Consider the following 106,985-nt stretch of genomic DNA (forward strand, 5'->3'; position numbering starts at 1 on the left):
ATTCAACGTGTTTCGTGGCACCTAGTGAGGGTTCATGGAGTGTTAGCTGTTCTGAGAATTACAACAAATAATAACAACCTTCAGATAAATCCCAAGTCTTATCTAAGAATGACCTTTCCAAACTTATCAAGCTGTTGTAGCTTCTCTCTGGAAAAAGTGGCTGTTGAGCCCAGACTACACAAAGACAAAAAGCTAGTCAGACTTAGAGCAGGAATAGTGCAGGACGTTCAATGAAAACACAGGATTGGTTGTGATAACATCGTGTAGGACGGCACCAAAGAGAATCACAGGCAAACGATAAACAGAAACTCAGGGACAGAATATGTGGAGAGTTAGTGAACCCTGCATCAGAAGCTAACGTCTTAAGCTGCTGGGCTTCCCACCACTGCTAATGAGGCTACAGAAACACCTGCAACAGCAGAGCTCAGCTGAACATTCATAGATGAGCAAAAGCAAGTCCCCAGGGATAAACCACATATCCTAGGATGGACTTCATCCAAGGTATTGAGGATCTCAGATCTTGGTTAATGTGGCCGTTATTTATGGAGCTCCCGCTAAATGTCAAGAAATGGGAAGGAATAAAAAGGAGGGACAAATGACACACAGTCCCCACGTTTGGGAGCTCATGGGAAAGACAGAGATGTCAACAATCATCCTTGAGGAGAGCACTATGGGGGCACAGATAGAAGAGTAATGAGCTGTGTGGCCAGGAAAGCAGGGAAACAGTCCAAGCGGACCTCAAATAAGTCAGGACAACTAAAGAGCGTGGGGAGAAGGGTTTGGAGAGGAGTGTGTACTCAGTAGGGCATAGAACAGGAGGTGGCTGCAAAGAAAGGCTTTGCCTGCCATGGAACTAGGGAGCAACAGAGAACCACTGATGGTTTTTCTTTTTTCTTTTTGAGACGGAGTCTTGCTCTGCGTGCTAGGCTGGAATGCAGTGGCGCGATCTCGGCTCACTGCAACCTCTGCCTCCTGGGTTCAAGCAATTCTCCTGCCTCAGCCTCTCGAGTAGCTGGGATTACAGGTGCCCACCATCACGTCCAGCTAATTTTTTTTGTATTTTTAGTAGAGACGGAGTTTCACCATGTTGGCCAGGTTGGTCTCGAACTCCTGATCTCAGGTGATCTGCCCGCCTCTGCCTCCCAAAGTGTTGGGATTACAGGCGTGAGCCACCGTGCCTGGCCTGATAGTTTTTCAATACTCGAATGGCATCAGGCCTCCAGCCACTCCCACACCACCTGCCTACCCTCTAGTTGATTGCAGTGTATGAAAATCGGCCTTGTGTTCTACTAGGACCTTTATATACTGTGGCTGATGGATCCATTCATTAATGAAGCGATTGCTTGGGAGTTAAAACTCACTACCCTGCTGAGATCTGAAACACATGTGGAAAAAAGCCAGGTATATGGAGTGTACACATAGGATACTCTGTGTGTGGTGACCTTCAATAACATGTAAAACTCAGCCATGGAAACAGAGACAAGAACAAGGCCTGCTGGGGCAGAAGGATGAAGGTGAATCTCAAAGGGGACAAGGAACTTTTTGGATGATGGAAACGTTCACTGTCTTTCTTAGGGTAGTGCTTATGTGCAGGTGTAGACATTTGCCAAAACCCACTGATTTGTACTCTTAAGATGGGTGTGCTTCACAGTGTAAATTTTTACCTCCATTTAACAAAGTAATTGTGGCATGAAAATCACTAGACACAGAACACATATGGAGTGTACAGTGCCACTTAGAAAAAATGAAAGGTAATGTCTTTCTTAACACATACGCTCACACTCACACTCACGGAAAAGCGTCTGGGGCTTCTGAGCAGCTGTCCTGGTGGCTGGGTGGCAGGTGCTGCATGTGGCACAGGGGAAAGTCACCAATGCAGAGGGAGAGGGCGCCAACCCTGAGGGTGGGAAGGTGTGGAGATGAGCAGAGGCCCATGGGCACCAGTCTGGCCCTAATGATGCCCCAGGCCAGGCCTGTGCATTGCCAGGCAGCATCCTACCCTTTGTGACCCTCTGAGCAGGTGCTGCCTAGCAACGCCTCACTGTGAATGTCTGTTTTAAAGACAGGGCCTCTGCCGGGCGCAGTGGCTCATGCCTGTAATCCCAGTACTTTGGGAGGCCGAGGTGAGTGGATCACGAGATTGGGAGTTCAAGACCAGCCTGGCCAACATAATGAAACCCCGTCTCTACTAAAACTACAAAAATTAGCCGGGCATGGTGGCACATGCCTGTAGTTCCAGCTACTCGGGGGGTGAGGCAGGAGAATCGCTTGAACCCAGGAGGCAGAGGTTGCAGTGAGCCAAGATTGCACCACTGTACTCCAGCTTGGGCAACAGAGAGTGAGACTTTGTCTCAATTAAAAAAAAAAAATTTTTAAAAAAGACAGGGCCTCCCTGACTTGCCCAGACTGGACGCGAATCCCAGTGCACTGGATGCTTTTCATGAAGGAGAGCGGGTCAGTTCTAAGACCCACCAATGTCTTCCTGGTTTGGGGGCCCTGACTCTGGCTTAGGCTGTTCCATGGGGCGAGTGGGCAAAAATGTGACTTCCTTCATCAGCCATATCTCAAATGTGCTTATACAGGGAACAGATAAGGGGGAAGAGTTCCCTAACTGTGAAATCAAGGACACTGAAGCATATGTGGTCTTCATAGAACCACTGAATGAGACACTTCAACATAGTCAAACCGCACCTATGGCCAAGCCTAGAGCAGATCCAACTATGGAACTAGAAACTGAGGTATCTCAACTGAAAGGAAACAACAACAGTCTTGAGGCAGAAATAAAATATCAAAAGATAACTGAAGAGCAGTTGCACAGTAAGATGCAACTACTTCAGTCTTTACAAGACCAGAAACAGGAAATGGATGATTTTAAATGCCAGCAAGAGCAAATGAATATCACACACACCCAACGCTTTTCAGCCAAAGATGAAGAAATTAAGAACTTGCAAAATGCAAAACAACAAATCAAAACCCACCTGCACGGAAAACGAGACGACATTCAAACAGACCATGATGTTTTTCAAACAACAGAAGCTGAGTGTCTTCATACAGAAGACGGAACTGAAAAGCCTAATTCATGTAAACTGGAAACTGAAAGATTAGTGAACAGAACAAAAGAACAAGAACTGGAGATTAAAGTTCTACATGACAAGAATATGACTTTAACTAAATGGATGGATGAGCTGTCCATCAATGAGGTGGGCAAACTCACTCACATCATCCAGCAGGAAGATGTGGAGGTGCCGGGCCTTCAGGCTAGAACGGCTTCAGCCTCTGACACCGAGGGTGTTGCTCACTTTCAGCAGCAACTGCAAGCACCTGCTTTGGAAACAGAAGAACTATCAGCTGTTTGGAAAGCGGTGGCTAGGGAAAACAGCTATCTAGAAAGAGAGTATCACCGTGGAATGGATATAACTGCTGACAACGAAGGAGGCCTGTGTGAGCTACAAGAGGAAAATAAAAAATCACCCACTAGTAGTGGTCAGGAGAGGTTTATAGACAATGTTCTGAAGTCATCACATCTCAATCAAGAAAAAGATATTGAAACAGATGCATTAAGTCAGAAATGTCAGCCTTTAGCGACAATTCTGCAAACATCCAGCACTGGTCATAACATTGGAACTGTTACTAACAATCAGTATGAGGAGCTTCCACAAGAACTCGATATCTTAAAACAGCCAGTTAAGAAAGTGGACGCATGGAAAGAGAAGCTGGTGACCACAGTGCAAAATATGCAGCCGGGAGCAGCCCAATCCCAAGAGGAACTTTGTCAACTTCAGGCAAAGCTTTTAATTGACAGTGATGACGATTCTCAGTGTCAGATGAACCACAGAGATCTGATCCAAAAATATGAAGGGAGTGAAACTCAACTCAAAAACCTGGGGCAGGAGTTAGCACACACGCAGCACAGCATCAGGCAGCTCTGTGACGGCAAGGACAGTCTCTTCCCACAGCTGGATATTTTACCCCAGCTCCCCAGAGAAGCACTTTCTTCACACACCGCAGAATCTCTTCATGCAAGTGAGTCTGCTCTATCAAGTGAGTCTTCTAAATTGCTCCAGCAAGAGATCGAGAAGCTGAGAAAATCACTGCAGGAAAAAGATGCGACCATTAGATCCCTCCAAGGAGACAATCAAAGACTGTCTGATTCCATTGCTGCCATCTCAGAACTAGAAAGAAAAGAACACAAGCAAATGCATTCAGAAATTCAGCAGCTGAAGGAGAAACAAAATGTCTTAGACGGGTTACTTTGGGGAAAAAACCTTTTCATCAGAACCAAAAATAGTCTAATACATTCGTTGAGAGAAAATCTCGCTAAAAAAACGAACAAAAATGAACTTTTGAGGCAGGCAGTGAGAAATCTGAAAAAGAGAATATCAGTTTTAGAAATGAATACAGGTGAACAAAAACAGGACAATGAAAAAATCACAGAAACATCCAGGGAAAAGAAAATAGAATATCAGGAGCAACAAATCAAAGAACTTGAAAAACAAAATGTGGTCCTACAGGAAAGGCTGGATAATTTCCAAAGGAAATGCATACAGTTAGCCAGCAGCACAGAAAGAAAAGTCGACAAACTCCTAATGAGAAACCTCTTCATTAGTTATCTCCACACACCAAAACACAAACAACATGAAGTGTTACAAGCAATGGGAAGCATCCTGGGTGTCACAAGGGAGGAAATGGAGCCGCTGTTTCAGGAAGAGCATGGCACTGCTACCAGGTGGACGACTGGGTGGCTTGAAGGAGGATCAAAAAGTGTCCCTAAAACACCACTGGGGCTGAATTAGCAACCTGCCCTTAATGGTTCTTTTTCAGAACTTTTTGTTAAATTTCTTAAAACAGAATCTCTTTCATCTACTCTTCCAACAAGTCTTCCTCCTCATAATTCTCCAGGAAAGATCGAACTCGCTAAAAATGTACAACAAAGTTTAGGAAACACCCCAGCATCCATACCCAGAGGAGCAGATGCCAGTCCCTGCCCCTCTGCTCTCTCTTAGGAGCCTGGCTGGATTTGGACCTGGTGGGTCAGGGCATCATCTGTCAAATGCTGCTGCAGAGGCTTTGCCTGCATCTGCACCTCCGCTGATGTCACCTGGCCAGAGTGCAGGAGCTGGGCTGATAGGCTGTCAAGGCAACAGATGATTCTCAGAGACTATGAAAGATCAAGCCATGCTGTGTATCTACTTTATCACTAATGGCCTTTTGGAAACAGTCATTTCATTTTCAGTCATACTTTCTTTAAATTTAATAAAACTATTCCAAGGAAAATTTTTAAGTCTCTGAAGGACTGGCCGGGTGCGGTGGCTTATGCCTGTAATCCCAGCACTTTGGGAGACCGAGACGGGTGGATCCCCTGAGGTCAGGAATTCAAGACCAGCCTGGCCAACATGGTGAAATCCCGTCTCTACTAAAAATACAAAAATTAGCTGGGTATGGTGGTGTATGCCTGTAATTCCAGCTACTCGGGAGGTCGAGGCAGGAGAATTGCCTGAACCTGGGAGGCGGAGGTTGCAGTGACCTGAGATCGCGCCACTGCACTCCAGCCTGGGCGACAGAGCGAGACTCCATCTCAAAAGAAAAAAAAAAACTGTAAAGGTATTCACACAAGTTCACACTATGGTTGCTTCTTGTGAGGCTGGGTGTTGGCCAGACTGAGGTTGTGTTTGAGGGATAGTTGAAGTAGTTTTATAATGCTTTCAGTTTTTTATAAGGAGCAGGTATTTTTGTATGCCTTGGGTAATTAAAATATTCACGTGTGTTAAGGATCAAATATTGTAAAATACACGAGTGTATAGTTGGTATATAAGAAAAATAGATGAATGGCAGAAAAGTATAAGTTGCATAAAAATTAAAAAATTTAAAGTTCAGCATGAAGTGACTCACACCTGTAATTCCAGCACTTTGGGAGGCTGAGGAGGATGGATAGCTTGAGCTCAGGATTTCAAGAACAACCTGTGCAACTTGGAGAAACCCTGTTTCCAATTAAAAAAAAAAATAGAAAAATTAGCTAGGTGTGCTGGTGGGCACCTGTAGTCCCAGCTACTCAGGAGGCTGAGGTGGGAAGGTCAAATGAGCCTGGGAGGTCTGGGTTGCCATGAGCCGTGATCACAACACTGCAATCCAGCCTGGGCAACACGGTGACAGCCTGTCTCAAGAAACAAAGAAAAAGAAAAGTAAAAGTTCTGTTTTTTGGCTATGTCCTACTCTTTTCCATTTCCCAGAAAACTATTATTAATCTGTATTTTTCCAGATCTTTTAAAAATATGTGCATGTCTGTATTAATGATAGTATATTATTCTCTGATATGCTTTCTAAAAAAAAATCACTACACTTTGGAGATCTCTTAAAATGTGAATGACTCCATTTTATTCCTTTTAAAAGTGGAATTTCGTCCTATAGATATCCTCCAATTCATTTCAACAGCTCCGATTCATCAGCGTTCAAGCAGTTTGTGCCCCAAATGCTATCAAATGTCTGTGGTCAGCTCCCTTGAGATCAATTTCCTTAAGGGCCCCTCCAAATCTTTATCACTTTCCTCAGGCATGATCATGCCTTCTACCCTCTCGCAGACATTAAAGACCAGCAGTCAAGACCCCCATGCCCCCTGCCTATATCTCACCATCCTCTTTATTCATCTCTACTCCTTCCCTTTTGCTCAGAGGAAAAGGGATCCAGCTTTGCAGTTGAAGGCTAACAGTCCCCTGGGCATTACTCATTCAGACTTCTTTAAAGACCTCATTCTACTGATCTCCCATTCTGCTTTGTCTTTCATCTGTCTCTATCCCTAAGCACACAAGTATGCCCATTTTTCCTCGCACATCACATTCTCCTTTCTGCTCCTCCAGCAACCAACCACTTTATCTGTCTACCTTTCACAGCCAAGCCTCTGAAAGATCACCATCTTGTTGTTCATTGACTTGTTTTTGAAAGCTCTACAAAATCTTGTCTCACTCATGCCCCAGCTATTTTCTGTTAAATCCAATGCATACTCTTTGTTCACTTAACCTTTCCGTAGTGCCTGATAAATATGAAACACCACATCTTCATTCTTTACATTTTCTCTGCATTCTTCATTTTTAATGATACCACTCTCCCCAGATTCCCCTCCTAATGTTAGAACCTTCTTTATAAGTCTCTTTGGCTTATTGTTCTGACACTTTTTTTTTTTTTTTTTTTTTTTGGAGACGGAGTTTTGCTCTTATTGCCCACACTGGAGTACAGTGGCGCAATCTTGGCTCACTGCAACCTCTGCCTCCCAGGTTCAAGCGATTCTCCTGCCTCAACCTCCTGGGTAGCTGGGACTACAGGCGCCCACTACCACGCCCGGCTAATTTTTTGTATTTTTAATAGAGATGGGGTTTCACCATGTTGGCCAGGCTGGTCTGGAACGCCTGACCTCCTGACCTCAGGTGATCTGCCTGCCTTGGCTTCCCGAAGTGTTGGGATTACAGGCGTGAGCCACCGCGCCCGGCCATTCTGACACTTATGTGAATATTCTCCAAGGTACCATCATCAGCTAACAGGATCTTCTTACTCTGCTTGCAGTCTCAGGACAAACTTATCCACTCCCATGATTCAACTTTCACTGGTATGCCAATGACTTCTGAATGTCTATGTCTAACCTCATCCTTCTCCTGATTCCACACTGGTTTATCTAATTGTTTGCTGGATACTTCTCAGGATGTCCATGGGCTTCTCAAAATCAACATGTCTAAAAAGAAACTCAATATATTCCATTATATCCTTATCACCCAAGGATGAGCCCTCAGAATCATGATTGATCTCTCTCTCTCATCCACTGCATATCCAGTGAACGAACAGATATTTTCTAATTCTTTCCTTTTTTCTCCTGTTCCCATGGCAGTGGTCCATTCCTTCCTGTCCCCTGTACCAACTGGTACAGCTGACTCCCTGCTGATCTTGCTGGTTCCACCACTGGCCCCACCTTGAGTCCGTTCACATTGCTGTGAGTGTCCACTTCCTTGGATGAAAATCTGATAATATTACTTCCCTGCTTAAAATTGTATTAAGTTCCCACTGCCTGGAGTCCAACTTTAACAGGATATTCGAGGCCTTGCCTTTTTACCCTTACTCTTTACTGGTGGCCTACAGACTGGTCTCCCCTCAGCCACATCGGACACTTTCTTTCTTTTTTTTTTTTTTTTTCTCATTTTTTTGAGACAGATTCTCTATCACCCAACCTGGAGTGCAGTGGCATGATCTTGGGTCACTGCAACCTCCACCTCCTGGGTTTAAGCGATTCTCGTGCCTTAGCCTTTCAAGTAGCTGAGACTACAGGCATACGCCACTATGCCTGATACATTTTTGTATTTTTAGTAGAGACAAGGTTTCACCATGTTGCCCAGGCTGGTCTTGAACTCCTGGCCTCAAGTGAACCGCCCGCCTCAGCCTCCCAAAGTGCTGGGGGATTATAGGTGTGCCACCGTGCCAGGCCTGAAAATTTACTGACAGGTTCTTAATAGACATTTGTTGACTGGAATTGGTAATTGAATAATTAAATTCATAACTAGACAATTCCATAACAATTAAAAAAAATGACACATACAGAAAACTCATATAAAGAAATACAAATATAAGGACACATTCATTTCCACCTTAATGAAAAAAATTTAAATAGCTAGCAAATTTTTAAAACATACGTAAGCAACTAAGGTAGTGGCAAAAGGCGATATTTATCATGTTGTGTATAATGACATGCATTATAGTGCAGCATCACTTTCTGGAGAATAAATTAAATGATAGCATTATCATCTCAGGAAATTTGGAATTACTGTCAAAAATAAATATTAATTTCCTATAAATGTAGGAATTCTAAAGTCTACAGAATTCATTGGAAAAAAATAATTTAGGTTAGAACAGATATAATCATAACAATGGTGACTACCACATCAGACAGAAGTGACAGCTAGATGACGAAAAGGATAAATCCAGCTCAAACCAGAAAAGCCAGTTGGATGACAATTATGAGTGCAGGTGAGAAACAATGAGCACTTGATGAAGGTAACAGGAAGGACAGCCAGAGAAGGAGAGACTGAGTCAAAAGATAACCAAGGAGGCAGCACTGCCAGATCACAGTAATAGCCAGGGTATAGAAGACAGAGGAGAGGCTGGGCACAGTGGCTCATGCCTATAATCCCAGCACTTTGGGAGGCCAAGGCGGGCGGATCATGAGGTCAACAGATCTAAACCATCCTGGCCAACATGGTGAAACCCTGTCTCTACTAAAAATACAAAAATTAGCTGGGTGTGGTGGCATGCGCCTGTAATCCCAGCTACTTGGGAGGCTGAGGCAGGACAATTGCTTGAACCCAGGAGGTGGAGGTTGCAGTGAGCCAAGATCGCACCACTGCACTCCAGCCTGGAAACAGAGCAAGACTCTGTCTCAAAAAATTTGAAAAAAAAAAGAAAAAAAAAAAAGAGGAGAAACAGCGGGACTGCCAAGTGTATGGTGAGTAACATGAGGGCATTCAATACCCTAGGGCAGGGGTCAGAATACTTCTTATTAAGGGCCAGAGAGTAAATACTATAGAACTTGTGAGTTGTATAGATCACTATTCCAACTAGGCAGCCCTGTTGCTGTAGTGTGTGGCTGTGTTCCAATAAACCTTTTGCATAAAACATGCAATGGGCTAGATTTACCCTGCAGGCCAAAGTTTGGTGACTCATATATGGACTAGGGGACAGAGGGAAACGAAGCCAATTTGAGGATGAAGTTCATGGGTTCAATTTCATTTTATTTTGAAAATTTTTTATAATAAAATGAAAGAATGGAGATGAAATCTCCCTATGTTGCTCAGGCTGGTTTTGAACTCCTGTGCTCAAGCGATTTTCCCGCCTATGAGTTCAAGTTTAGCAGGCCATGTCAGCAGAGACATTCAAGATGGAGATGGCAGCATCACTCTAGGGATGAAGAGATGCCAGCACTGGAAGCATAAAACAGTCATCAGTCATGAGGTGACAGTTTTGGAGCTGAGATAACCCAGGGAAAAGATCTCAGAGGAGACGAAGGACATCTTTCTCTCCCAATATAAAGACAGATACCTAATGTTACTTCAGATCACTATGGCCCTGGAAAGGTAGAAACATTACAATCTAACCTTTTTTTTTATTTTTTTGAGATGGAGTCTTGCTCTGTCACCCAGGCTGGAGTACAGTGGCACGATCTTGGCTCACTGCACGCTCCGCCTCCCGGGTTCATGTCATTCTCCTGACTCAGCCTCCCCAGCAGCTGGAACTACAAGCGCCTGCCACCACGCCTGGTCAATTTTTTTTTTTTGCATTTTTTTTAGTAGAGACGGGGTTTCACCGTGTTAGCCAGGATGATCTTGATCTCCTGACCTCGTGATCTGCCCGCCTCGGCCTCCCAAAGTGCTGGGATTACAGGTGTGAGCCACCGCACCCAGCTACAATCTAAACTTTTTAAACTCCTACTTTTACTATATCTATATCTATCTATCTATCTATCTATCTATCTATCTATCTATCTATCATCTATCTATCTATAGAGAGAGGTGGGGTCTCGCTATATTGACCAGGCTAGTCTCAAACTCCTGGCCTCAAGCGATCCTCCCATCTTGGCCTCCCAGCGTGCTAGGATTACAGGCATGAGCCACAGTGCCTGGCCACTAAACTACTTTTAAGGAGGGCTCCTATTTTTAAAGTGGGGCTTTCATTTCCTTTTCCAAGATAAAAAAATTTAAAGTTTCAAATTTGTAGATAAGAAGGAAACTTCCCACTGGCCAGAAAATGAGGCAGGTCTAAAATAAAGTGACTATCAAGTTGTCTAGGTTTTGTTTGTTTTTTGTTTTTTTGAGATGGAGTTTCGCTCTTGTTGCCCAGGCTGGAGTGCAATGGCACGATCTCGGCTCACTGCAACCTCTGCCTCCCAGGTTCAAGTGATTCTCCTGCCTCAGCCTCCCGAGTAGCTGGGATTACAAGCATGTGCCACCACGCCCTGCTAATTTTTTGTATTTTTAGTAGAAATGGGGTTTCTCCATATTGGTCAGGCTGGTCTCAAACTCCCGACCTCAGGTGATCCACCCACCTTGGCCTGTCTAGGTTTTTTTATTATGAAATATTTTATACACAAAAACCATATAGCATATATATGGGGCGTAATGAATAATTACAAAACATATGTATCCATCCACATCTAAAGAAGTAATTAATTATCAACAACACTGACAACTTTTCATACCATCGGCATTAATCTGCAAACCAGAAGTAAAGCAGGCAGGCTGCAGCCAGATAAAACCTGCAGATATGTTTTATTTGGCTAATACAGTGGGTTTCTTTTTTCTTTTTGGTTGCCAATATTTAAATATCAAGAAACTTCACATGGAATTCAGCATTCTGGAGTATCATTAAAAATGGAAGATGAGGCTTCACTACTCCCACATTCCCCATGGCAATAAGTGGCCATGTTCCCCTTTGAATGAACACGTACAGTCCCCCCATTCCCTACTGTCCTATACCCGCCTCCCACTTATTTATTTTACTGGCCTTTGCACTTGAGTTTGTGACCCCTGCTTATACAATATAACTGTGGTTTCCAACCTTTTGGAATATGGAAAATATTCTTTAAAGTAAAAAAATTTCACAGACTCTCAATAGGTACTTATACTAAGACAGGTCCACAATCCCTATCTACCATTTTGAAATCCAAAAAGCTCTACAAAATAAGTTTTTTTGTAACTTATTTGGCAACAAAAGTTGACCTGAGTTGACACGAAGCTATGTATAATCTTTACGCATCCATGAGGTGTGAAAATATTCATACATTTCGCTATAGTAACAATAATATGTTTGACTATCGGGTGTTGTCCCAGAGCCCACAGCATTATATAACCACATCATATGTGCATTATTACTTTTAGAAAAATCTGAAACAATCTGAATTATGAAAGTTATCTGACCCCAAAACTTCCAAATAAGAGACTGTGGCTCTATTGTACTTTTAATATCTAACTTTAAGGAAAGACACATACACCAAGCAGAAAGGAGTATGATTTTTTTGAGTCGGAGTCTCACTCTGTTACCCAGGCTGGAGCGCAGTGGCGAGATCTTGGCTCACTGCAACCTCTGCCTCCTGGGTTCAAGCGATTCTTCTGCCTCAGCCTCCGGAGGAGCTGGGACTACAGGCGCCTGCCACCACACCGGCTCATTTTCGTATTTTTAGTAGAGACAGGGTTTTACCATGTTGGCCAGGCTAGTCTCAAACTCCTGACCTCAAGTGATCTGCTCGCCTCTGCCTCCCAAAGTGCTGGGATTACAGAAGTGAGCCACTGCGCCTGGCCAGGAGTAAGATATTTTAAAATGGATTTGTACTTCATTAATTACTATGGCATCTCCAACATCTGAGAAAGGGAAATAGAATGATATAGGCAAAACATCCTGTTGTCTGACAGAAACATGTAAACTACATAATAAGGCCATGAAAGCTTAGATTGAAAAGAAGCTGCAATGACACGGGATTTCTTTCCACCCCTGCTCTATGCAGAGGTTGATGGAATCCACTCAGACTGAAGCAAAGCACACATTACCTACCCCTTCTCAGAAATACTGTTCAGAGTTCCCCTAGAAAAGGCAGAGTGAAGATCAGTGGGAGGAAAAGGACACAGTGGAGTGGGTGAGGGATGCAGAATGTTACTGCTGGCAACGTAAGGATAAGGTTTGTGATCATTAAATACAGGCAGGGCTGACTCGAGGAAGTGAGATGAGATTCATTCAATGCAACAGCAGGGGACTGTTCCGGGATCAGCAGGTAAAGACGCATTTTGACTCTGAGAATTCAGCGAGGTAGTGAGTCCTCAACTCCTGGAGAAGGTCATTAGATCTCTGTAATGAGAATTTACAGCTGTTTCAGAATCAGAAACCTGGGTTTGGGTCCATAGCTCTGTCATTTACTAGCTCGATGACCCCTTTAATCTCTGGCATCCTCTGTTAAATCAGGAATAAATAACATAACGTCTGAGGCTTGTTGTGAGAAAGGAGTGAGATAAATGTATGCAAAGTACCTAGCCCTGCACCTTCATCAGCACAGATGTTTAATAAACATTCATCCTTCCCTGGTGAAGAGGCAGCCCAGTTCCTGTACTCAAAATGACATGAGATCCACCATTTAGAAGCACTGATACAACCGGGTGCGGTGGCTCACGCTTATAATCCTAGCACTTTTGGAGGCCAAGGCGGGCGGATCACAAGGTCAGGAGATCAAAACCATCTTGGCTGACACAGTTAAACCCCGTCTCTACTAAAAATACAAAAAATTAGCCGGGTGTGGTGGTGGGCGCCTATAGTGCCAGCTACTCGGGAGACTGAGGCAGGAGAATGCAACCTTGCACGCAGAGCCTGCAGTGAGCCAAGATCTCACCACTGCACTCCAGCCTGGGCGACAGACTCCATCTCCCAAAAAAAAAAAAACCCGATTCAAGTCTCGCCTCAGCCACTTAGTAGCTGTGTCATTTGGCAAGTTACGTTTTCTTCTTTCTAAGAAAGAAGTGATCATTGTCAGTAGGCGAGAACCAAGCCAGGAGGTTTAGCACAGCACTTTGTAAACCAAACCACCATAGAAATGTTGATGAGTATTACTATTAGACCTTTTAAAGATTTCAGTTAAGGGGCTGGGTGCAGTGGCTCACGCCTATAATTCCAGCACTTTGTGAGGCCGAGGTGGGCGGATCACTTGAGGCCAGGAGTTCGAGACCAGCCTGGCAAACATGGTGAAACCTTGTCTCTAATAAAAATACAAAAACTAGCCAGGCGTTATGGCGGGTGCCTGTAGTGCCAGCTACTTGGGAGGCTGAGGCAGGAGAATCATTTGAACCTGGGCGGTAGAGGTTGCAGTGGGCTGAGATGGCACCACTGCACTCCAGCCTGGGTGACAGAGCGAGACTCTGTCTCAAAAAAGAAAAAGATTTCAGTAAAGGGAATGATGAGCTGCTCTTCAACAAATGCAAATAACTGAAAATGCTGAAAATGTAGTAATATCAGGGTACATTACAGGGAAAAATAAAATAACAAAAACTGTTAATTTCTGAGTACTTCCAGACAAGCAGTTGCCAACTGGTGACCCACATATTTTGTTTAGTTCCATGGAGTGTAAGGGTAGTTGCTTAATGCAGATTTCAGGCCCTTCTTGAAAATTACAAAGGTGGACCACACTGGGCCTAGAGCCACTTTGCTAGGTCCTGGTCCTCCAGGTCCCGTGAGACCCTTATCTGGCCCAAGTCACTGATTTTACTAGCCTGGCCCTCTAGGAATTTGCGTTTGCATCCTTGGCTTTCTAAAAACAACTATCTGGAAAAGCAGTTGGACCTCCAGAGGAAACTTCGATCACTGAAGAAATCAACACCGCATGACACACTCTCCACCAGAGCCTAGGCACTATGCTCTCTTAGTTATGTTCCTCAAATTCCTTCTGTTTCACACTTTCTCCTCATACCTTCAAGCTCCTCATCCCAGTGTATTCTTTTCTCCCTATTTGGGTTATCACTTCTCCCAAAATACCAACTGTATCCACTGGATTATCTGCATCTAAGGGTTTTTAAGAAACAGTAACTTATCTTTTAGGCCGGGCGCAGTCGCTCATGCCTGTAATCCCAGCACTTTGGGAGGCCAAGGTGGGCAGATCATGAGGTCAGGAGATCAAGACCATCCTGGCCAACATGGTGAAACCCCGCCTCTACTAAAAATACAAAAACCAGTCGGGCTTGGTGGTGCACACCACGCCTGTAGTCCCAGCTACTTGGGAGGGTGAGGAGCAGAATTGCTTGAACCCGGGAGGTGGAGGCTGCAGTGAGCTGAGATTACGCCACTGCACTCTAGCCTGGGCGACAGAGCGAGACTCTGTCTTAAAAAAAAGAAAACAGTAACTTACCTTTTTTCAGCAGGACTACGAAAGGCACACCATGACCTTTATTGCTCGCCTGATTACCATCCATTCTCCCCGCCTGCTGGTGACAGTGCCCCAGTTTACCTTAGGGAACCAGCACTCCTCCACCTCAGTCCATATGGCTTGAGTGGTGCTGACTCAAGTCCATTTCTGGGGAAAGGTATAGGACCCAGAATAATTCAGAGCTGACCCTAGGACTCTGTCACAGTGACTGGGAGAAGAGTTTTCTTTCCCTCTGGAACTTGCAAGACTGGGGACTCTCCCAGTGGACTGTCTCTCTTTGGACCTGCCCAAAGAGTGAAACCCCTGGATGTGGCCAAATCTGCAGCCACACTACTCTTGGACTCTTGTGATTACTTAGGAGACAACTAATTCCTATCTTTGCTTGAGGAAGTTTTAGGTTTTCTTTATGGCCAAGAGACCTAATCAATACTAGTATTTGAAAGCAGTGTTTAAAGACGAAAGACAAAGTCTCTGCTCAGATTTTTCATCTCTGGGTAGCTTTTGTTACCTCCCTCCATCTAATGACAGCTAGGTTTTGTTCAGTGCATTAGGTATCCCTCCATAAGCACACATCTTCCGTATATAAATTATTTTTGTTTGCCTGTGTTTCTTTTCAAGCATTCAAGCAGTACCAAAGGAACATGGAGAAGCAGCTGTCTCCAAATCCAAGAGGAAGAAGACTTTTTAAACTGGCACAAGGTGTCTCCCAATTCTAAATTTCTAAATGTCAAGAACTTGCAGCAGCAGTCAAGTTTCTAGGAATCCTGGTTTTTGAGACTGCACCACCTCCGAATTCCCTCGCAGGCGTTCTGAAATTCACTAAGCAAATCCGACTGGCTTTCATATATCCCTTTATTTCTTGCTACCATGCACTTAAAGGACTCCCAACAGCGGGTCAACCCGGAAAGTCTGACAATGCTGCCCCCCACAGCACAGCGCTCGTCACAGCGTTAGGGACAGAAGTCATCGGAGTTTTAGCACAGGGCAGCGGTCCCAGGCTGGCTGTGTCCTCCGGAAGAGAGGAGAAGGATCGGGTGTAGTCCTCGCAGGGCAATGCTCGCCGGGGTAGGGACAATGGGCAGGGGGCACCCGAGGGGTTGCTACAGAGGAGGCAGCGGCCCGTCCCAGCTGGTCGCCAAGGATCAGGGGGCGATTGAGCGGCAGCTGGCGTCCCGCTGGCCTCGGGCTGGGCTGTGGTCCGGTCCGGAGCCGACCCGCCCATAGTCAGGTCGGCCACCTGCTAATGAGGTTGAACTGCTTCTTCACGGCAGCGGCGGCGGCAGCCCGTGGGGCGCCGCCTGGCAGGCAGGGCTACACCCAGACGGCTCCTACATGGCTTCATAGCTGAGGTGACCGGCGGCGGCGACAACGACGCCTGCTGTAGCTACCCGGGCCATTGACCTCGCTCTCCGCGTCACTTCCGGCGCGCCGTCCACCCGCCCTCTGGGCCGACCGTTCGGGGCCGAGGCCAGCCGAGCCGAGCCGAGCTGGACCGATCGGAGCCGAGCCTAGACGAGCCCGATCTGGCAAAGATCGCGATGACCAGGGCGCAGAGCAAAGTGGCCTCTGCGTGACTTTACCCCAGCCCTTGGTACCTCAGGTTCAGCGACGCCATCCACCTGCCCTCTGGCAGATGGTGGCTGAGAGGTCCTTGAAACAGGCAGAACATATTAGACAAAACTATAATAGTCAAATATTTACCACATTGAAATTTAGTGGGATTCCCATGTATTTTAAGGGTCCCCTCCACTCTTCCAAATTCCAAGTCACGTGGTTTTCATCTCCATCAGATCACTCGTGGTGTGGATCTTCGGGGAAGTTATGGGGAAAGGGAGACCAGCAGCCTGCCCCGTGGGTGGCCATCCTCCTCCCCACGGGAGTGCCAGGCAATCTCCCCAGTGCTGGGGTCCACTCCCGGTAAGTACATTTTGTTTAGGGTCCAGCTGGGGCCATTGAGCCCCTTGACCGAATGCAAGCAACACTGCGAAACAAAGCCCAGGGTTGTCAGTTTGGAGTTTTCCATCGGGAGAGAAGTTGAACAACAAATGCCATTCCCTGTCCATTTTATTTTTTGCATCATCAGGGACTAGGCCACTGACTGCCAGGGATGTGCATTTCTTAGGGGTCAGGAGAACAGAGAGCAGCAGCAGGGCAACAGTGCCACAGGAAACATCACTACCCTTGCTTGAACAATTACTGTTAGGACACAGGCAGGGAGCCATTCCTAAATCTTCCTGGGGTGATGGGTGATGGTCTCCTTCCTTGCCACAAACAACGCAAAGGATTGTTTCCAGGACTGGGCTGGCGGCACACTTTCCTAACAGTGTCTCTATGGCTGTCCCAAGCAGCTAGTGATGGTCACAAGGCTAGACGCAGTGACCAAAAAGTTCTAACACGAACATCAGTGAGTGGAACTCAAGCACCCACCGGTTAGGATGTTGTGTTGCTGCTGCCCCCAGGTGGGAGCCTCAGAGACCACGTGGCGGACACACAGGCCACACCTGATGGCACCTCCCAGGTTCAAGTGTGGCAAAAAAGAGAGCTCTGCTAATAAACTGAGCAACTTCCATTCAACTCCTGGGATTCATTCTGATTGGAACAACCTGGTTAGCCCTTCCCCCAATCCCCACCACCCTCTGAAGCATGGCAAGGTGATTTTGGGTGCCAATTGGCCAGACCTTGGCAAGTTTCCACCCCTAGAGTCAGGCAAGGAGCCTTGCTTTTTTTTCTTTTTCTTTTTTTTTTTTTCGAGACAGACTTTCGCTCTTGTCACCCAGGTTGGAGTGCAGTGGCACGATCTCGGCTCACTGCAACCTCTGCCTCCTGGGTTCAAGCGATTCTTTTGCCTCACAGCCTCCCAAGTAGCTGGGACTACAGGCACGCACCACCATGCCCAGCCATTTTTTGTGTTTTTAGTAGAGATGGAGTTTCACCATGTTGGCCAGGCTGGTCTTGAACTCCTGACCTCGTGATCCACCCGCCTCGGCCTCCCAAAGTGCTGGGATTACAGGCGTGAGCCACCACGCCCAGTCCACTCTAGCTATTTTTTTAATAGAAGAAAGAGATACTGGAGAGCCAAAGCAACAATTGTCCATTGTAGCCTTTTGGGGAGAGATTCCATGGTGAATGCCTAACTTTTGGCCTACAATATTAATGTCCAAGAGCTTTTACACTTCCACGACTCTTCTCTTGACTTTGTCAAAAGATGCAGTCTAGTTGGCAGTGAACTTTCTCTGGCTAGGATATGGCTCAAAGACTACCCCAGCATTGTCTCTTGCATTAAGGTATCATTTAGCCTGAGATGGCTAAGCTTGCAATCTCCGGACTCCACTCTGTCATAAACTTTCAGACCCTCAACCAGGAACTTACATGGAATGAGCTGGCCCTGGAGGTCAGCTGGAAGAAGACTTTGAGATGACCAAATTCCTCTGAATCACCAGCTATTTTGAATCAAAGGCTCATCCAACAACAAAAGTGTATAAACCCATCTGCCTCTGCCTTCTTCCAGTCACCCTCAGTCTCACTGTCCTGACCTTACTATCCACTAACACCCATGGAATGTGGACACTGCTAAGCTGGGAGACGATGCTTGTGCAATAGTTTGTATTATCCTTTTGGCAAAGGACCACTCCAAGAAAATGGTGTATTTCATTCCATCAGCACTCCCCCTGGCAAAGCTCTCCACCCTTAGTCATTCCCCTGTTGTCATTTCTACTGTGGCTGTCAATGAGATCTTGTGCCTCCATTAGAATACTGAGCTAGCATTTGATATTTGACCTCACTCCAAGGTGTGTATTCTGAGTTTCTGTTGTTTATTTTCCTTTTAAAAAAATGAGTGCAATTCAAAGTTCTTAAAGTATATCTGTTCCCTGCTTCCAACAACTGACAGATAACAAAATGGAATATACAAACACATTTTTAATTTATAATGTATATTAAACATTATTATACATATACAACTTACAAGTGTTGCTTCTGGCTGGATTCTCTGCCCATCGCCCGAACACTGAGGATTCTGCTAGTTGTTCTGCCCTGAATTAATTATAGCTATACAATTTCATGACCAGCAAGAAACCAGGCGACTTCCCCAGTACATCTTGAATTTATACATATATTTTGTACTCGATTTAGTACAAAATAAATCCAGAACATCTTGAATATGCCTCATAATGAAACAGACACACGTGAACCCACTCCCACGTGACAAACTGAGGATGTGTCTATGTGCTCCTTCCCTGCCTCTCCCTCCCCCTCTTGTGTGCTACCCTCCCGGCTCCCTAAAGATCACCAATATCCTGATTCTTTTTTTTTTTCCCTCATGTCTTGCCTTTTCTGTACAGTATTTTACCATATATGTATGTTTCTCTAAACAACATTAGTTTTACTTGGTTTGAACTTTACGAAAGTGTTGTTAGACTTCCTTCTTTCACTGAACATCGTGTTTCTGAGATTCAGCCATTGATGCTGCTACCTGGTAGCTCTAGTTCATTTATGATCACTGCTACATGGCTTCCTATTGTATTACTTTTCCACACACTACTTCCCTCACTACATTTCTTTTCTTTCTTTCATTTATTTTTTTGAGACGGAGTCTCGCTCTGTCGCTCAGGACGGAATGCAGTGGCGCCACATAGGCTTACTGCAACCTCCACCTCCCGGGTTCAAGCGATTCTCCTGCCTCAGCCTCCTGAGTAGCCAGGACTAAGGCGGCCGCCACCACGCCCGGCTAATTTTTGTACTTTTAGCAACAACGGTGTTTCACTATGTTGGCTAGGCTGGTCTCGAACTCCTGACCTCAGGTGATCCGCCCGCCTCGGCTTCCCACAGTGCTGGGATTACAGGAGTGAGCCACTACGCCCGCCCCACTCACTACATTTCAAAGGCAATTTTGGGTGCAAAGCCCTCAGCACAGTCGCTGGCAGAGTCAGCACACAACAAAATTTTGTAAAATTGAATGACACTGAGCCCGGACTGAATGTAACAACTTACACATGTTGCTTCTGGCTGTATTCTCTGCCCTTTGCCCGAACGCTGAGGATTCTGCTAGCTGTTCCGTCCTGAGTTAATTATAGCTATAAAATTTCGCGACCAGCAAGCAGAAACCCGGCGACTTCTCCAGGCACCTAAGACTACACTTCCCAGAAAGGATTGCGATACTCTGTTACTGTTTAGTTTCTTTTTCCTATCGTCAAATTTCCGGGTTATGTGGGCGGTGCCAAAATAATTATCCAATGAGCAACTTCGCAGGCTGAGCGGGCAGGATAATTGCTCAATGAGCGACTCGGAAGAGGAGCCAATAAGCGGAGAGGTTGCTGGGGCAGCCGGCGTGGGCGGCGTCACTGAGCCGCGCCAACTGAGCCAGGTAGAGCCCTACCCTCTTCTGTTGCTTTCTGCGTGTGGCTCGCGCCGTTCCCCGCCGTCCGTCGACCCCGCTTCCATGTCCCTGGCGGACACAGCTCCCCGGAACCTCCACGCCCATGGCCACTAGGCAGAGGGAGTCGTCTATCACCTCCTGTTGTTCCACCTCGAGCTGCGACGCAGACGACGAGGGCGTGCGCGGCACCTGCGAAGATGCTTCCCTGTGCAAGAGGTGCCTGTCGGGCGCGGGGTTCGGGGCCCCCATCTGGGGCGCAGGCCTAGGTGGGAGGCGGGCCTGCATCTGAAGAATACGCTCAAGGCTGGCAGGGATGCAGCCCCCTCCTCGCACGACCCTCGCTTCCCACCTGTGAAGTGCATGGAGCAGGGCTTCATTTATTTAACGAATCGTTTCTGAGCTTTTGCTGTGAGCCAGGCAGGGAGCAAGCCTGGGTACCGTCGATGGAAGCAGACCCCTGAGCCAGACAGACGAGGCCTTGGGCTTGTTGGAGCTAAACGCTGCTGGAAAGACGACATGAAGCAAATAGTAGCTCCAGCCTCGATGGGTTACGAGGATGAGGGGTGTAGGTTCTCTCTCTTTTGTAGGTTGCATTCTTTAGGGGGTTGGTATGATCCCTGTTGTGCACCTGAAACTCAGGATGACGAGGGGAAATAACCCGCCCAGAGCCAAGTAATATCTCTGCAGAGCCAGTACCACACTAAGTCTCCACTGTTAAGGGTGTGATGGTGGGGATGGGGGCGTAGCCAGCAGAGGTACATGTCAGAGAAAGAGAAAACTTGAGGCTTGAATGTCCGCCATTTATTCCTTCATTCAACAAAATTTTCTGAGACCTTACTTTGTGCCAGGCCTTTACTTTGCAGTGGTTAGTAGGAATTCAGTGGTAGAAATACACCAAGAACAAGACAGACATGGTGTCAGACATACTGGAACTCACAGCTTAGTTGGAAAAGAGAGACAGGAAGCAAATAATTACCTATGAAATATATAATTATGATTTTTTTGTGTTGAGTGCTGACAAATACAGCAGTGCCATTAGAGTTTGTAATTTTGTCAATGATGTTTAAGGTGAGAAGGGTTTGGGCGCGGTGGTTCACGCCTGTAATCCCAGCACTTTGGGAGGCCGAGGTGGGCAGATCACGAGGTCAGGAATTCGAGACCAGCCTGGCCAACATGGTGAAACCGCGTCTTTACTAAAAATACAAACATTAGCTGGGCGTTGTGGCGAGCTCCTGTAATCCCAGCTACTCGGGAGGCTAAGGCCGGAGAATCATTTGAACCCGGGAGGCAGAGGTTGCAGTGAGCCAGGATCGCGCTATTGCACTCCAACCTGGGTGAGAGTGCAAGACTATGTCTCAAAAAAAAAAAGTGAGAAGAAAAGGCTTGAAAAATAGGAAAGTTGTAGGAGAGTGTTCAGAGGAGTGTGAACTGTTAGAGGAACTCAAAAAATGCTTTTAAGGTGGGAGATGGAGGCTGAGGCCACGTAGTGATTGTAGAGTGGGGAAAACCAGTGTGTTGGATTAAACCTTGCACTTTTTATAGGTTCTTGGGGACTAAACATTCAGAGCATGGATTCTGGAGCTAGACTCTGTCAACCTGAGCGTTGCCACTTACTGGCAGTATAAAGTCGGGGAAATTACTAAACTTTTCTGTGGCTCAGTTTCCTGATCTGTAAAATGGGGAGTATAATAATGCATCATAGGTGGGTGTGGACAAAAATGATATTTAATATTAGTAGAGCACTTGGAGCAGTGTCTGGCATGTAGTCCGTGTAAGTGGTGATTGATTAAATTAATAAATACACAAGTATTAAAGTCTTAGAGGCAGTCCCTTGTGAAATTTGTGAATTTGAGTGGATTATACTCAGCTTTTTTTCTTCTGTGGCTTTCAGTTGCTATTGGCCACAGCTGTCTTGGCTAACTGTAACTTCCACCTGCCGGGTTCAAGTGATTCTCCTGCCTCAACCTCCCAAGTAGCTGGGATCACAGGCACACACCACCATGCCCAGCTAATTTTTGCATTTTTAGTGGAGACGGGGCTTCACCACATTGGCCTGGCTGGTTTCGAACTCCTGACCTCAAGTGATCTGCTCGCCTTGGTCTCCCAAAGTGCTGGGATTACAGGCATGAGCCACCCCACCCAGCCTAGTCTTTTCATTTTTAAAACAGTGATAATAAAGGTAACCTTTATGGGTGTCAGGATTAAATGAGATTATCGATGCAGAGGATCTGACACAAAGTGAAGCCCTCAGTAAATTATTATTGCTAGTTTTGATTTCCCTCCAGGCTGAATATTGTTTAGTTAAAGTTGCTGAATGTACAGTAGCTATGAGTTAGGGTGGTTCCTGCTGCCCTGAGTGAGTTATAGCTATAAAATAAAAAGCCAGTCAGCCTTCTGGGGTGGGGTACCTATAAATCTTTTACTTCTGTTTAGTTTGCGTCTTCCTTTGGTACAGAGTCCTTCTGCGGATAAAGAGGATGTTACCTGTCTCAGAGGATTGCTGTGCAGGTGAAATGTGGAGTGCTTCCAGCAGTGCTTGGCATACTGGAGGTGTTCAGAATTGGTAGTTAACGGTCATCACCACCCCTCATTGTCATCAAACAATTATCATCGTTATGATCCTGGACTTGTATCAGAAGTTTTCTGGTTGGATATATTAGGTTTACACTAATTCCATTTGACTCAGTAGGTATCACTTGAGCACTTTTCATGGTAGCCCACTCTCCTTCCCTTCTCTGCTCTCCTTATGATGTCCATCATGCTATGCCACTGAGTCTGTTTTCCCCTCTTTTGTTTACCTATGACCCAACCATCCCACCAACCCTTCACTGTGTCCTCTGCCATTACCACCTGATAATCAACATCAGCTTCTATTTTGTTAGCCTCTCCTTAGCCATTCCCTCCCTCCCTTTGCCTTCACCCTGACCCTTCCCCAGGGATATCCTGTTCTTGAAGCCCTCTCCCATGGCTCCTCCTCCTTCTCATCCACTGTGTATCTCAGGATCAGGGATTTGAGCTTTGTGTCCTCCTGTGTGTGTCCCCGTCTCATTCCATGGAGATCCTTCCTGCCCAGCTGGAGCCCTCCTGATTGCTGTTGTTCACCTCTCCTGATCATTCACCTCATTCATGGAAGACTGGGGTGCCTGGCCCAGAGTGTCCTCTACCTCAGTTCATGACTTCACCTTAGGTGACCTCAGCATCCACATGGAGCCTATGCACGGGGCACTCACTTTCTTGAACACCTGGTCTGCAGTGATCAACTCTTCCTATCTGATTCTGTCACCCATTCCCACCGCAATACCCTGTGTTTTTATCCTGATGCCGCACTGCCTCACAGTTGAGAGTGCAACACTGTCCATCCCTGACCCCTTTTTCCAAGTTGCTTGACCAGTTATTTTCTATTTCCCATGCTGTGCCCATTTCTTCTTAGCACCTCAGTGGTTCTCTCTGTCTTTTAGATGTTCCCTCTGCTGTTACCTCTTAATTGATTACTTAGAGTTCATCCTTCATCCCTCGGTAATTCTGTTGACAGTGCATTTATCTTCCTTGCCCTTTGGTCTTAGTAGACCCAAAATACTGGTTTAACCAAACTATCCATTTTTGCCTTGAATACAGGTGCTAGAAGTCACACAGTAGGGTGGCTTGGTGCTGCTACAACCATGTCAGCCAACCTCAACGTGCCCTTAACAGAACCTGACTATCCTAGTTTGTTTCTCAGATCAACTCACTCTCCCTTTCTCTGGATACTTAATTCAGACATTTTTCCCTTTCTTCAGACTTCTGATTTACCCCACCCCTTTTTCATTCTCAAGATAATATCAGCTATTGCTCAACATAGAAAATGGGAGCCCTTAGAATGAAACTCCCTTAACCTCCCCCAAGAAACTTTGTCTGTTTTGTTTTGAGAGGGAGTTTGGCTGTTGTTGCCCAGGCTGGAGTGCAGTGGCGCGATGTTGGTTCACTGCAACCTCTCCCTCCCGGGTTCAAGCGATTCTCCTGCCTCAGCCTCCCGAGTAGCTGGGACTGACTACAGGCGCCTGCCACCACACCCAGCTAATTTTTGTATTTTTAATAGAGAAGGGGTTTCACCATGTTGGTCAGGCTGGTCTCGAACTCCTGACCTCAGGTGATCCACCTGCCTCAGCCCCTCAAAGTGCTGGGATTACAGGCATGAGCCACCACGCCCGGCCTTCTCCCAAGAAATGTAATCATCCTTTTTTACTTTTATAGTTGTGAATTCCTCCAATAAAGACCACCAGAAACACACCTGTAGTTAAGCAAGCTGGGTTTATTACTTGTTGCAAGGAGGGAAAACTCACACCATGAGGAACTGTGGGGCACATCAGTAAGAGAGTGTTAGACCTTTAGGATCTGGGCTTTGGCTGGGTGATTTGGGGGAAGGTCAAGGGATTTTCTCTGTGTTGAGTACTGAAAGGAGGTGGGAAAATTCTATCTAGTAGCTCTGTCTTTTCTAGAAGGAGATTTGGCTGGAGTAAGGCTAAAGCTGTAACATGTAAAGAAGCCACAGTCACTTCTGTCAGCTGGGAGAAAGAGATGTCTGGTATTCCGTGGGTGGCACAGTGACCTTGCTTTTTTCTGTGCTTAGACAAAATGATGAGGTGGTCTCGTTTCATCTCCTGTCATCAGTGGTGCAGAGTGCCCTTGTGTGGGTGGTCTGCGCGATTGTTTATGTCCAACAGGAGAACAACATGGCCTTCCTGTAGGTGCCAGCCAGCTTCCAACAACATTAGGGCCTGGCCCACAGCACCAGGCCAGGTCCTGGAGGTCAGTGCCGCTCTTCTCTTTTCCACAGTGGAGGAGGTGTTAAAGAGATAAACTGGTAATCCTAGCACTTGGAGAAGCCAAGGCAGGCGGATCACTTGAGCTCAGGAGTTCAAGACCAGCCTGGGCAACATGGGGAAACCTCCTCTCCACAAAACAAAACAAAACAAAACAAAAAAACCCGGTGTCGCGGTGCATGCCAGTAGTCCCATCTACTTTGGGGCTGATGTGGGAGATCACTTGAGCCCAGGAGGTCAAGGCTGCACTGGGCTGAGATTGTGCCGCTGCACTGGGCTGAGATTTTGCCACTGCACTGCAGCCTGGGTGACAAAATGAGATCCTGTCTCAGAAAACAAAAAAAAGAGATAAACCAGAAACTGGGGTTTGCCAGGCAGAAGACAGTACCAGGAGCAGGGGCATGGAGACTGGAGTAGAGTGGTGTATTCGGTGAACTTGACAGAGAGGAGGGAGTGGGTAGCAGGTTAGAATTTAGAAAGCTGCTCAGACAGTGAATCGTGGAAGGTCCCAAGGAGTATGGGTTTTATCCTAAGGGATTTCGAGTGCAGAACTGATATGGTCTCGGTTTGTGTTTTAGAAAAATTCCTAGCAGCTATGTGGGAGAAGGGTTGGTGACAAAAGGGACATCTTCCTCTCTTTTCCACAACCGTAGCCCTTGCTTGGCTCTCCTCACTCACCTGATCTGTTGCAGTGCGCTCTTACCTGCTGGCCAGGGTGATTGTCAGGATCACAAATCTTATTCTGTCACTCACCTAAGATCCTTTTGATTCCCCATCAGCTGCAAGGTAAACATCTGCACTTTGTTGCATGACATACATACTGTACCTTTTCATGATCTGCTCACTCTAGCCTGACAGACCACCAGCTGGACATCTCCACTTGGAAGTCTCAGTATTATCTCCAGTTCACTGTTTCGAAAACTGCTTCATATCAGCTCCTCGTGTTCTCCCTGCCATTCCCAACCTGCAACTCAGTGAATGGTGCCATGGTTTATTCAGTTCACAAGTTAAGGCCGGGTGCGGTGGCTTACACCTGTAATCCCAGCACTTTCGGAGCCGAGATGGGTGGATCACCTGAGGTCAGAAGTTTGAGACCAACCTGGCCAACATGGTGAAAACCCCATCTCTACTAAAAATACAAAAATTAGCTGGGTGTGGTGGTGTGCGCCTGTAATCCCAGCTGTTGGGAGGCTGAGACGGGAGAATCGCTTGAACCGGGGGAGTAGAGGTTGCAGAGTACTGGGATTGTGCTACTGCATTCCGGCCTGGGCAACAGAGGGAGACTCCGTCTCAAAAAAAAAAAAAAAAAAAAAATTTGACATCATCTTGGAACTGCCCTTTTACTTTCTCTCTTGTGCAGTCAGTCACCCAGACCTGTTAACTTTTATCTGCTAAGTATTTAGGGGATGAGGGGATTACTTGGCTAAGTAAGGAAAGGAATCAACTTTCCTTAACCTCTGTTTCTGCCATCTGTGATCTGAACTATGGTACTAGTCTCCCAAATGGGCTCCCCCGATCTCTGTTACCTCTCCCCAATCTGTGTCTCACACTGAAGCCAGAGGTTTGTAAAAGGCCCATTTGATCTTGTCACTCCCTAGCTTAATGGCCTCCTGTTGCCATTAGAAAAAGACCAACATTTCTTACATGGGCTACAGGGCCCAGCCTGCTCTGTGTACTTCCCCAGCCTCACTTCATACCACACTTCCCTCCCCCGTTACCGCCATCCTTTCAGTTCATCTAATATGCCCTGTTTCTTCCATCCTTGGGGCCCTGGAGCATGCCATTCCCTCTGCCTGGAACGCTTCCTCCACCCTCCCTTGCCTGCTTAGTTCCACATTATCTCCTAGGTTAGTGCATTCACTCCACATTCTTTGTTGAGCACCTGCTTTGGTTATGGAGATGCTGTCCTAGACCCTGCCAATGCAGAAGTGAGCCAAACACAGGATGCAGCTCTTATGGAGCATTGGTTCCTGGAGTGGGGGTGGGTCGGGAATAGCCAGGAAACAAATCAGCACAATATGTGTCGTGTGAGACGGTGGGAGATGCAGTGGGTGTGTTGGAAGGAGTTGTCATCTGAGATGGGGTGGCCAGGGAAGCCCTCACTGAGGTCAGTGCAGAGGAAAGGCTTGCAGGGGCAGGGAGTGAGCCTCTGGGTGTCTGGAGAAGCAGTGTCCAGCAGAGAGAAGCAGGAGAGTAGAAAGGTCCTGAGGCAGGAGCTGGCCTGACCTGTTCCAGGAGCACCAAGACTAGGGTGAGGGATGGGGATGAGTGCAGGATAGATCTCGGAGAGCATGGGTGCAGGAGGCGGGGGCAGATGCTGCAGGTCACGCGAGGGAGGCTCTTGTAAGGACCCGACTTTTCCTCTCAGTGGGATGGGAGCTGTTGGAGCATTTGGAACTGAAGAGTGAGGTGGTCTCACATGGTTTTAACAGCATTGCTTCAGCCTCTGTTAGGAGCAGACTGCAGGGGCAAGGACGGAGGCAGGATCAGTTAGTCGGCTGTAGGGGTGTCCCCTGTGAGACAGGCTGGTGCTTGGATGAGGATAGTGGTGATGGAGGTGCTGAGAATGTATCAGATTCTGGGTGCATTTTGAAGGTGGAGTTGATAGAATGTTCTGGCAGAGTGGATATGGGGCAAGACTGAGGGGCCCAAGATGACTCCAAGGTTTTTAGCTTAGCTGAAATGTGGCTCACTCCAAGAGGCCTCTCTGACACCTGCAGACAAGATCTAGCTTCTGTTAAATGTTCTCATAACACCCTGTTCATCTTCTTGGTGGTCATCGGCCCAGTTGTCATTTAGAAAGTGCCTAGTGTTCATCTCTGCCACTGGAATAGACGCGATACCGAGCACAGACCATTCCTACCTTTGCGACACATAAGCTGTATTTGTCAGCTGGCCACAGTGACAGGAACTGAGCGCACATGTTCAAGATTGTGTTTCCTGATGAGGTCTTAACATTCTGGTTTTCTGTTTTACTGACTTTTAGTGGTCTATGTGTTCTAGAAAGCAGACCAGGGCTTATAAGGCTGAAATTTCATTGTGAAAATATAGAACTTAATCTCATTTTCAGCTGCATGGAAAAATGTTCTCCCCTTTAGCAGGTCACAAGGTCTCTCCACAAAGCCAAGTTTTTCCTCACGGCTTAGCCCAGGGCCTTTCCGGCATCCTGATGGCATCTTCTTAGCTATGCCCCAGAGAGTAAGGTCGAGATTGTGATCTGAAATATTTTCAAGGCAGGTGCTGCTTTCCATCCCCAGAGAAGACATGCCACTTCAGAGCTGGAACATTCTGTTAAACATAAATTAGCTGTAAAACTTGTCTTTCAGGCCAGGCGCGGTGGCTCATGCCTGTAATCCCAGCACTTTGGGAGGCTGAGGCAGGCAGATCATGAGGTCAGGAGATGGAGACCATCCTGGCTAACACAGTGAAATCCCGTCTCTACTAAAAATACAAAAAATTAGCTGTGTGTGGCGGCGGGCGCCTGTAGTCCCAGCCACTTGGGAGGCTGAGGCAGGAGAATCACTTGAACCCAGGAGGCGGAGGTTGCAGTGAGCTGAGATCACACCACTGCACTCCAGCCTGGGCGACAGAGCAAGACTCTGTCTTAAAAAAAAAAATTAAAAAAAAAAAAAAAACCTCGTTCATCAATAAAGTGAAATTTTATGGTTTTTTTTTTTTTTGAGACGGAGTTTCACTCTTGTTGCCCAGGCTGGAGTGCAATGGCGCGATCTCAGGTCACCTCAGCCTCCGCCTCCTGGGTTCAAGTGATTCTCCTGCCTCAGCCTCCCGAGTAGCTGGGATTACAGGCACGTGCCACCATGCCCAGCTAATTTAAATTTTATGGTTTTTGATTTCTTATTTTTTCTTTTTCTTTTTTGAGACAGTCTCGCTCTGTCACCCAGGCTGGAGTACAGTGGTGTGATCTCGGCTCACTGTAGCATCTGCCTTCCAGGTTCAAGCGATTCTCATGCCTCAGCCTCCCAAGTAGCTGGAATTACAGGCATGCACCACCACACCTGGCTAATTTTTGTATTTTAGTAGAGATGGGGTTTCACCACGTAGCCAGGCTGTTCTCGAACTCCCGACCTCATGTGATCTGCTTGCCTTGGCCTCCCAAAGTGCTTGGATTACAGGCGTGAGACACCGCACCCGGCCTTGTTTTTTTGTTTTTTTTTTGAGATGAGGTCTTACTCTGTGGCCCAGGGTGGAGGGCAGTGGTATACTCACAGCTTACCGCAGCCTTTACCTCTCCAGGCTCAGGTGATCCTCCCACCTCAGTGTCCTGAGTAGCTGGGACTGTAGGAGTGCGTCACCAGGCCTGGCTGATTTTTGTATTTTTTTTTTTGTAGAGATGGGGTTTTGCCATGTTGCCTACACTGGTCTCAAACTCCTGGGCCTCAAGCAGTCCTCCCACCTTGGCCTCCCAAAGTCCTAGGATTATAGGCATGAGCAAACACAATTGGCCTTGTTTTCATTTTTTTAAGGAGCAGATTAAATTTTGGGATGTGTTTTCCGAAGTTGATGATTTTTACATCAAGAATATCAATTTTGGCCGGGTGTGGTGGCTCACGCCTGTAATCCCAGCACTTTGGGAGGCCGAGGCAGGTGGATCATGAGGTCAGGAGATTGAGACCATCCTGGCTAACATGGTGAAACCCCGTCTCTACTAAAAATACGAAAATTAGCTGGGGGTGGTGGTGGGAGCCTGTAATCCCAGCTGCTTGGGAGGCTGAGTCAGGAGAATTGCTTGAACCCGGGAGTTGCAGGGTGCAGTGAGCCGAGATCATGCCACTGCACTCCAGCCTGGTGACAGAGTGAGACTCCATCTCAAAAGAAAAAGAAAAAGATACCAATTTCAAATTATTTTTTTCTCTTAAAAGGTTAATTTTTTAATGACAGAAGAGTGAGTTCTTTTTTCTCCCCTTAATGGCTGTATTAGTTTGTTCTCATACTGCTATGAAGGAATATCTGTGACTGGGTAATTTATAAAGGAAAAAGGTTTAATTGACTCAGTTCCCATTGCTGGGGAGGTCTCAGGAAACTTACAGTCAGGCGGAAGGCAAAGGAGAAGCAGGTCCCTTCTTCAGAGGGTGGCAGGGTGGAGTGAGTGCCAGGAGGGGAAATGCCAGTCACTTGTAAAACCATCAGATCTCGTGACATGAGAACAGCATGGGGGAAACAGCCCCCATGATCCAATTACCTCCACTTGGTCCTGCCCTTGACATGTAGGGATTATGGGGATTACAATTCAAGGTGAGATTTTGGGTAAGGACACAGCCAAACCGTATCAGTGGCGTAGTAGGAGCATATTGTCCGTGTCATTTCACAGAGATCTGCCTCATTGTTTTTAATGGCTGCACAGTGTTCTGCAGTTTCATACTTTGGCCACTCTTCTGTTGTTCATCATTTAGGTGGCTCTGGTTTTGCTCTGAAAATAGTGTTGTGATCAGCATTTTTGCACGTGTGTGTGAATTTTCTTGTGAAATAGATTCCCAGGGAGAAGTTTCTGCAAAATGCTTCTTGAAAGAGGTTATATCAGTTGTACCTACCTGTGGTGAATGCAGTGCTAATTATTGAATAGTCTCACTCTCTTTCGTTGTTCACCAGCTGCTGGGTAGAAAATAGGCTGTCTCTTTAATTTCTATCCTATAATCACTCATGAGGCTGAGCATTTAACATCTGCTCACTGTCATTGATATTTCTTATGTGAATCCTCTCTCCTGATTATTATTATTATTATTGTTTGAGACAGTCTCACTCTTTCGCCCAGGCTGGAGAGCAGTGGCACAATCTTGGGTCACTGCAGCCTTGACCTCCCTGGTGGCTCAAGTGATCCTCCCACCTCACCCTCCCGAGTAGCTGAGATCACAGGCACGCACTGCCATGCCCAGCTGTGTTTTTTAATTTATTTTTATGTTTTTAGTTTTTCTAGAGACGGAGTCTCACTTGTTGCCCAGGCTGGTCTTGAACTCCTGGGTGCAAGTGATCTGCCCTCCTTGACCTCCCAAAGTGTTGGGATTACAGGTACGAGCCACTGCTTCCAGCCCATGTTATTTCCTGTTGGACTGGTTGTCATGTCTTGTTTGGTTGTGTTTTTCTTGCTGATTGGTAAGAACTTTTTATTTCAGGCATAGTTATCCTGTGCCTTTGCTTTGCTTGCAGTATTTTCTGTCAAGCTGATGCTTGTCTCTTGGTTCAACTTGTATAGTACATTTCATAATTCAGAAATTGTAAATCTTTTTTTCTTTCTTTTGAGACAGGATCTTGCTATGTTGCCCAGGCTGGTCTCGAACTCTTGGGCTCAAGTGATCCTCCTGCCTCAGTCTCCTATGTAGCTGGGATATAGGCACTTGCCCCTGTGCCCAGCTTCAGAAGTTTTAAATCTTTATGATGCAAAATCTGACAGTCTTTACCTTTATAGGTTGTGAGTTTTGGGCAATGCTTAGGCTATTTCCAATTATTATAACTTATCTTTTATCATTTTTCTGGCATTGGTTTTATGGTTGGCTTCTTCATCTGTCTTTTTTAGTGTCTGCAGTGTTGATTTTATTCCACATCATTAGCCATTTGTCCCCATACCAACTATTGAATGGTCTGTATTTCCCCATTGATTTGAGGCAACACTTGTATTATATATAAATTCTTTTTATTTATTTATTTATTTATTTATTTATTTATTTATTTATTTATTTTGTGACGGAGTCTCGCTCTGTGGCCCAGGCTAGAGTGCAATGGTGCAATCTTGGCTCACTGCAACCTCCACCTCCTGGGTTCAAGCGATTATCCTGTCTTAGCCTCTGGAGAAGCTGGGATTACAGACATGCACCACCATGCCCAGCTAATTTCTGTATTTTTAGTAGAGATGGGGTTTCACCATGTTGGCCAGGCTGGTCTCAAACTCCTGACCTCGGGTGATTCACCTGCCTCAGCCTCCCAAAGCGTTGGGATTACAGGCGTGAGCCACCGCACCCAGCCTTTACACTAAATTCTTATTTACACTTTAACATTGCAATGTGTGTTTCATCCTTGACTTCCCGTTAAATTGATTTCTTTTTTTTTTGAGATGGAGTCTTGCTCTGTCACCCAGGCTGGAGTGCAGTGGCTCAATCTCGGCTCACCACAACCTCTGCCTCTGGGGTTCAAGTGATTCTCCTGCCTCAGCCTTCCTTGTAGCTGGGATCACAGGCATGAGCCACCATGTGTGGCTAATTTTTTGTAGTTTTAGTAGAGACGGGATTTCACCGTGTTGGCCAGGCTGGTCTCAAACTCCTGACCTCAGGTGATCCGCCTGCCTTGGCCTCCCAAAATGCTGGGATTACAAGCGTAAGCCACTACGCCCGGCCTAAATTGCTTTCTTTCTTTCAAGTTGATAGCTCAAAATGTTGACTTCCAAAGGTTTTTAGTTGTAAATTGAGTCAGAGTTCCCGCAACTTGTTTCGCAGGGGTAAGGATAGGTTTTTACCCGGGAATTACTGAGTGTTCTTAGTCCATTTGAGTAGCTTTGCTCCAGGAGGGAAGAAGAAAAAGAAAGAATCCTAGGAAAGGACATCTGTCTCTCAAGAGTCCATTTCCTTTCATCAGGAAAGCAGTATCTTTTCAGGAAACTCTTACACAGTAGACCTGTTATTATAAAAGAGTAAAAAGTTGAAAAAGTTTAAATTTTTAAACAGCATATTTTTCAGAATGTATCCTCATCTTTAAGCAACACATGACTTACATGTACATGTATACAGACAAACACACATACATCATTTAAGCAACTCAAGTGTTATGAGGGAAAAAACAAGTGTGTATGGGGGGCAGATTTAAATCCAGGTGAGTAAATTTGAACACCTACATTAAACCTTCAGTTCTCTATGTTTATAGAATTAAGTTCCACAGCTGATGTAACTGACTTCAATCTGTAAAGCCGAGCCTGCCTTGTAGGATCTTATGAGGGTTCCTATTTGTGTGTATTCATATTTTGCCAAGCATTTGGAATAATGCCTGGCACATACTAAGCACTTGGTGACTGTTGATTAAAGAAGTAAATGAGGCTCCAGGCTTGATCCTTATAGGCCGGGTGAGCAGGGAGGCCCCTTTTCATTCTTTGACGCCTCAGATGAGGAAATGCCTGTTGGAGGGGATTTCACACCTTTCACAAGAAGGCCCTCTTGTTCCAGTTGACGCTCGTGGAGATAGGACTCAGTCAGTAAATGCTTCTTGAATGAAGTATTAGGTGGTTGGACCAGATCTGTCTTTCCCATGGGAGGAAAGTGAGATGATTTTAGGTGTTACACAGATGCTTATCATTTTCGTAGTTAGCTATTTATTACAGTGTTGTGTTAGCAGAAAATATTAGGCAGCACCTCAAACCTAAGTATTTTTAAAAAGTGAGTGATTTAAAGACACACTAAATTGAACAGGTGGCATGTGAATGTCATGGAAACTGAAAGCATTTATGGATTGAAAGAAAACTGGGAAAATCTTTGAGGTCTTTCCAAATCTGAGATGTTTGATTCTTTGAATCTGGGCTTTGAATATGAAATCAGGATATACAAATAGAAGTGATGTTCTCTGGGTTTTGGGAGCAGAGACGTGTAATGGAAATTGACGGGCAGAACTAGATGCACAGTGTCAAGCAGCGTGCAGAGATAACAGTGTATTAACACTTTGGTGTCTGCAGTGGGCAGCCTTGTGTGTGTATGTATGTATTCTCTAACAAAATTGGGAACATCCTATACATACAATTTTATAAGTAGGTTTGTTCACCTGATACTATAACTCTGTGTTCAGTGTTCCTGCAGAGAAATCTTTATGCCCATTCTTGATGATTTTCTTAGGATTAAGTCCTAGAAATGGGATTGTGTGGTCATTGTGTATGCATGTGTTTCAGGCCTTTTATACTTGTCATCACAGTGCCTTGCAGTATGATTGTGCCAGTTTAAGGTTCTGGCAGCTTGAGTGCCCTCTTCCCTATCCCTCTCCAAAGCCAAGTTAGATTAAATAATAGTTTTGTTGGGCTGGGCACAGTAGCTCACACCTGTAATCCCAGCACTTTGGGAGGCTGAGGCAGGCAGATCACGACATCAGGAGTTTGAGACCAGCCTGCCCAAGATGGTGAAACCCCGTCTCTACTAAAAATACAAAAATTAGCCAGGCATGGTGGCGGGCACCTGTAATCCCAGCTACTCGGGAGGCTGAGGCAGGAGAATCGCTTGAAACTGGAAGGCGGAGGTTGCAGTGAGCCGAGATCACGCCATTGCACTCCAGCCTGGACAACAAGAGCAAAACTCCATCTCAAATAATAATAATAATAATAATAATAACAACAACAACAATAATAGTTTTGTTGCCAATTTCTTCAGTAGTTGGTTCACTTACTCTCCAGCTGATGTCCTATAAATCCTGAAACTTGCTGCTTGTCTCCCTTCAGAACTCCCATCAGCAGCACCTGACAGCACTCTCCTCCTCAGTGCCCAACACTGGGTGGCAAATCTTTTCATCTTGGCCGCTCTGATAGGCTGGACAGTGAGATCCTTCTTCCTAGGGCGCATGGAAACCTGTTGCGGAGTGGGAGGAGGGAAGTGTTAGGGGCACTAGGAGGTGGGAGCCAGTGGGATTTGCTGGCTGGGTGTGTTTGCATTATGGACCCGTGCATCTCACCACTCTCTATCACTGCACACCACTGTGACCACAGACAGGGTGCCTGCCAGGCCCTGCATCCTGAACCTGCTTCTCCCTCTGGCCTCCTCTCCAGTTTCTTACTGTCCTCCGGCCTCCCTGCCTCCTCTCTGTACTGGAGGCTCAGGTGTGTTCCCCAAGTCTTTCTGCCTGCCCTTCCTCCTGTCTAGAATGCCTTTTGGACACCTGACTCTCCCATTCTCCAGGGCTCGCCACGGCCATCCCCTTCTGAGAGAGGCCTCCCCCGACACCTTCATCCTCTCTACGAGTCACTGCCTTCATTCCTCATTATCTTGTAATTATCTGCCTCTCCTTTCTCTCCTTGTTTACCACTGTATCCTCAGTGCCTAGCACTTGGCAGATACCCACATGTTCCTTGACTACACTAGTCGTATTGAATAGTGTGAAGAATCCAGAGGTGAGAGGATAGAACCTGCTCTTTATTATCCAAGAGTCCAACAAGTTATGGCTTCCAGAGGGAGGCAAATTGATCAGGTTTTCAACAGAGCTGCTTAGCAGTGGGGCGAGTGCCTTCCTTGGGGAAGTAGTCAAGCAGTGACTTGATGTTGTTGCATTGATTCCTGCACTGGATGTTAGGGTTGACGAGATCATTTCTAAGGTCCCTTCCGATCCTTGAAACTGTGGGATGAGTATTCTCATCTGTGCGTTGCTGGGCTGCCATTCTTGTTTCAACTGCAGATGTGGCTTTTACCACTAGATGACACTATATGATTTCTTTGAAATCAGTATTTCCCAAACTGGCAACCACATAGAGAAAATACATTTTTCATTGCACTTACACCCTCAACACACACTTAAAACAAAAGTAGGCTGGGCACGGTGACTCACGCCAGTAATCTCAGCACCTTGGGAGGCGGAGGTTGGAGAATCACTTGAAGCCGGGAGTAAGTGTCATGAATGTCTTAATCCTTACTATAGGTGATGCATCCTATTTTTTATTTTACTTTGTTTGACATTTAAAAAAGTAGTGCAGGTTTGCAAACGAATTGATTTTATTGTATTAATGGGTCGTGACTAACTGTTTGAAAACCATTTTTTTTAAGTATACTGTTATAAAACTGTGTGGGTATGCTGTTTTCCTTTGACAGTCTGGGCTTGTATAACAGATCATGCCCATTAGTGAATATTTTGCATGTTTCTGTGCTGAGTTGCTGCATGCAGCAGCTGAACATGTGCTTCCTTTTGGGTGTCTGTGGATGCAGGAGGTTGGGAGATTGTGCAGAATTCAATACTTATTGTAGTCAGGCCAGAGGTAAGCCTTAGTAGTAGATTTAAAGCTATATTATCTGCTTCTAGAAGCTGAGAGACATGACACACCCATACCCTAAATTTCACCTTACTTAGCAGGCAACAAGAAATGGGGACATTACTCAGGGTATCATTAGGATGCTTTGGGCTGCAAGTAACAGAAGCCTGACTCAAATTGGCTAAAAGGGTGAAGGCACTTATTATCTCACAAAATCAGTGTTCAGAGGTAGAGCAGTCTGCAGGCCCAGAGCAGCTGAGCATGGCCTTCGGGATCCCGGTTCTTTTCATGACTTTTCAGTCGTCCTAAAGCTGGTTCTACTCATGGTTGCAAGAAGGCTTCCTGTGCTGAATGAAGCCTTAACTCCTTGTAGTATAGACTGGCTAGAGAGAATTAAGGCTACTGTGGCATTTTCCACATTGTTTTGTTTGTGCTTGCTTTGTTCATTTCTTCCTAGTTTCTCCACTGTGACCTCCCTAAGAAGAGTGAAATGATTGGCACCTAATACAGAGTCAGGAGAAACACTTGGGTTAATTCATGCTGTTTGTCAAGTGTTTCTGAGTCTACCTTCCTCTGGGCACAGGCCTTTTCATTTAGTGGAATTAACTGACTAGCTCTGGCCTTGAGTTTGCAGAGTGAATAAATGGCTGCACATCTTCTGTAGGAAGCATGAAGTGAGGCTATTTGCTATGTAGGGTCCTGGGAAGTGAATTAGCAATATGAGGAAAGGGAGTGAGAAGCCCACTGTGGGCAATGTAATGGGCGGTGTAATGTGAACATAAAGATGAATGGATGGCTGCATCTTCACATGTGTAACAGGGCACTAAATGTGCACTTGGCCTTTTGAGGTGGATGGTTGGTTTTCCTCGAGTTCCTTGACCTGGTTCCTGGGAACCTGGCAGTGGACCTTGGCCTGAACCTACTCAATCTCTACTCACCTTCCTCCTTTTTTCTCCCTTTAGGTTTGCAGTAAGCATTGGCTACTGGCATGACCCTTACATTCAGCACTTTGTGAGACTGTCTAAAGAGAGGAAAGCCCCTGAAATCAACAGAGGCAAGTGACCATCTCCCTCCCAACCAGCACCTCATCAGCTGCCTGAGGTTTTAGGGGTTCATTCTTGAAGGAAGTCATGGTGTGCTCCCTTTCCAGCTGTGTGCAAAAGTGCTTATTTCCCCAGATCCTCACCAACACAGTGTGTTATAAAACTTGTTTGCAGCCATAAAAAGGAATGAGATCACGTCCTTTGCAGGGACATGGATGAAGCTGGAAGCCATTCTTAGCAAACTAACAGAGGAACAGAAAACCAAACACTGCATGTTCTCACTCATAAATGGGAGTTGAACAGTGAGAACACATGGACACAGAGAGGGGAACATCACACACTGGGGCCTGTCAGGGGTGAGGGGCAAGGGGAGGGAGAGCATTAGGAGAAATACCTAGTGTATGCGGGGTTTAAAATCTAGATGACGGGTTGATGAGCGCAGCAAACCACAATGGCACATGTATACCGATGTAACAAACCTGCACATGCTGCACATGTATCCCGGAACTTAAAGTAAAAAAGAAAAAAAAACAACATCTACTTCCATATTAAAATCACAATAATTTTTGAAATTTTATTAAATTTAATGAGTTGGAAAAAAGTATTAATCTTTGTTAATCTGTCATGTGAAAAATGGTATCTTATTGCAATTTTTAAAATATTTCTCCTATTTATAGGTGACATTGAGGATCATTTTCATATGTTTGAAGCCCATTTAAATATCTTTCACTGTAAACTGTCCCTATCAGGAATCACTTTTTTTTTTTCCCCAATGAAAAAAATACATAAACCTTTATTTTTCACATCTGTATTCCTACACTAATTGGATACATACGGAGAAACTGCTTTATAGTACAGGTATGAGGAGGAGAGTCTCTTAGAGTTTACATCAGACTTTTTCTGTGGTTGGTTGGTTGCCTATGGCTCATCTAGGTCTGTGGACTAATTATGTGGATTTAATTGGATTCTTCTATAAGGAGACATTCCAAAGGCTTTTGTATATTTCAGGCTGAGTATATCTTAGTTTTCACGCCTCTTGTCTGTGTATATGAATCTTCCCTAAGGATGGAAATTGAGGATTTCTGCCCAGTTGCGCAGCTTGAGGGTTATAAGTCTAGAGGACATGGGTCTTTTACAGCTTTGTTGATGTTCCTCACTGTGGGTGGGAAGGAAAGTGTTGTGAGACCTGGTAATTCTCAGATGAGGGAGGGCTCAGAGGTGCTGACAGCAGTAGGCCTAGGCTTAGGAGATTTGGCCCTTAAGATTCTTCAACAGGGCTGGGCGCAGTGGCTCACACCTGTGATCCTAGCACTTCGGGAGGCCGAGGCGGGCAGATCACGAGGTCAGGAGATCGAGACCATCCTGGCTAACATGGTGAAACCCCGTCTCTACTAAAAATACAAAAAATTAGCCGGGCGTGGTGGCGGGTGCCTGTGGTCCCAGCTACTCGGGAGGCTGAGGCAGGAGAATGGCGTGAACCCGGGAGGCAGAGCTTGCAGTGAGCGGAGATTGTGCCACTGCACTCCAGCCTGGGCGACAGAGCAATACTCCATCTCAAAAAAAAAAAAAAAAAAAAAAAATTCTTCAACAGGGTTGGGTGCGGTGGCTCACGTCTGTAATCCTAACACTTTGGGAGGCCGAGGCAGGTAGATCACTTGAGCTCAGGAGTTCAAGACCAGCCTGGGCAACACGGTGAAACCTTGTCTCTACAAAAAATAAAAAATTAGCCAGGTGTGGTGGCATGTGCCTGTAGTCCCAGCTACTTGGGAGGCTGAGGTGGGAAGGTCACTAGAGCTCAGGCAATCGAAGCTGCAGTGAGCCAAGAGTGTGCCATTGCATTCTATCCTGGGTGACAGAGCAAGACCCTGTCTTAAAAAAAAGAGTCTTCAGTAGATTTATTTTCCTCCCCGGCTCACAGTATGAGTAGTGTTGGCCATTTAAGTATTTATTTATTTTGAAGCTCGCACCAACAGGTAACTTGTTCCAGAACATAGCTAGAATATGGTTTCAGATGCCTGCCCCTTAGAAACTCCAGAGTGTAAAGAGAAGTCTCTCTCTGGATGTGCTTGTGCCATGTACAACATTTGATTGGCAGCAGCCTGAATGTGTTAAGTCCCCAGTTCCTCTTTCCCAGACAGCAGAGTATGCAGGAAAGGTAGTCATTCAGCTCCATTCTGGCTTAGCAGTGTAAAGCCTGAGAGGGAAGAGATGGAGAATTACTTTTTGTTGCCTTATTTTAGTGTTAATGACGCTATTAGGCTCTGCAGATAATTTCCATCAAGGAAATCAAAGGCTTTGAGACAGGAGCCTGCCTTATTCTCAGCCAGATTGAGAAATTGACCAAATGACCATAATTCTTGTGTGTGCAGGGAATCTTGGCCCTCAGGTTGGATCCTGTAGGTGGGTTCTATAAGAAATGCCAAGAAATTTTAAAGTGGTGGTTTCTGAAAACAAGGACATGCAATTTTATTTTGCATTCCCTCCCCTTCTCTTGAGGCAGATTTCCTAACAAATGCTGCACAGGCAAAGACCCCCACCCCACGCCCTGGCAGCACCCCTCTCTTCTACCCTGGATTTGAACCTTAGAATGCAGCCAAATTGGAGAGTGCCTCCCAAATGGTGTATGGTGAGGACATTTTTCCCCCAATGTCCAATCCGTCGCAGATGATATCTCTGTAAAATACAATAGAAATGATCCAGAAAAATAAAATGAAAATGACATACAATGTACAATTCCAAATCATTTATTAGTAGATTGAACAGACTTGAAATTTCTCTGTCAAATTGTAATAAAGTTTCTAAATGCTATCAGATTTTTTTCTTAAAATAGTCACATACTGTTAACAGCCATGCGCGTATTTTGAGCAGCAGAGTTTTAGAGCACAGACAGACCTTGTGGTCTTTTTTTCTTTATTTCCCATCTCCTTTTCCCCAGCCCTTCACCCAAAAACTTAACAGTGGCGCAATCTTGGGCCACCGCAACCTCTGCCTCCTGGGTTCAAGCAATTCTTGTACTTCATCCTCCCAAAAAGCTGGGATTACAGTTGTGCACCACCACGCCTGGCTAATTTTTGTGTTTTTAGTAGCAAGCTATTTTATTAGGCAGCAATTTGCTGGTCTTCTCTGCGACCCCCATTTTACATAGAGACTAACCCATTCAGGGTGGAGGTGAAGGGAACAGGATAATACGTATAGCTTGCTTTGTGTTAACATTTATCTGCTCAGTTTCCTGACCCATAATACTATTTTTCATATGGTCTCATATGAGTCTGAGTCCAGAGTAGCTTTCTCATATGGTCTGAGTCCAGAGTAGCTTTCACTATAGCCATGAAAGGCACATTTCCAAGATGGACTTCAGACGTTTCAATGTAAAACACTTATTTTTCATACATAAAACTATAGCTCATTTTTTCAAAGGTAGTTAATTGCTTCATGAAATAGATTGTACTTACCTTGGTTCAGATGCCTTTAACAAAAAAAAAAAAAAAAAAGAATTTGAAAGTTGCTATTTCTCCCATAGAGTCTGCAGATTAACCTCTGACACTGCAGAAGGGCGCATGCTTTCTGTTTTGCTCTTCTCCTGGGGTGGGCTTCACAGGGATAATTTCTGTCATCACTGGGTGATAGCTTGTTTCTGTGCCCACCCCCCCCCCCCCCAACCTCCCCAGGATATTTTGCTCGAGTCCATGGTGTCAGTCAGCTTATAAAGGCATTTCTACGGAAGACAGAATGTCATTGTCAAATTGTCAACCTTGGGGCAGGCATGGATACCACCTTCTGGAGATTAAAGGTATGTTCAAATTCCCTTCCTTCCTCCCTAAGTGTTTAAATTTAATTTTTGGAAGATTTCACCTAATTCGCAATTTAAAAATATATTAAAAGTTATGCAGTGAAAGCCTGTCTCCCACCCCTGTCCCATCTGCCTAGATGCCCCTACGACTCTCAGTCCTGTTTTATCTCACCAGGGCCTTAGTGACAGATATTTTGGGTTGTCTCTAATTGTTGTTACAAATGGAGCTATAATAAAAATCCTTATATTTCCCTCAGTATGAGTAGAAATATGTCAGGAGGAGAAATTCTACCAGTAGAATTGCTGGAATGGAGAGCTCATGCATGCATTTGTAACCTTTTTTTTGAGCCAGAGTCTTGCCCTGTCACCCAGGCTGGAATGCAATGGCACAGTCATGGCTCACTGCAGCCTCGAACTCCTGGACTTAAGCAGTCCTCCCACATCAGCCTCCCAAGTAGCTGGGACCACAGGCATGCGCCACCACATCTGGCTAATTTTTAAGTTTTTGTGTAGAGACAGTGGTCTCACTATGTTGCCCAGGCTGGTCCTGAACTCCTGGCCTCAAGTGATCCTCCTGCCTCAGCCTCTCAAAGTGCTGGGATTACAGGCATTAGCCACTGCGCCCAGCCTACATTTTTAATTTTGACAGTAACTAAGATTTTGTCAGTGTCAGGATAATGACCTCTTGGGTAAAATTTGGAGATTCACATGGCTGGGTGATGATAATATGTTGCCAAGCCATTTTGTAGTCTTTTTCTGATTTGGTCTCTTAACTGCTCTGTTAGAGTATGAATGCAGGTCTAATTACATTCTCACAGGGAAAGAAAACTGGAGTGTGGTCTTTGACTCCTGGGCTTAGGGTTTTTTGTTTTTTTTTTTTTTTTTTTTTGAGACAGTCTTGCTCTGTTGCCCAGGCTGGAGTACAATGGCACGATCTTGGCCCACTGCAGCCTCTACCTCCCGGGTTCAAGCGATTCTCCTGCCTTAGCCTCCTGAATAGCTTGGACTACAGGTGCACACCACCACACCTGGCTAATTTTTGTATTTTTAGTAGAGACGGGGTTTCACCGTGTTGGCCAGGCTGCTCACAATCTCCTGACCTTGTGATCTGCCCACCTCGGCCTCCCAAAGTGCTGGGATTACAGGCGTGAGCCACCACGCCTGGCCTCCTGGGCTTAGATTTTAATAGCCAAACCATTTCCCTGCAAAATCCTCACTAATTGGCCAGTCATGGTGGTTCACACCTGTAATCCCAGCACTTTGGGTGGCTGAGGTGGGCAGATCACTTGAGGTCAGGAGTTAGAGACCAGCCTGGCCAACATGGTGAAACCCTGTTTCTGTTAAAAACAGAAATTAGCTGGGTGTGGTGGTGGGCACCTGTAATCCCAGCTACACGGGAGGCTGAGGCAGGAGAATTGCTTGAACCCAGGAGATGGTGGTTGCAGTGAGTCGAGATCATGCCACTGCACTCCAGCCTGGGCGACAGAGTGAGACTTCGTCTCTAAAAAAAAAAAAAGTCCTCACCAATTGCATTTTTTTTTTTGTAGGTTTGTACAGATTTTGTTTGGTTCTTCTGTCAGGTCCGTCATGTGACAGTAATGGGTACGTGCGTTTCTCCAGATTTTTTTGCGGATGTTGACCAAGACCCACTTATCTGTTTTGTCCCTAATCAGTTCACCTGATATGAAGGTCTTTGGTCATCAGAGCTCTCAACCCTTCTCTTACTGAAGTGAGAAATCAGTGACTTCAACAGAGCGTGGGTATTTGTTTGCCTCTGCATTCTCTTCTCAAGATATAATCACTAACATTATGAAGCGTTTTTACATATGTGACCTCATGAATTAACACGAGAACTCTGTAAGGGTGTTTTACACAGATGAGGGAAATGGGACTGCAAGATTGTCTTCCAGGATCCTGCAGCCAGAGGCTCTGGGGCAGGGATCAAGCATTGTTATCTGCCCATTAAACTCCAGATTTCTTCCTCTTTCCCGTGCACACAGCCTCTGTGGTTTTTCAGGAGGGTGACCTTCCCTTTTCTGTAGATCTGTTGTATCTTTGTTTTTCTGTCATTGTTGTTTTTGAGACAGAGTCTTACTCACTGTCTCGCCCAGGCTGGAATGCCATGGTGTGATCTTGGCTCACAGCAACCTCCACCTCCGGGGTTGAAGTGATTTTCCTGTCTCAGCCTCCCCAGTAGTTGGGATTACAGGCGTTCACCACCACGCACGGCTAATTTTTGTATTTTTAGTAGAGCTAGCATTTCACTGTGTTGGCCAGGCTGGTTTCGAACTCCTGGCCTCAAGTGGTCCACCTGCCTTAGCCTCCCAAAGTGCTGAGATTACAGGTATGAGCCACTACGCCCGGCTGACCTGTTGTGTTTTTGTAATGAGTTGTCCCATGGTGTGGTGTGAGGAACCAGAGCACAGTACAGTGTGAGAGAATGTGCTATGTCAGTGTTAACAGGCCGCTGGAGAGATCCTGCCATTGGACCTGAGACCCCTTTGACTTGTCACGCAATTTGTTTACTTTTCTCCTGTCTTGTAGGTGGATTAATAATTAATAAATCTGAGCCTCTTATTTATGAGCAAAGTAACCTGAGGCTGTACGTACGCCTCCTAAGAAAAAGGCAGTCAGTCAGTAGTGAGGAAGGAAGACTGTATAGTGTCTGAAAGTTCTTTGTGGAAATGTTTTGGTTTTGATTGGTAATTATATTGGGCTGAAGGCCTTTTTTTTGGTCTGAAGTTTCTTTTAAAAAAGAAATATATATATATATATATATATATATGAAACATTTGTTTGCTTTTTTAGAGCAGGTGTTACAAACTGTAGCCCAGGGCCAAATCTGGCCCACAGCCTGTTTTTGTAAATAAAGTTTTATTGGAAGGCAGCCACTCCCATTTGTTTGCATATTGTGCTTCAGCAGCCATATGACAATTATAACAGCAGAGTTGAGTAGTTACAACAGAGACCATCTGGCCTGCAAAGGCTAAAATATTTACTTTCTGGCTCTTTACGGAAGCAGTTTGCCAATCTCTGTTTTAGAGGTATGTGCGTGTCTCTAAAAGTGTAGCGAAAACATTGTCTGTGGGTCTTAGTGTCTCATGCACCTTCCAGCCGGAATGGTTCCTAGGTTGCACCAGCAGAGGTTTAGCTGTGAGTCATGGGTGTGAGCTTGTTCCATAAAATCTCAGGAGCCCAAGACTGTACAGTTAAAGACTCCCATCTGCTGGCAGTGAGCAGGAACAGGACAAAGAAGAGTTAGTCTTGTCACAAAAAAGGAATAAAGGGGCCAGGTGCAGTTGGTCACGCCTCTAATCCCAGCATTTTGGGATGCTGAGGTGGTTGAATTGCTTGAGCTCAGGAGTTTGGGACCAGCCTGGGCATCATGACAAAACCCCATCTCTACAAAAAATAAAAAAAATCAGCCAGGCATGGTGGTACACACCTGTGGTCCCAGCTACTTGGGAGGCGGAGGTGGGAGGATCACCTGAGCCCCGGAGGTCGAGACTGCAGTGAGCCAAGATCATGCCACTGCACTCCAGCCTGGGTGCCCAAGCGAGACCCTGTCTCAAAAAAAAAAAAAAAAAAAAAAAGGAAAGGAATAATGGGTGAGTGAAACCCTTTAAGGGGCCTCCATTTCTTGGTGTCTCCAGAATTCTGTTTCCACGGAACCAATGGATCCGTACAACCTGCTTTTCTCCATCTCCCTGTGGAGGGAAGCAGGGTCAATTTTGGCACTCTGTGAGGTGGTCAGCCATGTTGAGTCCCCTTTAGGTGCCCTTTCTTCCTGCCCTGTGGCAGCTGTTCCCAGTCTTGGTGTCTTCCATACCAGTCAGTTGCATGCAGGCTATTTGGAGTGAAATGTCAAAAGGGCCATCAAGAATCACAGAAGAAGAAGTTGAAGCATCACTTGTCACAGCCATTTTGCCCCTTTCTCAAGAAACAGGATATCTTTTTTTTTTTTTTTTTAAGTTCTGGGGTACATGTGCAGAATGTGCAGGTTTGTTACATAGGTACACACATGCCATGGTGGTTTACTGCACCCATCAACCCGTCAGAGTCTCACTCTGTTGCCCAGGCTGGAGTGCAGTGGTGTGATCTCAGCTCACTGTAACCTCTGCCTCCAAGGTTCAAGCGATTCTCCTGCCTCAGCCTCCTGAGAAGCTGGGATTACAGATGCGCACCACTGTGCCTGGCTATTTTGTAGAGATGGGGTTTTACCATGTTGGCCAGGCTGGTCTTGAACTCCTGGCCTCAAGTGATCCACCACCCTCAGCCTCCTAAAGTGCTGGGATTACAGATGTGAGCCACCGCGCCCCACAGGATGTCTTTCTTAAGAGCTCCGGGTGTGCCTTTTATAAGCTTTCTCTGCTCTGACTTCTTACTCAGAAGTTTTACAAGGTTCTAATGCATGGGAAAGCTCTTTAAAAAGGAGGAAGTACCATAAGAGCTGCAGGGCACTATGCTGTCTTTCATTCATATACCTTTAATTGTTCTCATTGTCTTCTGGAATTTTAGGTGATTCTTAACTTCCCATACGCTGTGAGTAAACGTTCTTAAAAGGTGTTGTAGAAATTGAAATTCCTAGTGAAAGTTATTTCCATATCCCCTCTACCCATATCAGTTCTCCTGCCTCAGCCTCCCGAGTAGCTGGGATTACAGGCACCTACCACCATGCCCAGCTAATAGTTTGTATTTTTAGTAGAGACAGGGTTTCACTGTGTTGGCCAGGCTGGTCTCGAACTCCTGACCTTAGGCGATCCACCTGCCTCAGGCTCCCAAAGTGCTGGGATTACAGGTGTGAGCCACTGCACCTGGCTCCTCCTCAAGTATCTTGAAATAGCTTCTGCATAACCCTACCCAGCAGGCATGGGCTGTACCTTTAAGTGTGATCAGCTCAGATTCATGAGCCCAGGTCTCCTTGGGTGGCTTTTTTTTTTTTCCCCCCTTTTGTGACAGGATCTGGCTCTGTCTCCCAGGCTCGAGTGCAGTGATACAATCTCAGCTCACTGCAGCCTCCTCCTCCCAGGCTCAAGCCATCTTCCTAACTCAGCCTTCCAAGTAGTTGCACTACAGGTGCAAGCCACCATGCCTGGCTAATTTGTATTTTTGGTAGAGATAGGGTCTTGCTATGTTGCCCAGGCTGGTCTCGAACTCCTGGGCTTACGCAATCCTCCTGCCTTGGCCTCCCAAAGTACTGGGATTACAGGTGTGAGCCACAGTACTTGGCCCTCCTTTTTTGTTTTAAAAAGATAAAGCCCAGGCTGGGTCCCCTGGGATTCCAGCAGAGGACTGGTCTTTATGTGGGAGGGCGCTGTATCTTTCAGCCCTGATGTTTGCTCTTAAGGGTCACTCACCTACTAGGATATGGTTGCTGGTGATTTCTGCCCCCATCATGCTGTCCACAGGAGGTCTGCTATGCCCCACTCACCCCCCCCGGTATTCATCTGTCCTTCCATACCTGTGCTCCATCTCCTGTTACTGTCTCCATGAATGGTTTTCTTACCTGCCCAGTTGCTCCAGTCAGAAACAAGGTGTCACCCTACCTTTCCTTTTCCTCCATCTTGTCCTCTACCAGCAAAGCCATCACCAGGTTCTGGATGTCAGCAGTCTTCTTTGTTTTAAAAAAGTAGTTCTGTATTTCTGGGATAAGTGGAGAGGGGGAGAGGCTGGGCAGGTGGGCCAGGCTATAGAGTGCCTTGTTTCTTGCTGAGTTTTAGCAGGGTGCCGAGCTGCAGAAGTCCACCTGCAGTGGATAGTGCAGTACACAGCAGCGTGCAGCTTTGAGACAACAGAGGGGGTGCTGGGACAGTCTGGGCTGGAGGTGATAGAGCTCAGGAGGAGTGGAGGGATTCCAGAGACATCGGCAGGGATGAGGTACTGGGTGGCTGGATGGCGAGGAGGGCACGAAGAGAACACTAGGATGATAGGATGATGTGTGTGTGACTGGGTAGGGAGGGTGTAGCTACCAAGCAAGCCAGGTGACCCAGGGCTGTGTGTGCATGTGTGCATGTGTGTGTGTGTGGTTGTGTGTGTGTGTGTGTGTGTGTATGTGTGTCTTTCATATTTGTTTGACTGCAGGCCACAAGAAGAAATAAATGTTACATCCCGAGCCAGGGCCCCCATCGCTATACCTGTGTCTGTAACAATAAAGGCACACACGTGTTGATTCGAATGCTAGAGACCTCATTTTAGGGTGCTAAAAAGCTTTCCTTTGATCCCTGCCCTACTTTCCTTCTTGCCCTGGGACCTTCTTTCCAACACGTTGTGCAGTATTCAAAACGCAATATACCTTCCCTTATTGTTATAGCTCACAGGCTCTTTGGATCCCCGTGTGATAATTTTACTAAGGTCAGGCCCTTTCCTGTGAGCCCCACGTGTATTGCCTCATTAATCTTCACAATCCCGTAAAGTGTTAGCATTTTCTTCACTTTTCTCTTTTCTTTCTTTTTTTTTTTTTTTATCTTTGAGATGGAGTCTCGCTCTGTCGCCAGGCTGGAGTGCAGCAGCGCAATCTCAGCTCACTGCAACCTCCGCTTCCCGGGTTCAAGCGATTCTCCTGCCTCAGCCTCCCGAGTAGCTACTTTTTGTATTTTTAGTAGAGATGAGGTTTCACCATGTTGGCCAGGATGGTCTCGGTCTCTTGACCTTGTGATCTGCTTGCCTCAGCCTCCCAAAGTGCTGGGATTACAGGCGTGAGCCACGGTGCCCGGCTTCTTCACTTTTCAAACAAGTAAATCCTGGCCCAGTGAGTTTACTGACTTTCCCAAGACCTTACAGCATATAAGTGGTGGAGCTGGGGTTTGAGCCCCTCCAGCTCCAAGAGTGCCTGTTCTTTAATCTACCGTACTTCGCTATCACAGGGAAAAATGTATCAGAGGCTGAGCACCTGTAATCCCAGCTACTCTGGAGGCTGAGGCAGGAGAATCGCTTGAACCCGGGAGGCGGAGGTTGCAGTGAGCTGAGATCGTGTCATTGCACTCCAGCCTGGGTGACAGAGTGAGACTCCATCTCAAAAAAAGAAAAAAAAAAAAGAAAAATATATCAGAAAATAATACCCTTAATATATGTGATGCTTTTGATACTAGCTGTTTTAACCTATTTCACCCAAAAAATAATGCTCATCAAAACCTACTACATTGATTTCCTGACCCTCATAATAGAGCTCAAGCTGCCTTTTTTGTTGTTGTTAAATCGTTTAAACTTTTTAATTTTTTCATATGGACAGGGTCTCGCTGTCCATGCCCAGGATGGCCTCAAACTCCTGGTCTCAAACGATCCTCCTGCCTCAGCCTTCTAAAGTGTTGAGATTACAGTCGTGAGCCACTGCACCTGGCCTCAAGCTGCCTTTTGAAAATACGGAGTATATTCTACTTCCAAAGCGCCTCTCAGCTCCTCCCCACCATCCCAGCTGCCACCTGCTAGCTCAGGCTCCTTCCTGGACCTTACCTTCTTACCTGGCTGACTCCTCTGGCTTCCTGACTTTTTACCTTCATCTGTGCTTGCTTCCCGCAGATCTATTCATGAGTAATTTGAAAAACACGTCTGTCCATATCAGTCCCCTGATTTAAAAATCCTTAAACACTCTATTGCTATTAGGTGCCTAGTGCTTGATATGTGAAAGATGATCAGCACATGTAAGATTAAAGAAATAAAAAGTATTGTGTGTTTTTCCCCAGGATGAAGATCTTCTCCCAAGTAAATATTTTGAGGTTGACTTTCCAATGATCGTCACGAGAAAGCTGCACAGTATCAAGTAAGTGTGGCATGGCCAGAAGAACAAGAGCCAGCTAGAATTCAGATCTAGCTCTCAAGAGATGGCAGATCTGAATGCCAGAGACTTCACTTTAGGGTCTTGCCTTCCGTTCACTGCCCCCCACCAACTTTTTTTTGCCCTGGCACTCATTCCAGCATGTTGTACAGTCTGCAAAATGCAATATACACTTCCTTATTACAGATCGCAGGCTCTGTGGCTCCCCATGTAATTAAAATTAACACTAGGCCAACCAGATTTCCCAGACACGGTTTTTGTTTTTGGGGCTTGTACTCAAGCACTAGGCAGACAGCAGAGGTGCAAGGACTGACTTGTTGGCTCCCTGAAGAGGCTTGCAGGGATGTTTTTATTAGCGAAGTGTGGGAATTGACATCATGAGTAAGGTATGCAGGCTGGGCTGGGCAAAGCACATGAGGGGTAGGAGATGCGGGTCAGCGTATCTGGTTGCGCTGGTTCTCTTGGTTAATGGGCCACTTGGTGGTCTGGCTGGCGGCAAGAAGACTGTCAATCAGTTGTTCAGTGTTCCTTCCTGAGGTGGGATACTCCATAACCTTGGTTTCATACTTAGATTTCCTAAGGCCAGTTCCTGGAACTTTAAGTAGAAGGCATGGTTAAGTATTATGAAGAAGCAACCCCATTCCATTTCTGTTCTATCTTTATTTCCCCCTGAGAGATTTCACCCTCTATTCTTAAGGAGAAAGGGCTGAAGATCTCATCTTCTGAAGCTACTTCCTGCTGAACAGGGATGTTGTCCCTACCTAACTTTGGGGGGTGGGGAAGTCTCTCACTGACTATCCTAAAGACCTGTAGGGACTGGGGTGCTCCTGGGATGGTATGGGTTGGAATCCTTGGGCCATCATTAGCTTGACTTGGAGCTATTGAAACCTGAAAGACACAAACTTTACAAAAAGGTTAAAAACACAATACCCCAAAAGTAATAGCAATTAAATGACCACTTAGGTCCGAAGAAAGGTAAAAACCATGTCATATTTTGTAGGTTTCCACTGAGGGAGCCCCAGATGGTTTGAGCAGTGGAGTTATTAAGATTATGTAGCCAGGTAGCCTCTTGGTAAATCTTTACTTTTATTTTCTTTTGGAGACAGGGTCTCACTCTGTCATCTAGGTAGGAGTGCAGTGGTGCCATCATGGCTCACTGCAGCCTCAACCTTCTGGGTTCAGGCGATCCTCCCACCTCAGCCTCCTGAGTAGCTGGGAATAAAGGCACATGCCACCAAGACCACCTAATTTTTTTTCTTTTTTTGTAATTTTGTAGAGATGGGGTTTAGCCATGTTGCCCGGCTGGTCTCGAACTCTTAGGCCCAAACGATCCACCCACCTTGGCCTCCCAAAGTGCTGGGATTACAGGCATGAGCCATTGTGCCCAGTCTTGGTACATCTTTTGAACTTGCAGTTTAACCAGTCCTGAACTGTTAATGTAAGAACAACAGATGTGGTTTATTACTGCACATACCTGCCCTTGTTCAGCGAGAAGATAGTCCAGGGCAAATCTGTTGTCTAAGACAGCATTGGCTAGGGAGTGCAGGGAGGCTTGATGTCCTTTTGTGGCTCTGCCTGTACTAGTTGCCAGTGTTTCAAGGGTTTGAAAGTTTCTCAAAGCTGCCTCACAGTATGCAAAGCCATCCCAAGGGGCTGCTAAGGTGCAGAGCCACCCCAAGGGACTATTCCAACTCCTGCCAAAATTAGCCCTATTGCCCTTTTAGATTTCCCATGTGTGATATTATGAACTGTTATTCCACTGGGACTTAAAGTACCTAACATGCATTCCTCATTGCGTTGTACATTATCCACACAAGGGCACGCTAGTGCAAGTAATGGAGAGGTGAAATTGGCTGAGGGGTAGCTGTTGATCAGATGGCAGTCTGGGTGTCCACAAAGGAACAGAATACCCCATGGGTGCACAAACTTACACAAGGTGAGAGGAGTTCAGGTGAGCAGCTAAGCTTTGGAGAGAGGTATGACTGTTTTGGCATGGGGGAAAAGATAGCCTTCCTGAGCCCAAGTTTGATTAGGGTTTTTCTTCACTGCTAAGAGAAAACCTGGTGGGATTTCAAAGTAGGCGGTCCAACTTCTCTTTTTTCCACCCTTTTCGGTGACCAAAGCATTTAGCAACCCAATGAGCTTTATACATTCAAAGGAAAGGGAGACACTTAGGTCCACCATAAGAGGTGCAGAGGTTATTTTAGGTTTCCATACCTCCTTTGTGAAGTTGGTAGTTGAACTTTTAGGGAGTGCAAGAGGCAGCCCCTCTGAGCCTGGGGATGATGGTAGCACACCCAGCAGTTGGACAGAATATTACCTGACGCTATAATGCCGGAAAGGTTGTGAAGAGAGTTTATTTCTTATCTTAGTAGGCCCAGCCTACCCTGTGCCCCGATGGGGAGGAGTAGGAACAAAGTAGAGTAGCATCTTTATACCCAGCAGGGACAAACAAAGTCTTTACCTGAGGGAGGAGGCTGAGCAAAGTGACAGAATAATGGTAAAACAATTAGTAATATAAGGAAAAGTATTGGACTCAAGATCTCTAATCACATTACTTCTCCAATGATGAATTGGCTCTCCTGAATTTGAGGTCTTCCACGGGTTTTCAGGAGTAAGATGGGCCTTCTGGGCGAGTCTGGAAACATTTAGGAGAAAGCATTTCTGATTGGGAGAGGTGTACCCAGCTAATGATTCCTTGTGAGTTGGCTGCAGTTGGAGTGGTCAGGATCACCCAGTAAGGGCCCTCCCATTTAGGCAAGGGGTGGTGCTCCGGGGAGCCTGCCCTTCGAGTCTTAGGAGGACTTGGTCACCTGGATTAACTTGTAAAGGGGTTTTCCCATCCTTAGTGGGGACTGGCAGGATTTTGTTTCCATACTCTGAAGTCGCCTTTTGAATCTGTCCTAAATCGATACTGTAATTTTTTATGTAATTCTTCACCTAACAGGAGGTCAATGGTGAGGAAAGGCCTCTGGTAGATCATCTCAGAAGAACTAAGTCTTAGGCTGCACGAAGGGGCCCTGCAGACCCTAAGAAGACTTGGGAGCATCTTAACCCAGGGCTTGTGCGTCTCCTGAAAAAGTTTGGCTAGAGTCGTCTCAAGTGTATAGTTCATCTTAACTTTCCCCGATGATTGGGGTGCCAGTTCATAATCTATTCCTAGGGTTGTGGAGAGGCTCTGAGTAATCTTAGCCATGAAGGAGAGCCTGTTACCACTCTGAGGGGACTTGGGGAGTCCAAATTGAGGAATTACTTTAGTGAAGATTTACAGACTTCTACTGCTTTTTCTGTATAGGTAGGGAAAGTCTTGACCCATCCAGTAAAAGTATCCACAAACACCAGGAGATATTTGTACCCTAGATTTGGAGGCATTTGGGTTAAAACTACCTGCCAGTCTTCTCCCAGATAAGTTCCCCTGTGTTGAACCAGTTTAAGTCAAGAAGGGGGAATTGGATGGGTTTGGGCATTATTCCAGGTACACAATTCACTGGCAAAGGTTACTTGTTTTACAGTTTTTCTCAGTTTCTTTCTGGTGAATATTTTATGGACAGAATTCCATAAAACATCTCTCCATTAATGAGTGGCATCATGGAGATGCTTAATGGGTTTCCACTGGTCAGTTCCTGGAATAAAACTTGTCACCATCTGTGAACCGTCCAGCACTGTTTTCCTGGTACCCCTGCCTCTTAGCTTCCTCTTGCTCTTGTTGTGAGTATTGTAAGTGATTAGGAAGGTTGGTAGGGTCTGTCATTAAGGCCAACACATTGTTGGGTTCCTATAATCAGGCTGCCTGTTTTGTGGTCCTATTTCCTTGGCTGATGAGGGACCAGTCCCTCTGGTGGCCTTTGCAGTGAATGACTGCCACCTGGCAGGGAAGTTGTGCCGCTTCCAGGAGAAGTTGGATTGGAGGATTGGAAGAAGTTTGCCTTGGGAATTTTTAACTGTTAACATTCCCTTTTCCTTCCATATGGCTGCATGGGCACACAGCAGGAGAAACATACTTTGAGTTGGTGTATAAATTTACTCCCTCCCTTTCTCCCAGTTGTGAGGCTCTGTTAAGGCCTTTAGTGCTGCTTTTTGTGCCATTTTGGGGAGGAAGGGCTTTAGTTTCTGTAGTCTCCTTCGGGCTTACTACTGCATGTCCTGCCTTTTGGGTCTCCCTCCACAAAGCTGCTGCCATCAGGATATCATTCTGTCTTTGCATTCTCAAGATGCTTATCTCACAAGCCAGGCCTGCTGGAGTCTGTTCTGTGGGCCCTGTGCATTGATGCTGTGAGTCCTCATCATCTGTGGTTGGGAGTGAGGTTGCCGTGTTCAAAGTCTGACATACCCTCAAAGTAATATCTAGGGTGTCTAATAAGAGAGCTTGATAGTTGGTCAGCCTCCCTGCAGTGAGCCAATGGTGTCCCTTGACTTCTAACCCAGTCTGAACCTAGTGGGGAGTCATAGCTTCTGTATATTGTCCCTGTGTCAGCTTAGATGCTTCACTAAACAGCAGAGCAGTAGCTGCCACTGCCCTCCAGCAGCCAGGCCACTTCTGTGCAACTGGATTTATCTGTTTTGAAAAATGAGCCACTGGCTTCGAACAGGTCCTAACCTTTGAGTTAAGACTCCCAAAGCTATTCCTAGTCTCTCACAAACATACAAGGTAAGTGGTTTTTCTCAGTTAGGGAGTCCAAGGACGAGGGCTTGACCCAGCTCAGTTTGTAGGGGTTCAAAAGATTGTTGACATTTCTTTTCCCAGTACAAGGGCTCTCTTTCTTCCCCTTTTAGGGTCTCACATAGGGATTTAGCCATCAGGCCATAATTTGGAATCCAAATGCTATAGAAACCCACCATTCCCAAGAAACCCTGGGGCTGCCTTTCTGTTTGTGGGACCAGCAATGAACTGATTGCTTTTTCCAGTCCACAGCTAGTGTTCCGGCTCCTGGGGTCAGAATGAACCCCAGATATCAGAACTTCTGTAAAGAAATCTGGGCCTTGGATGGGGCTGACCTTGTATCACTGCTCAGCCAGGAAATTCAAGGTTTTAATGATATTAAAATCTGAATCCTGCCATGTCTGGCCGACAATGAACAAGTCATCCACATATTGTAATAAAAGTCCCATTCTGTAGGCTTAGCTCCCTGCATTCCCAAAAAGGTGGGGGCCTTCCCGGAAGCCCTGGGGAAGCATAGTCCATGTGTACTATGTGGCTTTCTGGGTTATCAGGGATTTCTCCATTCAAAGCAAAAAGATACAGGGATTCTGGGTGAAGAGGACTACACAAAAGAAAGCATCCTTGAAGTGTAGTAGAGTGAAAAACTGAGCATCTCCAGGTATCTGAGTACAGACAAGCTTGAGACCAATGTTGGGTGGATGGGAATGACTGCCTCATTACCCCCCTTCAAGACCTACACAAACTGATATCCTCCATTAGGCTTTTTAACAGGGAGGACCGAGGTGTTGCCTGGGGACTGGCAGGGTTTAGCCCTTGCTATAGGAATTTGTGGAGTAATGGCTGAACCCCATTCAGTGCCACAGGTTTTAGGAGGTACGATTTCCTCCATGGGTAGCCCATCCCAGGCTTCAGGTCTGTCTTTACTTGGGGAGCTTTATTAGCCTGTCCTAGGACTGAAGTGTCCCATCGATAGGGAAGGGGTGGCGTGATCCTTGCTTCCTTTGGGTATGTTTTGGGTCTCAAGTTCCTGTCCATTTAAGAGTGCTAGCAGGTGGATCCCCTGTTCTAGCTCTGCCTCTACTTGCAGTCTGTCCTCTTCCAGGGAGATGGTGGCTCCCATTTTGCTTAATAAGTCTCTACCCAGCAATGGAGTAGGACATTCTGGGAGGCATACAGAAATGAGGAGAAAAAAGCCTAGACATGGCCTCACAAGCAAGAGGGAAAGTAAGTTTTCTTACCTTAGGACACCTGTCTATTCCCATTATCCTGCGACTGCAATTGGAGAGGGGGCAAATAGGCTGGGTCAGGACAGAGCAGGCGGCTCTGCTGTCCACGAGGAACTGTTTTCCTACCTGCCACGTCAAGGGTGACCTGAGGCTCCATGGTGTGATGACGATGGGAGTGTGCTGCAGTCAGAGCCACGGTGCTGTCAGGCGGTGCGTATCAATCTCATCTGAAAGCTTGGTGAGGAGTGGGGGCTGGCTAGGGTTGCCTGCCGGCTGTCCTGTTTTAGGGAGGTCAGGGGCAGCCTCTCTTCCAGTGACCCTCCGTCCTGCAGTATGCACATTGGCTCCATCCAAGGTTGGCTGTCTTCGATTGGTTGGTCTCCTGGGCCTCCTAGGGTCACCCTGAGATGGTGGATGAGTTAGGGCAGCCAGAAGCTGTGCTGTTTTGGTCAGTCTCCTCTTATCTGCCATCTCTGTCCTGTCCGTTATTGAAAACCTTAAAAGCCTCCTCTGCCAAAGTCAACAGCAAGGTCTGGGGTCTGGCCTCCAAATTTTCTGTAATTTCCTTCTAATGTCCGGAGCTGACTGAAGGATAAAATGCACAGTACGCGATGCCTCCCCTCCGCTGCCTCCGGGTCTGCATGGGTGCATTTCCCAAAGGCCTCAGGGACTCGATTGAGGAAGACTACTGGGATCTCCTTCTTTCTCTGGATAATTTTCTTGACCCTGTGATAGTGTACAGGTTTTACTATACATTTCCTTCTTCCTTCAGTCAGGCAGGTGACAAAGTGGCTCATTCTAGCTTTTTCTAGGTTTTCTCTGTAGTCTCACTCGCATGGAGACTATGCCTGGGACTGCATCTCCCCCTAAACAGATGACTGCATATTGGTGTTTAGTGACCACCTGGCTGTTGGCATATTCCTTAGCCTTTTCAAATATGCGTTGCTTTTCATCAGTACTGCAAAGTGACCATAACATCCTGCCACGTCAATGAAAAGGCGAGATTTAGTTTAACAAATTCATTTCTAAACTTACCAGGATCCTCTGAAAATCTACCAAAGTGTTCTTTACATAGTCCTAGATCCACCATCAAAAAAGAACCTGCACCCTTGTCACTCCCCCGTTTTCATCCGTTTCTCTGAGGGGAAAACAGCCCTGGGCCAGTGGGGAAGCAAAAGAGGGTGCCTGTTTGGAGTCTGATTGGAGCGCTGTCGGGGACAGCACAGGGGCTCCCCTCCCCAGGAGGCCTGCTTAGGGTAGGGAGGGAGTGCCTGGGGCCTGAGACTGTGGAGGTCCGCTTCCTCAAGTTCCTTCAGGAGGAACCTGGAAATAGGGGCCACACACACCTGAGAAGAATCCAGTAGCTTCGGGTCCTAGCATAACTTCATAAAAGCTTGTACCTAGGTATCTCTCCCCATTTCTCTGTCCATTCACAGAATAGGTCCGGCTGTAAGATAGTGTTAAAACTAGGAGATCCACTTCTGCCCATGGCCATTTTTCTTGATCTAATGTGTACTAGGGCAGGTTGTATTACAGAGGAAAACCAGTTTCTTTTTCTTTTTTGAGGCAGGGTCTCACACCATTGCCCAGGCTGGCGTGCTATGGTGACCACAACTCACCGCAGCCTCAACCTCCTGGGCTTAAGCGATCCTCGCTTTAGCCTTCCGAATAGCTGGGACCCCAGGAAGGCACCCCCACACCCGGCTCATTTTTCCTGTTTTTTGTAGAGGTGGAGTCTTCCTATGTTTCCCAGGCTGGAGTTTCTTTTTCTTTAAACCGTCTGATTTGGATTCCTTCCATTTAGAAATGATACATCCCAGATGTGAGTCTTGGAAGATGCCTGGGGCATTGCCCATGACTGTAGCCCCTGTGTCTGCTTGTCTTATTAAAGGGCCAGGGGCAGGGTGCAAGCACAGGTGTCAGGCGACGAAAAGAGAGTTGGCTCCCAGCCCCGCACAGTACAGCAGTACAGGTCACACGAGGGCCGGCGTGAGCAGCGAAGAGAACTCCCCAAAACCGAGTGCCAGCTTGGATGGTTTCTTTTTCTTCTTCAACCTTACACCAGGTCTAGGTTCTGCTGACCAGTGTCCTGCATTTGGTAGTAACCTAATGACAGTCAATAAGATGTTGAATTAAACACACAAAAAGGGAAAACAGATCAGGGCATGAGCTAGGCAAACTCCAGCCCCATGTGCCGTCAATTCTCCCCGCATAAAGGCAGCACGCCGAGTCCGTAGGCTCGAACACTGAACAGACCGAGGAAAGCTCACAGGCTTTCCTTCCCACCAGGTGTGGCAAAGGGAGGGAAAGCACTGAAAGACTTGAAGATTGTCAACTATTGGGTGCCGAAGCCAGGGCACCCAATAGTTCCTTCCAGCTGTGTCAGTCCGTCATGCACGGGTGTCTGTTCAGGTCGAGCCAATGAAGTTAAAAGTGAAGGAAGGAAAGCAGAAAGGAAGAAGGAAAAAGACAACAAATAGGAGACTCGAGGGAAGGGAAAGCATTGTCTGGGGCGGAGGTGGTGAGGAGTCTCGCAGAGACCAGAGGAAAACTCACCAGTCGCGGTGGCAGCGCTGAATCAATGGGGCCTCCCTCCGGCTCGCTGGCTCACAAGCCTCCCCTGCAGGGAGGGAAATTGCTCCTTGTGCTCCTGCCTGGCTCACCAGATAATCTGTTATGGTACCAAGCAAATTTCCCAGACAAGGCTTTTGGTTGGGGGCTTGTGCTTGAGCGCACGGGGAGACGGCAGAGACTCTGTGGCTGGCTCCCTGGAAGAGCCGGGAGAGACATTTTATTAGCAAAGCCTGGTAACTGACATCAGGAGAGGGCGTGTAGGCTGGGCTGGGCAAAGCATGTGAGGGGTAGGGGATGCGGGTCAGCGTATCTAGTGGCTGATGGTTATCTTGGTTAATGGACCACCTGGTGGGCTGGCCAGAGGCAACAAGGCTGTAATCAAGCTTGTTCAACCCCAGGCCTGCGGGCAGGCGACATGCGGCCCAGGACTGCTTTGAATGTGGCCCAACACAAATTCGTAACATTTCTTAAAACATTATGAGATTCTTTTGCAACTTATTTTTTTTAAAGCTTATCAGCTATTGTTCGTGTATTTTGTGTGTGACCCAAGACAGTTCTTCCAGTGTGGCCCAAGGAAGCCAAAAGATTGAACACCCCTGCTGTAAATCAGTCGTTCAGTGTTCCTTCCTGGGATGAGACACTCCACCACCTTGGTTTGATATTTAGATTTCCTAAGGCTAGTTCCTGGGATTCTTTAAGTAGAAGGTCTGGTTAAACATGAAGAAGGAGCCGTATCCCATTCCTGTTCTTTTTCATTATGACTCTCCATCCATTAATGTAGTTTCCTGGAACAGTTAAAAAGTGACCCCATATTTTCATAATCTGAATTTTTATGTCTTTCGTTTACTACTTTATTCCAAGGGCATGTAGAAAGTTACCTGGCCTTGCCCGGGGACAGTGGCTTACGCCTGTAATCCCAGCACTTTGGAAGGCCAAGTCTGGTGGATTGCTTGAGCCCAGGAGTTCGACACCAGCCCAGGCAACATGGTGAAACCTTGTCTCTACTAAAAATACAAAAATTAGCCAGGCATGGTGGGTGCATCTATAGTCTCAGCTACTTGGGAGGCTGAGATAGAAGGATCACTTGAGCCCAGGAGGTCGAGGCTGCAGTGAGCTATGATCACACCGCTGCAGTCCAGCCTAGGTGACAGAGCAAGACTCTGTCTCAAAAAAAAAGTAAGTTACCTGGCCCAGAATAGATGTGCAGTAAGTGGGTTTTTGTGTATGTGAATGAATGAATGGAAAACTGAAGTTAGTTATTATAGATGAGATACTATGGGGGCCATTCTGAGTCCAGTATCAAGGAGTTTACAGAGTTGCGGATGACAAGTTTGCTAATATGTGCTGAGAACTTTCATAGCCTAGTACCATGTTAAGTGCTTCACTTGGATTGTTTCATTCAGTCCTCACAGCACACTCATGAATTAAGTGCTGCTGAGGCTTAAAGAAGTTAATTTGCCCGAAGTCTCCTATCTAGGAAAGGGTGGAGCTGAGATTCAAACTGTGACTTCAAGCTCAAGATCAAGGCATCTGAATAGTTTTCTTTTTTTTTTGAGACGGAGTTTTGCTCTTGTTGCCCAGGCTGGAGTGCAATGGCACGATCTCAGCTTACCGCAACCTCCGCCTCCTAGGTTCAAGCAATTCTCCTGCCTCGGCCTCCCGAATAGCTGGGATTACAGACATGCGCCACCACACCTGGCTAATTTTGTATTTTTAGTAGAGACGGGTTTTCTCCATTTTGGTCTGGCTGGTCTCGAACTCCCAGCCTCAGGTGATCTGCCTGCCTCGGCCTCTCGAAGTGCTGGGATTACAGGTGTGAGCCACTGTGCCCGGCCCGCATCTTAATAGTTTTAACTACAGTCCCTCCCCATCCCCCCTTTTAAATTAGTCGTTTAAATAAAACCCTAATTCTTATATTGAAAAAAATGTGAGTAAACATTAAGTGTTTCAGCTGTCCTTAAGTCTGATCCTTATAAATTGGAAATAATTTTCAAGCTTTATTTTTTCTAGATCCATGAAAATAATGGATCACCCTTTCCTAATATATTTAATTTTATATTAAATATGCTTTTTAAGTGATAAATGGCAATTCTGATGCTCTGGGAACTGCAAAGTACTGGCTGGTTAGAACTCTGAGTGGGATAAGTGTAACTGGCTCTAGGTTAAGTCCAGAGATGGTTTCCTGGGACAGAAAGTGTGTTGGTGTTTGGTTATGGTTGTTGGGATATTGACGCGTATCTGATTTCTGATTTTTTGCCTATTCTGGATGGGGGGGGGGTTGCCACATAAATGTTACTGAACTTTAAGTTTGTGTAAGAGCCAGTTCTTCTGGCTACCTGTAACAAATAACAGGTATCTTTAAAAGTTTGATTGAGAATAGGCAGCAAACTAGAGATGCCCCCAAAAAACATTGGAACATTTGAAAAATTCTTGTTAGGCTATCTTTAGCTATTTCTAAGTCTAAATACTTCATGATCAGTTTGTGATTTGGACATCAAATGCCGAGTGTAATGGTTAGCTGATGTCACCTGAGACCTGTGTCCACTGAAGTTTTACCGTATGTGCTTACGGTCAAATGTAATTAAACTGAAGCTCTTTTTAGAGGGGCCCCTGCTTTGAACAATAGCAAATATATATTTGCCATTTTGGTAGTGAGTGTCTGCATTTGTGCAGTAAATGAGCTCATGAGTAAATTGAGGAGCAAATAGACTTATCTTTCTCCTCTTTCCCATCTTCCCATAGATGCAAGCCTCCCCTATCCAGCCCCATTCTAGAACTGCATTCAGAGGACACACTTCAGATGGGCAAGTATCAAGCTAATGCAAAATGGACTGTATCAGTATTTTTGCTTTCTACCCCCTTTTTGAAGATGGGGTTTGTGTTGGGTGGGTGGGTGTGTGTATGTGTGTGTGTGTGTGTGTGTGGTGTTGTACAATGTATTGTCAACTGAAGAATGATGAGGTTCGTAAATTTGGAAAGGAGAGCTTGCTTTCTCAGAGAGGGTTGCAGCCTGCAGGGTAGCTGTTCTAACAGGCTGGGAAGCACAGCCTCCTGCCAGAAGCCAACAACAGACACTTTGAAGGAGGGGCAAAAGGAGGAGGAATTTATGCTCAGCCGGGTGGGCGAACATACATATTTAATAAGCCATAGGAGGAGTCATGAATATTTATGAAGGGCGAACTGTGTACGTGTGCAGTTGAGCTTCACACCCCATCATAGGTTCCATGTACAAAAAAATGGCAGTGTTAGCATGATCCAAGGGTGGAGGTTTTGGCCCTCTGACATCAAAAGGTGAGGCAGAGGACACAAAAACCCGCATCTTTTGGAGACTGGCCAGAACCACTCCCTGTTCTGTGGTCTCTTAGGAAGGAATGCTGGTTGACTGTTTTGAAGTGGCCAAAGAGAGGGGCAGCAGTCAGGCAGTTGGGTTGGATGACAGCAGCAGTAGTCTTTTGAAAGAGCTGGTTGCTGTTTAGCCCTTAGGGAAGAAGGCGTACAGGCAGTTAGTGAGCAAGGGGTTTGAGGAGGCATCTGACCTCCCATCCCCACGTGGCCAAGAACTCAGTTTTCAAGGTCACTCTGGGGTCTCCTTGGTTCAGGTGGCTGTGGAGCTTAGAATTTTATTTTTAGTCTACAGTAGACTTTTGCCAATACACTTAACACTTGTGTCGGGGTTACCACAAAGGAATTTTCGACGACTTTCTAAATGACTCTTAGATGTCCTTAGGTCTCTAATCTTTAGTCTTTCTGTAAAGACCTTGAGTTAGTTGCCAACATTTCAAAAATAAACTTCTCATGAAAAATCTCGATTTCTAGCTTTCCTTGGAAAAAATCAGAAGACGTGGTTAACATTAGGCCATGTAATGTTACCACGATTTCCACAAGGGAACAATTAAATAGTGGCTGCCTCGGTTAGAGGAGTTGCACATCCTCCAGTTCTGTCCCCACCACTCTCTGGTATCTTACACTTGACCAGCTTCACTCAATTCTGTTACCTGTTTGGCCCTGGCAGTCAATTTTCCCCGTTTTTTCCCTCAACTTTTAATTATGACTGTGTCTTAACAATGCTTTTCTCATTTCTGAGCCTTTCAAATTATGGGTAAATCTCTACCACAATCTTCCTTTGTTTTCAGTTTTTGTCTGAGAGAAGTTAAAGGGGTTTATTAGTAATTCAGGTCAGAGAACATGCAGAGAGGACAGCCTTCACCAGTAGTCAGCACAGGTAACACCGTGGGCATCAGGTGACTAGATGAGCCAGGTTTATTACAACAAGCAGGGACATGAGAGGAGGGAAAGTGTTCTCTGAGGCGGGGGTGGCAAGGAATCTAGGCTTTTTCTAGCCCGCTCCTCCAGATTCTTCCAATCTCTACCCATTACCCAGTTCCAAATCTGCTTCCACATTTTCAGGTACTTACAGCCACAGCCCCTCTTCTCAGCTTCTGAGTACCAGTTTTCTGGTTTAGCTTGTTTTGTGCTTCTATAACAAAATACCTGGGACTGGGTACTTTATAAAAACTACAGAGACAGTACAGTTCTGAAAGCTGAGAAGTTTGAGGTTGAGGGGCCCACATCTGGCAAGGGCCTTCTTGCCGTGTCATCCCATGGAGGAAGGTAGAAAGGCAAGAGAGCATGACTGTGTGAGAGAGAGGTGAAGGGGTGCAGACTCAGAACCCACTCCCAATCCCAATCCCAAGAGAGTGGCATTAATTCATTCATTGGGACTGAATCACCTCTTAAAGGTCCTACCTTTCAACACTGTTGCATGGAGGATTAAGTTTCTAACACAACTTTGGAGGGACACATTCAAACCACAGCACCCTAACACTGGGTATATTGTGATTTAAAAAATTTTCTACCAGTCTGGCCGGGTGCGGTGGCTCACGCCTGTAATCCCAGCACTTTGGGAGGCCTAGGCGGGTGGATCACCTGAGGTCAGGAGTTCGAGACCAGCCTGGCCAACATGGTGAAACCCCGTCTCTACTAAAAATACAAAAATTAGCTGGGTGTGGTGGCGGGCACCTGTAATCCCAGCTGTTTGGGAAGCTGAGGCAGGAGAATTGCTTGAACCTGGGAGGCGCAGGTTGCAGTGAGCCGAGCTCATGCCACTGCACTCCATACTGAGTGACAGAGTGAGATGAGAGTCTATCCAAAAGAAAAAATTTCTACCAGTCTGGTAGGCTGAAATGATGCCCTATTATTTTATTTTATTTTTTTGAGATGGAGTCTCTTAGTCGCCCAGGCTGGAGTGCAGTGGCGCGATCTCGGCTCACTACAAGCTCTGCCTCCTGGGTTCACGCCATTCTCCTGCCTCAGCCTCCTGAGTAGCTGGGACTACAGGCACCCGCCACCACGCCTGGCTGATTTTTTTTGTATTTTTAGTAGAGACGGGGTTTCACTGTGTTAGCCAGGATGGTCTCGATCTCCTGACCTCATGATACGCCCGCCTCGGCCTCCCAAAGTGCTGGGATTATAGGCTGGAGCCACTGCACCCGGCCAGGTGTGTTCTTTGATAAACGTCTGTTGTCAACTTTTTTTTATTGAACTTTTTTCTCATTCTTTTACTTATCTTTTAACTTTGTGTCTCGTCGGTAAATTTTTTACTCTGGTTCTTTATAGTGTTTGATTTTGCCATCGTGCTGAGAAAGGAGAATTTGAATAAAAATGAAATAAAAATGTGAATGAAAATTTGGGCAAACTGATAGGTGATCTTAAAACTGACAAAAAATATTTGTTTAAAAATGACCTTGTTTTATCAAACCTGCAAGGCTGTGATAGTGAAAATCACCATTATTTATTTATCAGTAAGAAAGAAAAAGTGCTGACACAAGCTGACACATCACCAACTGTTATTAGATGCATCCTGATTTCAGGAATGTTAAAATGTGAAAGGATGCATCTTAGAATTGATGATGTATTTTTTTAAGCTAAAATCTGTCTAGGGTAAAAAAATCAGAAGTGTACAAATGGGCACACAATGAAAAGTCAGAAGGTGTTTTTAAAAAGGGAGGCTGGGTGTGGTGTCTCACGCCTGTAATCCCAGTGCTTCACGAGGCTGAGGTGGGAGCATTGCTGAGGGTACCTAGTGAGACCCTGTCACAAAAACATAAAAAAAAAACTAGCTGGGCATGGTGGTGCATGCCTATAGTCCTAGCTACTTGGGAGGCTGAGGTGGGAGGATACCTTTAGCCCAGGAGTTGGAGGCTGCAGAGAGCTGTGATTGCACCACAGCACTTCATCCTGGGTGACAGAGCGTGACCCTTTCTCTCAAAAGAGTGAAAAAGGGAAATTGGGTTCTGTTACCCCCTTGCTTAAAACTCCCTACTGGATAGGACCCATGTTGTTCATTAGGCCTCTGTGTGCCTCCTGATTTTACTTTCTTTTCTTTTTTTTTTTTTTTTTTTTTTTTGAGACAAGGTCTCACTCTCTTGTTGCTCAGGCTGGAGGACAGTGGTGCGATTGGTCACAGCTCACTGCAGCCTTGAACTCCTGGGCTCAACTGATCCTCCTGCCACAGTCTACCGAGTAGCTGGGACTACAGATGTGTGCCACCACACACAGCTGATTTTAAATATTTTGGGGGGAGACGGGGTCTTGCTATGTTGCTCAGGTTGGTCTCAAACTCCTGGGGTCAAACAATCCTGCCTCAACCTCTCAGTGTTGGGATTACAGGCGTGAGCCCCCGCACCAGCTCCTGATTTTCCCTTTGACCACAGTAACTATGATCTAGCCACACAGATACCTTGCTGTTCTCTGACTGTGCCAAGCATGTTCTTCCCCTCAGTCCTTTTCATTTCCTCTCTCCTCTTTGCTTGATGGGCTCCTTCTCATCTGCTCAGCTGCCGCTTCCTCAGAGGAGCCCTCCCTGACTACTAGGTTAAAGACAGACCCCCTTCCTGCCACCTTATGTCACACTCTTCTCTTTCATTTTCCTCATGGTACTAACTGCTCCCTGATATATTCTTGATTACTCATTTATTTAATGATTCACTTTCTCCCTCTTCTGCCAAGTAAGCTTCCTGAGAACAGGGACTGCTTCTGTCTTGTTTACCACTGTAACGCCTGCACCAAGAGCAGTGCCTAGCGCACAGACAGTGTTGAATGAATACTCACGTGACTGCTTGAATGGATGAATGTGTTTGTGTTTTTGTAATCCGCTTTAACTCTGGTGAAATTAGGCAGAAAAGAGAAAAGAACAGCAAGTGAAAGCATTTCAGAATGCGAACAGGATTTCAGCTGGGCCGTGAGAAGGAGATCCTACCTAGGAAACAGATGATCTCAGCCAGGGCACACTGAAGGAAGAGCTGGGAAGGCCAGTGTGGCTGGGGCTCGGGTGGCAGGAGGTGCGTGCTTCAGGATTGAGAAAGGTCGTAAAGCCGGCTGAGAATTTTATACTCCATTCTAAAGGGAGTCAGAAGCCTGTTTCACATGCCCCACGATACCCTGAACTTCTCTGTAGAACTTACCACACTTGCCCTGTTCTCTCTCTTTCCCACTGGATTATAAGCCCCATGAGGGCAGGGACCATGTCTTCTTGTTCATCAGTTATTCCCAGGACTTGGCTTAGTGCCCCATAAGTGTCAGATGGGTAGTCAAACAAACTCATCCTCTGTACAGTCTGGAAACCCGTCTGAGGCTGTCTCCATTTTACCTTTTTTTTTAAACTGAAGGATCCTAGGAAAATCTGTGAACCTAAAAGATCACTTTGCAATGCTTAACAACAATGATAATTAGTCTGTCATAGAAGATACCATGAATGGGACTGATGGGGTTCACTACAGATCCAACACATCTCTCTTGAAATGCACCTGGCGGTGATGGAAGAGATTATTAGTCATTTGATACACCAGCACTTGTGTGTGTGTGTGTATGTGTTTCACTACTGTGTTACATTGTGTAAGTCTTCAGTTTTCTCATGCCTTTTCACCTCATGACCTAATCACCTCTTAAAAGTGTTTAAGACTGGCTTGGTGGCTCACACCTATAATCCCATTACTCTGGGAGGCAGAGGCAGGAGGATCCCTTGAGCCCAAGAGTTCGAGACCAGCCTGGGCAACATAGGGAGATCCGTCCACCCGCCTATCTGTACAAATAATAAAAAAAATTAGCCAGGCATGGTGGTGCACGCCTGTGGTCCCAGCTACACAGGAAGCTGAGGCACCCTGGGGGGTCAAGGCTGTAATGAGCCATGATCATGCCACTGCACTGCAACCTGGGTGATACAATGCAACCCTGTCTCAAAAAAAAAAAAAAAAAAACAATAAAAAAAAACTGATTAGGACGATAAAGTATATGAACTTAATGAGGCAGATAATTAAAGCCTGTATCCATTAGCTTCTGCGCTGTAACAAACTGCTGCAAAGCATGTGGCTTAAAACAACAGCCATCTATTTAGCTCACAATTCTTTGGGTTAGGTTCATTCATGTGGAACTTCTCAGCTGGGCTCATTCCAGCACCTGCCTGGATTTAATCACTCGTGGTCGTCTTCACAGAAGACCTCTGCTGTGTAGCAGGCATTGGGCTAGGGCAGGGGGTCCCCACCTTTCTTGCTTCCCAGTAATTTGTCTCAGTAATGTTTTCATAGTACCCCTGAGCCAAAAAACACACTCAGCAGTTCTTTTTAATTAGTTGGGTTTAAACATCCGAAGTATTTATGTCCTAACAACTTATTAGTCATTTGAAAAAAAAGTACACATAAAATGAAAGAAAAATACCATTTTTACTTCATTCTTAAGCATCCAGAATTGCTTACTGAGATGCGTGCCCTGTAGGGCACTTTACAGCTTCACCTTGGAATCAGATTGGACACCATCCCTGTGTTCCACATTCACATTGGCACAATACTTGCATTTTTTTTGTTGTTTGGAGACAGAGTCTTGCTCTGATTTGTCACCCAGGCTGGAGTACAGTGGCATACTCTCAGCTCATTGCAACCTCTGCCTCCTGGGTTCAAGCAATTCCCATGCCTCAGCCTCTCAAGTAGCTGGGATTACAGGTGTGTGCCACCATGCCTGGCTAATTTTGTATTTTTAGTAGAGATGGGGTTTCATCATTTTGGCCAGGCTGGTCTCGAACTGGCCTTGAGCAATTTGCCTGTCTTGGCCTCCCAAAGTGCTGGGATTACAGGCGTGAACCACTGCGCCTGGCTGGTCTGTTTCTTTAGAAAGTTCTATAAGTATCACACAAAATGATTTCAGTTGCCTTACATTTTTCTCTCATGAAGTAGAATGTAGGAAAAGAAGGGATTGTAGATCTCATTTTGGCAACCAAGTTATCATTCCCACCAGCTCTCAGAAGCGTTCCAGACAGATAAGAATTTTTCTGTTCTCATGGCCTCTTGCCAGTGCTAGATTTTATACGAATGGCCTTATTTTCCCAGAATTATAAAACTCCTTCGAAACTTGCTCTGAGCCTGTCCTCCACAAATACATTCAGTTCCCTGCAAAATAATGGTAAGGCGTCCTTCAAGGATAGACAATGGACCTGTTATTTCCCCACAGCTTGAGTAGCCCCTGACTTAAGAAGAGCAACTGAATCATGGGATGCTGGTGTGTGTTACTCAAGTCATCAAATTCTATCATTCAAAGGGATCTCAAGGTCGTCTTGTCCAGTGTTTCCCATGTGGTATGCCAGTTTGCCACCACATACAGCTGGGTCACTGCAGAGTGGCGGGTGAGCCTCAAGTCACTGACTCCCTTCAGCTCAGATGTACCTTGTGTACAACTTACAAGAATAATCATGATGTGTGATTTTTGCTTTACATGCTAATGTTAGATCCTAATGTGAGTAAGAGAGATCTCTCCTGAACTACATGGTACTAGACTTCATGTGTTAATATTCTGGTGTATTATTTGTTGTTGTTTGGCCAGGGATGGAAAAACTCATTCCAAATGGGCTTATTATTAATATATTTGTTATTTGCAAGAAGTTACACAGGCATTTTGGAATTATTTTCGTAATAGGGTAGACAACTACCTTCATATTCTTTTATTTTGTAGAGACAAGGTCTTTGTTCTGTTGCCCAGGCTGGAGTGCAGAGGCACGATCATAGCTCACTGCAGCCTTGAGCTCCTGGGCTCAAGCCATCACACCTCAGCCTCCGGAGTAGCTGGGACTACAGGCATATGCCACCTAGCTAATTAAAAAAATTTTTTTGTACAGACAGTCTTGCTGTGTTGCCCAGGATGGTCTTGAACTCCTCATTCAAGCCATCCTCCTGCTTGGGCCTCCCAAGTTGTTGGGATTATAGGCGTGAGCCACTGCGCCCAGCTACATGCCATATTCTTTATATTACTTTCCTGACTCGTGACATCCTGGGGCCAACTTTGGGTTCCCCGCTTGCCCTTTATTGCTTTCCTGACATCTAGCAGGCTCTTAGGAGGTGTTTCTTTAGCTTATGGTGTGTAGCTATATGTATTTGAATCAGCCAGATGGAGTTATCAAGATAATAAATGAGAACCTACTTACATGTTATAGGTTAGCCTTTTCAGCATTTTTTGCTGAAGTTCTCAGAGCCAAGAGAACCTGAATTATTAGCAGTAGTATGGGTAACTGTTGATGTTTCAGCTCCTGCCATGGTTTGTACCCTCAAGGAAGTTGAGCGAATAATGTCTGGAAGTTGAGTGAATAATAAAATCAAACAATTTTCTTTCTTTAAAAAAAAATTTAACTTTTTTTTTTTTCCATGAGATGGAGCCTCACTCTGTCACCCAGGCTGGAGTGCAGTGGCATGATCTCGGCTCACTGCAACCTCCGCTTCCCAGGTTTAAGACATTTTCCTGCCTCAGCCTCGCGAGTAGTTGGGATTACAGGCATGCGCCACCACACCCAGCTAATTTTTGTGTTTTTAGTAGAGATGGGGTTTCACCATGTTGGCCAGGATGGTCTCGATTTCCTGACCTCGTGATCTGCCCATCTTGGCCTCCCAAAGTGTTGGGATTACAGGCGTGAGCCACCGCGCCCAGCCACTAGAAATGTAAATTTCTGCTAGTGAAAGATGTAGTGAATCAGAAACTTGGGGTGGAGCCTATCAATCTGTGGTTTAGCAAGCCACCCAGTTGATTCTGATGACCGCTGAAGCCTGAGAATCACTATAAATAACCATTTCATCCCACCTCTGCTGGAGTCTTTCAAAGCAAATGCTGTCATTTTATTTGTAAATACATTAGTACATAAACTGTCTTTATTAAAACATAACACAAATTGGTGTAACATTTAGAGAGCAGCCTGCTAATGGGTCCCCATATTTAAATAGGCTTACCCTCTGATCCCTTAATTCCACTCATACTATCTACTTTAAAGAAATAACTGGACAGATGCTTCATGATGTCTATACAAGGATGCTTAAATGCCTAGATGGGGAAAACTTAGAAATACCACGTCTCATAGTGAGGGATTGGCTAAATAAGTTATGTTTTATCCAGTCAATGGAATGCTATGAAATCATTATACAGAAGGATGTCCCTAATGCTGTTGTTATGTAGGAAAAGCAGTTTTCAAACCACATATTGGGTAGTCCCATTTTCTTTTCTCTATTCAGGATTGTGTGTGTGTGTGTGTGTGTGTGTGTATGTGTGTGCACACCATGTGCGTGAGAGGGGATGTGTTTTTGTTGTGTGCAATAACTTAAGCACATAGGACAAAAGGCTGAAATGTTATACACCAAAACACGAATAGTTATCTTTGGAAGATATGATTTTGGTTAATTTTTACCCTCCTTTTACCTATTTTTTTTTTTAACAATGATGCATGTATTTTTATATTAAGGAAAAACCATAAGGCTACTATAACTTTGGAAAAGACATATTCATTAAAATTATAGCCTCTGATTGCATTTGCAGATGGACACATACTGGATTCTAAGAGATATGCTGTTATTGGAGCAGATCTCCGAGACCTGTCTGAACTGGAAGAGAAGCTAAAGAAATGTAACATGAATACACAGTGAGATTTTTTTTTTTAAACCTCTTCTGCGTTTGTGATTTTATGCTAATTATGAGATAAGGCCAATCGGAAGTGCAGCATGATAGTCATGTTCCATTTTTTATTCTGTAAGAGTTTTATCATTTCATTGCCACCTAGTTTTCTGAAAAAAATTTCTTTCTTTTTTTTTTTTTTTGAGATGGAGTTTCGCTCTTGTTGCCCAGGCTGAGTGCAATGGTGCAATCTCAGCTCACCGCAACCTCCACCTCCCAGGTTCAAGTGATTCTCGTGCCTCAGCCTCCCGAGTAGCTGGGATTACAGGCATGCGCCACCATGCCCGGCTAAGTTTGTATTTTTAGTACAGATGGGGTTTCTCCATGTAGTCAGGCTGGTCTCAAACTCCCGACCTCAGGTGCTCCGCCTGCCTTGGCCTCCCAAAGTGCTGGGTAGTTTTCTGAAATTTTTTAAGCAATACTGTTCTTCAAGTCTGTTTCTACATCAGAATCACCTGTGTTACTTTGTAAAAATACTAGTGCCTAATTTCATATAAAAGTTTGAGAGAAGATAATTGTATGGATAGGAACATATTTGTAACATATAAAGAAAAGATTAGCATCCAGAATATATAAAGAACAACTACTATTAAAAAAAAAAAAAACCTCATAGAAAAATGGGCAAAAGATAGATTACCAGGCAGCTCAAAGAAGAAACTGAATATCATATGAAACAGGTATTGGGCATCAGTGATGATCAGATGAAATTCTATTTTACTGTCACCACGCTGGCAAAAATGTAACAGCTGACAATATCAAGTGTTGACAAGGATGTCGGGGATAGGGAATGATACGCCACTACTGGAAGTGAACTCGGTACAACCACTGTGAGGAGCAATCTGAAAGTATCTAGTAACATTGTAAGTATGTGTACCATACATAGCAGTTCCACTTTCGTGGGTGTCCCCTTGAGAAGATCTTGCATATATGCATAAGGAGGATGTTCATTGTAGTTCATGAGTCTGGGAACTGAGTCCAGCTGCACAGGTTTGAATCCTGACAGGAATACGCACTAGACCATGACTTTGGATAACTTACTTCACTTCTCTGCATCTGTTTCCTCTTCTGAAAAATGTGAATTATAGGCTGGGCGTGGTGTGCCTCATGCCTGTAATCTCAGCACTTTGGGAGGCTGAGGTGGGCAGATAACCTGAGGTCAGGAGTTCGAGACCAGCCTGGCCAGCATATTGAAGCCCCGTCTCTACTAAAAATAGAAAAAATTAGCTGGGCGTGGTGGTGGGTGCCTGTACCCCAGCTACTCAGGAGGCTGAGGCAGGAGAATCACTTGAACCCAGGAGGCGGAGTTTGCAGTGAGCCAAGATCATGACGTTGCACTGCAGCCTGGACAACAGAGCAAGACTCCATCTCAAAAAAAAGAAAAGAAAAAGAAAAATGTGAAAATGTGAATACTAATAGAACCCACCTGTAAGTGTTAGCAGTTGAAGATGTTGATAACTGTCAAAGAAATATCTGAGAAATGCTATTCATTTCTGTAGTTTTAGTTGTTGCTGATGATTTTGATGGTTCCTCGAAGAGAAGATAAAAATAATTCCTATCCCAATACTTAGAGATAACCACCTTAAAAAATTTTATCCCAAAATTTGTAAATATATGTTTTTCTTTAAAATGTGATCATGTTATGTGTATAATTTTGGAACTTTTTATTTGTTTGGAGACAGGGTCTTACTCTGTCACCCAGGCTGGAGTGCAGTGGCGTGATCTGTGCTTACTGCAGCATGAATCTCCCAGGCTGAAGTGATCCTCCCACCTCAGCTTCCTGAGTAGCTGGGACCACAGCAGTGCACCACCACACCCATTTAATTTTTGTAGAGACAAGGTTTCACCATATTGCCCAGGCTTATTTTGAACTCCTGAGCCCAAGCGATCTGCCTGCCTTGGCCTCCCAAAGTGTTGGAATTACAGGCGTGAGCCATTGCACCCCGCCAGTTTTGGAACTTTTAAAAGAATCGGTCGGGCGCGGTGGCTCACGCCTGTAATCCCAGCACTTTGGGAGGCCGAGATGGGCAGATCACGAGGTCAAGAGATTGAGACCAGCCTGGCCAACATGGGGAAACCCCAACTCTACTAAAAATACAAAAATTAGCTGGGTGTGGTGGTGTGTGCCTGTAGTCCCAGCTACTCGGGAGGCCAAGGCAGGGGAACTGTTTGAACCCAGGAGGCGGAAGTTGCAGTGAGCTGAGATCGCGCCACTGCACTCCAGCCTGGTGACAGAATGAGACTCTGTCTCAAAAAAAAAAAAAAAAAAAAAAAAACTAATATATATGTGTATATGTACACATATAATCATTCGTTTGTTAGTCTATTCACTCATTTAGCAAATAATCAAGATTCTGTGAAGTACAGGTACTATGAACAAAACAGCTTACACATTATTGTGTAAAAGAAATATTAAATAGCTAATGACATTTGACTGTTTAATTACTCTTGGGGTATCTGCTTTGAAGAAGTGCAGGGAAGCATCTGATAGGCCACTTGAATCTGGGGACCATGGATAGCTTTTGTGTCAATAAATACAGTCCCTGAAACATCATACTTAGGAGCTGCATAGCAGTCCATTGGGTAGGGCATACCATGTTCTTTTCAACCAGTTTCTTGTTGGGCTTAGCTGAGTGTTCTGCAGTTTGGGCTGGGCTTAGCTGGATGTTCTTCTGCAGTTTGGGAGTTTGGGTTGGCCTTACTTAGCTGGAGGTTCTTCTGCAGTTTGGACAGGGCTTAGCTGGATGGTTCTGCTTGGGGTCGGGTTTAGCTGATATTCTGGAGTTCAGTCAGGTGGACAGTGGGCAGGCCAGCTAGGGTCTGGCTGGCTGTCAGTTGGGATGCCTTCTTTTCCATGGGTCTTCTCCTATAGCAGGCTAGCTTGGGTTCCTTCACACAGTGGTTTCAGGTTTCCAAGTGCAGCAAGAGAGCAAGCACCAATGTGCAAGTGACTTTAAAGCTTCTGCTTGCATCATGTTTGCTACTGTCCTGTTGACCAAAGCAAAAGTTTCATGACCAGCCTAGATTCCAGGGGTAGAAGAATAAACACTTCTCAAATGAGGGAAGCTGCAGTGTTATGTTGGCATGGTGTGAGTACACAGCAGGGGAGAACTTGAAACCGTTTTTACAATCCACCACACATGCTCAACATGTTTTCATTGCCACACAAATCATTGCTCACTGCTCACCTTTTCACAGTAGAAAGCTCAGATTGTGATGGTATTCCACATGTATTCCTGTCCTGACTGGGGCTGTGCTTGCTCAGGCCTTCTGATTTCCCTGGGGCATGGACCGCCCCACCAGTACTGCAACATGTGTACAATTAGAGAGTCCTGACTTGATGATAACAAATTTATATGCCTTTTTTTCCTTCACTTTAAGATTGCCAACACTCCTGATAGCTGAATGTGTGCTGGTTTACATGACTCCAGAGCAGTCCGCAAACCTCCTGAAGTGGGCAGCCAACAGTTTTGAGACAGCCATGTTCATAAACTATGAACAGGTAAAAGGAAGCACAGGAGAACTGGATTCCGTACAGGATCCCCGTGGTGGCTTCCCTCTCCCAGCACTCTTAGGATAACTTCCCTTATCCTTTTCCTTCTGCCTCCAGCCTCTCACATATCTCCTTTATTCACCAACCAGCAATCTTAGTACTCCTGACCTCTTGACCTCCTGCAGACTTTTAGCCAGAGTTATTAGAACTTCTGTCTTAGCCTTTACAAAAGTTTTTCAAGTTCTTATTTTTATCATTACATGTACCATGGAGTCATAGAACATGAGGAAGGGGATTTTGGCTACCAGCATTTCGGGGTAGCAACTCAGATGCTGTCAGGGACAGGCAGGTGGTGTCAGTGGAGGAAGTCAGCCAGGTTTAATAGTGTAGGGTTTGGGGACTGTGGTGAAACAGAGCACCCATGTCCCATCTCACAGGGGTGGCCACTGCCCATTTACAGCCAGTTGTTATCATGTAGGCATGTGAGCCTAGAGCTGCCAGAACTCCTGATTTTTGAAAGAAGTTGGAAATGTAGGATTTTAATGTAAAATATTCTAATTTCTAAAATTACCATGTATGATTTACCAGCTGCTTGTTTACTTCATCTGATTTATTGCAGAAAAAGTTCTGCTTTAGAGCTTTGGAATAGCTTAGTGATTGGGAGTCCATTCTCCGGAGATGGGCATTCCTGCTGTGTGACCTGGGCAAGTTACATAACCCCTCTGTGCCTGTTTCTTTCTTTCTTTTTTGCTTTTTTTTTTTTGAGCCAGAGTTTTACTCTTACTGCCCAGGCTGGAGTGCAACGGCACACTCTCTGCTCACTGCAACCTCCGCCTCCTGGGTTCAAGTGATTCTCCTGCCTCAGCCTTCCAAGTAGCTGGGATCACAAGCATGCACCATCACACCTGGCTAATTTTGTATTTTTAGTAGAGATGGGATTTCCCCATTTTGGCCAGGCTGGTCTCGAACTCATGACCTCAAGTGATCTGCCCGTCTCAGCCACCCAAAGTGCTGGGATTACAGGCATGAGCCACCATGCCCGGCTGACCCTCTGTTCCTGTTTCTTCATCTGAAAATAATAGTCCCTACTTCATAGCATTGTTCTGAGATATAAATTAGTTAATGTATCCAAAAGCACTGACAGTGTTGCCCAGCTGTAAGTAAGCATCAGCTATTTTTTGTTCTCTCTGAGCCCCAGTTCTTTGTTTTGAACTGGATGGGTGCGGTGGCTCACACCTGTGATCCCAGCACTTTGGGGAGGCCGAGGAGGGCAGATCACCTGAGGTCAGGAGTTTTGAGACCAGACTGGCCAACATGGTGAAATCCTGTCTCTACAAAAAATACAAAAATTAGCCAGGCATGGTGGCGGACGCCTATAATCCCAGCTACTTGGGAGGCTGAGGCAGGAGAATCGCTTGAACCAGGGAGGCGGAGGTTGCAGTGAGCCGAGACTGCACCACTGCACTCCAGCCTGGGTGACAGAGCGAGACACTATCTCAAAAAAAAAAAAAAAAAAGAAAGAAATCATACCCACTCTCCAGATTAGTATGGGGATTCCTGAGATGATGGTCAGTAGCTTATCACATGATAAGCACTGATACATGCTCACTATTTTTATTGTTTATTGCTTTTTATTTATTTATTTGTTTGAGATAGGGTCTCACTGTATCACCCAGGCTGGAGTGCAGTGGTGGGGATCATGGCTTACTGCAGCCTCGACCAGGGGCTCAGATGATTCTGCCAGGTCATCCTCCCAAGTAGCTGGGATCACAGGTGCACACCACCATGCCCAGCTAATTTTTAAATTTTTTTTATAGGGACAGGGTTTTGCCATGTTGCCCAGGTTGGTCAGTTTTATTTTTTAAATCTCCTTTTCTTTTTTATTTTATCACACATAAGAGCAATAAGGGGACTTGCCCAGTGTCACGTAATTATGGACAGATCTAGGGCTAGCCCTTGGTCTCTCAACCTCCTTCCCAGGTCCCTTCCTGCCCAGGTTCCTGTGTAGATGGTTCTCGATTGGTTGATTTTGCATCCTTCCCTCTCTTTAATTGGGAGCGCTCCTCAGACTCTGTCTTCCATCCTGATGGATGGATGTAATGGAAGCTGGCCTCACTGGTTTTCTTTTGATGTGAATAAATCCTGGAGACCCATCTTCGCTTTCAGGGTAACCACATCTGGGGAAACAAATTCCACTGTCCATACTCCACATGTTTTGGATTTGTACTGCTGCTTTCACTTTCCTTAGTTTGTGTATTCTTTTGTTGAACAAGTGTTTATTCAACATCATATGAGAGACTATGGATTCAGTGAATTCTGACCAGAGATCTTGTCACTTTGGAGCAAGCCTGGGAATGCGCCAGTTTTCAAAATGTTGTCCATAGCTGTCCCTAGACTGGTTCTGCTCCCACCCGCCACCCTCACCTGGTGAATAATGAACATTTAAGTTAATTCAGTAATTTCCTAACAAACACAAAATGATCAGCACCCTCACAACCATGTATTAATTGCTCACATGCTTTACATTGTTTGCTTTTCCTTTTTTTTTCGTCTTTTTTTTTTTTTTAGAGACAGGGTGTCGTTCCGTTGCCCAGGCTGGAGTGCAGTGGTGCCGTCATAGCTCACTGCAGTCTTGAGCTCCCAGGTTCAAGTGATCCTCCCACCTTAGTCTCCCATTAGTTAGGACTGTAGGTGCACACCACCACTCTCGACTTTTTTTATTTTTTTGGTAGAGACAGGGTCTTGCTATGTTGTCCAGGCTGGTCTCAAACTCCTGGCCTCAAGCAGTTCTTCCACCCCAGTCTCCCAAAGCCCTGGGACTATAGGCATCAGCCACCATGCTTAGCTTGTTTTCTAATTAGTAGTTTAAGATGACAAAACCACATGGATGATAGTAATTTCAATAATAATTCTAAAGCAGTGGTAGCAAATTCTTAGATTTTGCTTACTATATAGCAGGGACTATTCTATGAGTTTTACATATATTAACTTATTTATTTATTTATGTTTTGAGATGGAGTCTCACCCTGTCACCCAGGCTGGAGTGCAGTGGCACGATCTTGGCTCATTGCAACCTCCACCTCCCAGGTTCAAGAGATTCTCCTGCCTCAGCCTCCCGAGTAACTGGGATTACAGGCATGTGCCACTATTCCCAGCTAATTTTGTATTTTTAGTAGAGACAGGGTTTCACCATGTTGGCCAGGCTGGTCTCGAACTCCTGACCTCAAGTGATCCACCTGCCTCAGCCTCCCAAAGTGCTGGGATTATAGGCGTGAGCTACCGCATCCAGCCTTTTTTTTTTTTGAGACAGAGTCTTGCTCTGTTGTCCAGGCTGGAGTGCAGTTGTGTGATCTCGGCTCACTGCAGCCTCTGCCTCCCGGGTTCAAGTGATTCTCCTGCCTCAGCCTCCTAAGTAGCTGGGATTACAGGCACGTGTCACTGCGCCCGGCTGATTTTTGTATTTTTAGTGGGGATGGGGTTTTACCATGTTGTCCAGGCTGGTATTGAACTCCTGGCCTCAAGTGATCCACCCGCCTCAGCCTCCCAAAGTGCTGAGATTACAGACATGGCCACCATGCCTGGCCTAAAGTGGTGAGTATTTGAAAAAGCAATAGTGTATATACTACAATGGTGTACACTAATATTGTTTCCTGGCCTTTTTCATATATAATTTTGGGTTTTTTAGATTAGTTTTTGTAATTCAAAAAGTAATACCACATGCAGAGTACAAAAATTAAAAATACAACAGGGTAGACAAGGAAAAGTAAATCTCTCTCCTGCCCCAGACTTTGGTCCTCTAATCTGGGAAGCAAGGCTACCACATTCCAGAATTTTTCTATGTACATAGAGAGATTCTTTTTTTCCTTGAAGACAGATGGGCTGATACTATCCATATTCCTCTATACTTCACTTTTCAAGAGTTTACCCTAGAGGTCATTTCATGTCTATATCTGTCTTCCTTCTCTGTTTTCATGGCTATATATAATTTCATTGTACAAACATGGCAGGAGTTATTTCCAGATTCTTCCTATTATACCTAATGCTGTGATAAACATTCTTGCATCTTAGCATACATGTGTGAGTGTGTCTGTAGGATAGACTGCTTTTGGTGGAATTGGTGGATCACAAGTTGAGCATTTAAAATGGTTGTATCCTGCCCAGTTTCCCTTCCAGGGCTACCCAAGTTTATGCTCCTGCCAGCACCGTGCTGGTGCCCACCCCTCCGTCCTTTTCCTATGCTGGGTGTGCGTCATCAAGCGTCAGCCTCGGCTGCTTAAAAATAGGATGATGATTATTTATTTTGCATATTTAGGAAACCCTTAGAGTAATATCTTACCTTTTCTTTCTCTCCTAGGTGAACATGGGTGATCGGTTTGGGCAGATCATGATTGAAAACCTGCGGAGACGCCAGTGTGACCTGGCGGGAGTGGAGACCTGCAAGTCATTAGAGTCACAGGTCAGAGAGCAGGGACTGGGATATCCATTTGGACCCTTAGTCAACCAAGATATATAAAGGTCTTTCTTTGCAGATATGATCATGGAGAAGCCCTGTTCAGTGCCTGCCAGCATAGGCTGCTGAGCCTCCGTGTGGGCTGCTAGTTCATGATGCTGGGAAGACCAAGTCCTGCTTCGCCATCTTGGTGTAGAAAATACACATTTACATTTCCTACACCCTATTATTTTGACTTTGTATTACGCTAATTTTCAAACAAACATAAAGGTAGAGGGAATGGTAAAATAAACACACACATCCCATCACCTAACTTCAGTATTTCTTATTTTATCAGTGTTATTTCCTATATTCCCCCACAGTTTTTTCATTGATGTTGGAATGTTTTCAGGCAAATCCCAGACAGCACATGATTTCATCCCTAAATACGCATGTGAATCACCTACCAATAAGGACTTTCTTCTCCCAGGATGATGATACCATTTCACAGATCATACAAATTGACAACTCCTTCATAGCATTTAATGCCCAGTTCATGTTCAGTTTCCCAAGTTGTTTAAAAAACCTTTTTTTTATAGTTGATGTGTTTGAATCAGGATTTAAACATTGTCCACACTTTGTAGATGATTGATATGTCCCTTAACTCTTTGACTCTATATTAATGCCCCCTCCCTTTAAAAAAGTCATTTATTTTTTCTCATAACACCTCCCACCCCTGCCCCCATATAAATAGGTTCATTTTTTTGGGCGGGTGTGGTGGCTCACACCTATAATCCCAGTACTTTGGGATACTGAGGCGGGCGGATCACCTGAGTTCAGGAGTTCGAGACTAGCCTGGCCAACATGGTGAAACCCCATCTCTACTAAAAATACAAAAATTAGCCGGGCATGGTGGCACACACCTGTAATCCCAGCTACTCGGGAGACTGAGGCAGGAGATTTGCTTGAACCTGGGAGATGGAGGTTGCAGTGAGCCGAAATCAAGCTACTGTACTCCAGCCTGGGCAACAGAGTGAGCCTCCATCTCAAAAAAAAATAAAGTAAATAAATAAATAGGTTCATTTTTACATGTCTTTTGTCACATAACAGAGTGCTTTAAAAAACTGTCACTCATAGAAAAGTTCTTCCTTTATTTCTCTTTGGAGGTACTTTAGTGAACTTCCCCCCATTATAACAATGCTTGTTCAATGTGGAAAGTTGGAAAGTTAAAAGAAGATATTAGGGTCTAGGATGGGCTTTTGAGAAAGGAGTCATCTCAGAGGAGGTCTGGTGTGCTTAAGAGCATCTCAGTACCAAGCGCACTGGCTCACACCTCTCATCCCAGCACCCTGGGCAGCAGAGTGGGGAGGATCACTTGAGCCCAGTAGGTCAAGGCTGCAGTGAGCTGTGATCACACCACTGCACTTCAGCCTGGGCAACAGAATGAGACCTTGTCTCTTTAAAACAAAATAGTGTCTCAGATTTATAAGCCGGTGCCTGGTAGTTCTCTGGTTCTCCATTTCTCTTCGTTGCACATTTTAGAAAGAACGGCTCCTGTCGAATGGGTGGGAAACAGCATCGGCCGTCGACATGATGGAGTTGTACAACAGGTTACCTCGAACTGAAGTGAGCAGGTATGGGGTTAGCAAGCGTCAGCTTGATGGGCATTCATTGTGAACTCAAGGCATGATTGCCTGTATTCTTTCATGCAGAAAAACAGAACAATATGTGGAGATTTCATTAAAAAACAAAAAACAAACAAATAAAAAACAAGGCCTGACACAGTGGCTCACACCTGTAATCCCACCACTTTGGGAGGCATAAGTGGGCAGATCACTTGAGGTCAGGTCAGGAGTTTGAGACCGGCCTGGCCAACATGGTGAAACCTTGTCTCTACTAAAAATACAAAAATTAGCCAGGCAGGGTGGTGCACATTTATAATGCCAACTACTCGGGAGGCTGAGCCGGGAGAATCGCTTGAACCTGGAGCGGGGGTGGAGGTTGCAGTGAGCTGAGATCGTGCCACTTCACTCCAGCCTGGGCAAAAGAGCAAAACTCTGTCTCCAAAAATAAAATAAATAAAAATACAAAAATTAGCCAGGTGTGGTGGCACACGCCTGTAATCCCAGCTACTTGGGAGGCTGAGGCAGGAGAATTACTTGAATCCAGGAGGCGGAGGTTGCAGTGAGCTGAGATGCGCAACTGTATCCAGCCTGTGCGACAGAGCAAGACTGCTTCTCAAAAAAAAAAAAAAAAAAAACAAGACCCTAACTAGACCTATTTTGAAACAAGTTAAACACTGATAGCAGCTTAAAAGTAACTCATTAGCTATTAGCTGAGATAGGGCTTATGCCCAAACTGATTATTTTATTGAAAACAAGCAATGACACCTGGAAAACTCCCAGAGCAACCTTGGCAGTGGAAATTTTACATAATCCCTGCTTTGGAGAGGGAGGAAAACAACTTTGTTCAAGGACGTATAAGGGGCTGGCGGATTTTTAAATGGACTTTTCTCCCCGTTATAAAGGAAATCTGTGCTGCTTGTTCTAAAAAGTTCCTCAAGCATTATAAAGTGCATGAAGTATAAAGTAGTTGTCCGTTCTGTAGTCACACCTGGGAGGTGGCAGTTCTTAACATATTGGGGAATATTCTTTTCCTAGATAGACAGATAAATATTTATTGATACATAGATTTCTATTTTTTGAATCTGTGGATTCATAGTACACATACTGGTCTGTAAACCACCATCCTTTTTGAAAACAATAGATTGTATTTGCCTTTACATATCAAAATATTGAGGGTTGCCATATCCAATTTAAGGGTACATAGGGCCAGGTGCAGTGGTTCACACCTGTAATCCCAGTACTTTGGGAGACCAAGGCAGGTGGATCACCTGAGGTTAGGAGTTCGAGACCAGCCTGGCCAACATGCTGAAACCCTGTCTCTACTAAAAATACAAAAAATTAGCTGGGCATGGTGGCGGGCGCCTGTAATCCCAGCTACTTGGGAGTCTGAGGCAGGAGAATTGCTTGAACCTGGGAGGCAGAGGTTGCAGTGAGCCGAGGTAGCACCATTGCACTCCGGCCTGGGCAACAAGAGCGAAACTCTTGTCTCAAAAAAAAAAAAAAAAAAAATAGGGTACATAGTATTTATATTGATTTATGCAGATATAGTATATTGATGATAATTTTTAAGTAATTAAAAATGTCTGTAGCTGGGCATTTAGTTGCGGTGTCTTGTTTATTCATCATGTTTTCATTTCCCTGTTATAAACAACACTGGAGAGAACATCACCAACGTGCATCTGTGTACAGCGCTAGTGCGCACTTCAGCTCTTTTTTTTGTAATCACTCTGTGCTTCCTGATTCATGCTTCCTTCTTGCCTTTGGAGACCTAAGATCTCCAAAGAGGGTTTGAGAAAGTGCTGTCTCCACGTGATCAGGTCAGTGCTTCCTGGATTCTTCCAGAAGCATCCTTCCCCACAGGCTGGTTTTCATTTGCTACATGTCAAGATGACTGTTTTGAACATTGCTGATCTGGCCCCTGAAATGGGGATGCTCTGGCACTGCTTCTAGATGCCCAGAAAGGAGCCTCTGACTAGCATCAACCACAAGGAAAGTCTCTTGCCTCCAGGCAGTCATTTGTCTCATGTTTCCAGGACCTTCTGTAGACGGCAGCATGTAACCCTCACGGGGGTGGCGGGTAAGGAGATTGGAAGGCCTTTGTCTATGCCAGGCCGAACAGCCTTTCCAGCTCCGTGAATGCCACGTAGTTTGTATCTGCTTTTGCCGGAAACTGTGGAGTATAATAGGAAGTCTAAGGCGAGCCTGTTCATTGAACAAATGCTGAGTGTCTGCTGTGTGCCCGGCACTTTTCTAAGCACCAGGGATACAGCAATGATCAAAACAGGACAAAAGACATTCCTGTCCTTGGGAGCGCTCATTCTTGTGAACAGCTTAATAATTAGTAGTGTCTCCTGATAGCTGTACTTGGTAATAACCATCCTGGAGCCTTCAGTATGGTACTGGATTTTTCTAGAACTTGGTATCAGATCTACTTTGGATGTCTCCTGGTAGAATGACTTGGGAAGCAACCACATTACTTTATGTGTAGTCATTCTTACTTCAGATTTGGCCCTGAGGCCTGCATACCAAGATGGGAATGAACTCACAAATACAGAAACATGCACAGACACACACGTGTTCACACCTGTGTATACGTGCACACATATAACAGACAAGGCCTGGGCAACTGGCAAGACTCGTATGTTAGCAGTGGCTATTGTGAATAGTAGGAATATGGATCCTGTTTCTTTTTTTATTTTATTCTGTATACTTTTTGAAAATGCCTGACTTTTCCTCCACAGTGTGTACCTATTTTGACAGAAACTTTTCTTTTTTTTTTTTTTTTTTTTGATAGAGATGGAGTCTTGCTATGTTGCCTAGGCTGGTCTCAAACTCCGGGCCTCAAGTGATTCTCCCACCTTGGCCTCCCAAAGCTCTGGCATTAGAGGCGTGAGCCACTGCTCCTGGCAAACAGAAACTTTTTTAAAAAGCTGTTTCCATATGTTTGTGCATGTTTCTCTGTGTCTGTATATATTTATTTATTTTTATTTTTTTGAGACTGAGTCTCACTCTGTCGCCCAGGCTGGAGTACAGTGGCGCGATCTCTGCTTACTGCAACCTCCGTCTCCCAGGTTCAAGCAATTCTTCTGCCTCAGCCTCCCAAATAGCTGTGACTACAGGTGGGCACCACCCCGCCAGGCTAATTTTTGTATTTTTAGTAGAGATGGGGTTTCACCATGTTGGCCAGGCTGGTCTCGAACTCCTGACCTCAGGAGATCCACCCACCATGGCCTTCCAAAATGCTGGGATTACAGGCATGAGGCACTTCACCCAACCTGTGTATGCATGTTTAAAAGTTTACATTTAAAAGGCTTTTTTTGAAAAGTCATACATGCATATAATTTTTTATAAAACCAGAATAAAGTAGTATAGTGTAAAAACAACCCTCCTCACTACTGGTCTACTACCTTCTCTCTCAAGAGACAACTACCATTTCTAGTTTCTTCTGTATTTTCCAAAAGTCTGTACATATACAGACAAATTTGTCTCACTTTTTCTTTACATAGAGAGTGGTGTAATGTGCACATTACTTGCTTTTTAAATTACACAACTTGCTTTTTAAATTCCATGATATATATGTCTTGGAGGTTATTGCATATTAATACGTATGGACCGACCCCATTTTTAAAAATGGCTGCATGGTGTCCTGTTTTGACAGTATGAATCTGCTTCAATTTACTCTGCCTGTCTCCTCCATTTGCCACTAGTTTTTCTTACTGAAGTTTAACAGCTCTTTATATAATAAGGAACTCAACCCTTTGCCACTTGAATTGCAAATATATGTTTCTAGTTTGGCATTTGTGTTTTGACTTTGTTTATGGTATTTTTTCTTCTTTTCAGTGAAAAGACATTAAAGTGGAGCCACATCATAATTACTATTTTATAGCCTTCTTCTTTCCACTTAATCTATCATAAACATTTTTTCATATCCATAACTATGGGCCATGATCTTCATTTTCAATGCAGACACCTGCATTGTTCTATTTTAATTCTTTCCACAGGATAGAATCACTTGAATTCCTGGATGAAATGGAGCTGCTGGAGCAGCTCATGCGGCATTACTGCCTTTGCTGGGCAACCAAAGGAGGAAATGAGCTCGGTTCGTGATTGTACTTTTCTTGCCTTGACCTGGAAATAGTAAACTTTTCTTTTTCCTGTTCTTTCCCTTTCTCTTTCCTTTTTTTGTCTTCCCTCTTTCTCTCTGTCTCTCCCTTCTTTCTTGTTTTGAGACAGAGTCTCGCTCTGTCACCCAGGCTAGAGTGCAGTGGTGCGGTCATAGCTCATTGCAGCCTCCAATTCCTGGGCTCAAGCGATCCTCCTGCCTCCTGAGTAGCTGGGACTACAGGAGCCTGGCTGATTTTCTGTAGAGGTCTCTCTAAGGCTGGTCTTGAATTCCTAGCCTCAAGTAGGCTGGGCGCGGGGTCTCTCACGCCTGTAATCCCAGCACTTTGGGAGGCTGAGCAGGGCAGATCACTTGAGGTCAGGAGTTTGAGACCAGCCTGGCCAACATGATGAAACCCTGTCTCTACTAAAAATACAAAAAAAAAAAAAAAAAATAGCCAGGTGTGGTGGCAGGCCCCTGTAATCCCCAGCTACTTGGGAGACTGAGGCAGGAGAATCACTTGTACTCGGGAGGTGGAGGTTGCAGTGAGCCGAGACTGCGCCATTGCACTCCAGCCCGGGCAAGAAAAGCGAAACCCTGTCTCAAAAATAAATAAATAAACAATTCATTCCTGGCCTCAAGCAATCCTCTTGCCTCAGCTTCCCAAAGTGCTGGGATTACAGGCGTGAGCCACTGTGCCTGGCCGGAACTTTTCTTCTTCCCAAAATGAAAGATACATTTGGAACTTTGGGCCCAGAAAGAACTAGAGGATCATGTACATGTATCTGTGAGCATATCCAGAGAACTTGCTGTTATATCTTGTGTGTTTTTATAGCACAAAACCCAAGAGAACTGTTTAAGCCATGTAGCCCAAAACAACCCTTGAGAGATGTACTGTGGAGTTCCCGCAGCTGGAAGGTAAAAAAGCTTGAGAGTTCAAAAAAACTCCAGAAAAGTAACCAGCGTTTGTCTTTTCTATCCACTTACAACCAGGTTCACTGGATGTTAAACGCACAGATCGTTATATCTCGCTTACAAAGCCATGCAGCTAGGGGCTGAATTTTCCCTCTTCTCATTAAGGTGCACATCCCTGTCTGTGGCCGAGTAGGGCCCCGGCGAACAGGCGTGGATCCATCTCTGTTTCTTGTTACCTTGGTCCTGGTCCAGCTCCTTTTCAGCTGCCCCCTGCTGGGCTTGCTTCCCCTAGTGGTTAGGCTTTGAGTGTCTCTCCAGCCCGATGGAGGCCACTTTAGATCCCGGTTCTGGCCTTTAATGGAATAGCTGCCCTTCAAGCTTCCCGCAGATGTAATCCACATGACATGCGATCACAAGCAGGCAGCTGATCCGAAACAGAACTTGACAGAGCCAAAGACCATTCCCTATGCAAAAATTCCAGGTTGACATGAGACTGATAATCAGCCCCTTTGGACTTGTCATTCCACACAGATTTGCCTAGCTATGCAGCTCAGCCCACACAATCCTTTCACATTTGTTTTGTTTGGTTTTGGTTTTGTTCTTTTTTTTGGCTTTTTTTTTTTTTTTTTTGAGATGGAGTCTTGCTCGTTGTCCAGGCTGGAGTGCAGTAGCATGATCTCGTCTTACTGCAACCTCCGCCTCCTGGGTTCAAGTGATTCTCCTGCCTCAGCCTCCTGAGTAGCTGGGATTACAGGCATCCACCACCATGTCCAGCTAATTTCTGTATTTTTAGTAGAGATGGGGTTTCACCATGTTGGCCAGGCTGGTCTCGAACTCCTGACCTTAAGTGATCCACCTGGCTCGGCCTCCCAAAGTGCTGGGATTATAGGCATGAGCCACTTTGCCTGGCTTTCACATTTGTTTTGAATTTAAAGTCATTTATTGTGAACTGAGTGCAGTGGCTCATGCCTGTAATCCCAGCACTTTGGGAGGCTAAGGCAGGCGGATCACCTGAGGTCAGGAGTTCGAAACCAGCCTGGCCAACATGGTGAAATCCCGTCTCTACTAAAAATGCAAAATTTAGCTGGGCGTGGTGGCGCATGCCTGTAGTCCCAGCTACTTGGGAGGCTGAGGCAGGAGAATCTCTTGAACCCGGGAGGCAGTAGTTGCAGTGAGCTGAGATGGCACCACTGCACTCCAGCCTGGGCAACAGAGCGAGACTCTGTCTCCAGGAAAAAAAAAAAAGTCACTTATTGGTGTATTTTTATATTATCCTCCTCTTAATTATATTAAAAAATACTTCTTAGTAGGAAACTTAAAAGCTTCTAAAAAGTATGACAAAGAAAATCCACCTGTGTGCCTGTCAGTCAGAGATGACCTCTTGTGACTTTTCCCTTCCCCTCTATTTCTAAATAGTGTTTTGTTTGTTTTTATAATAAGAGTTGAATTTTTATATTTATGCAACTTTGATTTCAAGTGTTTTCAATTTAATATTATAACATTAGCATTTTCCACTGGCAATTAAAAATGCTCAATGAGCATAATTGTAATGGCTTTATAATATTGTATTATGTCACTATGGCTGAATTAATTTTTCCATATTTTTGGAAATGTAGGTTATTTGTAATACTTTTAAGTGAACTCTAGTTCTTACAAAGGAACAATATATTGAGCATTTTAATGTCAGGAATTTATTTTGTCCCCACTGACCCGTGGCTGCTTTGGGACATCAGTGCTTGTCTGTGTGTGTGGAAGATCTGTATCTGCCTTTGCTCAAAGTTCAGCACATAAAGGGTAGATTTTTGGCGTTAACTTCAGACAGTCTATAAACTGTTACAATGTTTTCTTAATCCTTTTAAAACCACCCATAAACACAGTCTTGCCCAACCTTTTGTTTCCTTGCGAAACCTCATTTTATGTAGCAGGAGGGCGGTGCTACAGTGGTCAGCAGTGTGGCTGGTGCCCCTGAGCCGGTCACTGGGGGTCCTCTAGGGGCCTCTGTTCCTGGCCACCAGAGTCTCCTAATGGTGTCTGTGTGTCTCTCCCCTCAGGGCTGAAGGAGATAACTTATTAATCTGTTGAAGGCTTATGCCGAGCCAGAAGCCGAAGCCACTTGCCCTCCTGGAGACCTGCAAGCTCCCTGAGCAGTGGGCGGGCCTCGTCCGCAGGTCTCATCCCACAGTCTTGAGAAGCCTCGGTCACTACAGTGGTCGCACATGTTCCTCTTCCTGTTCCTGTTGACATGTCGTTGTTTAAATAAATCTCACTTGCCACCAGTCGCCTGTGGTTGGACCTCTGCTGGCTGCCGCTGCTCATTCTGTGCCCCATGGGTTGGGCGGGCCAGGGTGCACCTCTGTGTTAGGTAAAGCCAAGGACCCCAAGTCTGCTTTGACCTTGGCTTACTCCCTGTGAGTCACACCCGGCCCATGACCTTGAGTCCATTTTAGGATCTACTCCTTCATGTGCTGTTCATTGCAGCATATGACATTGTGCCTCACACCCTGACCCCTGGCCTCCACCAGATGCGAGGCTAGTGCTCTTCTCGGGCTCCTGTCTCCGCCCTCGCCACACTGGCCTGCTCAGTTGCCTCCTTCGTCTTGGTCATGGTGGCAGGCTGAAGAATGGCCCCTAAAGTGTCCATGTCCTGATCCCCAGAACCTGTGAGCGTGTGTTACCTTCTGTGGCAAAGGGGCTTTGCAAATGGGATTAGGGGTTTGAGGTGAAGAGGTGGTCCTGGGTTATTCAGGTGGGCCTGATATGATCACGGGGTCCTCATTAGAGGGACAGATGAGGCGTCAGAGTCAGAGGAATAGGGGCCCAGACAAGAAGCAGGGGCAACCAGGGGATGCTACCTAGGGCAATAGCAGTAGACCCTCTCTTGGCCTCCAGCTGGAACTGCCTGCCAACACCTTGATGTTAGCCCAGAGAAATTGATTTCAGATTTCTCACCTCCAGAGCCGTGAGAGAATACATCTGTGGTGGTGGTTGTTTTTTTTTTTTTTTTTTTTTTTTGAGATGGAGTCTTGCTCTGTTGCCCAGGCTTGGAGTGCAGTGGCGCATTCTCGGCTCACTGCACCCTCTGCCTCCCGGGTTCAAGTGATTCTTCTGCCTCAGCCTCCCAAGTAGCTGGGATTACAGGTGCATACCATCGTGTCTGTCTAATTTTTGTATTTTTAGTGGAGATAGAGTTTCACCATGTTGGCCAGGCTGGTCACGAACTCCTGACCTCAAGTGATCCGCCCGCCTTGGCCTCCCAAAGTGCTGGGATTACAGGCGTGAGCCACTGTGCCCAGACTGATCTGTGGTGTTTTGAGCCACCAACTTGGGGGCTTAAACTTACAGCCACAACTGGAAGTCAATGCAGTTATGAGACAGGTTCATAGGGCCCCTGAGTGATGACCTCATATTTCAGAAACATAAGGCCTGTCCCATACCTGTCTGCTGAACTCCCTGAGTGATGGGTAGGCCTTGTCTACAGGGACTTCTTAAGTTATGTGACTGGCGCTGTGTGCCTGAACCTGCATGTGCAGGGCGGCACTGCAGAAGCCCCCAGCGCTCTCCTCTGCTGGAGAGGTAACATTCCCTCTTCTACCATTCAGAATCCTTAAATCAGTGTCCCCTAGAGTGTGGGCCCTGCACTTCTAGTGGCATGCCAGTTGATGGGATGTGTTCCTATCAATAAATACCTGTGATAAAATGTATAAATTAGGTGCAGTAAGATTAGCAACAATTTTAAAAAAAAATTATAACAATATGTTAAGGTTATATGAATGTGGTCTTTGAAGATATCTTAACTGGCCGGGTGCGGTGGTGCACGCCTGTAATCCCAGCACTTGGGGAGGCCAAGACAGGCGGATCATGAGGTCAGGAGTTCGATACCAGCCTGGCCAACATGGCGAAACCCCGTCTACTAAAAATACAAAAAAAAAAAAAAAAAAAAAAAAAGCCGGGCTTGGTGGCAGGCATCTGTAAGGCAGGAGAATTGCTTGAACCCAGGAGGCAGAGGTTGCAGTGAACCGAGATTGCGCCACTGCACTCCAGCCTGGACGACAGAGCAAGACTCCATCTTGGAAAAAAAATATCTTAGCTATACTCACTTATTTTTGGACCTCAACTGACCTCAGGTAACTGAAACCTTGGAAAACAAAACCACAGGAAAGGGGGAACTCTGGTATATGTACAGCAATAGCAGAAACAATGTTTACTTTTTTTTTTTTTGAGACAGAGTCTTGCTCTGTCGCCTAGTCTGGAGTGCAGTGGCGCGATCTCAGCTCACTGCAAGCTCTGCCTCCCGGGTTCACGCCATTCTCCTGCCTCAGCCTCCCGAGTAGCTGGGACTACAGGCACCCGCCACCATGCCCAGCTAATTTTTTTTTATATTTTTAGTAGAGACGGGGTTTCACCATGTTAGCCAGGATGGTCTCGATCTCCTGACCTCGTGATCCGCCCGCCTCGGCCTCCCAAAGTGCTAGGATTACAGGCATGAGCCGCCGCGCCTGGCCCCACAATGTTTACTTTTTGTTGTTTTCAGAAGGGGTCTTGCCCTGTCTCCCAGGCTGGAGTGCAGTAGTGCAGTCATAGCTCTCTGCTGCCTCAACCTTCTTGGGCTCAAGCGATCCTCCTTCCTCAGCTTCCTGAGTAACCGAACCATAGGCACACACCACCAAGCCTGGCTATTTTTAAATTTTTTTGTAGAGACAGGGTCTCCCTATGTTGCCAGGGGTGGTCTTGAACTTGGGTTCAAGTGATCCTCCCATCCGTCCTATTCCAAATTTGATATTGAAATTAGGCCAGTTAATAACCCTACAATGGCCTCTACGTGCTCAAGTGAAAGGAAGAGTCACAAAGAGTCACATGCCTTTCACTTTAAATCAAAGCTGGAAATGATTAAGCTTAGTGAGGAAGGCACGTCAAAAGCTGAAATAGGGTTGGCCGCGGTGGCTCATGCCTGTAATCCCAGCACTTTGGGAGGCCGAGGTGGGCGGATCACCTGAGGTCAGGAGTTTGAGACTGGCCTGGCCAACATGGTGAAACCTCATCTCTACTAAAAGTACAAAAATTAGCCCGGTGTGGTGGCAGGCACCTGTAGTCCCAGCTACTTGGGAGTTTGAGGCAGGAGAATCACTTGAACCTGGGAGGCGGAGGTTGCAGTGAGCCAAGATCACACCACTGCACTCCAGCCTGGGTGACAGAGTGAGACTCCATCTGAAAAAAAAAAAAAAAAAAAACAACAACAACAAAAAAACTGAGATAGGCCGAAAGCTAGACCTCTTGTGCCAAACAGCCAAGTTGTGAATGCAAAGGAAAAGTTCTTGGAGGAAATGAAAAAGTGCTACTCCAGTGAACACATGAATGATAAGCGAAACTGTATTATTACTGATATGGAGAAAGTTTGAGCTGTCTGTATAGAAGATCAAACCCGCCACAACCTTCCGTTAAGCCAAAGCCTAATCAAGAGCAAGTCCCTAACTCTCTTCAATTATGTGAAGGCTGAGAGAGGAGAGGAAGCTGCAGAAGAAAAGTTGGAAGCTAGCAGAGGTTGGTTCCTGAGGTTTAAGGAAAGAAGCCGTCTCCATAACATAAAACTGCAAGGTGAAGCAGCAAGTGCTAATGTAGAAGCTGAAGCAAATTGTCCAGAAGATCCAGCTGAGATCATTGATGAAGGAAGGTGGCTACACTAAACAACAGATTTTCAACGTAGGCAAAACAGCTTTCTCTTGCAAGAGGATGCCATCTAGGACTTCCACTGCTAGAGAGGAGAATTCAATGCCTAGCTTCAAAACTTCGTAGGAAAGCGTGACTTCTTAGTGTCGTATCAAATGCAGCTGGTGACATTAAGTTAAGGTCAGTGCTTATTTACCATTCTGGAAATCCTAGGGCCTTTAAGAATTATGCCAAATCCACTGGGTGCAGTGGGTCATGCCAAGGCAGGCGGATTGCTTAAGGCCAGGAGTTTGAAACTAGCCAAGCCAACATGGTGAAACCCTATCTTTACTAAAAAATACAAAAATTAGCTGGGTGTGGTGGTGCATGCCTATAGTCCCAGCTAGTTGGGAGGCTGAGGCACGAGGATTGCTTGAACCTGGGAGGTGGAGGTTGCACTGAAGTAAGATTGTGCCACTGCACTCCGGCTTGTGTGACAGAGTGAGACTGTCTTAAAAAAAAAAAAAATGGTGCCAAATCTGTGTGCTATAGAAATGGAACAACAAAGCCCGGGTGACAGCACATCTGTTTACGGTGTGGTTTACTGAGTATTTTAAGGCCATTGTTGATACCTACTACTGAGAAAAAAAAATTACTTTCAAAATATTACTGCTTATTAACACTGCACCTGGTCACCAAAGAACTCTGACAGAGATGTACAAGGCAATGAATGCTGTTTTCATGCGTGCTGACACAACATTCATTCTGCAGCCCTATGGATCAAGGAGTAATTTTGACTTTCAAGTCTTACTATTTAGAAATGCATTTTGTAAGGCCAGGCGCTGTGGCTCACGCTTGGAATCCTAGCACCTTGGGAGGCCGAGGCGGGTGGATCACAAGGTCAGGAGTTCCAGACCAGCCTGGTCAATATGGTGAAACCCCGTCTCTACTAAAAATACAAAAATTAGCTGAGCACGGTGGCAGGCAGCAGTAGTCCCAACTACTTGGGAGGCTGAGGCGGGAGAATCACTTGAACTCGGGAGGAGGAGGTTGCAGTGAGCCAAGATCATGCCACTGCACTCCAGCCTGGGTGACAGAGTGAGACTCCATCTCAAAAAAAAAAAAAAAAAAAGAAATACATTTTGTAAGGCTATAGCCACCATAGATAGTGGTTTCTCTGATGGATCTGGGTAAAGTACATTGGAAACCTTCTGAAAATGATTCACCATTCTAGATGCCATTAACATTAGTAGCCAAGCGTGGTGGCTCATGCCTGTAATCCCAGCACTTTGGGAGGCCGAGGTGGGCGAATCATTTGAGGTCAGGAGTTCAAGACCAGCCTGGCCAACATAGTGAAACCCCCCTCTCTACTAAAAATGCAAAAATTAGCCGGGTGTGGTGGTACATGCCTGTAATCCCAGCTATTGAGGAGGCTGAGGCAGGAGAATTGCTTGAGCCTGGGACGCGGAGGTTGCAGTGAGCCGAGATCACGCCATTGCGCTCCAGCCTGGGCCACAGAGCTAGACTCCATCTCAAAAACAACAACAACAACAACAACAACAAAAGCATTAGTGATGCATGGGAGGAGGTCAAAATGTCAACCTTAATGGGTTTGGATGAAGTTGATTCCAGCCCTCATGGATGATTTTGAGGCATTTATAAGACTTCAGTGGAGGAAGGAATTGCAGATGGGGTGGAAATAGCAAGGTAACTAGAATTAGAAATGGAGCATAAAGATGTGACTGAATTGCTGTGATCTCATGATCAAACTTAACGGATGAGGAATTGCTACTTATGAATGAGCAAAGAAAGTGGTTTCTTGAGATAGAATCTACTCCTACATCCTTGAAGATGCTGTGAACATTGTTGAAATGACAATAAGGGATTTAGAATGTTACACAAATTTAGTTGATAAAGCAGCAGCAAAGTTTAAAAAGAATGACTCCAATTTTGAAAGAAGTTCTACTGTGAATAAAATGCTGTAAAACAGCCTCTCTTGCTACAGAGAAATCTTTCGGGAAAGGAAGAGTCAACCACTGAGGCAAACTTCATTGTTGTCTGCACAGCCATCCACTGATCTTTCAGTAACCACCACCCTGCTCAGGCAGCAACCATCAACATCAAAGCAAGAGTCTCCACCAGCCAAAAGATGATGACTTGCTGAAGGCTCAGATGATCATTAGCATTTTTAAAGCAATAACTTATTTTTAAAGTAAGGCATACACATTTTAAAGACATAATACTATTGCACATGTAATAGAATACAGTATAGCATAAACATAATTTTTATATGCACTGGGAAACCAAAAAATTCATGTGGTATTCACTTTATTGAGATGGTCTGGAACTAAACCTGCAATATCTCTCAGGTATTCCTGTACGTGAAATCTTTCATAAGAACAATATTTGTTCTTTTTTTCTTTTCTTTTCCTTCTTTTTTTTTTTTGAGATGGAGTCTTGTTCTTGTTGCCCAGGCTGGAGTACAATGGTGCGATCTCTGCTCACTGCAACCTCTGCCTCCTGGGCTCAAACGATTGTCCCGCCTCAGCCTCCCAAGTAGCTGGGACTACAGGTGCACAACACCACACCCAGCTAATTTTTGTATTTCCAGTAGAGACGGGGTTTCACCATGTTGGCCAGACTGGTCTCGAACTCCTGACCTCAGGTCATCCACCTGCCTTGGCCTTCCAAGGTGCTGGAATTATAGGCGTGAGCCACTGCGCCTGGCCTGGATTTCTTATATATAAGATCATGACAGACATAATGTTACTTCTGTGCGATTTTGGATGCCTTCTCTTTGTTTTTCTTGCACAATTTCTCTGTCTACCTTCAATACGATATTGAATAGAAGTAGTAAAAAGTGGACATCCTTGTCTTATTCCTGCTATTGGAAAAAAAGCTTTTAGTCTTTTGTTGTTGAGTATATTAGCTGTGTGTTTCTTTTATATGGTCAGGTTGTGTATGGTGGCTCCTGCCTGTGATCCCAGCAGTTTGGGAGACTGAGGTGGGAGGATTGCTTGAGGTCAGGAGTTTGAGACCAGTCTGGGCAACATAGGAAGACTCTTTGTTTACAAAAAACTAAAAAATTAGCTGGGCACGGTGGTGCATGCCTAGCTACTTGGAGGCTGAGGCAGAATGATAGCTTGAGCCTGGGAGTTTGAGGTTACAGTGAGTAATGATCATGCCACTGCCCTCCAGCCTGGACAACATAGCAAGATCCTGCCTATAATAATAAAGACTATAATAAATAGTCTTTATTATATTGAATTAATTTCCTATTTCTAATTTTGTAGAGTGCTTTTTTCTTAATCATGAAAGGATATAAATTTTCTCAAATTCTTTGTTTATATCAATTGAGATGATCGTGTGGTTGTTTTTTTCCCTTTGGTTAACGTGGTATATTACATTGGTTGATTTTTGTACATTGGACCACTCCAGGAATAATTCCACTTGGTCATGGCATATAATTCTTTTAATATACTGCTGAGTTCAGTTTGCTAGAATTTTCATTGAAGATTTTGGTATCCGTCTTTTTTATCAATTGTTGTTGAGACAAAGTCTCACTCTGTCGCTCAGCGTGGAGTTCAGCGGCTTGATCACGGCTCACTGCAGCCTCCAACTCCCTAGCTCAAGTGATCTTTCCACCTCAGCCTCTTCAGTAGCTGGGATGACAGACATGTTGCCACCATGCCTGGCTTTTTTGGGTATTTTTTCTGTAGAGACGAGGTTTTGCCATGTCACCCAGGCTGATCTCAAACTCCTGGACTCAAGCAATCTGCCCACCTCAGCCTCCCAAAGTACTGGGATTACAGGCTTGAGCCACCACACCCGGACTAGTATCGATCTTTTTTTTTTTTGAGAAAGAGTCTCACTCTGTTGCCCAGACTGGAGTACAATGACACAATCTTGCTCACTTAACCTCCACCTCCCAGGTTCAAGCGATTCTTGTGCCTCAGCCTCCCGAGTAGCTGGGATTACAGGCATGTGCCACCATGCCCAGCTAATTTTTTTTTTTTTTTTGAGATGGAGTTTCACTTTTGTCACCCAGGCTGGAGTTCAATGGCACGATCTTGGCTCACTGCAACCTCTGCCTCCTGGGTTCAAGCGATTCTCCTGCCTCAGCCTCTCGAGTAGCTAGAATTACAGGTGCCCGCCACCATGCCTGGCTAATTTTTTGTATTTTTGGTAGAGACGGGGTTTCACTATGTAGGCTGGTCTCAAACTCCTGACCTCGTGATCCGCCTGTCTTGGCCTCCCAAAGTGCTGGGATTATAGGCGTGAGCTACCATGCCTGACCAATTTTTATATTTTTGGTAGAGACGGGGTTTCACCATGTTGGCCAGGCTGGTCTTGAACTCCTGATCTCAAATGATCCACTTGCCTTGGCCTCCCAAAATGCTGCTGGGATTACAGGCATGAGCAACTGCACCCGGCCTCAATCTTTATATGAGATATTAGTCTGTAATCTTCTTCCAGGCTCTTCATCTAGCTTTGGTACTGGGGCCATGCTTATAGAATCAGTTAGGAAGTGTTTCCTCCTTTTGCTTTTTTCTTTTGAATTAGTTTGAGAAGAACTGGTATTAATTAAACGTGCATTTGCTGCATGTGTGTGGAGTGTCCTGCACATGTCTGTTAGGTCCAGTTTGATTACAGTGTTGTTCCTGTCCTCTGTTTCCTTATTCATCTTCTCTCTAGCTGTTCTCACCATAGGCTTCAGACTCCAAAGCTTATCTGAGACCTTGATCTTTTTTCTTTTTTTCTTTGAGACAGAGTCCTGCTCTGTCACCCAGGCTGGAGTGCAGTGGTGCAATCTCAGCTCACTGCAACCTCTGCCTCTTGGGTTCAAGCAATCCTCCCACCTCAGCCTCCCTAGTAGCTGGGATTATAGGGAGTGTCACCATGCTGAGCTAATTTTTTGTACTTTTAGTAGAGATGGGGTTTTGCCATGTTGACTAGGCTGGCCTCGAACTCCTGACCTCAGGTGATCCACCCGCTTTGGCCTCCCAAAGTGCTGGGATTACAGGTGTGAGCCACCGCGGCCGGCCTGAAACCTTGATCTTAACCCTAATTAACCAAACAGAGGGAAAAGTCTGATGTCTCCTAGACGGAGTTCCCAGGAGCCTATCTTAACCTCTTCTTAGGTGACTCACCAGCTTCTCAAACTCAACATTTCTGAAACCAAATACATCTTTCCCCTCTCCTAAATAACTTTTCTTTTCTTTTTTTTTTTTGAGACGGATTTTTGCTCTGTCGCCCAGGCTGGAGTGCAGTGGTATAGTCTCAGCTCACTGCAGCCTCCGCCTCGCAGGTTCAAGCGATTCTCTTGCCTCAATCTCTGAGTAGCTGGAATTACTGGCATGAGTCACCACATCCAACTAATTTTTGCATTTTTAGTAGAGATGAGGTCTTCCCATGTTGGCCAGGTTGGTCTTGAACTCCTGACCTCAGGTGATCCACCCTCCTTGGCCTCCCAAAGTGCTGGGATTACAGGCGTGAGCCACCGCGCCTGGCCCTAAATAGCTATTCTTTAATGAGCTCTGAATTCCTTCCCAGCAGGACCTCCACTCCACTCAGCATCCTCAGAGTCATCGACTCCTTACTTCTCCTTGTTCTCCTCACTGGCTAGGAGGCCATGTTCGGTTCCTTTTCCTCAATCAGCCTGTTTATCACATCTGTCTCTACTGTACTGCTGCCACCCAGACTCAGTCATCTTCTGTCTCACACAGAATCTTTTTGGCCTTTGTTCTCAGCCTCCTGCATTCCTGTAGACCACAAACCGGTCCCCTGAAGCCCTGAGCACATCATTCCCGTGACCAAAGACTGTCAAGGCTGCCTCTTTGCTTAATGCCTGAACGCCCAGCTCCTAGCAAGGCAAGGAAGATGCTCTGTGATTGGGCCTCATCTTACATGTAGTCTTATTTTCTAGTCAAAAAACCAGGTGCCACCAGGCTGTATCTAATGCCGGCCTCTCTCCCTGGCCTGTGCTTTCTCCGGAGTTCATGCATGCAACTCTGCCCACCTTCAAAGCCCACCCCAAATGCAAACTTCCTTGACCCTTTCATTTTTTTTTTTCCTCGAGATGGAGTCTTGCTCTGTCGCCCAGGCTGGAGTGCAATGGCGTGATCTCAGCTCACTGCAACCTCTGCCTCCCAGGTTCAAGCAATTCTCCTACCTCAGCCTCCCGAGTAGCTGGGATTACAGGTGTGCGCCACCACACCCAGCTAATTTTTGTATTTTAGTACAGATGGGGTTTCACCATGTTGGCCAGGGTGGTCTCAAACTCCTAACCTCAGGCAATCCGCCCACCTCGGCCTCCCAAAGTGCTGGGATTACAGATGTGAGCCACCGCACCTGGCTCCTTTCATTATTTTATTATTTCATTCAATGAAAGATAAGCACCTACTGTATAAGCAAGACAGACATGACATATGCCCTTAAGGAGCTTTCATTCTTTTGGAGAAGGATGGTTAAATATGCCTTATCATAAGGTATGACAACCTTTATGTGGGAAAGCCCTGGATTCACCTAACAAAAGCAGTTTATTGGCTGGGTGCAGTGGCTCATGCCTGTAATCCCAGCACTTTAGGAGGCCAAAGCGGGCAGATCACTTGAGGTCAGGAGTTCAAGACCAGCCTGACCAACATGGTGAGACCCTGTCTCTATTAAAAAAAAAAAAATGAAAATTAGGCCAGGCGCGGTGGCTTACGCCTGTAATCCCAGCACTCTGGGAGGCTGAGGTGGGAAGATCATGAGGTCAAGAGATCGATACCATCCTGGCCAACATGGTGAAACTCCATCTCTACTAAAACACAAAAATTAGCTGGGCATGGTGGCACGTGCCTGTAGTCCCAGCTACTCCGGAGGCTGAGGCAGGAGAGTTGCTTGAACCTGGGAGGTGGTGGTTGCAGTGAGCCGAGATTGCGCCACTGCACTCCAGCCTGGCGACAGGGTGAGACTCTGCCTCAAAAACAACAACAACAACAAAACTAGCCTTAGTGCAGCGTGGTGATGCACACCTGTCATCCCAGGTACTCAGGAAGCTGAGGCACGAGAATCACTTGAACCCAGGAAGCGGAGGTTGAGCTCTCAGTGAACTGATATTGCACCACTGCACTCCAGCCTGGGCGACAGAGCAAGACTCTGTCTCAAAGAAAAAGAAAAAGAAAAAAAAAGCAGCAGCTTATCCATTTAGGCTGGCTGAGGAAGCTTTCCTGAGACTGTCATACAAAGTCCCCTAGGCAGATGGATTAGTGTTCGCAAGAGAGCATGCCTGTATACCCGTGTCTTCCGTCATTACTAACCAATTGCATATTTGTGCCTCTAATTGCTTGTGTTAATTTATTCTGTCCCTATAACAACTCTACGTCAGTTTGTTTTAATCCTCATTTTTTTTTTTTTTTGAGACCAGGCCGCACTCCTGTCACCCATGTTGGAGTGCAGTGGCATAATCGCAGCTCATTGCAACCACTTTGGGCTCAACGGATCCTCCCACCTCAGCCTCCCAAGTCTAATTAGCTAGGACTACAGGCATATGCCACCATGCCTGGCTAATTTTTTATATTTTGTATAGATGAGGTCTCACCATGTTACCCAGGTTTGTCTTGAATTCCTGGGCTCACACGGTCCTCTTGCTTTGGCCTCCCAAAGTGTTGGGATTATAGGCGTGAGTCACTGTGCCCAGCCTTATTCTCATTTTAAACATGAGGAAATAAGGGTATGTGGAAACTGTGTAATTTGTCCAAGGTCATACAGCCAATCAATGATGGAACTGAATTTGAAACCAGGCAGGTTGGCTTTAGAGCCTGTGCTTTTGACTGCTATGTTATATGTGTCTCTTTTCTCCCTGCCCTAAATAGCACATAAAATCTTTTTCTTTTCCCCCAGCACCACCATTACATGAAGGTGTGGGGTCTCATTTCTTCCCATTTGTCAGACTGGCTTATTTCTCCTTTTCTGGGCACCCCTTGATGCTGTTGATGAAGAATGACCCTCTCCTCAAAAGTCTTACAGTTCTTAGTGAGGCTTTTGAATACTTAGTTGCAGAAACGGCTTTTGAAATGCACTATCTAAATGGTTTCAGGAATACGCCATTAATTGATGAATGCCACCAAGGGCTTGGATTCGTGCCTTCTGCTCTGTCTTCCTTGGCATGTTGACTTTTTTCTTTTTTTGGAGACAGGGTCTCGCTCTCTCGCCCAGGCTGGAGTGCAGTGGCGTGATCTTGGCTCACTGCAACCTCTGCCTCCCTAATATAATCTGTGAGTTATATTAACCACAGATGTGCACATTTTATTGTCTTGCACAGATGCTGGAAGTAGGCCACAAATTTGACTTCCCCCAAGTCCACTCAAGGATTGAAACATGATTCAAGTGCCTCAGCTTCCTGAGTAGCTGGGATTATAGGCATGCGTCATCATGCCCAGCTAATTTTCATTGTTTTTTTGTGTGTGTTTTGTTTTATTTTTCAGTAGAGATGGGATTTCGCCCTGTTGGTCAGGCTGGTCTCGAACTGCTGGCTTCAAGTGATCCACCTGCCTCGGCCTCCCAAAGTGCTGGGATTACAGGGGTGAGCCACTGCACCTGGCCAGCATGTTGACTTTTCATCTTCAGCTTGTTGCCTCATGATCACAAAGTAGCTCCCAGAGTGCCAGGCATCACAGCTGCATTCATGGCAGGAAAAAAGATGGGTCTTTTTTTTTTCAGTAGTCTCTGTCTTTTTTATCCAGAATAAAATTGTTCCCAAATATGCCTAATAGACTTCCCTCTGTATCTCATGCTAAGAACTGGGTAGGGTTGCCAAATGAAATACAGAATGCCTAGTTAAATAGAATTTCAGTAAAGAACACATAATTTAAAAAATATATAACTAGGACCCATGTAATATTTGGCACATGCATACACTAAAGAAAGAATGCATTGTTTACCTGAAATTTGCAATATACTTACACTAAAAACATTATGTGTTGTTTACCTGAAATTCAAATTAACTGGGCATTCTGTATTTTTTTTTTTTTTTTTTTTTTTTTTGCTATATCTGGCAACCCTAGAACTAAATCTATTTGGAAGAGATGGTGGGAAATAGAATATCTGGCTTTCGAGCTTTTATAGTACAAGATGGGCAAAATACTCAGAACTTTTAGATCATCGGCTACCCAGTGTGAAGTCATTTTGGTTGTGTTTGCTATGGTGTGGAGAGAACTGGTTTGTTTTGTGTTTTGTTTTGTTTTGAGACAGAGTCTCCCTCTGTCGCCCAGGCTGGAATGCAGTGGCGCAATCTCGGCTCACCGCAACCTCCTCCGCCCGGGTTCAAGTGATTCTCCTGCCTCAGTCTCCCGAGTAGCTGGAATTACAGGCGCCAACTACCATGCCCGACTAATTTTTGTATAATTAGTAGAGATGGGGGTTTCACCATATTGGTCAGGCTGGTCTGGAACTCCTGACCTCAAGTGATCTGCCCACCTTGGCCTTCCAAAGTGCTGGGATTACAGGTGTGAGCCACCACGCCCAGCTGAGAATAGGTTTCTATAACATCAGAATATTTATGAAGTTTCAGGCAGGGTCAAATGATATTTTTTCATCTTATTGTTATTTTTTGTTTTGTTTTCTTAAGAGATGGAGTCTCACTGTCTCACCCAGGCTGGAGTGCGGTGGCGTAATCACAGCTTTCTGCATCCTCAAACTCCTGACTCAAGGGATCCCATCTTAGAGGCTTTTATGCCTTTCATTTTTGGGTGGGAGGAGTGGATATCTGATCATGAATAAAGCATCCGTTATGGGCAGGAGATATATTTATATTTTGGTTTATTTCTTTATATCCCTCCTTGTTCTTCAAGGGGAATTGAGATACCTGATAAAACTACAGCAACAGGCCGGGCATGGTGGCTCACTCCTGTAATCCCAGCATTTTGGGAGGCTGAGGTGGGCAGATCACAAGGTCAGGAGATCGACACCATCCTGGCCAACATGGTGAAACCCCATCTCTACTAAAAATACAAAAAATTAGCCGGGGGTGGTGGCTACTACCTGTAATCCCAGCTACTCAGGAGGCTGAAGCAGGAGAATCACTTGAACCTGGGAGGTGGAGGTTGCAGTGAGCTGAGATTGTGCCACCGCACTCCAGCCTGGCGACAAAGCAAGACTGTCTCAAAACAAAACAAAACAAAAACAAAAAAAACTATGCAACAGAAAAAAAAAAACAATTAAATGCTTAGGGAAGTTTGAACATGAGGTTTTTTTTGTTTGTTTGTTTTGTTTTGTTTTAAATGCCAGGAGTTATATTAGCCCACGGATGTGCACATTTTATTGTCTCACATAGATGCTGGAAGTGGGCCATAAATTTGACTTCCCCCAAGTCCTCCCTCTCAAGGATTGAAACATGATTCAGTTTCCATAAAATTACAGCCAGCCACAGGCTCAAGAGAGGCACAGCTGTTCCTGCAGGAGACCCTGGGGAAGCTTCTCCCAAACACCCTCAATGAGATCCCTGTGATTCGCTGTTTGTGGACCTGGGTTTGTAGCTGATGCCCCACGGTCCCTGGATGCAACTGATGACTTAATGCTGAAGTGAAATTCCATGAAGGTGATTCTATGAGGCCAAAGCAATGCAGTCTGATTATTTAGCTCTGGGAAGCTCGATTTAATGACAGAGTAGAATTTAGAAAATCTGGAAGGACTGAACCGGGAATGGTGGCTCACGCCTGTAATCCCAGCACTTTGGGAAGCCAAGGTGGGTGGATCACTTGAAGTCAGGAGTTCGAGACCAGCCTGGCCAACATGTTGAAACCCCGTCTCTACTAAAAAATACAAAAATTAGCCAGGCGGCTGGGCACAGTGGCTCAAGCCTGTAATCCCATCACTTTGGGAGGCTTGAGGTAGGCGGATCATGAGGTCAGGAGTTCGAGACCAGCCTGACCAATATGGAGAAATCCCGTCTCTACTAAAAATGCAAAAATTAGCTGGGTGTGGTGGTGCGCGCTTGTAGCCCCAGCTACTCAGGAGGCTGAGGCAGGAGAATGGCTTGAACCTGGCAGGCAGAGGTTGCAGTGAGACGAGATCGCACCACTGCACTCCAGCCTGGGTGACAGAGTGAGACTCCGTCTCAAAAAAAAAAAAAAGGTACAAATAGCATACCAACATTTTCTTGTACTCATAAGTTAGAATACAGAATTATTCAGAAATTCAAAGTTACCTTTGTGATTGCATTTTTCTATTACATTTGGATTTTTTTTTTTTTTTTGAGTCGGAGTCTTGCTCTGTCACCCGGGCTGGAGTGCAGTGGAGTGATCTTGGCTCACTGCAAGCTCCGCCTCCCAGGTTCACACCATTTTCTTGCCTCAGCCTCCTGAGTAGCTGGGACTACAGGTGCCCGCCACCACACCTGGCTAATTTTTTTGTATTTTTAGTAGAGACGGGGTTTCACCATGTTAGCCAGGATGGTCTCGATCTCCTGACCTTGTGATCCACCTGCCTCGGCCTCCCAAAGTGCTGGGATTACAGGCATGAGCCACTGTGCCTGGCCACATTTGGATTTTTTAGAACATTTAATTTTAATACAATATGGGAAGTCTAAAAAAATAAAATAGATATTGGGTAGATATGAACATTGCTCTGGTATTTGCATTTTATTGTGTACCTTCAAAAGAATGATATTAATAGTTTTAACTTAAAACTATGGTGTTGGCTGGTCACAGTGGTTCATGCCTGTAATCCTAACACTTTGGGAGGCCAAGGCGGGCGGATCACTTGGGGTCAGTAGTTCGAGACCAGTCTGGCTGACATGGTGAAACCCTGTCTCTACTAAAAATACAAAAATTAGCCGGGCATGGTGGTGCATGCCTGTAATCCCAGCTACTTGGGAAGCTGAGGCAGGAGAATTGCTTGAACCCGGGAGGCGGAGGTTGCGGTGAGCCGAGATTGCGCCACTGCACTCCAGCCTGGGCAACAGAGGGAGACTCCATCTCAACAAAACAAAACAAAACAAAACAAACAAAAACTATGGTGTTTATAATGTACCGTAAATTACATTCTTTGCAACTACAACACAAACACATACAAATATATCCTTTAAAATTTTTGCCCAAAAGTGCTCATGCCCTAAACATTACACTTAACCTTACTTTTTTCACCTAATAAAATATTTTGCACACCTGTAATCCCAGCACTTTGGGAAGCCGAGGTGGGCAGATTGCTTGAGCTCAGAAGTTCAAGACCAACCTGGGCAACATAGTGAGACCCCATCTCTACATAAAAATATAAAAATTAGCCGGGCATGGTGGTACATGCCTGTAGTCTCAGCTACTTGGGAGATTGAAGTGAGAGATCGCCTGAGTCTGGAGTGGTCGAGGCTGCAAGGAGCCATGATCATGCCACTCCACTCCAGTCTGGGTGACAGAATGAGATCCTGTCTCAAGACAAAACAAAACACAACCCAAACATTTTGGAGATCTTTCCATGTGAGTATGTATGGATCTACTTATTTTTTATCAGCTACATGGTATTTCTTTATTTCAATGTAGCAGAATACATTTAACTGTTAATGATTATTTCAGTAATTTCAGGTTTTCATGCTTTTATGTACAATGCTACAACAGGTAACCTTTGAATACCCGTTACAGGTAATTTTAGCAATGGGATTGCTGTGTCAGAGAGAGGTACCTTTTACATTTTGAAAAGTGCTTTCCAAATTTTCACCCAATAAAGGCTGCACTTTCCACCAATGGGGATTGGAAGTATGCTTTTCAGATCTCTGTCAGCCTGGAAAAAATCTAAAATGTCCAATTGGTTAAAAACAAGATAGACAGATAAATAGATAGATAGAGATAGAGATATATCTTGTTTTGATTTGCATTTCTCTGTGAGTGAGGTTAAGCCATAATGAGTGAGATTGAGCAACTTTTCATATATTCATTAGCCATTTTTATTCCTTTATCAATGTCCTGCCTGGTTAAAAGCTGGGTTGTCCTTTTCTTTTCTTTTTTTTTTTTTTTTTTGAGATGGAGTCTCACTCTGTTGCCCAGGCTGGAGTGCAGTGGTGCGATCTCAGCTCACTGCAACCTCTGCCTCCCAGGTTCAAGCCATTCTCCTGCCTCAGCCTCCCAAGTAGCTGGAACTACAGGCACCCACCACCACGCCCGGCTAATTTTTTGTATTTTTAGTAGAGACGGGGTTTCACCGTGTTGGCCAGGATGGTCTAGATCTCCTGACCTCGTGATCTGCCCACCTCGGCCTCCCAAAGTGCTGGGATTACAGGCGTGAGCCACTGTGCCCGGCTGGGGTTGTCCTTTTCTTAATAATGTATGAATACTCTTTGTCAGTTAAGAAATTAATTAGACCTATGTCTGTCATATGTATGGCAAATATTTTCCTAGTTGACTTTCTGTCTTTTATCATTGTGTGTGTTTGTGCTTTTTTTCATCTATAGCTGCTTTAGAATTTTTATAAAATCTTATCTTTAAAATAAAAAACAATTTTTTTGGCTGGGCACAGTGGCTCACACCTGTAATCCCAACACTTTGGGAGGCCAAAGTGGGCGAATCATTTGAGGTCAGGAGTTTGAGACCAGCCTCACCAACATGGCGAAACCCCATCTCTATTAAAAATACAAAAATTGGCTGGGTGTGGTAATGCGCTCCTGTAGTCCCAGCTACTTGGCAGGCTGAGGCAGGAGAATTACTTGAACCTGGAGGCGGAGGTTGCAGTGAGCTGAGACTGTGCCACTGCACTCCAACCTGGGTGACAGAGACTCTGTCTTAAAAAAAATAATAAAAAATAGAAAAATGTTTTTGATTGGGCACAGTGATTCACACTTGTATTCTCAGTGCTTTGGGAGGCTGAGGCTAGGATTACAGGTATGAGCCACCGCTCCTGGCCCCTCATTTAAAAATTTATTCAATAATTTATTTTTATCAGTATGGATTCATGGACACTTGTTGTATACCTTGGGTTATAATCCGTTACTGCTTTATTTATTTTGTCATGTGTAGGTTAAAAAAAAACCAAACTATCACTGGGTGCAGTGGCTCACGCCTGTAATCCTAGCACTTTGGGAAGCTGAGGCGGGCAGATCACTTGAGGTCAGGAGTTTGAGACCAGCCTGGCCAACATGGTGACCAGCCTTGGCCTCCCAAAGTGCTAGGATTACAGGCATGAGCCACCGCGCCTGGCCCCGTGTTCTGTATTTTCTTTTATTTATTTATTTATTTATTTTTATTATTATACTTTAAGTTTAAGGGTACATGTGCACAACGTGCAGGTTTGTTACATATGTATACCTGTGCCACGTTGGTGTGCTGCACCCATTAACTCGTCATTTAGCATTCTGTATTTTCTCTGGTTCAGATGATCAATCGTTCCATTTATGAGAAGCGTCTGGTATTCATGTCAAGCCTCTCCCTCTCATGACTACAAAAACATCCACCCATGTTTTATTTTAGCGCTTTTATGGTCCCTGTTTTACATTTTAACCTTTGTTTCATTTAGAATTTATTTTGAACTAAAGAAGGAGGCAAAGATCCAACTTTTTTTTTGTTCATTTGTTTTTTATATGAGGTTACCCAGTTTTCCTAACACGATGTAGGGGCCAAAGGAAAACTTCCCCTTTGCCCTCCGAAGGTTTGCTGAAAATCACTGACAAGAGGCAGAATAGTAGGAGAAAAGGCGTATACAGTTATTTGATCATCGTTTTATGTGACATGGGAGCCTGTGGAATGAAGACCCAAAGATACAGGGGCAACTGTCCATTTTTAAGCTTAGGTTCAACAAAGTATGGACAGCTGTATAGAAATAGGATTGGACAAAAAGGGTCTGATGTACTGCTAATACACTGAGTGGGGAAACCCTGCACGGCCTGTCTGTGTGGATTCTCCTTAGCCTCTCTGAGCAGCTCCTTCCTTGTTGGTGTGGGGCACGACCCTCTCTGGAATGGGGGTCTTATGAGCTACACTCTAACAAGATAGGTCAGATAAATTCTGGGTCAGTTTTAATACCGAAAGGCAGAGGAAAATATAGAGTAACATGTTTAGGTTTTATGGCTGGCTTGGGGGAAAAGGGGATCTGGTTTCTATCACCAGTCTTAGGGAAGAAGGATTCTAGTTTCTATGACTTGCCTCAGGGGAGGAAGAGGGGCCAGAGACAGGAGGGCAAGAGGGCAGAGAAAAACTTTGATTTCTGAGGCCTTCATTTTAGGGTATCATTTTCTGAGCTCCAACAACTATTTAGACATCTTTTTTTTTTTTTTTTTTGAGACTTAGTCTCACTCTGTTGCCCAGGCTGGGATGCAGTGGCACGATCTGGGCTCACTACAACCTCTACCTCCCAGGTTCAAGCGATTCTCCTGCCTCAGCCTCCCCAGTAGCTGGGATTACAGGCATGTGCCACCGCGCATGGCTAATTTTTGTATTTTTAGTACAGTCGGGGTTTTGCCATGTTGGCCAGGCTGGTCTCGAACTCCTGACCTCAGGTATCCACCTGCCTCGACCTCCCAAAGTGCTGGGATTACAGGCATGAGCCACCATGTCCGGCCTTATTTAGGCATCTTTAACTCACGACTGTAAACATCAATATAAATTTCCATGTGAGTGTCTGAGTCTAAAAGGACTCCTTTAAAAAACCTATGGGTTATCAAAGAACTGTGTATTTTGATTCTTGCAAAGTATTCACTCTTGGCCTTAAATGAAGAATTACTTGAAGAAAACAAGGTATGCCTTATCTTTAAGAGGAAACTATTTTACCCAGTAGCGATTTGTATACACCTGTAATCCCAGCACTGTGGGAGGCCGAGGCGGGCAGATTGCTTGAGGTCAGGAGTTCGAGACCAGCCTGGCCAACATAGTGAAACCCCATGTCTACTAAAAATACAAAAAATTAGCTGGGCATGGTGGCAGGCACCTGTAATCCCAGCTACTTGGAAGGCTGAGGCAGGAGAATTGCTTGAGCCCAGGAGGCGGAGGTTGCAGTGAGCCGAGATTGCTGTTGCACTCTAGCCTGGGTAACAAGAGTGAAACCCTGTCTCAAAAAAAAAAAAAAAAAAAATTCTTGTGATTTAGGTTAACATGATTGTTTGTATTTCCCCTAAACAGAAGGATACGATTATTTAGAATTTAGACATATAGCTATACTAATGTACATTTCTACTGTATCTGTATATATGTGTAACCATGATTGTGGAAATAAAATAGTTTGCAGTGAGTTGCCAAACCAATATATATATATATAACCAAAATATATATATATAACCAATATGTATCCTATATATATATATAACCTATATATATATATTTGTTTTTAAAAAAAAGATTGTAAGATGACATTTTACCACGTTTGAAGAATAAAAAGAAATAAGGTACTAGGGCCAGGCATGGTGGCTCATGCCTGTAATCCCAGCACTTTTGGAGGCTGAGGCAGGCGGATCACGAGGTCAGGAGTTTGAGACCAGCCTGGCCAACATAGTGAAAACCCATCTCTACTAAAAATACAAAAATTAGCTGGGCATGGTGGTGGGCGCCTATAGTCACAGCTACTCGGAAGGCTGAGGCAGAGGAATCGCTTGAACCCCGGGAGGCAGAGGTTGCGGTGGGCTGAGATCGCACCATTGCACTCCAGCCTGGGCAACAAGAGTGAAACTCCATTTCAAAAGAAAAAAAAGTACTGGCTGTGGAAACAGACTTATAGGCTTGGTTGAATTCCATCTCCGCTATTCATGTGTGTGGTCCTTTACCTCTCTGGGTCTCAGCTCCCTTGTCTGTAAAATGGGGATGATAATTATGATCCCTACCTCACACAGTTGTTGGGTGGACTAAATAAAATAAACAAAGCCAGAATCCACTGTTCCTGGGGCTACCATTGACATCCAGACCTGTGTTCTTAATTTAAACCCCACCCCAACTCACACTGATACCTTCAATTAGCTTTCAGCTTCTGGGTGGCCTTATTATTATTATTATTATTATTAATATTTTTGAGACAGGGCCTCATTCTGTTGCCCAGGCTGGAGTGCACTGGTGAGATCATGTCTCACTGCAGCCTCAAACTCCTGGACTCAAGCGACCCTCTTGCCTCAGCCTCCCAAGTTGCTGGGACCACAGGTACGCACCACCATATCCAGCAAATTAAATTTTTTTTTTTTTTTGAGATGGAGTTTTGCTCCTGTTGTCCAGGTTGGAGTGCAATGACGTGATCTTGGCTCACTGCAACCTCTGCCTCCCAGGTGCAAGCTTTATATATATATATATATATATATATATATATATATATATATATATATATATATATATATAAAGACCAGGGCTAGTTCAGGCACAACTGGACCCAGGGCACAATATGGATTCATCAGTCTTGCTCCACCTCTGAGCTCTGTTTTTCTCCGACTGGCTCCCTTCTCTTCTGGCCCATCCCTTCTGGTGGTGAACATGGTGGCTGGCAGCCTCGGGTCTAAATCCTCACCCTCAGCAATCCCATTGAAAGGGTATGTTAGCCAGAAGCGGTGGCTCACCCCTGTAATCCTAGCACTTTGGGAGGCTGAGACCAGTAGACCACTTGAGGTCAGGAGTTCAAGACCAGCTTGGCCAACATGGCAAAATCCCATCTCTACTAAAAATACAAAATTAGCCGGGCATGGTGGTGCATGCCTGTAATCTCATGCCTGTAATCTACTTGGGAGGCTGAGGCAGGAGTATCACTTGAACCTGGGAGGCGGAGGTTGCAGTGAGTAGAGATCGTGCC

At 45.4% G+C, this 106,985-nt stretch overlaps 1 protein-coding gene and 1 long non-coding RNA gene across 5 annotated transcripts; one reads left to right on the plus strand and one right to left on the minus strand.

The window, feature by feature from the left end:
* Positions 1–11,075: 11,075 nt before the first annotated feature.
* LOC134760380 (uncharacterized) lies at positions 11,076–20,069 on the minus strand. The gene is made up of 2 exons (XR_010137735.1): positions 19,913–20,069; positions 11,076–12,864 (listed from the first exon to the last, which is right to left on the minus strand). It is a non-coding gene; the product is annotated as an uncharacterized LOC134760380 (long non-coding RNA).
* Positions 20,070–20,181: 112 nt separating this feature from the next.
* On the plus strand, positions 20,182–85,900 carry LCMT1 (leucine carboxyl methyltransferase 1). Of its 4 annotated transcripts, XM_009250567.4 has the most exons (11): positions 20,182–20,513; positions 36,989–37,080; positions 40,738–40,859; positions 48,539–48,615; positions 59,833–59,894; positions 68,929–69,031; positions 72,442–72,562; positions 76,908–77,009; positions 78,525–78,616; positions 82,609–82,706; positions 85,676–85,900. In XM_009250567.4, exons 1-11 carry the CDS (start codon positions 20,401–20,403, stop codon positions 85,696–85,698), a joined length of 1,005 nt encoding a protein of 334 aa, XP_009248842.1. In that variant the 5' UTR covers positions 20,182–20,400; the 3' UTR covers positions 85,699–85,900. The 4 variants fall into 4 exon arrangements, with proteins under 4 accessions (XP_009248842.1, XP_054389647.1, XP_054389649.1 ...); XM_054533672.2 differs by lacking the exon at positions 82,609–82,706 and having other exon boundaries at positions 20,231–20,513; XM_054533674.2 differs by lacking the exon at positions 36,989–37,080 and having other exon boundaries at positions 20,231–20,513.
* Positions 85,901–106,985: the final 21,085 nt, after the last annotated feature.

This window comes from Pongo abelii, chromosome 18 (assembly GCF_028885655.2).
Source record: "Pongo abelii isolate AG06213 chromosome 18, NHGRI_mPonAbe1-v2.0_pri, whole genome shotgun sequence".
Lineage (NCBI taxonomy): Eukaryota > Metazoa > Chordata > Mammalia > Primates > Hominidae > Pongo > Pongo abelii.

Coding starts and splice junctions, on each gene's coding strand:
- LCMT1 (XM_009250567.4), top strand. CDS start 20,401: ATGGCCACTAGGCAGAGGGAGTCGTCTATCACCTCCTGTTGTTCCACC. Junction 59,895..68,928: donor AGAGGACACACTTCAGATGG/GCAAGTATCAAG, acceptor TTGCATTTGCAG/ATGGACACATACTGGATTCT. Junction 72,563..76,907: donor TGTTCATAAACTATGAACAG/GTAAAAGGAAGC, acceptor TTTCTCTCCTAG/GTGAACATGGGTGATCGGTT.